Source organism: Marmota monax, unplaced genomic scaffold (genome assembly GCF_021218885.2).
Source record: "Marmota monax isolate L192 unplaced genomic scaffold, Marmota_monax_Labrador192_F-V1.1 WCK01_AAM20220418_F8-fsc00245, whole genome shotgun sequence".
NCBI classification, from domain to species: Eukaryota; Metazoa; Chordata; class Mammalia; order Rodentia; family Sciuridae; genus Marmota; species Marmota monax.
Window position 1 is genome coordinate 1111174 of NW_026693895.1, and position 104293 is coordinate 1215466.

Sequence of the window (104293 nt, forward strand, 5' to 3'; positions counted from 1 at the left end):
CTTCAGGGACACTTCAAATCTACAGAGTAGAAACTATCCTGCCTCAGATCCACACGGCTAGATGGGAAGACACACAAACAAAATGAAAAAACAAGGGAATAAAGTGCTCCAAACAAACCAAGCTGCTCCCATAAGAGAATCCATCGAAGAAATGTCAGAGAAGGAGTTCAGGATGTATTTAGTAAAACTGTTCTATGACTTAATTATATAAGAGAGCAGGCACAGAAGTTAAGCAGTAAAATAAGAGATTCACTTCAGGAGATGAAAGATCACTTCTGTAAAGATAAATTAGAGGTCCTGAAAAGAAATAAAGAAGAAATCCTTGAAGTGAAGGAATCACTAAATCAACTTAAAAGTTCAATGGAAAGTATCACCAACAGACAAGACCATTTGGAAGATGGAACCTCAGGCAATGAAGACAAAATATATAATCATGAAAATAAAGTTGACCCCACAGAGAAGATGATAAATTGCGTGACATTCCCTCACCCAGACACCATGCCTGAACAGCAACTGCTAAAGCCAACCGAGTGGAGCTACTGTGACTACTTCTGGGCTGATAAGAAGGATCCCCAAGGCAATGGCACTGTGGCTGGGTTTGAACTGCTGCTCCAAAAGCAACTGAAAGGCAAACAAATGCAGAAAGAAATGTCTGCATTCGTCCGAGAGAGGATAAAGATTGAAGATGAATATGCAAAGAACTTGGCTAAGCTCTCTCAGAACTCCTTGGCTGCACAGGAGGAAGGCTCCTTGGGAGAAGCCTGGGCCCAGGTGAAAAAGAGTCTGGCAGATGAAGCAGAGGTTCATCTCAAGTTCTCCGCCAAGCTTCACAGCGAGGTAGAGAAGCCCCTAATGAACTTTCGTGAGAACTTCAAGAAAGACATGAAAAAGTGTGACCACCATATCGCTGACCTCCGCAAGCAGCTCGCCAGCCGCTACGCATTGGTGGAGAAGGCCCGGAAAGCCCTCACAGAGCAGCAGAGAGACATGGAGATGAAGACCCAGCAGCTGGAGATTAAGCTGAGCAACAAGACAGAGGAGGACATCAAGAGGGCTCGGAGAAAGTCCACACAGGCTGGTGATGACCTCATGCGCTGTGTGGACCTCTACAACCAGGCCCAGTCCAAGTGGTTTGAAGAGATGGTAATCACCACTTTGGAGTTGGAGCGGCTGAAGGTGGAGAGGGTGGAGATGATCCAGCAACATCTGTGTCAGTACACACAGCTGCGGCATAAGACAGACATGTTCAACCAAAGCACAGTCGAGCCTGTGGACCAACTGCTTCGAAAAGTGGACCTGGCCAAAGACAGAGAGCTGTGGGTCAGAGAGCACAAAACGGGCAACATTTGCCCAGTGGACATGGAGATCTAGACATGCCTGTGCAGCCCTGGGGATCCTGCCCAGGAGAGGGGCTGGGGGGTCCCATGGAGAGAGGGTGGTGGCTCCCGCTGGGTGAAGCTGCCCTCCCACCCACTCTCCTGTCCACTGAGGAGAGAGGAGAGAGCTGGCAATTCCAGAAGGGTGATCTGGATGGCTCAGCTGGGGAATCCCAAATATTCCCAGGCCAAGAAGACAGACCTGCAACCCTGCCCTTGTCTCCAAGACTGAAGCCCCCCCCAAACCCCGTGCCGTGCTTGTTGCTCTGAGAACAAACTGAGGCTGGAACTTTGTAGTCCCTGCTGAGTTCCATAGGGGTGGCCCTCACACACTTGTGTCTTTGGATGCCCCAAAGCCCATCCTCCAGCTGGTCCCTTTTTCTCGGGGGCTTTGGAAGAACAGGGAAGGGCTGTCTCTGCCTCCAAGCCAATGTCAGGATCAGAATCATGGATAGAAGGCGCTGTCAGCTCAGCCTGCACCTAGAATCCTTTACGGCCCTCTCTCTATTTTTCTCATTGTATTCTGGGAGCCCAAATCTGGCTTTTCTTGGCCACTTTTCATCCCCGTGGGTCTTGGGAAGGCCTGTCTTCTGTCTTCCCTGACCAACCCTGCCCAGAGAGGTCAGGATGGAACTACCTCATTCGGCAAATTAGCCCCAAGTCGGAGCATTGATTCACGGTTCCTATCAGACCAGGCATCATCTCTGAAGTCTCTGGAAATCCTGATCCCTCCATTCCTCAGCTGCTTTCTCAAGGCCGTCCCCACCCCCACCCTGCCACCCCTGCCCAGTCTCACTAGAGGGAGCTTTCCAAAGTTCTCTGCCAGGGAGACCCCCTCCAGCTGTGTGCATGTCCAAAAGCTTTGAGGGATGGAGATGAGCCAGAAACCACATGGGGTCTGTCTCCCATGGTGTCCTGTCCAACACGGGGCTACCCTGACCCCCGCTCTCTCAGGCTGCCCACCAAGGGCTTAATAGAGCTAGGTCAGTCCCACATGAGAGACAGGTTAGGGCAAGTCTTTGTCAGACTCCATCTGCTTATGCATGATAGGGTTTGGACTGCTGTCCCTTGTATGAGCATTGCAGACTCTCTCTTTGCTATCCAGGCGTGTCCTGCCACCTGGGCCTCCAGCTCCTCTGAACTTTCCAGAGCCCTGCACCGAGCCCTCGCTTGGTGCCAGCACCTCCTTTCCCTCTGTCCATCTTCCCTGGAGAAGCCTGAGCCAAGTGTGACTCTGGAAGCTTTTCAGCACTACCCCTGGGTTCAGCCCACCACTTTCTTTCTCTACTACAGCAAACACCATCTACCCCATCTTAGCCTAGAGAATCAGCCTGAGGAGGCTGGGAGAAAAAGTTGACACAGTGAGCAAGGAACAGCTTCTAGCCAGAAACCCCTGCTCTGAGAGCCCATCTTTCCCATTGATGGCTTTTGGCTTGACCCTTCCGTCTCCCATGGCGGCAGAATTCTACGAGCACAATTCAGGGATCTTTCCCTCCATTTTACATTGCTAATAATGGATGTTAATCTTGAATTCTTCAGCATCTCTTCCATTGAATTCGAATGGCTTTCTCATAGTTTATTTTAGAAAGATGTTCAATATACTAAAGCAAACCAGAAAAAAAATCAAATATATAGCTTTGATGAATTCTATCACGTTTCTCCCTGAGTTTTCAACTCTTAATTTTTGTAGCTTATTCACGACCCCTATCATGTTCTTAATTTCTTTCAATGCCTTTTCTTTCAGTTCTTTGGTGGGCATGGGTTTTAGACATGCTTTCATTTTTCTGAAGGAATGTATTCTGTTCCATATTCTCTTTTTAAAAAAATATTGTTTGGGGGGGGCTGGGGTAGTGGAGTAGTGGTAGAGCACTCGCCTAGCATGTGTGAGGTCCTGAGTTTGATCCTCAGCACCACATAAAAATAAATAAAGGCATAAGAAAAAAAATATTTTTTTAGTTGTTCCTAGACCTTTCTTTTTTTTTTTTAATTTATGTATATGTATTGCTGAGAATCGAACAAGTGACTCACACATGCTGGGCAAGTGCGCTATCACTGAGCCCAGCCCATATTCTCTTTTTTATAGAGATTTTATATATCTTTACTGTTGCTTATCTCATGTGAAGCTAGTTTTACTGAACTTGGATGAACGGCTGAGCTGAACACACTCTCTAGCCTCACCCTGCAGTGGTTTAACAGCTTTGAGCCTGCTCAGGTCTCTGGGCTCTGCTCAGGTCTGTTGGCCCCGCTCAGCTCCTGTGCTTGCTGGGTGTGCTCCTTTGCCTTCTCTTCTATTGGCCCTGTCCTGCTGAACTTTAATTCCTCTTCTGATGAACTCTCGGCTGCTGGACTTTGCTTTAGATGGAACCTTCATTTGTCAGGTGAAGAATTTCCAAGGCCCAGGACAATTGGCCCTTTTCTTATGCCCCTCTGTCCTCCCTCCCTGGGTCCCGCTGACTTCCCTCTCCAGGCTCAGGCTGCTGTTTTTTGGATTTCCAGAATATGGGCTGGCAGGCGGGATTCTTCTGTGTTCAGGTCCATCTGATTATTTGTTTCCCCTGATTCTTCCTTTCTAAATGCTGACAGCACCGACTTAGATTTGAGATTTCTTGGGTATATGTTGTCCTGACTGTGAGGAACATACTGTCTATGGTTTTTTTTTTTTTAATATTTATTTTTTAGTTTTCGGTGGACACAACATCTTTGTTTGTATGTGGTGCTGAGGATCGAACCCGGGCCGCATGCATGCCAGGCGAGCGCGCTACCGCTTGAGCCACATCCCCAGCCCTGTCTATGGGTTTTTGGTTGCACTATCCTGGTGGAGGTTTAAGGGAGAATTCAGGTAGATTAAACACTACACAGTCTGTGTGATAATTTCACACATGTATATAATGTGCATTAGTCAAACCAGTCTAATGAGCATTTCCACCTTCGTAAATATTTTCAGTTATTTGTGTTGGGAACCTTTAAATTCTTCTCTTCTAGTTTTTCATATCCCGTTATCCAATCTCCCTTTCTGCCCACTCTTCCCTATGCTTCCCAGCCTCTGGTAACCACTATTATTCTATTTTTATGAGATCAATTTTTTTAGCTTCCATATATGAGTGACAAGACAAGATATTGATCTTTCTATGCCAGATTTATTTTCCTTAATGTCCATCAGTTCCATCCATGTTGCTGCAAACAAAGGATTTCATCCTTAAATTACTGGAATATTCTTACCCAGCCATCCCATTGCCCATCTTAGCACAGGTTTCATATGACAACCAAAATGATTTTTCTGGTCATCTCATCCCTTTTTATCAAAAATCATCATTGCCTTCCCAATATTCTTAGACTAAAGCTCCACCTTTGTGACTTTGTGCAGGGATCCCTGTATGCTACGGTACTTTTAAAGATGCCCAGTCTTGCCCCTCCCATCTAACACCAACTCCAGCCTCCTGGAAGGTCTTTCCATTCCTCCCGCCCTTGGTACAGGCCGTTCTCTCTTTGGTGTAACACATCAAACCTACCACAGGCTCCCAGTTAACTAATCCTGAACTATTCCCACACTTAACTCTTGCTGCAGCCTTAACTTAAATGTTATATTGTCTTCTCTTATTCGACTTACCTCCTCAGTCTCTAGCTGATGTTCCCATGTGATCCCGTGACTCAGTTTCCCCTGCCAACTTAGAATTGATTGCATTGCTTGCTGGAAGGGCACATGTGCACAGGCAATCTCTAGGATGTGGCAGGTAATTACTGAAAATGACTCTGAGTCTCATCATTACTGAGAGTGATTTGGGTGACTAGTAAGGCAGTCAGTGCTTCTTGACAATAAACAAACCCTACTTTATGTAAATGACAATTGGTAGACCAGGATTCTGTCATCCTACTGGATGTTACTTACATCTGATAATGTATGAGCTAGTTCTCATTGACACCAAGCCAAGAATTCGGTTTTCACAGTAGAAAGCCCAGGCAAGGTGCACAATAAGGCAGATCTGAGTCCTGCCGTGCATTTTTTCTATGCTGTCCACATCAATGCTCACAACACAATGGCTTGTGTTCAACTGGCCCCGGCCTCAAAGCAGTTTGCTGGTTCTTCCTACATAAATTTCCAAAAGGGTTTGCTTGCCTAGAGCTGAGAGAGTCGGAGCAGGGGCAGGGGAATAGGATGCAAGAGACTGAGACACCTGGATCAGAACTTGAACCCACACTCCATCCGCAGCCCTCCTTGACAGGACAGGAGCGTGGGATCTCTGGCGGGCTCCACCTCCCGAATCGGCTCCGCCTCCACACCCGGGTCTTGTCCCCACGACCGTACCGTCTCACACCTCAATCCATGCTCCCGCCCCGCCCCGCCAGCACGCAGGTCCCCGCCCCCCTCCGTCGCCCCGCCCCCACGGCGCGGCCCGCCCCGGCGCTCCTGTCGCCCCGCCCCGTCCGCTCGGGTCGGCGGGAGCCCGCCTCCCCCCTCGTCTTAGCTGCCGGGTTCCTCGCGCTGGCCCGGCCCCGGCCCCGGCCCCGGTCCCGGGCTCGAGCCACGTCCCGGCCCGAGCCCCGCTTGCTCGCCGCGGGCCCGCCCGCCTGGGGCGGAGCTGCGGCAGGTGCCGGCGCGGGGCGTGGCGGGCGTCCGGGGCGCCAGGTGCGCCCCCGCGCCAAGATGGCCGACCGCCGCCCGCCCGCTGCGGCCCCGCTGCTGCGCGCCGCCCTCTGCCTGCTGTGCTGCGCCCCGGCGGCCGTGCGCGCCGTCCCGGAGCTCGGGCTCTGGACCCAGGCGGTCGACGACGTAAGTGGGCGGTGGGGGCCGCGTCCGGGTCCCGGCCCTCGCAGGGCGCGCTCGCCACCGGCCGGGGCTGCTCCCCTGGCCCCGCCGAGCCCCAGGCGCCCGAGGCCTCTGTCCGCGGTAGCGGCGGCCAGGGGCGCCCGACCCGCGCCCAGGAAGAGCAGGCTGGCCCTGCCGGGCGGTTGTCCCTGCCCAGCGCCCCCAGGCCTGGGGCCACGTCCTGGTTACTCGAACCGGAGCCCGAGTCTCGGCGACCCGGTGCACCTGGGCCACCGACCCGCCGGGCGGGCGCAGTGTCTGCGGCCTGCTGTTCAGACTGAGCAGAGCGCGCTGGCCGCCGCCTTTCCTTCTCAGATCAGAGAGGGGTCGCGCAGGTCACCCCTCCTCCCCGGCCTTTCCCTGGCTGTCGGGTCAGTTCCGGGACCTTGTGGCGCGGGGCGGGGCCGTGGTTCTGGAGCCTTGGAGGGGCCGGCTGCAGGAATGGGTGGGTGGACACGTCCCTGTTGCAGAACTGGCGTCCTGTGGTTAGGGGAGATGCTGTGGGAGGAAAGCAGGGGTAGAATTATGGAAAATCTTGCAAAAGAGAGACAGAAAGTCGGGAAGAAGCATTATTTCCTTTTCTGGAATCAGATGACTCATCCAGCTCTGTTTGTGATGAGTATTTTCCACATGCATCGAAATGATGTCCAACTAAAGATGAAATTTACATTTTAATTTCCTCAAACCGCCCCCCACCCCCTCCATGAACAAAAGCTACACAGAGGAACAAATGTGGGCATTTTTCTGTTTTTCAGACCCAATGCAACTATTTCTTCCAGGGTTTTTCTAAGTTTGTGCTCTGTGTTGTGCACCTGTATGTATCTGCTTTTTTGAATTTCTCTGGACAGTAAGAAACAAAATTTAGTAGACCACACTTATGGTTTCCTGCTGTTCCTATAGTGGAAGCAATTAAGAAAGTCATCATAAACTGAAGCAAATTTACTGTGCACACTGTTAATCTGCTTGAGCATATCTCCAAAGCTATTTGCCTGTGTGTTGGATGGTGACAATCCAAAGGCCACAGGGGAAGAGTGACTTTGATCCATGAAGAGAAGTTTTGTTTCTTGGATGCCACATAATTCAATTAGGCTAACATTATTCTTATGTAACTGGCAAGTAGTGGTGGGTCCATAGGGCCATCTTTGCAAAAAGTGGGCTGATTTTTTTCCCCCATTTTAGGTGGTCAAAATTCTCCCCTCAGAAAAGGAAAAAGGAGTGGGGCTTTCTTTGATTTGTACTGCAAATCCATCAAGAAATGTTCTTTTGATTAAGTTTAGCAAACAGCTAGTGTGCCTTGCACTAGACTGGTCATTGTTGTTACAAAGATGAATTTTACACACTGCCCCATATCTTAAGAAGCTCATGCAATATTAGGGACAACTGATTCATGAGTGGATAATTATGTATGTGGCAGCATGCCCAGGATAGGAACGTCAAGTTTGGGTATGTTGAAATTACAACAGGAAGCCATAACAGTTTAGGAAGGAGATAGTTTATCAAAAGTACATTCACTTTGATGCAGGCTGGGGTTATGGCTCAGTGATAGAGTGCTTGCCTCGCATATGTGAGGTACTGGGTTCATTTCTCAGTACCGCATATAAATACATGATTAAAATAAAGGCCCATCAGCAACTTTCACTTTGAAACCAAGCCAGCAGCATGCAGTTGCATAGACCCTGCATGTCACATCCCAGTCGTACTAATTGCGCAGTGCCCCAGCTCTGCCCCCACCCCAGCTGGGGCACTTCTGATTCTCACTGAGAGCAAGTGCAGAATAGGCTTGCTGGACAGGATTTTAAGCAAGTGAGTGATGTGATCAGACTTAAATTTTAAAAGATTCTCTCTGGTCAGACAAAGGAGTTCAAGGATCAGAGATCTCTACTTTGTAGGGTAAAACTATTCAAACAGTAGAGGAAAAAAATTTAACCAGATCTTTTTATGTTTGTTTTTCATTTTAGAAATCAGGACCCTTGATATTTAGGAAAACTATGTTTAACTCTACTGAGATCAGGTTTTCTGGTAAGCATAACTAAATAATATACTAATATAAACATCTATATTATAAGTTAATCCATTAATTTAATGTAAACTAATGTAACAGCATATATAGAAAGCTAAGCAAATATTTTGTTTTTAAGTGATCCTGACATTTTAGAGTTTGGTTTCAGTCAAGACTTTGGTTATTACTGAATGGTTTTTTCTCATCCTTCAGAAAATGGAATATGAATCATTCTTTAAAAATTATAATTAAGGTCTAATAAAGTAGCCTTCAGCAAAAAAATATTTGTTTTATGTGATATTTGACTGAGTCCCAGATTTCAAAAGATAAAAATCCAGGCTCTTGTTTTGCTCAGTTGGTAGAGTGTTTGCCTTGCATACACAGGCCCTGGGTTCCAGCACCACCACAAAAAAAAAAAAAAAAAAAAAGGTAAAAATCCTTTGAATACATGAAATGTGATTGTGATAAGCCCTTAATAGTCCTGAAATTTTCTAAGTATGCATGGTTCAGTACAAAAAAAATAGCTGGACACTACCATTTTAACTATGAGTTCTAGGACTTATGAAAATGAAAATATTTGTTAAGTGCTGTCTTCTCTGTGTAATTGCTGTTGTACCCATATTTTTTGTATACTTTTAATGGATCCTATTTACTGTGGTCGAATTCTAGGAAAGTTCGTTACCAGGATAAAGCATATTCTTAGGGTAAAGCAAACTGGCTTCCCCGAGATCCAAAACTAGGCCCCTTTCCTCTCTCGTGTGTTAGGGGTGAGTCTGCAACTCGTGGGTGTCTCCCCCGGAAGCTAGGCCAGCCAGCAGACAGGGAACAGAGGTGGTTTAGAGAAGTTCTGGTTTCATAGTCATCCAGGTGACCAGCATGTGAGGAGGAAGTTGAAGTCTTGGGCCGGTGAGAAAAAGTTCTGCCCTCTGTTTGCTTCAGTGAATTTATGTCTCCGACTAGACAAACAGGCTTTCAACCTCTGACTGAGGCTGACAGAGACTATATGGGGGAGGAAATAATGTGGTCTACTGCAGGTGTCTTAAAACTTCTCTGCATAATGCCTAAGACAGTTTAAGAATAGACTGTAGTCAAAAAGTGATTTTAGCATATCTGAAGAAGGAATGGGGCAGGACAGAGGATGCAAGAGCAGAGTGTAACCCTGCTGGGATTTAGTCAAACTCTGAGTGACTGTACAGCAGCGCTGTAAGGAGAGAGAGTGCTGGGCCATGGCTAGAGCTATAATGTGGCTGGCCCGTGTGGGGGAAGCACCCACCTGAACCTTTGTCCTGGTGCCACACTCACCAGGCAGCCTTCCTGTCACCAGGGTGCTTCCAGGGAAGGAATTGGCCATCAATGCATGTCCAGTCTGCAGCTCCTCGTTGTTAAGAGTGAGTAAACGGCAGTCTAGTTTATCCGTTGACAGGATGGGATCCAGTGTTGGTGTTCTCACAGAACAAGTTTTAGTGCCTGCAGAATTAAGTGTGGTCTCAGCTCTTAGATGTGTTCTTGCTGTTATGGGACATCAGACATCTGGCTTTCTCTTAGGTGACTCCTCTTCTGCTACCCAGTTCAGGATGCAGTCATGTGGAGCATGTGTTGAAAATATCTCAGTGCAATTCACCAGCTGTTGACCTCATTATATCTAGAAAAAGCATTTGAAAAAATTCAACACCCATTCATGATAAAAACTCAGAAAACTAGAGATAGAAGGAAACTTCTTCAACCTGATAAAGGGCATCTATGAGAAGCCTGTAGCTAGCATAGCACTGTCAGTTCTCTCCAGATTGATCAATCAAGTCAGTTTAATCCCAATCAAAGCTAAGAAGGCTCTTTTACAGAATTAACTACCTGTTTCTAAAATTTATATTAAAATACAGAAGACCTGGAATGGCCAATACAGTTTTGAAAATGAACCAGGTTGAAGGGCTTTTGTTGTCTGATTTCAAAACTGTAGATTCATGGTGTAATTCTGGAGTAGGAATGGGTGTATAGACCGTGAAACAGACCAGAGAGCCCAGAGACAAACCTGAGCACAAGGGTTTGATTTTCTTCTAAGGTGCAGGGTTGTTCCTAGGAGAAGGGAGCATCTGGTTAACAGTGGCTGCTGCAACGAGTGGACATCCACATGGGAAAAGGCCTCTCCACTCTTCAGACATGGCGCCCATCTCTCTCCAGAGCTTCCATTGCACACTAGATCACTCTTCATTCAGTGCTTCATTTTGAATATTCTTCTGCTTTCCTCCTGGGTTCCTTTCTGCATCCCGTTCCTTCTCAGCAGTCTATACTTTTCCTTGATATCTTCGAGCTAGTGAAACACTCTGTCACATGCTTGTTTGCTCGTCCCTCATCTTTGTCATTTGGACTGATTTATCCATGAAGGCTACAGGACAGCTCTTCCTGTATTGTGTGTCTAGAGTCTTTGTTTCAATGATGGGTGTTGTGAATTGTACACTTGGAGTGCTGCATGAGGTTGTGGCAGGGTGTAAGAGCTCTCCTGAGCTTCCCCCACCTCTACTCTTCCCTTTTTCCATCTGTGTTCTGATCCTAGCAACCCTTCTTGAGGTGGTCAGGTCATGCTCACGCTCACCTGGGCATTTGCATTTACCGCCTCCCCTCCTCTCTGGGTCTGCTCCAGTTCTCCTCCCCCTCCAGCTCACCTCCACATAACTATACTTCAAGCTTTGTTGAATGGCATCAGGTGCCCTGCCCAGTGCTCCTCCACACCCTTTTGTCAGCCTCTGAGACTGTCCCAAGTACCTGCTTGTTGATCCTTCCCTCCCCAGCACCTCCTAGGTCATGGATAAGAATTATTCTTTTTTACCATTACCACCCTATTGTACAAATGCCCTGTACAACAAGGCACTTAAGTATATTTTGAATGACTGAGTAATAACATTTTAGACTGATGTAGGTTCTGCCTTCACATAGCAGGCTAGTGGGTTGATTCTGACGTTGGAGTTACAGTGACAGTGGTATAGTAACTTTTGGTTAGCTGTAATAATTCAATGAATGTATCTGTGATTTCACAATGACTTTCTGGGGAAGTTAATGTTTTACTCATTGTTACATTAAAGTCTCCTATTTAAAATCGCATTCTCAAAGCCTTAAGTTTATGCTAGACTATACATTATTAATATAATATGAAACTTTCTTTTTCTAAACAGTTAAGTCATTCAGTTGTCTGAGGCCTGTGAAGTTTACCATAGAGTGGACCTTGAAGTATCATACCTGTCACAACGAGTACCCTGAGCTGGAAGTAAGTAAAGCGCAGTCTCGGTGTGAGCAAAGCTATGAGGGGCTGCCTCTTTCTCTGCAGGTGGCCCACGTACTCCCTGGAATGTGTCTCTACTTTCCTAAGTAAGACTTGCATCTCTGAAAAAAAGCTACAAAAGAAAAATTTTAAGTATAAAAATTTATTAGCTTATCAGGAGGAGGCTAGAAAAAGAGATTGTAATTTTAGAAGTGCCCCAGGTTAATGTTGGGACTTAAGCAACAAGTCGGAAGTGTATGCATTCTGAGAGGACTATATGCCTTATGGTTGCCTTGTCTCTTACCAAAAATGTCAGTAAATGTTGAAGGTAGGCTTGTAGGGGCCATGGATAGAGGGACTGTGGGTTACACACAAGTGAAAATCAACTGACACTTGAGAAAGAAATTTTAAATTTTACTTCTTTTAAAATACTAGCTTTAGGGAACCTAGAACTTTGTGAGAACAAGTAGGTTCAGTGAGTTCAAGTCTATCTCAGAGAAGGGTGAGGAGGAGAAGGAAACATGGGAAGATGGGAGGGAGAGGCCACACTCAGGAAGGCCTCCGCACCTGGTTCTTCCCGCCTGAGGGCCCAGGACCCTGGTGTCTCCCTGACGGATGGGTCCTAGGTGGCTCTCTTGATGGTCACCTGGAATCATTTCATTTTAGCTTCATTTTCATTTTCACCTTCTCCAGTATCTGTTTGGCTTGTATCATGAACAATGCTTGTGTTCCCATATTTTATTTGTATTCTCTTTTCATTCAGAATAAATGTCCCTTTCCTTGAATACTGCCTTTTTTACTTTAACTCCCAGTTTTTTATCCCTTCACACTAAACTCTTCAATGTATTTCTTTGGAACAGGTATTCACGTAGATTATACAGTATAATTATTTAATTTGGGAAATTTAACATGGATGTGGTGCCACCTGATGTATTATTAGACCTTGCTTGCACTTCCCCTGTGTCCCAGTCGTGTCTTTGTGGTTTGGGGAGAAGCCAGAAAGGGCCATGTCCAGCATCACAGCGCATCATCCTTCCTTGTTTTTGTTTTTCGTTGCTGATAATCTAGAATGACGTTTTATTTTTGAAGCGTGTGAACACATTTATTTTTACAAAATACCCCTTAGTTTGTATATTTCTGATACTACCTTATCAGATTCAGATTATTTACTTGTGGCCAGAATGCCATAGAATCCTGCTTTGTCCATTTTTGGTGATGTTATTTGGTCAGTTGATTCAGGAGGCATCTGCTAGCCTTCTTCAGTATAAAGTTACTACTTTTCTCTTTGTTATTAGCAATAATTTGTAGGGACACTTTTTTCCTTTGGTATTGGGGTGCTTTACCACTGAGCTACATCCCAGCACTTTTTAAATTTGATTTTGACACAGGGTCTCTCTCAGTTGCTCAGGCTATCTTCAAACTTTGCAGTCCTCTGGTCTTAGCCTCATGAGTTGCTGGAATTACAGGCGTGTACCAGTATGTCTGATTGGGAAAGTGATTTTGACACTGTAAATACCCTATCTTTTCATCAAACATTCGTCATTTACTTTAGCATTCTTTTTACTTGCCTGTCAATAACCCAGTCATCAGAATGTACATAATAATTTTCTTTTGTTATATAGGTTATAATCTATTACTACTTTTTAAAAATTTATTTTCTCAAATTGGCCTATATTTGGTCTGTGAGAACCTTTTTTTTGTACTGGTGTTTGAACCCTGGAGCACTTTACCACTGAGCTATATCACCAGCCCTTTTGTATTTTTTTTAGTTTGAGACAGGTTCTTGATAAGTTGCTAAGGGGCTCACTGAATTGGTGAGGCTGGCCTCAAACTCTGGATGCATCTGCCTCAAGCTCTGTGATTCTAGGTGAGCACCATGTGCCAGATGAGAACCAGCATTCTCAGTGGCTGAGCGCTGCCATCAGGAGCTTGGCTTATGCCTTTGTTCAGGATGCAGAGAACCTCAGGCTGTTGACTTGTAAGCACCTCCTCTGTGTTCGGTTGGGTTATACCTTTGCTTTGGGTGGCTGTTTGTTTTACCTTTCTTTGTAATTTAGTGCTATTTTCTTTGTAAAATCTCTTATACATAGGATAAGGTAGAAGTTGGCCCAGGACAAATTATGCTCTAGTTTCCTATGAACGATTTCTTTGTGGTGGCATCCTAATCAGTCATTTTCATACAGCAAGATTATGATTATGCAATGAATTCCATCAGTATGTACAACTACGATGTGCCAATAAAAATGGGAAAAAATTGATTATAGTTCTGTGCAGTGGCATGCACCTGTAATCCCAGCTATTTAGGAGGTGAACACAGGGGGATTAAAAGTTCAAGACCAGCTTGGACAATATTGCAAGACTCTATCTGAAAATAAAATAAAAAGGCTGGAGCCCAATAGTAGAGCACTCATTTTCAAGGCCATATGTAATCTATTTATGTAGGTATGTAATGGGATACCCATCACATACCTACATAAATAGGTTACATATTATTGTATCTGAATACATTGGATGGCTAAAATGTTGTGTGTAACCTCAGTTGTACTTAGAATTATATTCAAAACTTTATCTCTTTGGCTTTTTTTTTTCTCTGCATATTTCCAAGTCTTCCAAACTGAATAAACGCTTGGTATTATGTATATATTAAGTGTTGATTATCTTCTAGGAAAAGAAGCATTGAAATAAATTATAACATAGAATTTTACCTTGGGTAGGAGATGTCCCAAAAACACGAACTTGAAGAAGACTTTTGTGCTTATTTGAAGAACATCAACTGCTGGACAACAAAAAATGAAAACTTAGATTGCAACAGTGATTTACAGGTGTTTCCCTCATTGAACGTGAGTAACAGCTGTGTTAAACAGATTTAGATTGCAACAATGATTTACAGGTGTTTCCCTCATTGAATTTGAATATCAGCTGTGTTAAAGCAGAGTCTTATTTGTAGTAAACAGTTTTGTCAGTAATAAGTTCTGTCAGTATCTTGATGGAGGAACTTGATTCTAGTTTTAGACATTCTGTGTGTAGTAGTGTTACGTGGAAAGATCCTGTTCCTTTCTCTGTAGCCCTTTGTAGCAACAGTCTTGCAGAGCCTTTTATGATCCGATGGATTCAATTTACCTCCCATTTGTTCTTCTCACTGTCATCAGTCCTTTGCCCCTGTCCTTCCATGGGATAAGCCCTTGACAAGGTCACCAGTGACCTCTGTGCTGTTAAATCAGTGATCCGTCATGGCCTGTCAGCAGCACTTCACACACAGGCACCCTCCTCTTCATATCCCCTCTCCTGTGGGGCATTAGAGGGCAAGTGTTAATAGTAGTCTTCATGGATCAGGAGGTTATGGGGTAATTTTGTTCTGAAAATCCAAAAATGAAGATGTGTCTTTAGTAAATCTTTGAAGAAGAGTTCTTTTTAAAATGTGTGCAAGAATATAAACAGAGAAAAGTTCACATAAGGACACGTGGATGAATTTTAAAAACTGAATACACCTTTATACTCCCAGATCAAGAACAGAATATTTTAGTACCCAGAACCCGCTTTTATTTTGTGTAGGTTATATGTAAACACCATGCTATTTTATATGAGGGATATACAGATCTGTGGATTTGGTATCCACTGGGTGGGTGGTGAGGTCCTGAACCAGTACCCCCCACGATAACCACTATCCAGCAGTAACCACTCTGTGAAGAAAGTGTTTGTAAAAGCAGAATTTTGTTATTTATTTTCAGAGGATGTTCTCCGATGTTTGGTTTTCAAATCTTTATTCTAACATATTTTTCTTACTTCCTAAAATTACTTTTACCCATAGACGTGCAACAATATATAATGGGGTTATTTTACTTTTTTCCCCTTTTTCCAGAATAAAGAACTAACAGGTATCAGAAATGCTTCAAATCAGGAAGGATCAATGGTAAACCATTTTATTTGTTTTTAAATCAAAAGTACAAAACTTATAGTAAGATTGAGGAAAAAAAAGATGGTAAACAGATAGTGTTATTAAAATCAGAAAGAAAAGCATCTATATAAATTGGCATATGCTGTTTCTGTCTTTGTTTAAAGATCTCTTTACAGTTGTGATTTAAGATTAACTTCTCTGCAGCCTTTCTTTTCTTGAAGAGTAGAATCCCCCTTCTCAATGTGTAAGACAGCATAGCAGGGGACTGCTGTCCTCATTAAGGACACACAGACAGGAACCACGGACGGACGTGAGGGCTGGGCGCGTGGCTCAGTGGTGGAAAGCTCACCTGTTGATCCCAGGAGGGAGGGAGAGGAGGAGAGACTGTGGAGGGAGTCAGGCAGTGTGGGTATTTTGGGGTGGCCAGGATACTACACAAACCACCTTGCGTGGAGAAGAGAAGGAATAGGAGCTGCTCAGGAGTGGCATGTGTGCGATTGTGTGCAGCCATCGGGAGGTTCCTAGTGAGTACAGTGGGCAGTGTTGTTCCTTAGCAGGCTGCTGACCTCGGAATCCTTTAGCCTACATGTGGTTGGTCCTCACATCAACTGCAGATCAAAAATATTTGTAAAAATGAATTTTGTACTGAATATGTACAGAGTTTTTTTTGTCATTTTCCCCTAAACAATACATTAGAACAACTATTTGCATAGCGTTTACATTTCATTAGGCATCATAAATCATATAGAGATGATTTTTAAGCATGCAGAAAGATGTATGTAGGTTATATGCAAACACCATGCCATTTTATATAAGGGCTGTATGGACCCATGGATTTTTGTGTCCCTTGGTTGTGAGGTCCCCCGTAAGGGGCCACAATACTCAGTCTGACTCCTTTCAGACAATGTTATCTGACTTCCTTTCTTCCTCAATTCAGTGTTTAAAGAACACATTTAATTCAAACAATGCTTGATGATATTAGAGTAAAATATGAGAAGTTATATTAAGAAAAAATATTCATGATAATATTAAATAAACAGATCAAATTTTTTTATTTTATTTTATTTTTTTGGTACTGGGAATTGAACTCGGGGGCCCTCCACTGCTGAGCCACATCCCCAGCCCTATTTTATTTAGAGACAGGGTCTCACTGAGTTGCTTAGTGCCTCACTTTTGCTGAGGCTGGCTTTGAATCCTGTCTCAGCCTCCCAAACAGCCGGGATGACAGGCGTGCACCACCACACCTGGCAACAGATCATAATTTAAGGGGAGCCTATAGAAATAAGAGGTAGAGTAGGTTGAAGAGTGAGAAAAGCCTTTTTTTCCCTCTGCCCCTTTTGAGTCTGGGAAGATAGTGGTTTAAAAAAAAAAAGGGAGCAATATTTGTCCTTTGCTGCCTACCCCTCCTTTTTGCTGTTTTATCTGTTTGTGTTTTTAAAAAGTGAACCAACTTAGTTACCAGGAACTGTTTTAATGTATGGTGAACAACTGTTCAACTCTGTCTTACACAGTAGCTTGTTAAGAATAACCTCAAGGATTTTTTTCCCCCATTTCAGGATATTGTAGCCAGAACACAGAGAGATGGGTTTCACATCTTTATTGTTTCTATTAAAACGGAAAAAGCAGACGCCAGCTGGAATTTGAATGGTAAATTACACTGCATACACATTTCTTTACTGTCTGCGTTTTCTGTATTCTTCATCATCACTGATCTGAATCTACATTCTCCGTTAAAAATCTCTCTTTCAGAATTGGATCTGTTAGGCATGCATTTTGAGGATTTAAAATTTCATACTTAATGTACCTTTTTTTAATGGATTGAAAATTTTATTGTTAACAAAAGATACTTTTTAAAAAAACATTTAGTTTTAGATGGACATAATACCTTTATTTTATTTATTTATGTGGTGCTTAGGGTTCAACCCAGTGCTCCACACATGTGAGGCAAGCACCCTACAATTGAGCCATAACTCTAGCCCAGGAAATAACTTTTTATAAAATGAATTTTTCTTTAATTGACAAATAATTGTATATATTTCAGGGTTTTTTGTTTGTTTGTTTGTTTGTTTGTTGGTGCTAGGGGTTGAACTCAGGTATGCTCCACCACTGAGCCACATCCCCATATCCTTTTTTTATGTTTTATTTAGAGACAAGGTCTTGCTGAGTTGCTTAGGACCTTGTTAGGTTGCTGAGGCTGGCTTTGAACTCACGATCCCCCTGGGATCCCTCCCAAGCCACTGGAATTACAGGCATGCACCACTACTTAGAGCTATTTCAGACAAACTTAAGAAATTTCAAACTTCAAAGAGCAATATAAATTTTTCCATCCTGTCAGATCAAAAAAAATCTTAACACATGGAAATGGGTATGCAACTTCTAACAGTTGTCATCTGTTATTTGAAAAATGTATTTTAAAGGATCCGTTTTCTGGGGGGGGGGTACACACTCTAATCCCACCAACGTGGGAGGCCAAGGCAGGAGGATTGTGGGTTCAAACACAGCCTGGGTAACTTAGTGAGACTTGTGTCAAAAAATAACAAGGTCTGGGGATGTAGCTCAGTGGTGGAGTACTTCCCTAGAATGCATGAGGCCCTGGGTTTGATCCCCAGTACTGCCAAAAAATAAATGTATCTCAAGAGAGGCTCTGTCTGCAGCCTAAGAGTGGAAGTAGCCTGTCAGCTGTGGCTTCTACAATCTGTGACACCCGCCTTTGCCCCGACCCTGAGTGCCTCTTAAAGCTCTAGTTCCCTGGTGCCCCATGAGAGCAGGCTCACAATAAACTGTTTTCTAGGGAGTGGACACTGGCCAGAATGACCTTGGCTAATGTTCTCCAGAGTGGGTGTCTGCTGGGTCACAATGGTAGCTAATAGCCTGTGGCAGCCCTGGGCACATTACTCTGATTCTGCCACTGGGGACCTGGAAGGGCTTATTCCAGTGGGAAGAGAGGAGCAGGTGAAGTCAGTGAAGCAAAGTGTCCACCAGCACTGAGGAGGCACTCACCCAGAGGCTGGAGCAGTGGCTTCCTGATGGGGACCGCATCCTGGGCAGATAGTCCAGACAGAAAGAGCAGGGACCTTGACCCTGCCCTGCCCCCCAGCTACAATAGAATACCCAACGTTGGATGATTCACAAAAAATAATAGTGGTTCCTTTCCTCATAGTCTCGGAGGCTGGGAAGTCGTAGATCAAGGCCGTAGTAGGTTTGGTGCCTGGTGAGGGTCTACATCTGCGTGTAGGGTGGCATCTTGCTCTGCCCTCATCTGGCAGGAGGGAGCGAATGCCTCCTCCTCTCCTGGAGTGGGCAGAACAGCTAGAGGGGCCTCACCTGTTCCCTCCCATCCTTTTCCAAGGTGTCGATCCATTGAGTGATGCCCACCCTCTTCTTTTTTGGTGCTGGAGATGGATTCCAGGGCCTTGCGGCTGAACTGCACCTCAGCTCACCACCCCGCTTCTTAGTGTCCCAACAGGGGGGAGTAGGGTTCAGCACATGGATTTTGGGGGGCATTAACACACCAGCCCTTCGCCCCTTTCCCAGGTGTTGTCCCTTTTCCCTGACACCATGGGCAGCATGGAGTCCCTGAAGGCTGGGAGCTGGAACCCCACCTGGCCCTGGGTCCTGCACTGTACATGGCATGCTGCTCATCTCCTCAGGCAGAACCCAACCCAGGCGCTTGAGCTCAGCAGCTTATGCCACATTGCGTGAAGGGAGGGGTCCTCAGTGAGTTCGGCCATCACGAGGGGCCAGTGGCGGGTCTGGTTTGTAACTAGTACTACTTTGCTTTCTGTATAGGATCAGTTTTAGTTCAAGTTAAAGGTATTTTGCTTGATAAGATTACATAATCAAATAGTTACTAATTATCCATACATCCAACATATGAGAAGGTAAAAATTGAGCATTTGTTGGCATGGTTTGCGTTTTTAAAGCCTTTTTGGAAGTGATCTTTGTTTGTTTGTTTTTGGCACTGGAGATTGAACTCAGGGGAACTCGACCACTGAGCCACATCCCCAGCCCTATTTTGTATTTTACTTAGAGACAGGGTTTCACTGAGTTGCTAAGTGCCTCGCTTTTGCTGAGGCTAGCTTTGAACTCACAATCCTCCTGCCTCAGCCTCTCTAGACACTGGGATTACAGGGGTACGCCGCTTCACCTAGCTATTTTTATTTATTTACTTATTTATTTATTATAATTGGTGCATGATTGTATTTTAAGAGTTAAGATTGTTAACTAATTTTTAAATTTCTTCTTCTCTGATCCTATTGTTACCAGTTTCTCTTTCAATGATGGGACCTCATGGATATATCTCTGCATCAGATTGGCCTCTGATGATTGTAAGTATTTCTCTTTTTTTTTCTTTTGAAAAATGAATTTTGTGTCCTAATTGGGAAGTAAAAATTTTAAGAGTGTAGGGATACTATCATTGGTAGCTAATGCTTTTGTTTTGTTTTGTTTTTTGTTTTTGGTGCTGGGGATTGAACCCAGGGCCTTGTGCATGTGAGGCAAGCACTCTACCACTGAGCTCTATCCCCAGCCCTGGTAGCTAATGCTTTGACATATCCTCTGTTTCTGGTTCCAAAGTGACTGGAAAGTAAAGGATTGAATATTCAAATGTAGAAACGTCAACTTCCAAATGGTTAGAAGCTATAACTGACTAAAATTGCTTTTCTTTCTACAGTTTTACATGGTGATGTGTATTGTTTATATATTATATGGTATACTCTGGCTGACGTGGTCTGCCTGTTACTGGAAAGATATATTAAGAATTCAGTTCTGGATTGCAGCTGTGATTTTCCTAGGAATGCTTGAAAAAGCAGTTTTTTATTCGGAATACCAAAACATCAACAGCACCGGACTATCAAGTAAGTTTTGAGGGTTGAGGGTCTCCATACCTATAGTCCTGCCTAGGAGTTGCCCAGCATCTGGGAGCAGAGCCTGGCAGGTGTCCCTTCCTGCAGGGGTGGGGAGGAGCTGTGTTGTAGATGAGGAGGAGGGAAGCCAAGAAGAGGCAGTCGCTGTGGGTCCTTGGTCTGGGCGAGCACGCCTCTTCGTTTTCTGTTTTCCTTCTTGATAGCTTTCCCTCCTGGAAAAAAGAAGATTCCCTTATTCCCTTTCTCTAAGGTTCAGCTTAGATTAAAACAACACCAAGTTCTGGACAGGAGGATTGAGAAGAGGCTGGTCCTTTTAAAATAGCCCCTTTTCCCATCCATCTTCTTTTCCCTTTTCTAAAAAAGAACAAAGGACACGTGACCACAGGGAATAAAGTCAGTGACATCACGGTGGACAATGCCTGGACCTTGCTGTGTCCTTTCCCACTTCTTCACTCCTGCGGGAGTGTCACCATCACTGTGTACATAGTGGGACGTGTGAGGAAGGGATGGCGTGTGCTAGGCTTCCCCAGGTGGCCTCCACGAGGCCAGGGAAATAGAGGCTCAGTTCCCTCACTGAAGCTGTGGAAAGGGGGAAGAGCTCAGGATGGTTGGATGTACTCCAAAATGTACTTCTTTTGTTTGTTTTTTGTTTTGTTTTGTAATTGTAGACAGAATGCCTTTATTTTATTTGTTTTATTTTTATGTGGTGCTAAGGATTGAATCCAGTGCCTCACACATGCTAGGCAAGTGCTCTGCCTCCGAACTACAGCCCCAGCCCCGAAATGTACTTCTGTATCAGTTATACGTGATCCTGGTACAGAGTTTCATGGACATCATTGTCTGCTGTTTATTTAAAAATACTCCAGGAAAAAAAAAACAGATGAAACATTTGTGATAACATTGATAATTACTGAAGCTGAGCTGGGGTTCATGGGAATTCACTCTACTGGTTTTTCCTTTTTGGGAATATGTGAAATTTGCCAAAATATGGCATTTAAAAGGGTTATGGAAGAGGATAAAGAAAGGCCAAGCGTGCAGGGTTGCCTGGTGGGGGAATTGATGCTGTAGAAGCATTTGTGGTGTGGTGTGGTGTGGTGTGCACACGCACATGCTCTAGCTCAGGATGAGGGACCGGTGGGTCTTCTGCTTACGGTGAAGCATTGCAGACTGCCAGAGAGGGCAGGTCAGCTGTGGTCATGCAGAGCTGAGAGTACAAAGGGTGGCCTGAACCTGGATGAGGAGCAGCAGAGGATGGAGGTCCGTGAAGAGATGAGAAGTCATTCGCCATCCTCAGGAATGCCAGGTCCTCCTGTGATGTTGCACCAGAAGGCTTGGAAGAGAAACCCTGTGCTGCCGTTCAGTGTCCTGTCGCATAGCAGAGGTGCCTGGAAATTAGGCATGGGCGGGTGTCCCTTCTGATGTTCCCAAGAGGGGATTCTGTAAAGTGAGCTGTCTTGCTCAGCATTGTTCTGGAAAAGCCACTAACAGGGTAGGAAGCAGTGGTTGTCAGGGCCCCTGAAAATAGGTTGTGTCAGGCTGATTTCTATCTTGTGAGCAGCTGGACTGGCAGCTGAGAAAATGTAATAAACTTAAGATAGCTAGGTTTTCCCAATGTATTTGTGGGGGTCTCTTGTGATTTCTTACAGACAAGATAGGAATATGAACTGAAACTGGTTATCAGAAGAGGTCATGCAGTCAGTCTTGTCCATTCTATTCAATTCTTTTCAGTTTTGTCACATTCTATTCAGTTTTGTGGATAATGAGAGCCTGGCAGGAGAATAAATACTTAGAGGCCTAGAGAGTCATTTTAAGTAGACCCTTTTCACCTGGAGATACATGATGTGACACAAAGAGACATGACATCTGAACGGGAAAGTGGAATTTAATGGGTAAGATCTTAAATTCGGGGTTGGAGTGCAGATTGCAGAAATATGGATGGCAAAGTTTTTAGAAGGATTTGAAGGTTGGGGCTGACGCAAAACGAACTCGGCATAGGCAGTTGAGAGGGCGGTTGCCTCCCACAAGCTCCTGCGGCCCTAGACTGACGTGAGAGCAGTCACCGGGGCGGAACTGAGAACGTGCTATAGGTCAGGCTGTTCCAGGAAGGTGTATCTGCACTGCTTGGGAAGGTGTATCTGCACTGCTTCAGAAGGGGCAGACGGTTCCGATGGAGCAGCGGGGGATTTGAAAGCACACCTCTCTTCCAACCTTTGTGTCTAACCCCTTCCTCACATTCTGGCCTCTCCTGGAGGCCTCCTTTCTGGTTTCTTGTAAAGCTGTGTCTCCTATCAGGATCTCTGTCCCCAATATACAGACTACATGTCACCTACCAACCCCTGAGGGCCTTACCAGCTTGCTAGCCTCTGTGTGCAGAAATGACATTCATCCTGCCTGTGAACCTGCCTTGTCTAATCCCAAGCTCACTGCCTGTCCAGGCTTTTCTCCTGCTGCTGCTAGACCTCGGCCACCTCCTTGCCTTCTTCCTTGCCCTCCAGTTCCCCACCTATCTGAGATGTTGGAAAGGCTCTTTTTGGGCTTCGTGCAGGACAGAGCTGAAAACACCAAGAGAGAAAGTGTCCGGGGCCTTGTTACTGGCCTTGAGCCCCAGCTGCTCTCTGAACATTTGCCTGCTTCTCTCCATCTTTGCTGCCAGGACTCGCCCTCTCTCGCTGAGGTTTCAGGATTGACCAGTCGAGTGTTTTTCTTGCCCTCAGCCTCTGCCCCCGACTCACCCCAGCCCCTGACCCCTACCCCCGACCCCATTGTGGGCCGAGCATCTTGGGAGGTCAAGCTGTCCCTTTTGTTGCAGTAGTCTGCTGATGTTTTCTGAGTGGCCAAATGAGTATATCGTCTTGGCTCTGCAGCCTGTGTCTGTTCTGACTTCTCAGTTCTGCTGTGGAGGGTCAGGCCTCCTCAGAGGACACGCAGGCAAGGGGCGTGGCTTTTCAATAGAACTTTACCAAAATAGACGCAAGGCTGGCTTTGCCCCTCTCACTCCTGGGTCCACTCGCCATTACTGAGTTCCCACTGCCCAAGCCCAGACTCCATAACAGGGCCCAGACCTGCATGAGTGGTCGTGCTTTGTCGCCAGGCTCTTTTCCCGGCATCCACATTCCCTGCCTGCTGTCGGCATGCCTGTGTGCTAGCTTCTCCTCCTCCCTCCTGCTCGCCTGGTGCATGCCGTTATCTCTGGGTCACCCTTTCTTTTCCCACCTACTTATGCTTAGCCTTCAAGTCCTATTGTAGATGTCACTTCTGTCACTTTTATCTGAGCTGTTCTGGACCCACTTCTGCCTCCCTGAGAGTGGATCAGATTGGGCTTCCTCCAGTCCCAGGGTTACTGTGTCACGTCCACCATGCAGGAAATAGGGTGAATTCTGTTTACTTGGGCAGAGTACAGGTCCCATGCAGGTAGGGATCAAGGTGTCTGTTCTGTTATAGCCACCCAGTGGGAGCATAACATGCGTGTGTGCATGCACGCGTGTGTATGTGATGCTGGAGTTCGAACCCAGGGCCTCAACACGGTGGCCAAGTGCTGGACTCCTAACAGATGCGTTTTACATAAGTAAGTGATGAAGGCATCCTGAGAAAGAATTCCGGTGGGTGTTATGACTTTCAGGTAGTCACAGGACAGGAAGAGGGAGAGTTGTGGGTAACCTCCAGGGGAAAGAACTGAGGATGCTCAGGAGACAGGCATCGGGTGACAGAAGAGCACTGCCAGCAGAGCTGAGCACATTTGGAGCGAATTCTTCAGGAGACTATGGCTTCTCCATCCCTGAGGTTTCAAACATCAGTTGGCTTGGAGAAGAACTTTTAAAGAAAATCTGGCTAATTGTTCTGAGTTCAGACTGTAGTTGTTCATAGTACACGTCTAACATCTTGGGTGGAAGGCCTTCAAGGTACACACAGTGAAGTACTTTCTTTTTTCCCCCTCAGCCCAAGGCTTATTGATATTCGCCGAGTTGATATCTGCAGTTAAGAGGACGTTGGCCCGCCTCCTGGTGATCATTGTGAGCTTGGGCTATGGTATTGTGAAGTAAGTAGTGGGGCATGGGAAACATACCCTGTCTCTTACCTAGTACACATTATGATCTTGGTGGAACTGGATCATTATGCAAATCCCCAAGGGGAAAATCTGCAAGAAAATGGTTTTAAGAGACTTCCCGGACTGGGGCTGTAGCTTAGTGGTAGAACATTTGCCTAGCATACGCAGGATCCTAGGTCCCATCCTCGGCCAAAAAAAGTAAAAAGATTCCCATGTACTAGTTATTTTATGTTATTTTCAAGTAAGTATTCTGAATTTGAATTCTAATAACTTTATAGTTAGGTTAACAAAGTGTGAACTTGAAGGATGATGGAAAATCTGAAATGATTCTTGAAATTCAAGCCATTTTGTTTTCTAGCCAGTACAGGAAAGCTTTTAAAATCACATTTGAGTGTTACAGAGTTGATTAGACACCGTGTCAGCAGGATTTCTAATGGACCTGCCCGTTCCCTGAGGACCTCACTAGCCTGGAGCCCCCGCAGGCCTTTCCTCTCCTGTGACTCCCTGGGTGTGAGTCGGGAGAACTCGTCCTCTTTATCCTCACTGCTGTTTTCAGACCATTGTTCTCCCTGCCTTCCTCAATTCTCTTACTCCCAGAAGCTCACGCCTCCAGATGGTCCCCTGGGTCCCCTTCTGCATCTTCTCAAGGTGCTCTGTGGGCTGCCAGACTCCTGCCCTTCATCTTCCTCCCCAGCGCCCCCCCTGCTGGAGTTCCCCGTGCTTCCTGGTCCTGGGCACATGGGCTCATGCCCTCCTCTCCTGTCCCTGGTTTCAGCTCCTCCCACTGCTGGTCTCCGTGGTCGTTTTCTACACTTGACTGTCATGCTTAAGCACACCCTCTTCCTAGTTTTAATTTTAATTTTTAACAATACCTTTTCAACTGCCGTCTCCTCTTTCCTGTCTCTCATAAATTGGCTTCTGTTCTTTCTGTCCCCAGTGTGCCCTCTGACCTTTGGGCCCTAGCACCTTCAGTGTCCCTTTCCCTGTGTGTCCTCACTTGGCTTCTCTGGCTTAGCTTCCTTGGTCCCGCAGGGTTCTTGCCCCTCCTGCCGCCCTTTCTCTTGGTCAGCCTTCTCGACAGCAGCCCAGTCCAGCCGGGTAAGTCCAGTTTTGCGACTGTGTCAGACTCACCCCTGCACAGGGACATCTGCCTGGGACGGCACTGGCCCTCACTGCCCTGTGCACTTGAGCTACTGCTGGGGTCTCTCCTAGACCCCGTTGCAGAGCAGCTTCACCCCTCTTCTCAAGTCTCCACCCTTGCCCACCCCCTCACAGCTGCCCCTGGCTCTCTTCTAGCTGAGAGTCTTCTGACTGTGGTCCTCAGGTCCTGGCTTGCTGGGACACCCACTACACCTCCTCTCTTGGCCACGCACACATCTCTGCCCTGTGCCCCTGCAGCAGTTCCAGTTTCCCTGTCTTGATTTTCCTCCCCAGTGGGTTGCTCTGTTTCTACCATTTATAAAAGCAAGGTCCCCAAATCCCCCCATGGTCCTCCCTGCTCCTACCTCACTTCTCGTCACCATGTGCGGTGCGACTTCTCCCATGAGCATCCTGCACTTGTCACTCCAACTTCCCATGTACTCTTGACATCCCCAGGGGAGGTTCTGCCCCCACTGATCCACCGAGACCCCTCTTGTCAGGTCACCATGACCTCCCCTTGCCTGTCCACGTGGCGCTGCTTAGGCTGGTCAGGGGTCCAGCTGTTAGCTTCTGTTCGAGCCCTGGCTTTGCTCAGTTTGCAGAGTGCCTTGGGAGTTCTGTCCTCAGTCACTGGCTGTTCCTTCCTCAGCTCCCTTGCTGAGCCCCAGCCTTGGAGTGCCCACATTGGGCTTCCGACTCCACTCGATTTTGCCTTGGTCGGCCTCTTGACAAAATCCCAGCCTTGACAGGTCCAGCTTTCCCTCTGCACCAGACTCCAGTGCTTCCTCCCCATCCAGACCTGTGCTCCTCCGCCATCTCCCAGGACTCCAGTAGTGCATGCTGAGTGGCCCCCGGCCCTTCATCTTTTTTATAAAGCCACCCAGTGTGGCCATTAGTATTTATTGCCTGTCCCCCCACACTTAAGTGTGAGTCCCAGGGGGCAGGAGCCTTGCTGGTCTTGGGTCCTTGACCCTGAGCCAAGTGTAGTCCTTAGCAGGTACTCAGTAACCTGCACCGAATGCCTGCTTGTGCGTGTGAGCTTGGGTTTCAGGGAGTTGAAAAGGCTGTAGGCAGGAGGCCTTTTTTTTCACTGGGGTCACTAAGATTCCTTCTCAAATGCTCTGTGTGGCCTGTACGGTAGACAGCATAGACCCTGTGGTCAGGGTCCGGCCCTGCAGTGCAGGTCTGGCTGTGAGCTTCAGCACCAGCAGTGTGCTGGAGCTTGGGTGGGGCGGGGCACAGGCCCTTGCTGAATAGCCCTCCACTGCTGGCTTCTCCTGTTGGACTCTCCACTCTGGTTTGCTGGTTATAACTAGAAGATTCACTAAATTAGGTAAATATTTTTAAAGATTAATTATGGACTTTAATCTTTATTTAGATTTTATTTCAAAATGACTGCCTTATTTTTTTCAAAATCAGGTTTTATTCTGGTAGATTCAGAAGAGGGTTTTTTGTATTCTAAATGTATGTGCTGCAGTCAATTCTGACTTATAAATGTCATGAAATGTTCTTTATTTTCATATTATTGATTATAAAAAACACTACCTTTGCATTTCTCTAGTTCATTTGTGTTTTGCAAGTCAGAAATGTTATTTTAAACTTCTCAGTTTAAAGAATGAAACTAGATTCTGTTAGTGCTCCTGTTCCAAGTGGCACAGGCAGAGATCAGAGGAAAGCCCTGGAGTCCATCTGTCCTTCATGTCAGAAGAGCAATGAGTGGCCTCCAGGCAGACCTTTCTCACAACAGTTTGTAGTAGGAGTCCTGCCAGTGGCCATTGGAAGTGGTCACTTAGCTTCTCAGTTTCCATAGCCTTCTGGTCCACTTGACAGAAACAGTATCCGATTGTGGTCATTGTGTTGCTTGAAGTTGAGCGGAGTCCTCTGGCACTCTGCTGTCCTCGAGCTGCGCTTCCCTGGCGCCTGTGCAGCTTCAGGTACTACAGGAAGGGACCGATAGGAAGACCACTGCATCCTGGGACAGTGCCTCCCAGGCTGGGGCAGACTGAGCTGCTTAGAGGTGCCCTACCCTTGTGCCATGCTCTCACGGCCTTCCCTTCCTCTGTCTCCCTTGGCTGCAGGCCACGTCTAGGAACCGTCATGCACCGGGTGATTGGACTGGGACTGCTCTACTTCATCTTTGCTGCTCTGGAGGGTGTGATGAGAGTCACTGGGGTAAGAACTGCATGATTCCCACCACCCCTTTTATTCTTTTTAATACTTATTTTGTTTTTTCAGTTTGACACAGTAGTTTTTTGTTTTTTGTTTTTTTAATGTGGTGCTGAGGATCAAACCCAGGACCTCGAATGTGCTAGGCAAGTGCTCTACCGCTGAGCCAGAACCCCAGCCCACCCACCAACCCTTTTTTATTGTTGCTGTGAAACATGTTTTAGCTCCTGAGATGATTTTTTTTTTTAATTCACAATTCACAATAGCAAGACTGTGGAACCAACCTAGATGCCCTTCAATAGACGAATGGATAAAAAAAAATATGGCATTTATACACAATGGAGTATTACTCTGCATTAAAAAATGACAAAATCATAGAATTTGCAGGGAAATGGATGGCATTAGAGCAGATTATGCTAAGTGAAGCTAGCCAATCCCTAAAAAACAAATGCCAAACGTCTTCTTTGATATAAGGAGAGTAACTAAGACCAGAGTAGGGACGAAGAGCAGGAGAAGAAGATTAACATTAAATAGGGATGAGAGGTGGGAGGGAAAGGGAGAGAGAAGGGAAATTGCATGGAAATGGAAGGAGACCCTCAGGGTTATACATACAAGAGGAAGTGAGGGGAAAGGAAAAAATAATACAAGGGGGAGAAATGAATGACAGTAGAGGGGGTAGAGAGAGAAGAGGGGAGGGGAGGGGAGGGGAGGGGAGGGGAGGGGGGATAGTAGAGGATAGGAAAGGCAGCAGAACACAACAGACACTAGTATGGCAATATGTAAATCAATGGATGTGTAACTGATGTGATTCTGCAATCTGTATATGGGGTAAAAATGGGAGTTCATAACCCACTTGAATCAAAGTGTGAAATATGATATATCAAGAAATTTGTAATGTTTTGAACAACCAACAATAAAAAAATTAAAATAAATTGGATCCAGTAAAAAAAAAAAAAAAAAAAAAAAAAAAAGATCCCAGAAATTTTATTAAGAAAGACCCCAGCAGAGCTTTTTTCCCTGAGATATTTACCTTTTTGGGTACTTCCTAAAGGAGAAGTCTAAACAGAGTCCTTTTTAAGATGACATGATGTTCTCCCCAGAATCAGCTCCATCTCAGACTGTCCAGTGGTTCTTCATAAAGAACATTGTCTGTGCCATTTTCAGTCTGTACACATTCATATCTTCCTTCATTCTGGATTTTAAGATGTGTCAAGTGGACAAAGTCAATGACACCTTCCAGGCATATCAGCATGACATCTCATCGCTTCCCTAAGTCTTACTGGTTGTGAGATTTCTCTGTCTCTTGTGGCTATTTTGGGGGTTCAGCAGGCCCCATTGTTAGGCCCAGGAGATACGTTGGGAACAGAGACTTGAGCGACCTGGGCAGCAGTGTTGCTGGTGAGGAAGGGGTGATGTCTTCATCTGTGAGGACCTCGCCATGTCCCGCTTTGGCTTTTCTTAATATTCAACTGGGCTGGGTGATTAAGGTGACTGTACCCTACTTTGTGATGCCACCCAGAGTGACCTTTGGGTTAAATGTGTGAATCAGATCATTGTGCATAGGGGAGCGTGTGTGTGTCACCACAAAAGCTTCTCTCACATACTGAATCTGACCCCAAAGCAGGACATCTGTCCAGTGAATGTCAAAGCCTCATTTCTCTTCCTCTCATGTGGTACATCCATACCTGTTAAATACACCTGCTCTTTTTTTCTTTTAGTAGATTTATTTTTTCATAATAATAATGAACTCTGAATTTACATTTATATAATTCACACGAAATTTTTCTTTGCTAAAAAGAAAATAGAGAAGATACCTACTCCACATTTAAGTGGAGCACATAAATTGCATTTCCTTAACCTTCTACCTAACATTTTAGTGACTGTTTTAAATATGGCTCATATGGCTCATATGGCTCAGGGTGAAGTCTCGGTTTGTGTTTGCCTCAGGTGCAACCCTCCTTGTTTTACTTCCTGTGCCTCTTCACACAGTGGGGAGTCTGGTTCATTAGCAGTCCTGGCCGGAGGTTTGCTGAGAGGGAGGAGATTGGCAGCTGCTCAGGCGAGACTTGGGACTCAGTGCTTTTTATTTGCTAGCCCATAATAGTTTTGCATTGCTATTATCAAGTGAGCTGGTGACCAGTTGACATTTGTTACTGCCAAACAGATCATTTTCACATGCTAAACACAGTTCTCTTAAGAGAGAAAATTTTTTATGTGACATCACACAGTGATAAAATAAACTGAATTGTTTTCCTTTATCAGATAATAATTGCTAAACTGTGATGAAACTTACATTCAGGCTTCCCTGTTTTTATCTTCCAGGGTTCTAACCACTTAGCTGTTGTCTTGGGTGACATTATTTTAGCAGTTATTGACTCCATTTTTGTGTGGTTCATATCCTTTACTGTGTCCTTCTAAAACAGTTTGTTGTATCATTAAAATCAGATTACTTTTAATTCGTAATAATGATAGAATGAAATGTGGTTATGAATTATTGTTATCTTAGTATATAAGTTTAGTTGAAGGTGAAGAAGTAATAACTCCCCAGATAAGGACTGTCTTTGTATTTTCTGTTTAATTCCGCCAGAATTTAGATGCTTTGTGTGTACCTTGTACTGATGAGACATGGGTGAAAAAGACTGTCCCTGCATCCCTTAAGAGGGGACAGATATATAACTAGCAGCAATACTGCAGTAGCAATTGCCTTTTTAGAGTGGTTAATATGAACAGAGGGAGGAGAAATTAATTCTGGCGTAAAACCAAGGAAGCCTTCACAGGAACGATAACACTGACTTTGAAACCGACAGGACAGGGGCACTTATCAGGAGGACTGGGAAAGACTTTCAGGAAGAAATGAGGGGAATAGATCGTAGGAAGAGGACAGTGGCAGACTGTCCGGGCAGCTTTCCTGCTGGGCACGTGTGTTGTGAATTGAGCAGGTGGGACAGAGGAAGGACAGCACGGGGTGCAAGTCCCTCTAGCAGCTGCTGTGGAGAGCGGGAAAGTCACGACAAGTGGGTGGCATGACTCGGGAGTGCTGCGAGGTGACCTGGAGGAGGAGACAGGAAGTCTGGTCAGGAGTCACTTGCAGGGCCCTCAAGACCTACTAAGGGTCATAAAGATGTAAGCCCAGCAGTAGCGTTGCTAGAAATGGGTTCTCAAAGGTCTCAGGTGTATCCTTGGGGCTACTGGCGGCAGTGTGGCAGTTCTCGGGGTGGTGAAATTGGAGAATGAGCCAAAATGAAGGTGATTTGGGCAGCCCAGGGAAGAGAGTTGGCGGTGTCAGCCCGGGCTGGACGCAGCTCTGAGGTGGAGTGCTGGGCCTGGTGTGCAGGAAGCCCTGGGTCCCACCCCGGCACTGCCAGAAGTACAAATAAAAACATCACAGCTTTGATTTGCAGAGGGGTCGAGCTGGAGCCAAGGGTCAGATCAGAAGTCGTGTGGTGGGAGAAGGTGGCAGCTGTGACATCACCCAAGGAGAATAGGCGGCCCAGTGAAGTAAGGAGCTGGGCTGGTGCCTCGCTGCAGGGGAAGACGAGGCTGAAAGCGGGAGCAGAGCTGAGGGAGGTGGCAGGGCAGGGGACCACACTGGGGAGACAGACCTGTGCTGTTGAGATTGCCGTGCCACGTGCAGGGCTGGGAAGGGCAGGCATGGAGCAGGCTCTGGTGGAGGGGCTGCGGCGTGTGGCAGTGGGGGCACTGTGGGGACAGTGGCAACTGGGTCCTGCAGGGACCTGAGTCATAGGTTAAAGGTGAAGATCCCTGTCCTTTTTTCCTCTGTGGTGAGACTGGGGGAAATGGGAGGAATTCTAGAGAAGATGTGAGCTGGTCAGAGCAGAGTTGAGGTTGTGCGTACCCTGGACGTGGTCTGTCTCTCCCACCTTACAACCTTGTTGACACTGTCCTGGTTGATAGGTTTCATGTTTTACCATGTTCTTTTTGTTTCCACTCTGTAACACTCTCATCTTTCGCCATTTAATTTTTTTTTACTGTTTCCCTTGCATTCTTTTCATTTTCTCATCTGTTTCTCACAGGAAGGCCCAGAGGGCTTGAGCTTGCCTATGTCTCTTCTCTACAGGGAAGACCTCCTTCTCCCAGGTTTGCTGGCGGAGGGAGCCCTGCCCATGGCTTCTCTGAGCCCCATGTGGGATGTTTTCTAAGCCTGGCCTGTCTATTCTTTAAAGTCCCTATTTGTGAACTCTAAGTGTTTTTGTGAACTTTCAAATTGAAAAAACAGTTATGTATATGTGAACTTCCAAGTTGGAAAAACAACTCTGGACTTAATTCATTATCCTTTCTCTTCAGAGCAGTGGTTCTTGACCTTCTTTGAGTACTGGATCAGAAATGGCTTTGGAAATACATGAAAGCCGTAGGAGCTCCCCCACAGAACATGCCCCACTCCAGGAGCCCTGCCCACAGGGGCTGTTGCAGACTCCTGAATTATGCTTACAGGCCCTCTGAGGTGCCTCCTTAAGAAGTAGCACCCTCTGGGCTTGGGGCACACTCCTGCTACTCGGGAGGCTGAGACAGGAGCTGTGCAAGTTCCAGGCTACCCTGGGCACTTACTCGAGGCCCTGTCTCAGTCTCTGTCTCAGGCCCTGCCAAAATGTGCTCATGGGTTCAACCCCCAGTACCAGGAAAAAGAAAACAGAAGTCCAGAAATTAGAATTGCCTTGGTGAGAGGAAGGAAATCTAGTATCCATTTCTGCTGGATCCTGAACTTTTGAGGTTCGCCTTCAGATTGCTGTTGGCTAATTTCCACTATTAAAGCAGAAAGTCTGCTGTATGTATAAAACCAAAAACAGAAGAGACCCCAGCGTATGTTCCCAATGATCACAGATGACAAATGAGAAGTAGGGCACGATAGATACAGAACTGAATGCTTCGACCAAAGACTTTGCTTCCTCTGAATCTGAGGAACTTACGTGGCTACTCCTGTAAGAACTTGACCCTCAAGGAAGACAGGAGAGCCGCGACTCTCCGAAGCCCAGCTTTTCTCATGTGTGCTTCCACTTTCTCTGCTGTTGTGTTTTGCTGTTTTGCTGCAGGCGAGTGATTCTGACCTTGTCCTTCTGGCCAGCCTGCCTCTCTCCCTGCTCGACTCGGGCTTGTGCTGGTGGATATCCTTTCCTAGCACAAGCTGGGACCTCACTGGGGACAAGCCTGTTGCTCTTGCTGCTGCTTTCCTATCACGGGAGGAGTGGTTTAAACTGTACCCAAAATAGCAGTGTGTTGGTAAGTGAAGGCTTAGGCAGCTTCCCCTTTACTTTTGATATTTTTATTCCCTGGCTTTTAAAAAACATTTCCAAATGATTAAACAAGGCCAGGTTTTTTCATCTTGCTGTTTAAGGAATAAAAGCATTTTTGTAAGTTCTGACAGTAGCTCTGGTAGATTGGGTTATGTTACTTTAGAAATTGATGTTCTTTGTAACATTCACCATTCAGGAACACTGAAAAGCAGTTTTGTAGCTTTACCAACTACTTTAGTTTTCATATGAAAACAAGTTTTTGATTTATGAAATATTTAGAATTTAAAATAGGCATAAACGCTCCCTTCTAGTGCCCAGCTCTGCCCGGGCAATGTTCAGTTCACAAGCAACGCTGGCTGGTCTGCTCCAGAGGGAACCAGGGTCAAGGCAGAGATCTGGCTGCAATCCTTGCTTCTGAAAGGCGACATTACCTGAATCCAGGTTCAGAAATCCCTGCATTTGTGTTCTGGGAAAAGTCTGCTACAGAGAAGCCCCCCCCACACAGGATGTGAATGCCTAGCTGACCTCTTGGTATCCGCTGACCAGTCTGCACCAGATACTGTCTGGACCACACTTTAAGCCCTCTTCTTCCTGACTGCCCTGAACTTTGACCCATAGCCCGAGCCTGCATAGCCCTCTGGAAGGCCTTCTCTCACCTGCTGACCTCAAGGAAATCCCCAGTCAAATCCAGTCCCACACCCACTCCTGTTCCCTTCTTGCTGGCCTCACCCTTCTCTGCCTGACCTTTGTGACTCTTAGAGACCTGTAGTCTTCCTCCTCCCGTACAGTAGCCCTCCCCTCTTTGGTAGTGTGTCCAGGAAGGTCTCCACCTACTGAAGTTCTAGTTTATACTGCATACGTTTTTTTAATCTATAGAATGGAGCTGGTAGATGACCTAACTTCCCAATTGTGGTCTTTCAGAAAATAAAAGGAGAATAGACCAGAAAAAAACAAAACAAAACAGGAGAGAAGCAAACAGGCAAGCTTGAGCCAAACAGCACATCCAGGGACATCTGTGGTGTGTCTGACCTGGGGTCTCAGCGTGCACAACTTTCTCCTGGGCTGCACACACTTGGCTTGGAATGAGCATGAACCAGGTGTCTTTGCCAGCGGCTGTCTCTTGAAGTCTGTTCATTCTTCTCAGTTGTGGTGAATTTTAAAGCAAATTCTGTATAATATGTCAGGATTATATACCATTGGTTGCAATCACATTTTCTGTGATAAAATTTCTTCAAATTAATAGTGTTTAGCACTATTAATTTTGGAATATATAAGATTCTTATTATGGTTTTTAGCTATTCGTTACTATTTAAAATGTTTTCCCTTAACTATTCTCACATTTTTATAAGTTTGGCACAAACGATGAAGACCCTGAGGCTAAGAAAAAACACAGTGAAATTTTCCTTATATAGGCACTTTACAAATACTCTCATATTTGCTGTGTTGGGTAAGTGATTGACTTTTTCTCATTATGATAAAGCATTTCAATATTTCATGTTCTGTCCTCCAAAAGTGACTTTTTAATGTGTGTTTCAGCTTCCATAGTGTTTATGGTGTGGACAACCAAGACATTTAGAATTGCAAAATGCCAATCAGTAAGTAAATCTTCCTAGTTAAATTGCCATTGATTTTAGTTATACTATTTTGTGGAATTTTGAAGAATTTAGTTTGTTTACAAATAAAGGTAATTTTGATGGAAAATTTCCTTTTACTTTGAATGATATTGTATAGAATTACCAAGATTTTACCTCTTTTAAATGAATCTGAAAAAGGAATTTCCCCTAAATCTCCTTTTTCTATCATCTAAACTTCTTATATATTTTCAAAAAGAATTTCCTTCCTGTAGTTTAAAATAATAGGAAAGGACTATAGCCGTAACTCAGTGGTAGTGTTTGCCTGGGTTCATCCAAGCACAAAAAGTAATAAATAAATAAAAAGACAGGAAAATTTTTTCTCCTTGCATGCATACCATGAAGTTGGGTGGACTTTTGTCTTTTTTTTTTTTTGGTGCTTGGGATTGAATCCAGAGACCTTCGCATGCTAAGCCCACACTCTGCACTGAGTTACACAGCAGCCCAGGTCTGTGTCATGGTGGGCTGGAGTCCTTAAGCCGGGCGTGTGTCTGTGATGGTGTTTTCAATGTGAGCCTTCAGGAGCTGCTCCCGATGAGTGTTTTAGTTGGAAGAAAATGCCTTTCTCAGGCTTGCAATGTGAAAGACCCTCTTTTAGGGGTCTCTTGAGAGTTGGAGCTAGTCCCTAGTTCTGCATAAATAATCACAAAGTGCCCCCTCAAGTCCTGAGCTGCTGCTGGCTTAAGGACAATGTAATGAAATAAGAGGTAACTTTTTTCTTTCTTCCCTCATCTTAATATTTTATACTCAAAGTTCTAAGTGTATTTTTAGGATCTTTTGTTTTCTAAATCTTTCTGTTCACCCTAAAATTTCATGGAAAGGCATGAAAGAGAAAGTAGCCCTTTATAAACACTTCAAACAATATAGGTTGCTTAAAAAATAGGCACTTGTTTATTTGGAAGACTTACTTGTTGGAGAGATGCCATTAGTCCTCGTCATGGTGCACTGTTTGGATGGGAAATCTGTATGTTTATCAGAAAATTAACTTCTCCTGTTTGACGTGTTCTTCTTGTAGGACTGGATGGAACTCTGGGTGGATGAGGCCTTTTGGAGCTTCCTGTTCTCACTTATCCTTATTGTAATAATGTTTTTGTGGAGACCATCGGCAAATAATCAGAGGTACCTAGCATACGTAGTTGAAGTTGGCAGGCATTTGTTGACCCCTCCTAGAGTCAAAAACACTTTGAGAAACTGGGGAAGTAGTCTTTGCTTTAAGCAGTATATAGTCAAGTGGGGCGACAAACATAAAAAATGGGAGACAGTGAAATAAGAGGTGTGTAAACCAGTCCAGAGGGGAGAGGGACGAGGACGATACCAGGAAGAGGCATGCTGCTCCTTTAGGAAAGGAGCAGACGGTGGAGGATTGAGCTGGGGAAGAATGTGCATCTTCTGGGTGGGGGAAGGCGAATCAGGCAGTTTGGTCAGAATTGAGGTTGAGTGTCTCCTCTCTCTTTTTTCTGTTTTCACATGGTACTGGGCTTGAACTCAGGCCCTCATGTGTGCTAGGCAAGTGCTCTATCACTGAGCTACAGCCCAGATGAAAGGTTGAGTATCTCTTATCCAACACGCTTGGGACAGGAATGTTTCAGATTTTGGATTTTTTCAGTTATTAAGCATTTGCATAGATTTTACCAGTTGAACTTCCCTAACCTGATTATCTGAAATCCAAAATCTGAAACTTTCTGGAGCACTGACATGATGTTCAGAACATTTTTAGATCTTTGGATTTTGGGTGCTCCACCTGTGCTTGTAAGGGAGTAAAGCTGGAAAGGAAGGGTGGGACCAGAGTGGTGCAGGCTTCAGTGCCACGTTCAGAAACTCATGCCTTGGGCTGCAGTGACGGGAAGCCCACTTCCTGCCTCACCTCTCAGCCTAAGGAAACAACTATTTTATTCCTTGTCTGTCCTTCAAGGAAAAAAGGAAAAAGTATGTGTGTTGCTCTCCCCCTTTTAAAAATGGCAGTCATACACACATGGCTCTGTTTCACACCTTTTTGTGTAAGACGTGTCTTTCCATGTTGTCATTTGTAGGTCCAGTACTTTTTAAAAACTTTTTGTTACTAGGGATTGAACCCAGAGGTGCTTTACTACTGAGCCACATCCCTAGCCTTTTTTACTTTTTGATACAGGGTCTCACTAAGTTGCTTAGGCTCTCACCGAGTTGCTGAGGCTGGCCTTGAACTTGTGATCCTCCTGCCTCAGCCTCCCAAGCCACTGGGACTGCAGGCATGCGCCATCATAGCTTACCACATTATTTTTTAAAGGCTCTATGGCATTCCACAGTATGCATACAGCAGTTTATATAAGCAGTTCTCGTTATTAGACATTTTGTCTTTAGACTCTTGCTGTTATCAAGAGCAAGAATGCTGTTGGACATCTGTCTGGGTAAACTCTTGTTAGTGGAATGAATGGCAGGTGGAACTGTGATAGCTAGTACCAGAAGGTCTTGGGGAAAGGAGGCTTTGATTAACCCCCATCAGCAGGATGTTTGCGTCCACGAAAGTGTGACTCCACCAGGGGTTTTATTTTCCCCAGTCAGACTTTCTCTTCATTAGGGGACAAGCTGGAAAGCTGCGGGCAGGAAGGAGAACCTCTCGGGGAGACAGAAGTACTGCAGGGCATAACCTGCTTGAGCACATAGATTGTATAGATTGTGGAATTGCTTTCCAGAAAGATTTTATCCACTTCTACTTTCACCAGCATAGCTTCACGGTGATTCTTGCTGACTCGAGAATAAAATAATAAAATTTACATTTTTTATTAAAGAACCTTTCAAGATGTAGGGTTTTTTTTAAATTAATTTACTTTTTTTATACTTTTATTTATTTGTTTGTTTGTTTATTTATTTATTTATTTTTATGTGGTGCTGAGGATTGAACCCAGGGCCTCCCACATACTAGGCGAATGTTCTACCGCTGAGCCACAACCCCAGTCCCAAGATGTAGGTTTTTATATATAATGACTACTTTAGATATAAACTAAAAATTGAACAGGTTTAAGCACACTAGTGACACTATCCTTCTTCTTTATACAGATATGCATTCATGCCCTTAATAGATGATTCTGATGATGAAGTTGAAGAATTCATGGTAACGTCTGAAAATTTAAGTGAGTGTTATGTTTTCTCTTTAAGTGACGGTTGAACTTGCTGTAGCAGGTCAGATCCTTCCCTGATGTGATACATAGCCACATGCATCATTTTAAATTCTCCTGTAAATATTTGTAAACATTATCTAAAGGAACCCTTTCTTATGATAGGCGCTCATAAAAAGAAAAGTCAGCGATTAAATTTGGGGATTGCCAAATGTAGTTGGAGCCTTTATTCCTTATTTGCACTTAAAGCATTACAGTGGGCACATGGTTCTCACATTGTGTTCCCGACGTGTGGTGCTTAGTCTGGAGAGGTGCTGGTCTTACAGGGTGGCTGGGTTTCTGTGCCTTATCTCTTCTTGCTCTTTTAAAAGCATGCACACCTGTCGTTTCCCAGTTATGTCCACAGCATGTCTAATATGGTTCCAGTACCATGTCCATTCTCTCTGTTGGTCTCCGCATCACATTTTGCACTCTGGTTTGTCTGCCATGTGCTCTAATGAAGCCCTCAATAAGGCAGCATCAGGGTGTAATTCAGATATTGAGAGTGACTCTACCTGTTCTGTCTTGCTTTCCTCCTGCTTTGATTTCTCTTATTAGTAACATTCTTTCTCATAATTTATTTTGATTCTTGCCTCATTGTCTAAAATTCTTTGAAAATGCCTGGTCAGCAAACATCATAGCATGACCAGCATGCCTCCAGTGCCCCTTCCTTTACCTTTTCTCATCTTCCTCTCACCAGCAACCCACTCTTTCATGGTTTTTTTTGACCCTCCTGTTAAGAAAGTTCAGAAACCTGAAAAGCTAATTCACCATTAAATTATTATTATTAGAATTAATTAAATTATTAGTATTAGAATTCCATGCACTGAAGTTCCAGCTTCCGGAATGATGGGGTGAACTGTAGCGACACACCTTTGTGTTGATGTCTGACCAGTATCGACTCAGTGGACACTGGCAACATGGAGCACTGGAAAGCACTGGAGAGCAACCAAACCCAGAGCAGAACCCGGGCAGTGGCCCTCTTCAGAGTCCCCGTTGACAGAACCTGTCCTGACACCTGGCCTCTGGGGACGTTGCCCTGCCCACGAAGGGGGAGTGGAGAGTGGAGAGTGGGGTTGTGCAATGCCTGAAGACCGCAGGGGGAACTCTGTGAAGGGGAGAGCACATGTCTTTCAAGCCTCCACTGATGCTGAACTGGGCCTGTGCTGAGCAGGACTCCAGGATGCCAGAGAGGGAGGCCATTTGCCTGAGGAGCAGAGCAGAGATGTGGGGGTTGCCCACTGTGGCTTTCGAAAAGTGAGTCTCAGCAAGTGAAAGGGCTTAGATGAACACCTTGGGCTTTCCTCGAAACCCCTGAACAAACCATGCTCTGGGATCTTCGGTATTCACCTAAAACTAAAGCAGAGCTGGAGAAAACCACCCTACTGAAATCTAGCGAGGTCACCACAGGTCAGTGATCCATGGGAAGTTCAGGAGAGAGGGAACCTGGGAGAAAGGCATAGGAACGAGAGGAGAAGCGAGAACCAGAGCACTACAACTGAAGATCGAATGTCTGACGTCACTCGCTGGGTTAGATTAACAGGAGATGCGCAGGTTGGACGCACAGAAGGGAAGGGTGAACATTTGGAGACAGATCAAAAAACATAAACTGAAAATTAGAGAGAAAGGCTAGAAACAAAGTGAATGTGACCTGAGTGACCCATGGCCTTATTGAACATTCTGCACGTGCGTAACTGAGCTCCAGAGGAAGAGGGGATGGGGAATAAAAATATTTGCAAAAACACAGAAATGATTAATAACACTAACCCTGGATCGGCAAAGCTCTAATGAGAGGCACAGAGGCAGTGTTCAGAGACCTTAGAGGCAGACTACTGAAAACCAATACAGAGCTTTCAAAAGAAGCCATTGGAAGAAGGTACTTTACACCCAGATACTAGTGACAGCAGACTGGAATTCTTAAAAAGACAGTGGAATGACATTTTTAAAGTAGTTTTAAAAAATTGCCAACCCAGAATTCTGTATCGACAAAAATATTTTTCAAACATGAGAGTGAAAAAGGGTATTTTCTAGTAAATTAAAGCTCTAAGAATTGGTCATCAGCAGAGCTGGCCTAAGAAAAATGCTAAGGGAAATTCCTTAGATTGAAGAGAAGTAGTATCAATTTAAAAACTAGCTATAAGAGAAACAGAAGGAAAAGTCAATTGATCTTTTGAAGCAAAAATAGTAAAGGTACATTGTGAGGTTTGTAAGATACGCGGAAGTAAAATATATGAATGTCACATGAAGGACAGGCTAGGTGTAAATGAAATCCACAATATGTTACAGTTTCTATGTGCAGAGTAGATTGCGATAAGTATGAAACATTTTGGAATCTTTGGAGCATCCAGTTAAAAAGCAGCCAACAGAAGGGATAGAACAGAATATTAAAACAACCCAAAAGAAAATAGGAAGGAAAAGAAAGAAGGGACCAACATAAAACAAATTACAGTGTAGTTGATATAAATCTGTTTTAATAATTACATTAAATGCAGGTGGACTGAATATTCAAGTTCAGAGATTGTTAAACTGTTCTTTAAAAAAAACAAAGTGAAATCAGGTTATGGGATATCTGTAGGAGATGCTTTAAAAATAACACCTGGTTGTGAAAAGTATATAAAGTGAAAAAAGGTGTACAACGAAAACACTAAGCATAGGAGAGTCAGAGTGGGTTCTGATGAAGTACACCTCAAGGCAGAACCACCAGGATTTTAAAAAGCATCTTTTCAGCCAGGCACAGTAGTGAACCCCTGTAATCCCAGTGACTCAGGAGGCTAAAGCAGGAGTGTTGCAATTTTGATGCCATCATCAGCAACTTAGTGAGGCCCTGTCTCAAAATAAAAAAAATACTGGGGATGTAATTTAGCACCCCTGGGTTCAGTCCCCAGTACCTAAACAAATAAAAGTTTAAAAGCATAATTTCTAAATGGTAAAATGTTGAATTTACCAAGAAGCCATAATAATCAAATTTTATTTCACATATTTTAAAGTTACATAGACAAATTTGGTCATAATTATCTATTTGAACATTCCTTTTTCAGTCACTAATAATGCAAGTGGACATATCAGTTATGAGTTGAACAAAGCCTTAATTGACCTGTTCAAGTCCACATTGAAAAAGATAGACTATATATATGGGTTTGAAAAGTCTTTTCAATATTCCCAGAAGGGCTGGTGGTTTAACTCAGCAGTAGAGCACTTGCCTATCATGTATAACGGCCTGGGTGCAGTCCCCAGCACAGCAAAAGCCGAAAATTCAAAGATTGCATTCCTGCGGAGAGGGAACTGTAACCATGATGGAATTAAACTAAGCACTATTGATAGTAGATATCTAAAAAGAATCCAACATTTGGAAGTTGGTAGCACGCTCCTGAGTAACAGGTAGAAGAAATCACAAGTGCTAATCTAAAATGTTTTCTATTAAATGATAAAAATAGCATATCAAACTTTGTGGGACTAGCAAGTCCCCAGAGAACGGATGGCTTCAGTGGCTGGCAGTTTTTTACTAAGAAAGGAAGCATGTAAGACTAGTGACTTGTATGTCTAAGAACTAAAAAAGTAAAAAAGAAGGGCAGATCAACCTAGAGTAGTTAATGAAAAGGAAGGGAATTTGAAGGTTAAGCGCCTATATCATGAAATGGAAAGCAGGGAGAACAGAGGAAATCAACAGAGCCCTCCAAAGGGGCTTAGTAGAAACCGCATTTACTGCCATCTATTGTCAATGAGAGAGAGGACAATAAATACCAGTGTAGGGAGAGACTTCCAGTGTTGGGAGCAGTATTTGGGGTACACAGGTAATGTCACCACCAGCTCTGTGGTAGTCAGTGGGCACCTTGAATGGAGTAGACAAAGTCCTTGAAAAAGAACACACAACAAAACTACCCTAATCTTAGTTCTAAACTTATGCCACCAATTCTGAGTAGCCCTTTATCAAAGAAATTTGGTTTATAATTTAAAATCTTCCTAAAGAGTACTAGATCCCTGGTGAATCTTTCAAATATTTCATTGAGGAAGAAATATTTCAATCCTATACAAACTCTAGGATGTAGAGGAGATGAGAAACTTTCCAATTTGTTTTATAAAGCCAGCACAACTAAGATGCCAAAATCTTTAAAAATATTAACGAATAAAATCTAGCAAAGTATGGAAAGGCAATCATCATCAAGGGATCTTATCCCAGGGTTGTTAGCCTGTTTTAACATTTTGGAAATCACTTAGTGTAATTCATCATATTAAAAGAACGAAGAGGCCAAGTACAGTGTCGCTCACCTGTAATCCCAGCTCCTGAGGAGACTAGGCAGGAGGATCGCCAAGTTCAAGGCCAGCCTTGGCCACTTAGTGAGGCCCTGTTTCAAAAAAGTGATAAAAGTAGCCAAGGAGTAGCTCAGTGGTAAAATGCCTCTGGGTTCAATCCCCAGCACCAAAAAAGAAAGAAAAGTATCTCATTAGATGCAGATTTTATAAAAACTAACTCAACAAATTAATTTTGAAATGGCATGAAAAGACATATACAGTAGCCATACTCCCAGGCTGGCGAGCACAAGGGTGCTGGAGAGCAGGAAAGGCAGGGGTGCGGGGGCAGTGTTGAGACTCCTTGTTTGTACACTTAGAAAACCCTGCAGCGTCTGTACAGGTAGAGGAGAATCAGTAAGTGACGACACAAAATCTCACCAGTTGTTTTTCTGTATACTGACTGAAAGCAGGAAAGTTAAATCTTCAAAAGTTAATGCTTCAAAAATAAAATATTTAGGAACAAGTTTATTGAAAAAAATGCAAAGAATCTCTGCACTGAAGACCACAAAATAATGCAGAAAGAAATTTTAGGATAAAGAAATACAGAGATCTAACACATCTATGAATTGGAACTTTTGATATTAAACTGTCAGTACACCAAACTGATAAGTAGATTCAGGGCAATCTGAGTCATAATTCTAGCTGACAAAAAAATAGACACAAAGGTTAAGCTGAGGGCTGGGGCTGGGGCTCAGTGCAGAGCGCTTGCCTAGCATGTGTGAGGCACTGGGTTCCATCCCAGCACCACGTAAAAATAAACAAAGGCATTTGTCCATTTACAACTACAAAAATTAAAAAGGGTTAAGCTGATTTTAAAATGCATATGGAAAAGCAAAAGACCTGAAGGAGCTTAAACCTTCTTGAGTCATGATGTGGATACACCTTGAAAACTCATTAAGTGAAAGAGACCAGTGACAGAAATGAGCCCACCCACGGGTCAGTTGACTGGCCCAGGCATTGGGGCTTTTATAAGGAGAGGCAGTCTTTTCCACAGAAAGTGCTGGAACAACTGTTGGAACATATGGAGAAGTTACCTGGATGGCTTGCACACATCTAACCATAATTAGTTCAAGGTGGATCACAAACCTAAGAGTGAATCCTTAAATTATAAATCTTCCAGATAAAAACAGATGCTGTCTTCATGACCTTGGATGTGGTAATTTCTTAGTACACAAAAGACAGTAACCATAAAATTTTTAAAAATCAATAAAATAAGCTTCATTGAAATTAAAATTTTATGCTCATCAGTAGAAACTTAAGAAAATGAAAAGACTACCTATAGTGTGTGGGATAAAATATTCTCAATAGATGTACCTGACAGGACTTACATCTATGAGGTAAGAATTCCTGCAAATCAGTCAAAGAAACCCCACGTTGTAAACAGGGACAGGAGACTTGAATGGACATTTCACCAGAGAAGACAGCAGTAGCGTTAAGGTACAGGTACTCCATGTCCTTGTCACCAGGGAAACACAGCTCATGCTGTAATACGATGGCACCACACCTCCCTTAGAGGGCTGAAAATACAAGGCCCGCAGCAGCTGGGTGTCTCCTGCACCACTAAAAGGAAGGGAAGGCGGGAAGAGCGCTCCAGAAGCAGCCCCACAGTTTCTTAAAAGCCCAAACTTAGAGCTGTCAGGCAGTCCAGCCATTCCACTCCAAGAGGAAATGAACCAGGTGTCCACAGAAGGACAGGACTGTTTACAGCCACTTGAGTATTCCTCATCATTCAAAGCTGGAAATAACAGACCTCTATCAACAGGTGAATGGATGAAGATACCGGGCTGGGGATGTGGCTCAAGCGGTAATGCGTTCGCCTGGCATGCGTGGGGCGCTGGGTTCGATCCTCAGCACCACATAAAAATAAAATAAAGATGTTGTGTCCACTGAAAACTAAAAAATAAATATTAAAAAATTCTCTCTCTCTCTCTCTCTCTTAAAAAAAAAGAAATTCAGTACTATCCAGTAACAGAAGAAATTCAATACTATCCAGTAACATTCTATACAGGAGTGAATCTAAGAACTTTACACTGCACAAAAATACCCAAATCTAAAAGAGCATAGATGGTAGTTCTGTATATGACATTATAGGAGAGGCAAAAGGAGCCACGTGATCTTCTCAGAACAGGATTGCTAGGATTGATTGGAAAGGAACATAAAGAACCTTTTGTGATGTATTCAATGTCTTGATTGGGATGGTAGTTACATAAGGGTATGTGTTTGTCAAACCTCTTTAGTCTGTACACTTAAAATTTGTGTATTGTTATATAAGTGTACCTCAATTTTTAGGGATTTGCATATTGTACCTCTTAAAGAAATGCTGGAATTTACAGTGCCCCATGGAAACATTTTTTAGATTCTAGAACTTCATCTAATTTCATTATATCATCTTACACTGTTTTTTTATTAATATATTTTTTAGTCGTCGATGGACTTTTTTTTTTTTTAACCGAGGTACTGAGAATCGAACCTAGTACCTTACACATGCTAGGCAAGTGCTCTACCACTGAGCTACAACGCCCCCATTTTACACTGTAGATCTCACAGTAATGTACCAGTTGCCCTAGATTATGGAGAAGCAATATTTGTAAATTACTGTAATAACAAATGTGAATTCTTACTGGGCATAAGTAAGTATTTGTGTGTCAGGTACTTTTTATGTGCTAAGTTGTGTAATGCTCCCAGAACTCTATGAGAGAGAGAGACATTGTAATCCTCATTTTAGAGTTGGAAACACCAAGTCATCGATTTACCCAAGGTTACATAAGAAGCGCCAGATTATAAGTGAGACAGTTTAGTTCAAGATCCAAGCTCTTGACCTTTGCCACACTGAAACTGCTGACATAAAGAAGAATCTAGGTCATATATGAACAAAATGTTTTTCTTCCTCATCTTATTTCTACCATAAGCATGTTCCAACAACTTATTTATCAGCAAAGTAAAAATACCCAAATGTGTGTTTTATTCTTGAACATGATGCTGCAGATTCTACAGACGTCCAAGTCCAGAAACTGAAGTGAATTGACAGGAAATAACGCGAGCGTGTGCGCGTTGCACTCTAAAGCTAGGTTTCAGACTAGCAACTTGTACCTGGTTGTTCTGTTGAACAGTTGTCAAAAAAACCCAGCCTGGAGGACACCGTGAAGTGAAATCCGCCAGGGCAGAGGTCACACAACGAGGCCTCACTCACAGGAGAAAGCTAGAAAGGCTGGTCCTGCAGGGGTGGAGAGTGGGCTGAGGTTGCTGGAGGGGAGGGGAGGTTGTGGACGGCTGGTTAACAGGTGCAAACTACAGGCAGGTGGAGGGAGTTCCGGAGGGACTGCAGTTGGCCACAGTCACTGCGTGTTTCACAGTGGCTAGAAGAGAGGACACCAGTGTGTCCAGCAAAGAAATAGTGACTGTCTGAGAGCATAGATGTACTTGTCACTCTGGCCGATCACAACAAATTATACACGTGTATTGAAATGTCCCTGCCATCCATAAATATACATTATATCAATTATTGAAAACTATTAACTTTTTCCATACCTCTTTCCTATATCTTCAAATGGCATAGTAAAGCTAGCACTCTGCTCAGAGTTTCCACTGTTAACTTTCCTTTAGGGGAAAAAATCCTTTTTCTTAATGGGTTATTAAATGTGAAGTAATAAAGGAAAATATTATTTTATAATTTACATATATGTATAATGTTTCTCTTCACAGCTGAAGGAATAAAATTAAGAGCCTCAAAAACTGTTTCCAATGGAGCAGCTAAACCTGCTACTTCTGATAATTTTGTGAGTATAGTATATATTTAATAGAATCTCAGTCTTTAATGCTTCAGAATCTGGGAGTGTTCTATTCATTGATTCTCAGAACAGTTTCAGCCATGGTTTTTGATGTAACTGTTACCATATGGCAATACTAGTTCAGGCCCATAACTATGATACTTGTCAAAAGTGCTGTCCTGGGGCCAGCAGCAATGAGCATCACCTGGAGCTTTTAGAAATTCAGAGTCTCAGGCCTGCCCCAGACCTGCAATGCTGAATCTGCTTTCTAACAAGATTCCATGACTGATTTTGTGCATTAAAGATTGAGAAGTAGGGGCTGGAGATGTGGCTCAGTCAGCAGCGTGCTTGCCTGGCATGCGCGGGGTGGTGGGTTCGATCCTCAGCACCACATAAAAATAAAAATAAAGATGTTGTGTCCACCGAAAACTAAAAAAAAAAAAAAAAAAAAGATTGAAGCTTTTTATAATTATAGGTTGTGTTGACTTTTCAGTGTATTAAAGTGATTCTTGAATCCATCTTTTTTTTTTTAACATTTATTTTTTAGAAGTAGTTGGACATAATACATTTATTTTGTTTATTTTTTTATGTGGTGCTGAGGATTGAACTCAAGGCCTTGTACGTGCTAGGCGATTGCTGTACCACTGAGCCACATTCCTAGCCCCTCTTGAATCCATCTTAATAGCATGTGTTATCTGTTGAGAAAAGAATTGTGTGTTATATGCAGTTAGCAAAATCAATAGATTTTTAAAAAATGAACTATGGAAGTTTGAATAAAATGGTATGATATATAATAGGGATATTTTGTGCATAAAAGTAATGATTTTGAAGATAAGCAGGTTTACACTCTTAGAATTATATCGGCTACAGATAATACTATGTAAAAAAATGCATATGCATATAAGTTCTAATAGGACAGATGATGTATGAAAATGTTCTCTGTTGGATTTGGTAAATTCTCTGATTTTTATATTTGGTAATTTTTTAATCCTTTAAAATATGTTCTTTGAGTAGTTTCATGGCAATTTAACTAAGCATTCAAAATATACTATAGTTTTCTTTATCTGGTGTTAGAACTACAGAGTGAACATCAGTAAGCCAAACATTCAAAATCTAGAATACTCCAAAGCAACTGTGACACAAATGGAAAAGTCCACACCATCACACTTTGTTTCATGCTCAAAATTGTTAACAAACATTGTATGAAGTTACTTCAGGGCTGGTGTATAAAGTGCATACAAATCGTAAATGAATTTGGTGTTCGGACTTGGTTCCATCTCTAAGCTGTCTTATCATGCATATGCAAGTATCAAAAAATCTGAAAAGTCTGAAGTCTGAAACACTTCTGGTCTCAACCATTTTGGATAGGGATACTCAACCTGTATCACAATTTCAAATTTCTTAGTTTTTTTCTATTTTAGTTATGTATCTCAGTGTATTTTTAAATTCATTATTTGCAAACATAGCCAGTCCTGATGGTGCACACCTGTAATCCCAGCAAGTTGGGAGGCCGAGGCAAAAGGATCACTGACTCATTTGAGGCCAGTTTGGGCAACTTAGTGAGATTCTGTCTCAAAATAAAAATTAAAAAGGGTGGGGCTAGGGCTGGGATTGTGGCTCAGCGGTAGAGCGCCCGCCTAGCACATGCGAGGCCCTGGGTTCGATCCTCAGCACCACATATAAATGAACAAATAAAAACAAAGGTATTGTGTACAACTAAAATAAATAAATATTTTTTAAAAAGGGTGGGGCTAGTTCAGTGGTAGGGTGCCCCTGGGTTCAATCCCCAGTACCACAAAGAAAGAAAGAAAAGTTTTTGCAAATGTGTTAAGAAAATAGTTTTTCATTTCTGTAAGTTAAGTGCGGTCGGGGCTCGATCAGAGATTGTGGGCTTACTCTCACTGGTCTATTTCTGCTCAAGACCCACTCAGAGAACAGGGTTCCTATTCATCCTGGCTATTGCTTTGTCTCTCTGTTGGTAAGCATTTCATGTAGCCAGGTAGATAATGAAGAAAATTTTGATTTGTTTTACATTATAAAATAAAATATTCAGTATTCCTTATATTTTCTCTTCTCTCTGAAATGATTATGAGCAAGTTCCCATTTGGGAAAAATTGTAGCTACCCCAGCCGGCCTGCTTCTTTTCTGGTCTCTCTAGGGATGTGAGCATGTGCACAGTGACACTTAGTCGTTGCTAAGGTAGATTATTTGGCCCATCATCCTTTTCTGTTGAAAAATTATTAGCTCATCAGAACTTTTGGGGGGATGGGGAGTACTGGGGCTCTAACCCAGAGGTGCTTTACCACTGAGCTATATCCCCAGCCCTTTTTATTACTTGAGATGGGGTCTCACTAAGTTTCTGAGACTGGCCTCAAACTTGATATCTTTCTGTCTCCGCCTCCAAGTTGCTGGGAGTACAGCTGTGTACCACAACACCGAGCTAATTCATAAGAACTACAACAAATAAGGAAGCATCAGAGTGTGGAGAAGGAAAAAAAAAACAATGCAAATCATGCTCTTGCTGTTTTCTATCATATATATCAACTTTGTTGTATTGTGGTTTCTTAGGACAAAACAATAACATGGATATATCTGACTAAAACCAAGAAGTGAAAAAACCTGAAATCAGCATTTTATTTGCCTATTTATGAAACCACTGTCTTAACTTCTGTGTGGCATATGTACCAACTTATTAGGACATAGCAACTAAAAGAATGTCATGGATTTGAACTTGAATATTTACACATTTATCCTTCTAAAATATTCTTTCAAGTGATATTAAGCAAATGCTAAATATAAATATTTATTTCTACAGGATGAAGATTTGAAGTGGGTGGAAGAAAACATCCCCTCTTCATTCACTGATGTGTAAGTATTCTCTGTTACAGTCTTAGTGCAGGCTGTGGTTTAAAGGGTCATTCTGCTGTCTCGTGCTTCTCAAACCTCACCGCTCCATGGGTTTTGTGGGCTCCTCGCCTGGACATGGCTGTTTATTTCTTAAGAAAAATCAACAAAAACAAAGTTCTGGCTTAGTTTCTCTTTCCTTTTTTCACTGAACAGGAAGTTTAATACCAGTGACCTGTGACAAATGCCCACTTTTTCTGATCTAGTTATCAGTATCATTATTTTGACTTAATTTTTGTGATGGAAAAGTTCAAACTCATGTAAAAACTTTTTATGAACATAACTCACAACACCGAGTATCGTGGGGAAGCTTTTGGAGGAATGATGTGACCGTGGAAAAAGTAATCCATAGGAATCCCTTTGGGGAATTTTGAGCTGTTGACATTCCTCTATATCTTTGTCCTGTTAACACGAGAATTCCACATAGCCATTTCCCCAGTCAAGACAGGACAGCCAAGCATGGGGATGTTTCCTCATACTGTTCTGTCTCCGCTGCTCCCATCTGTCCCTCTCAAACAGTTCTGTCTGGTCTGATATTCCCTTTACCTGAAGAGCGTCCTATTTCTTGTAATGCAGCTGTGCTGGAAGAGAATCTGTCAAATTTTTGTTTATCTGAATAAGTCTTTGTTTCTTTTTTTTATAACAGTATTTTTCTAGGTATAGAATTCTTGGTCGATAATGTTTTTCTTTTAACACTTTAAATGTTGTCACTTGCATGTCTTCTAGGTTTCAGAGTTTCAGAAAAAGTCTACTTTAGTTTTTTTCCTCGTTCCTTCATGTTATGTGGGTTTTGTTTGGTGGTTTTAGTTTTTGTTTTTGGTAGCCCTAGACTTCCTCTTTAGTGTGTTTTTAGAATATGATGACTCTGTGTGTGTGTGTGTATGTATGTGTGTGTGTACACATGGATTTCATTTGTCTTGGCTATATACCTAGAAGTGAAATTGATGGATCGTGATAAAGTAGTGTTCAGCATTCTGAGAAATGGAAAGCTGCTGTGTTATTTTACATTCCTATTAGGGATATATGAAGGTAACAGTTTGTCTGTGTCCTTGCCAGTGCTTGTTATTGTTCATATTTTTTATGTTATCTCTTTCAGTGGCTATGAAATAGCATTTCATTTTGCTTTGAGAGATTGATGTTATTTAAACTTTGGTAATTGAAATTGATGCATATCAGGTCTATGAAAAATAGGAACTACAACCAACTATTATATTTTTTCTTTTAACAGAAAAGAAAATGTGTATATATTCTTTTATATTTACTTACATATTTAGTATTTCTTCTTCCTAACATGAAACATGAGCTAAGAGCCTTCTCCTATGGGTCTCTATTATTCCTTACAGTATAGGTTTGCTGGCAAAAATTCTGTTTTATTTATATGAAAATATTTGTTTTGCCTTCCTTTTTAAAGGATGGTTTTGCTGGATATAGAAATCTCTGTTGACTTTTGAGCACCTTCATGACTTTCACATTGTAACTTTAGCATATTGACTTCCTTCAGGTTCTTAAAGCTCTACCACACATCAAGGCTTGGTTAAGCTTGCTGAACATTTTTATACATGTGTCTTTTCTTTTTATACATACTGTCTCTCCTAGGCAAAGGATATAGGTCTTTTATTTTTCCTTTTTTTTTGGTACCAGAGATTGAACTCAGGGGCACCTGAACACTGAACCACATCCCCAGTCCTGTTTTGTATTTTATGTAGAGACAGGGTCTCACTGAGTTGCTTAGTGCCTTGCTTTTGCTGAGGCTGGCTTTGAACTCGCAATCCTCCTGCCTCCGCCTCCCAAGCCGCTGGGATTACAGACGTGTGCCACCACACCCAGCTATTTTTCCATATTTTTTTATCGGCACATTATAGTTGTACGTAATGGTGGGATTCGCTGTTCTATATTCATACATACACACAATATAACAATATAATTTGGCCAGTATTATTCTCAGTAAGTCCCGTTTCCTCTCCTTCTTCCCCTGCTCCCTTTTCTTTATTGATCTCCCTTGCACCTTTATTTTTTTTTCCTCTCTCGTTTCCTTGTATGAGAGAAAACACACTACCCTTTACTGATTTGTCTTTTGTTGCTTAATATAATCTTCTCAAGTTCCATTCCATTTTCCTGCAAATGACATAATTTTATTTTTATTTATGGCTTAATAAAGCTCCATTGTGTATATATACTACATTTTCTTTATCCATTCATCCATTGAGCAACACCTAGGCGGGTTCCATAGTTCAGCTGTTGTGCTACTATAATATGGGTAAGCACAGATCACTGTAGTATGAACACTTTAATTCTTTAGAATAAATAATGAGGGGGCTGGGGCTGTAGCTCAGTGTAGAGCGCCGGCCTCACATATGTGAGGCCCTGGGTTTGATCCTCAGCACCACATAAAAATAAATAAAGATACTGTATCCAACTTCAACTAAAATATATGTGTGTGTGTGTGTGTGTGTGTGTGTGATTTTTTAAAGAATAAAAAACAGGAATGGTATAATGAGCTATAATGAGCTCCTGTTTCTCCACATTCTTTCCAGCATTTATTGTTTGTATTCTTGATGGCTGCCATTCTAACTGGAGGGAGATGAAATGCAGTGTAGTTTTGATTGTATTTCCCTAATTGCTAATGATGTTGAACATTTTTTCATATTTTTGTTGGCCATTTATGTTTCTTTTGAGAAGTGTCTCTTTAGTTCTTTTGCCCATTTATTAATTGGGTTATTTTGGGGGTGTTAAATTTTGAGTTCTTTGTACCATCTGAATATTAATTCTCTATTAGAAGAGCAGCTAGCAAAGATTTTCTCCCATTCAGTAGGTTCTCCTTTGCCATGCAGAAACTTTTTAATTTGATGCCATCCCTTTATTAACTTGGCACTATTTCCTGAGGTTAGGGGTCTTATTGAGAATGTCATTGGCTGTGTCTACACGTCAGTGCTGACCCTACATTTTCTTCTAGGAGTTGCATAGTTTCTGGTCCAGTCCTAGGTCCTTGATCCACTTTGTGTTTTCTTAAGTGCAGGTTAAGTGCCGGTGATCTAGTCTCATTCTTCCACATATGGATAACTAGCGTCCAGCACCCTTTGTTCTTTTCTCCAGTGTATGGTTTGTCAGGAATCAGATGATTTTATCTGTGTGGGTTTGTCTTCTAGTCTGTACCATTGGTCTGTGGCTGTTTGGATGCCAGGACCATGCAGTTTTTGTCACGGTAGCTCTGTTGAATTCAGCTATTTTGATTCCTCTACCGTGGCTTAGAATTGTTTGGCTATTCTGTCTCTTATTCTTTCAAATTAATTTTAGGACTTTTTTTCTAGTTCTGTGAAGAAAGCTGGTATTTTAATGAGGATTGCATTGAATTGGTTTATTATTTTTGGTTATATGTCCATTTTAACAATGTTAATTTCTGCCTATCCAAGAACATGGGAGGTATTTCTATCTTCTAAGAACTTCTTCAGTTTCTTTCTTCAATGATAGTTTTTATTGTAGAATTCCTTCATCTCCATGTTTAGATTTATTCCTAGGTATTTTTTTTCCTGATTTCTTTTTCAGCAAATTCATTATTGGTGTTTAGGAAAGCTGTTGATTTTGTATGTTAATTTATACCTGCTACTTTACTGAATTTGTTTGTTAGCTCTAGAAGTCTCTTGGTGGGGCTTTTGGATCTTCTACGTAGAGAATCCTATCATCTACAAACAGTGGTAATTTTACTTCTTCCTATCTAATTCTTATTCCTTTTATTCTCCTCCCTTGACTAATGCTTCGACTAGAATTTCTAGTGCTATATTGAATAGGAGTGATGAAAGTGGACATCCTTGTCTTGTTCAGATTTTAAAGGAAATGTTTTGATTTTTCCCCCTTTTACTATGAAGTTAGCTTTAAGGGGGTTTGTATATAGCCTCTGTAATGTTGAGGTCAGTTCTTCTACCCCTAATATCAGTTTGTTGCTTTCTCTGCATCTTTTGAGATGATTGTGATTTTTTTATGTCTTTATTTCTATTCATGTGGTGAATTAATTTGTTGATTTGCATGTATTAAACCATTCTTGCATCCCTGGGGGGAAAAACTTGAGCATGACACACAGTCTTCTTAATATGTTGTTGAATATGATGTGCTAAGACTTTTAAAGGATTTTTGCATCTGAGTTCATTAGGGAAGTTGATCTGTAGTTTTCCTTCCTTGATGTGTCCTTATCTGGTTTTGGTATGAGGGTGATCCTGGCTTCATGAAATGAATTTTTGTGTTCCATCCCTTTCTAGTTTATGGAATAGTGTGAGGAGAATTGGCATTAGTTCTTCCTTAAAGTACTGGTAGAATTCAGCCGAGAATCCATCTGGTTGTTGGCTTTTCTTTGTTGGAAGACTTTTTATTACTCTTCTGTCTTATTTCTAGTTGTGGGTCTGTTTGGGTTTTCTCTGTTCTCCTGATTCACTTTTGGCAGGTTGCATGTGTTTAGAAGTGTATTCATTTCTTCTAGGTTTTCCAATTTATCGGAGTTTTCAAAAGAAATCTCTAATGATCTGAATTTCTATGATGTCTGTAGTGATTTCTTCCTTTTCATCTCTAATTTTATTAATTTCGGTCTTTTGTTTTGATTTTGGTTATTTGGCTAAGGATTTATCAATCTTTTTATCTTTGTTTCACTGATCCTTGTATTTTTCTTAATTTTCAATTTCATCGATTTCAGCTCTGATCTTAATTATTTTCTTTCCTCTACTGGTTTTGGAACGGGTTTATTTTTCTTTTTCTCAAGGACCTTGATTTTCTCACATGGCGCTCATAGCTGTAAACCTGCCTCTTACAACTGCCTTTGGAGTGTCCCAGGGTTCTGGTGTGTTGAATCTGGATTCTCATTCGAGTCTAGGATTTTTAAATTTTTTAATGTTTCCCCTGATTTCTTCTATCACTGATTCATCATTCAAAAGTGTTTTGTTCAATCTCTATGTGTTCATGTAGTTTCTATATGGTTTTTTTGGTGTTGATTTCTATTTTCTTTCCATTATCATCAGATAAAATGTAAGGAATTATATCGGGGTTTGTTTTTTTTTGTTTTTGTTTTTTAATTTCCTTAGTTTGCCTATGGCCTAAAATATTATCTGTTTTGGAGACTTTTCCATGAACCCCTAAAAAGAAAGTGTATTTGTCAGATGAACTATTCCATAGATGTCTGTGGAGTCCATTTTACTTCTAGTATTTTACTGAGTTTCTGTCTGGATGACTCTGTGTGGTAGTGAGAGGTGTGCTGCAATCACCCAGGATCATATATGCGGGGTCTCACTGAGCCTTAATTTGAGTGGTGTCTGTTTTATGTGATGAGGTGCACCCACCTTGAGGCATAAATGCGTACCATCGAAGTGTTTTCTTGTTAAGTGTTTCCTTTACCAGCGTGGTGTGACTGTGTCTTCTGATTAGCTTCGTCTGTCTGCTGCGTCGTGTGAGAGTATCGGCTCCTGCCTGTCTGTAGCTTTCCTGAGCATGTCCAGGCAGCATGGGAGACTCTCTCCAGCACCTTTCCCAACGTGTTGACCCTTTGCCCTAAGAGAGCACTAACACACGTGAGAGGAGTGTTCTGACTAGATGGCAGATCACCACTCGGGTAGTTTCCCAGCTGTTCAGAGAAAAACATAGCAAGGAAGTGACAATAAATCTGAACTTGGATGTCAGTCATGTTTGGAATTACTCATTTGTGTATTTTTAGTCATTGATATTTCTTCACCGTATTAAGCTCTAGGATTGCTTATCTTATATTGAACCCAGGGCCTTGTACAGTTTCCTTTCTGTTTTAGAAATAGCCTGTGGTCCACTTCCTTTCTGAAGTTAAAATTATTCAAATTTTTCAGTTAAACTTTTGACAAAACAGTTTTTTGTTTTGTTTTGTTTTGTTTTTGGTACTGGGGTTGGAACTCAGGGGCACTCGATCACTGAGCCACATCCCAGCCTTCTTTTGTATTTTATTTAGAGACAGGGTCTCACTGAGTTGCTTAGCGCCTTGCTTTTGCTGAGGCTGGCTTTGAACTCGAAATCCTCCTGCCTCAGCCTCCCGAGCCACTGGGATTACATATAGGCATGTGCTACTGTGCCTGGCAACAAAACAGTTTTTAAAGGAACACACATTCCGAAAAGTGCTCATATCCTAAGTAAGTGTATAACCCACTAAATTTTTTAAATGAGTACATTTGAGTAATCAGCATCCAGATCAAAAAGTGGAACATGACTAAGCCCTAGAAGCCCATGTTCCTTTCCACATAGGGGGCCACCTTCCCATAGGTTCTGTCGTCCCAACATCTGAAACTGTAGAGCCTGTTCATTTTTAAAATTTTCTCCCTCAGTAGCTCGTCCATCTTCTTGGCTGTATGGTATTCCATTGTTTGAACATGCCAGTTTCTCCAGCTGGGCTGTTTCTAGCTTAGGGCTGTTGAGCACAGTGCTGCTATGAAAACCCTCCTCGTCTGCTGGGGAACCTGGGTGTCTCCGTGTCTCAGCTGAGTGTCTGCAGTGGGAATTGTGGACCACAGGCTATTTCTATATCATTTTTCTAGATTCATTGGCCTACTTTTAATAACACTGTCACTTTTTTTTTTTTTTAGAGCACTTCCAGTGTTGGTGGATTCGGATGAGGTAAAATATGTTTTTGCTTATTTCCTTAGAGCTGGTATTGTCACAAAATAGAAATGTACTTCTGAAAGTCGCGTTTTTAAAATGAGTATGGGTTGAAGAGACAGAAGGACATTACGAATTGGCTTGTGATGAGGCGTAAAGGACTTCTGGGTGAGGTCCTCCTTTAGCCAGAAGCAAGATTAATGCTTGTTGGTAGGAAAGAAGAGGGGGGTCTCACTTTATGAGACGTTCAGTGAATGATTCACTAAACCCATTTCTAGATAGGGTTGAGAGGATTTGAAGGGGCAGCTTAACCTCTGACGCTGTGAATATTTTGTTGGGGTAGTAAATAGTGTTTCTGTTTGGTCTCCTCATTCTTCACTTACCAAGCAGGAAGTCTGCGTCAGGGGTATGGCCTAGGAAGTTCAGGGGGAGGGTTGGGGTCACAGGATGTTGAAGGTTGCCTCAAGTTTGAAGTGCCAGAATGAAGGCTGGAGGGGGGAGGCCAAGTTCAGGTGGCTGTGGGAGATGAGCTGCTGCTCTGTGTTCACTGAGATGCAGGAAATAACTTTGCATCAGTGTCATTTGGGTTGGCGGCAGGGGAAAGTTTGAGAAGGCTGTAACTTCAGGCCTTAGGACTCTGCTGAAAGACGCGCCTAGAATTACTTTAAGAAGATGTTTGAATTATTCACTTGATGGCAACTGATTCGTGATCTCAAAAAGACCTGGATTCTGTGAGGCCAGGCAGATCCAGACAGATCCCGGTGGGCTGTGCTGCGATCCGCCAGCTCCTGCCTCCTCTCCCGGGGCTCTGAACTTGTGTTTTCTGGGCAGCCGAGGGCTGGTGCTTTGTGGCCGTCAGCAGGTCCCTGGGCATTCTGAGTGTGTGTGGACTGTACTTTCACTATCTACATCTGATACTTTCCCAACATGGAAAATGTAAATCGTGATTTTTGAAAGATTAAAAAATTCCATCACAGTCTTGGAAGCAGCCTTTTGACAGTTTTTCTTCTCCCCCCAGGAAATTATGACCAGATCTGAAATAGCTGAAAAAATGTTCTCTTCAGAAAAGATTATGTGATCGGAATGAGTATAAATAAAACCAAGGTCACGGCCTCAGACTGTGATGGGTGGGAGCTTGTTAGGGTGCAGCCAGCAAGCTCTGGCCCTGCTGCCCTGGACATCACACGATAAAGGAAGGACTCAGTGGAGGCTGTGCATCCTCGACAGCTGACTTCTCTGTGTCTGCCGGAGTGAGTGGCTGGACTTGGAAGTCATCTGAGAAGAGCACGAGGAGGAAGCCGTGTGCACAGACGCCTGCTGGTGACGTGCCAGCATCGGATTGGGGTTCTCTCTTTTCTCTGGAAAAAAGGATCATTCCAGGTTTCTTTAAATTATATAAAGTCTCCTGCTGTTCTTTCTATTCACTTTGAGATAGATAATGTGATTCTTCTGAAGTATAGCGTGTCCGTGTCCCCATCTTTGGGATTTATAATTACTAGAAGCAGTAATGATTTTTTGTTTTACTTTTATACTGAAGTGACTTAACATTGCAATGTGGGCATGTTGGTATGTCTCATTTTGGTTTTTTTTTGGTCTGCACAATGCCATTGTTTGTGAATACCACCATGAGCATCAGATCATGGAGTTAGGTCTTCTCTGAGCTCAGGGGAACACATGTGCACAAAGAGAAAAGTCTTAAGGGTTCCTTCCACAGATTTGCTCTGCCACTGCCCCTCCTTGGGCCACGGGTACTCGAGCTACTGCTGAATCTGCTGGGCAGGTGGTGGACAGGTCACGTGGTGCCCCACAGCACCTCCTGCCTGGCAGGTTGGGAGGCCCACTACTGCTGAGCCTGGTGGAAACTAGATCTGTGTCTTGTACACAATCTTGGCATCTTCGTCTTATAATAAAGGCACATTGAACTGCAGAGTACATCACTGCTGATCTGGTAATTGCTTTGTTAATCTTCAGCCATGTTTTGCTGCTTATTTGTCACATTTGTTGGTGACATATGGGTTGGCAGGGGGTTTTTTTAGTGTCTTTCTTTAAAATAGTGTGGACATATGCAGTTGGACATAGTGTGATGAAATTGTGAATGTGCCACTCCTTGCATGACCAAAGATAGAGGGCTGGCGACCTGTGAGGCGGTGATGAGGGGTGCATCTCGCCTGTCCTCTGCAGGAGTCCAGCCTGTGAACTGAGAGTGACTTCAGAGCATTTGAGAAGACAGGAAAATCTTGACCATCGCAAACCTTTTTTCTTCACTGTGAAGCCTCAGAATGGTTTCCTTTCCTCTCAGAAGCCTTTCTGACCTGCCTCCTGTGGTCAGAAAGGAGGTTAGTAAGAAGACTGCCTTCAGGCAGCAGCTTCTCCTGGGAGGCCTCGCCTCACAGCGGTGCTCAGCGGGGAGCCCTGGCAGGACAGCGTTGCTGGCCCCTCTGGAGACAGGCAGGTTTGCCAAGTGGTGCTCGCTCTGGACACCCTTCGTGGGAGGAGGGGGGCTAGTTGAAGGGTTCTGGTTCCGTCCTTCGCTCAGTTTGTGCCAGGGTGATGGCCGCCCACTGAGTTTTCCAGCACCTGGGTCTGCTCTGGTTTGGGTGCTCTGCCTTTGGCCCAGCTGGTTCAGGACTGGAGGTGTCTGCTGACCTCCTACCCCACGATTTGCGGTGGGTTGACCCCTGACTCGGCACAGCTGGGGTTGATCTGAGAGGCCGAGTCCTGGGCCTGCAGCCAGGAGGCACGTGAGCATGGTGGGTGGGAGTGGGGGCCGATGGCAGGTGTCACACTGAGGGGAACCAGCCCCCACAGGCCTTGCTGCTGTTCATAGGGACAGTTCTTTCTCCCGCCATGTAGCTCAGCAAGGGCTGAAGGGCAGCCGCTGCTCTGCGCCCTCAGGAGGCAGGTTCCCTCCTGCCGCTGCTGCTGAAGGGCATGTGCAATGTCTGTCCCTCCTGGTGGTGGTGTCATCTGTATTTCTGGGGAGCAGAAGGGGTCTGCTCTGGCACTTGGCTTCCAGGTCCAGGGAGGATGGCGGAATGTCCCCAGGGCGCACAACTCCTTCCTCAGGGCCTCCAGGCCTGGGGCCTGCTCTAGGGGTTACTTTAGGAAGCCTTGGCGAGGCCTAAGGGAAGGGCTCACTTTGGTATGAAGTGTGAAATTTGCCTAAGAGGAAATTTTCATGATTTGAAGTAGATTAAATATCTCCTTTAAAGTGTAGACACTTTATTGCAAAAACTAAGGAAAAATAGCTGATTATTTTATGCCTAGAGGTAATTTTCCCTTACTTTCTTGTAAAGGAAATATTTTTTCTAATCTTTCATATCCCTTCCTCTCTGTATTACAGAACATTAGATTTGCACTACTATAACGTCGACTCAAAGTATAAAAGTGTATAGATAAGTTTGATTTTATATCTTCCTTTTGAAATCGGTCTGGGGAGCCTCCCTGGCTGTCACGCTAGGGAGGTCTCTGCTCCTAGTCCTTGTCTTTTGTGGCAGCAGCAGGAGGCAGCCCTGCCCAGCACCGCCCTGCACGACAGAAGCTTGACACAGGCACGTTTTGAACATATCAGCTGTGTGTATGTAAGTGACAGAAGTCAATTTTTTAAGGAAGTGTATGTTATGCCACAGGAACTCATGGCTGGGTTAAGAATCTTCTGTAGAACTAGGAAAGTGTTTTATTCATATATTTGGGGAGAAAGTTTGGGGGCTTAAAAATTGTATTTTTTATATAAAAAACTTAAATTATTCTATAACTTGAAAGAAATTTATTTGAATATAGGACATGACTATTTGAAGGATTTTTGTTTGAAATATTAATGTATTTTTGTGCCTTAAAATTGGTTCTTTTAATAAAATGCTTTCTGAAAGTTTAGATGATTGATGATTGATAATATTTGAACGATAGACTACATGACTCTATAGGAAAAACAGACTTCAGTAGACGGCAGGACTGAAATCCTTCAAAGAGGAGGGATATTCCATTAAACAAGAAACTATTCAACCTCAGTAGTGATACAGAAATGCAAAACAAAAGGTTGGGGGAATTTCTAAAAATCTGGTTAACCTAAATTTACGTTCTTTATAGACATCTGTAAAATCCCTTTGCTATCAAGGTCTGGTGAACTGAGCAGACTCATTAATGATGGTGAGAAATGACTCATTAATGATGGTCTTTGTGAGAAGAAGTTCATGAAGTTTGGATGGTATCAATTTTGGTGATATTTTAAAGGACGGCTCAAAATACAGAATAAAGTTTCCGCACAAGCGTGTATTGTAGTATTCAAGATGAAACTAGAGGCAAGTTTAAATGTGAACGATAGGAAAATTATTGCATTATGGTTTAACTGGCTACTTTGGGGACACTGTGCAGTCATGAAGTTATCACAAAGAATTTATAACAACAGACGACTACGTGTTACTTACATAAAAACAAAATCAAGGATTGAATAGCAGTGAACCAAAGTGGCACTGTGGTCAGTGCTGTTGGGGTTCTACCCCAAAGTGGTCCCCATGTGATCCCAACCCTTCAGAAGACTGAGATGAAAAGAGGCCAACTCTTGTCCCAGCCCAGATGGGCACAGAGGTGGGGAGGCTGGCCTTCCAGGTGGCCCCTCAGGACCCCCAGTTTATTTCCATCCGAGGCCACCATTTGTACCCAGCCAGCGGAAGGAGGAGGGACCGCTCAGAAGGTTCTGGGACTGGAGCAGGAAGTGGCGAGCATTGCTTCTGAGCGGTCCCTTGGCAAAACCTGGTCCTGTGGTCACACCAGACTGCCAGCAGGCAGAGTAGTGCCAGCAGCCCGGCTGCCTCCTTCCTGAGAGGGGGACCCCTGGCCTCCTGCCTTGTGGAGCAATGGACGGCGGCAGGCCGTCCTGCCTTCGCATTACCTAACTTTCTAAAGCTAAGGTGTGAGCTTTGCCTAGGCTGCATGGGAAAGGCTGTGTGGCTTCAGGTCACAGCTGGATCCCTGAGAGCCCCACCCTGCTGGGACATGTGGTGCAACATGGGGACATTTCTTCAGGGACCTTCTCCCAGCCTGATGTTGGGGGCCAGGACGGGAGCCTGGAGGAGGGCAGGGGCATGTGATGACTCGAGGCCATTCACAGGGCACCAGGCTTAGCCATTGTCCCCACAGGAGAGGCTTAGTAGCCTGCCTTAGGTAACCCACCCAGGAAAGTGACCAGACTGGCCTATTATTAGCAGGAGTCCTCCTTGAAGGATTGTCCTCAAGTCCTGAGGGGAGTGGAGGCTCCATTTACCACGTCCATGTTTGCTTATTGGAGGGTTGATAACGTGTCTGAGGAACCTGGGGCACTGCCCTCCTCGGCCAGCTGACATCAAGGTGGAAGGTGCATGGGAAACCCTCTGAAGTTCAGGTACATCACCTTAAGAATAAGTTGCCCAGAGGTTCCCCATGAGTGATCTGGGCTTACAGCCAAACACCTGGGCTGTGTCACGTAGGCTGGCGTGATAACTCAGATGGGAATAACTTGGGTAGCATTTCCTTAAAATTATTTTGAAGAATAAGAAACTGCAGTTTATATACAGAAAAAAATTCAAAAGCCATCCAGCAGAGGATGCCAAAGTCATGTCTCCTAGAATTCCTAATCTCGACTCTTTGTCCTTAAATCTTGCCTTTAAAAAAATAAATACAAATATATTTTTTCTTATAAAATGCCATTAAACAGATTTGGGGAATAAAGAAAATAAACCTTAAAGACATAACTTTTAGGGGCTGGGGTTGTGGCTCAGAGGTAGAGAGCTTGCCTAGCATGAGGCTTTGGGTACAATCCTCAGCACCACATAAAAATAAAATAAAAGATATTGTGTCCACCTATAACTGAAAAGTAAATATAAAAAATAGGCTCAGTGAGGTTGTACGTACATTGACATTTACAAACAATAATATTAAAAAAACATAACTTTTGAAATGTTATAAACTAAACGTGTGCGTGGGGTCTGGGGGTGTAGCTCTGTGGTGAAGCTCTTGCCTGGCCTCTGCAAGGGCCTGCTTCAAACCCCACCATCCTAAGAAAGAAACTTACAAGCAGCCAGAGAGGTGGGCCTGCACCCGCAGGACTGAGGCGCGCTTTGTGTGCTGCTCAGCCTTGCTGCCTCATTTCCTGTGACCTCATTGTCATTCTAGCCTCCAAATTCAGCTCTTAATGCTGGTGCTCTGCTTTGAGTCCATCAGTAGGGACCTCCTTGGGGTAGAGTGGAGCCCAGAGGGTTAGCGGCAGTGTCTGTCTTACATTGTCCCTACTGAAAATAAAATATCCAATTCCATGAATTTTGGTATCTTTCTTTTTTAAAAAAATAAAGTCTGGGCATAGATGCATCTGCATCCAAGAAATTATTTTAGATATTTATATCAAGAAGGAAAGAACAGGTTGCCTTTTTCACTACCTGTACACTTGGAAACAATATCCTTATAAAAGGCAGTTGCAGATTTCCCCTTCTGATAATGGAGGAGTGCCTCTGTGGGACCTGCCCTTCCCACAGACTGCTCTAGACAATTAGAGTCACGGCTACCTGGAGACAACTGGACTGAGGAGGCCCAGGGCACCAGAGGGAAGGCAAGGCTTGCGTGAAGGAAACTACAGGCTCCAGTTCACAGGGAAATGAAATCCAGACTTAAAACCGGGTTCACTGGTTTGAAGAACTGGAAGAGCTCAGGAGCAGCACAGGGGCTGGGAAGTACAAGAGGAATTGCTGAAGAAGAATGCTAGCCATGTCCCCAGGGGATGATGGCATTGGGATGGGAGGTCTGGGGAAGGTGATCAGCTGATGAGGGTGGGGCCCTCAGGAGTAGATTAGTGCCCTTATGAGAGATGCCCCTGAACTCCCTGTTCCTTCTGCCATGTGAGGACACATGGAGAAAAGAGCTGCCTGAGAAGGGAAAGCAGGCCCTCGCCAGACAGCACCTGGACCTCAAGCCTCCTGGCCTCCAGAGCTGTAAGAAACACACGCTTGTTGTTAAGACCCTCTCCTTGTTATAGCAGTACACACTGGTCTAACCAGAGCCAAAGCAGGTAAGCACCAAATTCTGGATATAAAATCTTCCCTCGGCTGCATCACGGGCTCTCCCTCAGCTGTGTGTGTTTGGGGATGACTGCATCCATCTCCGGCTGACAAGTGGAACCTGGAGATCTGTTCACACCACAGGAAACAAAACTAGACCTTGATTCCAACCAAGTAAATTGCCTACTAAACAAGAATGTGAGGATGACATCAGAGAAAATGGCAGAATAAAGACCTGAAAGTTTGCCCCTTTATTAGGAAAAAAAAAAATGCTCACTGAGACCCTGTCTCAAAATTTAATAAAAATAAGAACTGGCAGCTGGGTGAGGTGGTGTATGTCCATAATCCCAGCAGCTTGGGAGGCTGAGGCAGGAGGATTGTGAGTTCAAAGCCAACCTCAGCCGAAGCCATAAGGGACTCTGTGAGAAACTTGTCTCAGAATATTTTAAAAAGGCTGGGGATGTGGCTCGGTGGTTAAGTACTCCTGGATTCAATCATCCTCTGTACCAAAAAAATAACTCTCAGAATCAACTTTTTCAAAACTTTAGAAATTAACTAATAGCAGTCTGAGGAGCATTTACTCAAGAAAAATGGCTGAACCTCAGTAAGAAGAGCAAACACTGTGGTGTTTTAATATGTCTTGAGTCCAGAGCTCAGTAGCAGCCTTGAAGAATAATAATGTGCTCAGGACCAGAATGGTTTCAGAAAACAAAATCTTCAAAAATGAATATTGGAATATAACCAACAGAACATTGTCAATGAATTAAACAACTTGGGTGAAATAGAAAAATTTCTAGAAGACACAAATAACTGGAACTGACTCAAGAATAAACAGTCTCAATAGACCCATAATAAGTTATGAGATTCAATTAGGAATTGTTTTTATGACTTCACAGAAGTCCAGGCCCAGATGGCTTCACCACTGAACTCTACAGACATATAAAGAAAATTATGATTAATTATTCAAAAACTCTTCCGAAAAACAGAAGGGGGAACACTTTCCAACTTATTCTATAAGGTCAGTATCACTCTGATGCCAAAACTAACCAAAGGCAACACAAGAGGGGAAAATAAAAACTGCAGACCAGTGTCTTGCATTAATTACATGGAAACAAATATCAGCGACATATATACAGCAACACGTAAAAAGATTTATACACCTAATGCAGTTATCGGTAGATCAGGAAAAACATTTACCAAAATCGAACGCCAAATAAATACTCAACAAACCAGCAAGAAGGCAATTTCCTTAGCATGATAAAAGGCATCTACAAAAAAAGGAAAAAAAAAAACTTCATAGTTAACATGATACTCAAAGAAAAAAGACTGGCGCTCTCCCTCTGCTGAGGTCTGAATGTTTGTGTCTGCAATATTATGATGAAATCTCATCCCCAGTGTAGCAGTATCAAGAGGTGAGGCCTTTACAGGTAATTAGATCCTGAGGGTGGAGCCTCATGAATGGGATTAATGCCCTTGAAAAGAGGCGCCTCTTCCACCAGGGAGGACACAGCAAGCAGGTACCATCCTGGAGGCAGAGTTTGAGCCTCACCAGAGACTGAATCTGCTGGCATCTTGATCATGGAATTCCCAGTCTCTGGAACTGTGAACAGTAAATGTCTGTTATTGATATACCAAGTCCAAGATATTTTGTTACAGCAGCCTGAGTGGACTCAGACACCCCCTCAGCTCTGGAACAAAACAGGATGTCCACTCTCACGTCTATTCAACACTGCACTGGAGCTCCTTGTCAGGACAACCAGATAAGAAAAAGGAAGAAAAGTTATTGAGATTAGAATGGAGAAAGTATCTCTATTTGCAGATTACATTATCTTGTATATAGTAAACAACAAGGAATCTACTAAAAAACTATTAGAACAATAATGAATTCAGGGAAGGTGCAGGATGTGAGATCAATGTACAAACATCAATTTATATTCATATATTTACAGTTAATAATTCAAAAATGAAAGGTTAAAAACATCCACTTACAGTTGCATCAAAAGAAGACAATACAGGGCTGAAATATAGTCAGTGTTAGAGAGCATGTCAAGCTGTATGAAGCCCTGGGTTCTTTCCCCAGCAGCACACAAAAAAGGTTCCTTTAAAGGAATAAAATACTTAGGAATGAATCTGACAAAAGAAGTGCAAAACTGTACAAAACATTTTTGAAAGAAATTGAAAAGATATATGAACTAAAAAAAAATGCTTATGGTAAGATGACCTACCATTATTAAGAGGGTAATAGTCCCCAGATTGACCTACAGATATAAGAAGACCCCATCAGAATCTCAGCTGACTTTTGTAGAAACTGAGAAACCAATTCTAAAATTTATATGGAATTTCAAGGAACCCAGTTAGCTAATTCCTAGATACAGTAGTGGAGGACTTGCTTATACGCGCACCCCTTTGATATATAAACAACCAATCCTGAACCCACTCTCCCACCTACCTCCTTTTATGGAACTCCTGCCTCCTTTAATTGAGGACACTATCCTGCCCATATCACCATAGGAAGTAGACAATTAGGGAATTCCCTGAAGCCCAGACCCCACCACGCTACTCCAACCATCCCATCAGCCTGCTTAGCTTGCTTACCTTGCTGGGCCCATTTCTGCAGAGGTCACTGTAAAGTCTCTGGCCCACAGTTCTCTCTGCCTGCCCCTCTGTCTTGAGCACTTGCCCTTGTGGCCTTTCATCATGTGCCACGCCTCTCGAGGGGGAGACGAGTATAATAAACACTCCTTCCTCCATAGCAATTGTTTTCGTGTCTATGTGTTACCATAACTGTTAAATCCCAGGTCCCATTCAAAGATAAGGGGCAGAAACCAATGAAATTGAAAACAGACAATGGAGAAAGTGAACAACGTCAAAAGTTAGCTCTTTGAAAAGATAAACACCATTGATAAATGACTAGCTATGATCATTAAGAGACCACATAAATCAAGGAATGAAATTGGGGCTATAACTACAGACCCAATAGACAGTAAAAAGATAATAAGAAAATACTACTACTTTATGCCAATAAGCTTGACAAATTAGATAAAATGAGAAAATTCCTTAAAAATAACAATGTGGGGGCTGGGGTTGTGGCTCAATGGTAGAGTGCTTGCCTAGCATGTGTGAGGTACTGGGTTCGATCCTCAGCACCACATAAAAAAATAAATCTATAAAATAAATAAAAATATATTGAAAAAATGATCATTTGTCATAACTGAGATGGAACAATTTATCATGACAGGATGAAAGAAAATATCCAATTATACATATTACTTAGTGATGATTTTAGACTTACAAAAAAGTTGCACATTAGAACAGTGTTCTTCCACTTTTCTTTTTTTAAAGAGAGAGAATCTTTTAATATTTATTTTCTTTTTAGTTTTCGGCAGACACAACATCTTTGTTTGTATGTGGTGCAGAGGATCGAACCCGGGCTGCACACATGCCAGGCGAGCATGCTACCGCTTGAGCCACATCCCCAGCTTCTGTGTTCTTCCACCTTTATCCAGGACCCTTCTGTTCAGCATTCGTTCAAACTTCAGCTTGATATTGGGAAACTCCCTGAAGCACTCTAAGCCTCAGCTTGCCCATCTGTAGAGTGGGAATAAGGGGACCCAATTCACCAGGTTGCCATGAAGACCACGTGGATACTTGTGAAGTGCTTAGCACAGGGATTGGCATGGAATGGGCTCTTGGGAATGTGTGTTCCCTTCTTATACCTGCATGAAAGACCATCAGAGTCAGTGTTGGCAATGGCCCCTTACCTGTGTGCCTACTGTGTGCTGAGGCTTGTTAGGCACTTGATTATTTTGAAATCTCATAATGACTTTTTTTTTCTTTTTTTCTTTTTGGTACTGGGGATTGAACCAGGGCACTTAACCACTGAACCACATCCCCAGAAAGAAAAATATATCTATATTTTATTTAGAGACAGGGTCTCACTAAGTTGCTGAGGCTGGCTTTGAACTCGATCCTCCTGCCTCAGCCTCCTGAGCCACTGGGATTACAGGCGTGCACCACTGTGCCCGCTGATAAGCATTTTTTATTCATTACCTAGATGAGGAAGCTGACAGTTGCAGGTCCACGCTGGCAGCATGGAGGGAGCGAGGCTCGCCCAGCCAGGTCTGACTTCAAGGATTGTGTTCTCGCCTGCTTCCACCATCTGTCCCTTCCTGAGGCGTTTGGACTTCTATGCACAATGACATTTGTGGATTTTCAAAGTTGTCCTCCTTTTGACAGATATTAACTGATGTTTGGTCTTTAATTATGGCACAGTGAAATCTGTCTTTCTCCAGGCTTTATCTTCTGAATTGGGAGGGTTTTCTGGGGGAGGTTTCTTCTGGCTGTCTTGACATCATGCACAAGCAGACAGTCTCTTCAGTGTTCGCTGCGGGACTGCAAGGTCTCGTTGGCTGGAGCTCCAAAGACAATGCCAGAGCATAATGTAGCGCCTGGCATGGGGCCGAGCCTGGCACAGGGCCATGCCTCGAGTGGGCACTCGGTAAATATTTGTGTAATGAATGAATGGGATGAAGTCACTGCTCTCCTGCTGAATGATCCCTCCCACCCCCTCCCCGCTGTCCCTCGTCTATTACCCTGGGTTAGCCTAACATGCTGGGCTTTGTTCCTGGGGCCCCTCGTGGGTGTTTGTGGGGCTGATGACATTTACAGCCACAGATACAAGTGGGATAGAGGAGGTAAGAGGAGAAGATCTGCAAACAAGATTCAGCCATAGGGAGGCAAAACAGTAAGAAGTCCCTGAACCCCAAAAGGGTGCACAGCATTAGCAGGGCCGCCAAGAGGGACCCAGAGCACCCTGCGGGACTGCTCCAGAGTGGCTGGTTCCCCCGGGATGCCACCTCTGGTCCAGGCTTAAGCCCAGATTTCTACAAATCTTCCCCTGTTGCTTCGCATTCCTGAGCTACCGGGAGAATATGAGTGAATCAGAGAGCTCCTCCCAGGACACGGCAAGGGGTCCTGCCAAAAAACCTTTGGAACTATTTTCTTTGTGCTGATCCCCCTCCCACCACCGCCAAAACCAATCCTCCAGCATTCCAGAATATTCTTCTGAAAGTTAAATAGGAAATAGAAGGAACAGAACAGTTGATAGGTCCATCGAATTAGCTTATATTCACAGACCGTCTACTTTTAGACAGCTGGCCAAGTTTCAACTGTGGAGAGCCTGCCTCAGTCTCTGCAGATCCAGGGTGGTTGAGGACAGAGACAAAAGAGACATCAGACCTTATGCCAGCCCAAACAGCAAAGCACTAAACAGAAGGCAGTCATAGGGTAACACATGAAGTTAGTAAGTAATAACAACAAATCCCTGTTGAAACTTAGAAACATTTGAAATTTAAAATATAAAATTCCTGAAATCCTATAATCACAGATTTGATATAAGTAATATTACTGCACCCCAATAGTGAAAGAGGGCTAAGGTCTCCCCTGGGAGCAGCATTCTGGGAGGGGCCAAATTTGCATACCTTGGGACATCACTCTATCATGGCCTGCATCAGTTCATTCTGATGCAGGAAGCCAAGAGTTTCCTCCAACTTCATGACTGTAGGAAAGGCAGGAGAAGAGAAAAGGAGAATTATCTCCACCAATGTCTGGCTCCCACGGGACAGCGCTGGACCTTCCAGTGGAGCTTTCCATGTAAATACAAGATGGGGTAAAACACAAACAGCCACACTGACCAGAATGGAACCTTTCATTCACAGAGGGAGAGTACTGCCAGGGAGGGGGATGCTGGGCTTTTGGCATGGATGGCATACACATGGGAGAAGGAGGCTGAAAACCACAGTCTCCACAGGCTGCCTTGGATGGGGCCATCGCTGTCCCCTTCTCTCCGTCTGGACAGGGAGAAGCAGTGTTCTGACCAGGACTCTCTTCAGGAATGCAAGACAAGGGAACACAAGCTCTGCTCTGCTTCCCCAAACAGGGGGCAGGAAGGAGAAGCTCAGCAGATTTTCTGGGTAGCCAAGGCTCCGGTGGCCAGCCTGCACCAGTGAGGTTCCGATTGGTTCCCGAGGACAGGCTATGGGCTGAATGTTTTGGGTCCCCATCCCCACCACCATTCCATATGTTGAAAATCGAATCCCCAACATGATGGTATTAGGAGGTTGGGCTTCTGGGAGATGATTAGTGCTATGGTCCCCAAAGTCCCTATGTTCATTCAGGACTGTTCAGAGGGGAAATGATCAGATCATGAGAGCTATGAACTGATCAGTCCATCCTAGTTTGAATGGATTGGGTGTTAACTCAAGGCACGTGGGTCATGGCTGGAGGAGATGGATCACTGGGGGTGTGGCCTGGAAAGGTTCATTTCCCTACGGTCCCCTCCCCTTTCTCTCTCTGCTTTCTGGTCACCATGAGTGGGGCAGCTTTTCCTGTTTCCCACCCTTCCGCCATGATGTTCTGCCTCATCCCTGGGCCAGAGCAATGGAGTCAGCCTACCAAGGACTAATCCCCGAAAATGAGAGCCAAAATAAATTTGCCCTCCTCTGAGTTGTTCTTGTCAGGTATTTTGGTCACAGCAATGCAAAGCTGACTAACAGGTCACATGGGCTCCACCTTTATGAGTGGGGTTAGTGCAGTCTGCTTATAAAAGGGGCCCCAGAGAGCTCCTCTGTCTATTCCACCAGGCGAGGATGCCACAAGAAGCTGCCTCTATGGAGCCAGGAAGTGGCCCTCCCCAGCGCAGGACTTTTCCATGCCTTGCTTTTGGACTCCCCAGCCTACAGAACTGAGAGAAATACCAAGACCAGGAGAGGGTGCCAACCTTCCTTTCCGGCTGCCAGTGGGAAATCTTCTGAACCCCTTCCTTGAGCTCTTGAGCTCAATGAAATGTGGAGGAGGAGACAGATTCAGGCCTGGCCAGACTTGGTATGCACCACAAGTGGCATCCTAGGTTGCCTTCTTCCCTAAGAGCTAAATCATGTTTTCTAGGAGCTAAGTGGGAGGCATCTGGTTCCCCCACAGCTCTTGGGTGCAGGGGACCTGGGACTGCTCCTGCCTGCCCTTCCCAGCTGTTTCCTTTTCGCCTTTACAAGGTTCTAGAACCCGACTTCTATTTTAAACTGTTTCCCCTTCCCTTGGGAGGTCAGTGGAAACCAGGAGAAGGCTGTAGATTCTTAGTTTCTCTGGGTGCCCTTAAACTCCCAGAGGCGTCATTTAGGGAATTCTAGACTCCTCTCGGTTGGAGAGCTTATTCTAACCTATGCCACGTTTAGGAAGCCCATCACCTGTCCTCACAGTGTCGCGGAGAAAGGTGTCCTTGTTGGGGCTGTGAAGTAGGACCGACCTAGATTTGGATCTTCACTCTGCTCCCTGTCCCTGGGTGACATCAGCCTCTGTCTCCCCGATTGGGAAATGAGGATGGTCTCGCGTGGACCAGCCCAGGATGGGCTACTGGTCTCCGGCACGTGTGCGGGACCCCGGCCGCCCTTTCCCGCGAAGGTCCTGAGGATGCCCGTGCTCGTCCTCGGCGTCGCGCCCGGCCTCCTCGGGGCGCCGCGGCTTGGGCGCGCTCCCAGGCGCATTCCTGGCCGGGCAGCCCCTCCTCCCTCGGTCTTGGCCAAGGGGCTGGCGCCTCCCCGCCTCGCCGGGGCCGTCTCGTGCCGGCGGCTGCGGACGCTGGTGGCCGCGGGGGCTGCAGGGTCCGGCGCGCCGCGCACCTGGCCCCGAGACTGCGCCTCGGCAGCGCGGCGCCGATCCCCGAGGGGCCGCGCTGCTCCCGGCGCCTCCCGGGTCCCCGCGCGCCCGCCGCTCCGGGCCCTGCAGGGGCAGCTGCGGCATCTCCGGGACAGGCTCGGCAGGGAGGGCGCCGAGTGATCTCCCTTCCCAGGCAGCGAGGTTCCGATTGGCAAGATGGTGCCCCACTCTTGGCGCGCGCTCTTCCTTCTCCTGCTGCTCCTCGCCTGCCCTGCGTCGCGGGCTTCCCAGGTCAGTGTCCCTGCAGCCCGCCGCTCCCTGTCCGGCTCACGGGAGAGGCACCGCTGAGGCGGGAGGGACCGGGCTTGCCACATGGCACTCGGACGCTCGGGGCGGGGGCTTGGAGCGAGTATCGGCTGCGCTTCAGTTTTCGGAGAGGCGCAGAGTCCCCCATCTGTCATCTCAGATGCGTCTCGGGCGCCTGGGAGGACCCGGGCGGGTCTAGCGGGGCAGTTTGTGCGAAGCGTCGATCCGCGGGGAGAGGGCTCCGCGTGAGAACCGGGGAGGAGGCAGAGGTCTCCCGGACTTCGGAGACCGGGGTCTTTCTGGGTCTCCGTGAGCGCTCCCAGCCACCCTGTAGGTTGGAGGGCGGGAGGCTCTCCAACCCGGCATTCACACTGTGACTGGAGTGTTCCTGGCGCCACACACCTCAAACCCCACAGAACTTTCTTGGCCGGTCAGCTCTTCCCAGGGGGACTGACTGGGGAGCTTCTGAGTCCTTGCGCTCCGAGCCTGCGACCCGCGTTTTCTTCCACACACGTACAGGCAGCTTGCTCTCTTTTTGCGGTTTATGTTTGTTCAAGTCCCACTGGGTTTATTTACTCCATCAGATTCACGATCCCATTAACTATTAGGAACTGGTTTTTAAAGCCACAAATGCAGATAAAGATGCATCTTATTGAGGTGGACCTGGAATCGCCAATTTCAGAGCCAGCATCCAGCAGATGAGACTATCTTGGGCAGTCAGAGATTCCTTCCCTCTGAGAGGGGCCTGGCCCTGGACCGCCCACCAGTTACCCAGACATTCACTGCCACCGTCGGCAAACACAGTGGCTGTATGTGGAGGGGAGGGGACAGATGCCACCAGGATCCTGTAGGTTTCTTCCAGGCACTGTAGCAGCCGGGAAGCAGGATCCTGGTCACCCCCATGTTGCAGATAAGGAAATTGAGACCCAAGGAGTCTGTGACTTAGTCAAGATTCCACCGCCAGGAAAGAGAAGTGTAAATCCAGCGGCCCTTGTGAGACTCCAAGCCTCCCTTGCTTGCAGACTCTTACCTGTACTCCTTGCATTGGGACAAAATCCTTGGAACAAAATTGGGACAAAAGCCTGGCAGGCATGCCCCCAGGCTATCTGGAAACCCCCTGGAGTATAAGAAGGGACTCCCGGGAGGGAAAATTAGCTTCAGACCAGACCTGGTGAGGATAGTGCTATCAGTGGTACTTAGGCTTCTAAGGGGCTGCTCAGCAGCTAGGCACTCAGAGGCCCCATTTGGGGCCACAATGAACCCATCCCCAGAGCAATGGAATCTCCCACTAACTTCACAGACACCAAACAAAACAAAATCTGCATCCTGAGCCCATCCCAGCAGCACAGGAGGGTGCATCCTCTAGGGGTTCCCTAGCCCTGGCCATGGAGGGGGCAGGGTGTGCAATGAGAAGCTTGGAGCCCAGCCTGGCATCACCTGATCTTAGGTGCTCAGGCAAATGCCTGCCTCCTGAGAGCACCTGGGAAACAGGTGAGACTCAGGCAGCTGTCCCCAACATTGGAGCTGCTACACCCAAAATGAGCCTTCTGGGGCACTGTTCTCAGGAGATGGGGATCCACTCCCTGCCTGCCATATCCAGCTGTCTGCAATGCTAAGCTGTAAGAGCACCTGACTCAGGGGCAGGGGAGCAAGAGAGACTGTTCATTGATGCTTATTTCAACGTTCATGTGACTTGCACTCCCCACCCCTCCTCCACTCCAGCCTGCCCGGACAAGCCTAAGGGGTGAACCACAGGGAGGCCTCCTTTCTGGAGTAAGCATTACCTGGCTTCTTCTCATCTTTCAGATCTCTGCTCAGATAAGCACCCCTCTGTCAAGACCTTCCGGACCTCCTCTGTCCCTGCATTTTCTATTATTAAGGGAAGTGGAAGGTGGCTTCGTGCAGGGTCTGCAGCAGGGACCCTGGGCCTGGCCATCCTCCCAACGCCCCTGCTGTCTCCAGGGCTTTCCGCTAACTCCCTCTTGTGAGCAGTCTGTCTTGAGTCATTTTTCCAGGTGTTTTGTGACTGGTTGATGGAGAGTGGGTGGTTGCTGGGAGGCAGGGGAGGTCAAACAGCGGGGGGACCTTGCAAGGGTGGCTGTTTCTCTCTTTTCCCACAGGAGAAAACTGGCTTCACTGGGGAGACAGGAAACATGTTTACCCACCCCTGGTACCTCCCCCTCTCCAGCCCAGAGGTTCTGGAGGAGAAGCACAGGCTCCCAGCTTCTCCTTGCCTGTGAGGTGGGCAAGGTGTTGGAGGTGGAGGAGTTGGGATGTTTCAGAGGCTTCCCCCCTCCCCAAACCTCTCTGACCTGAGATGTGTCAGGGTTCCAAATCCCATCATTACAGGGTTATGTTTTGGTCCATCTCCTCCTCCTCTTCCCCCTCCCCCTCCCCCTCTTTTTGGTACTGCGGTTGAACCCAGGGACACTTAACCACAGAGCCACATCCCCAGACCTTTTTTAGAGGCAGGGTCTCACTAAGTTGCTGAGGCTGGCTTTGAACTAGAGATCCTCCTGCCTCAGCCTCCTGAATTGCTGGGATTACACCAGCAATTCAACACCACACCCAGTTGGTCGATCGCATTTTACAGTTAAATAAAAACACATGTTTTTAGTGTTCATTTTCATTATTTTAACCATAGATCTGTGGCAACCACACCACTACAATTAGGATACAGAGTGGTTCCACCACCCCCAAAACTACACCATGCCGCCCTGTGAAAAGTCACACCAGACCATCCCCTATAACCATCATCTGTCCTGTGTCACCAAAGTACCATCTTCTCCAGTGTCACAGCAATAGGATCAAGGGGGGGCAAAGCCTTTGAACTTGGCTTCTTTAGCTTAGTACGTCTGAGCATCAGTGTTCCAGGTCCCCCTGTGGGTGTGGGATTCACAGCGCCCTCCCATGGTGTCACCTCCAGTTTGGGGCAGTTATGAGTAGAACTGCTATAAACATTTGCACCCAGCTTTAGTGTGGCTGTAAATTCTCATTTCTCTTGGGAAATACTTAGGAATGGAATTGCTGGGTCATTTGGTCAATGGAAGTTTCATTTTGAAACACCGCTAAGCTGTGTTTGTTTCTTTCTTAATCTTATTTATTTATTTGTTTTGGTAGGGTTCTTTTATTTTTTTTATTTTTTATTTTTTTGTCTTTTTTGGAACTGGGGGTCAAACCCAGGGCTGTGCGAGTGCAAGGCAGATGCTTTGCCACTGAGCTACACCCCAGCCCAAGCTGTGTTTCTTATCTGATGTCACCTTTTACATTCCCGCCAGCATCGCATGAGACACCCAGTTGCAGGCTGGGGACGTGGCTCCGTGGTAGAGGGTTTGTCTAGTGTGCTAAGGCCCTGGGTTCAATCTTCATTTCCTGTGCTTATTTGCCACGTGACTAGTCTGTTGGGTGAAGCACCCATTCAGGGTCGTGTTGTTGCTCAGGCTGGCCTCTGACCCTTAACTTCAAGTGATCTCCTGCTCAGGTGCCACGTAGTTGGGACTACAGGGTGTGTCCGTGTGCGTCCCTGTGCATCCCTGTGCATCACTTGGCATCACTGTGCCAAGCTTGCCCATTCTTGTTGCTGTTGTTGTTGTTTGTTTGTTTGTTTTGTTTTGTACGGAGACAAAGCCAAGGGCGCTTAACCCCTGAGCCACATACCCAGCCCTTTTTATATTTTATTTGGATACAAAGTCTTGCTAAGTTGAATAAGGCCTTGCTAAATTGCTGAGGCTGGCTTAGAACTTGTGATCATCCCACCTCAGCCTCCCGAGCCGCTGGGAGTACAGGGGTGTGCCACTGCACCCAGCCAGCTTGCTCATTTTAAAAATGTTTTATTTATCTTCTTGTTGTTCAGTTTTGAGTGCTCTTTACATATTCTGTATACTAGTTCTTTTTTTAAACTTGTGAGTTACAAATATTTTCTCCCAGTTTGTGGCTTATTTTTGTAACTTTTTTTTAAAACAAATGTCTTTTCTAGAATAAAGACTTTCAATTTTAACAAAGTCCTAGTTATTAATATTTTTATTTTTATGGATCAGGTTTTTGGTGGTCAAGTTCAAGAACTGTTGGCCTAAGGTCATGAAATTTTTCTTCTAAAATATTTATAGCTTTACATTTTTACTGTGGTCCATTTTTAGTGACTGTTTTTGGACCAGGGACTAAATTCAGGGGTGCTTAACCACTGAGCCACATCCCCAGCCCTTTTTTTTTTGTATTTTATTTAGAGACAGAGTCTCACTGAGTTGCTTAGGACATCTCTAAGTTGCTGAGGCTGGCCTTGAACACTCGATCCTCCTGCCTCAGTCTCTTGAGCCACTGGGATTACAGGTACCACGCCTGGCTTTTAGTGACTTTTTTAAAAAACTCACAGGTGAGGTGTGTGCGTCCATGTGCGTCCCTGTGCATCCCTTGTTTATTGTTCCAGTTTGATTTGTAGACAGATTGTTGGATTCCCATTGATTCTTCCCGGCAAGTTGGTCAGAAGTCAATTCGTCGTCCATGTTTGGGATACTTCTGACCTAACTTCATCCATTGAGAAAGTAAGTCCTCCAGCTTTATCTTTCCTTTTCAAAATTGGCTATTCTCGTTTCTCTGCCTTTTCAATAGAAGTCTAGAATCAACTCATCTGTATCTACAAAAAATCCTACTGATTATCAGTATTGCAATAAATATAGATCAATTAGGAGAGACTCAAGATCTTAAAAATATTGCACAGTGGTGAGCACAGTTTAGTCTTCACTTCATTTAATCCATTGGAGTTATTTTTTTTTCTTTTTTTTAGTTGTAGGTGGACACAATACCTTCATTTTATTTATGTGGTGCTGAGGATCGAACCCAGGGTCTCACACACTCGAGACGAGCGCTCTACCACTGAGCCGCAGCCCCAGCCCCTCTGTCAGAGTTTTTCAGTTTTTAAGTCAAGCATGGCTCATCAGATTTATATGAAATAATGAGTCATTTCATTTTTGAAGCTATTTTAAATGGGACTTAATTTCCAATTGTGTGTTTCTAGAAGATGCAAATCCAGTGGGTTTTCCTGTGTTGTCCTTATGCCTTATGACCTCGTGGAACTCGCTTATCCTTTGTAGGGATCTTTTTTTTTTTTTTTTTAGATTTCCTCATTTTTTAAATACACACAACTGTATTGTCTGTGAATAAGGGTGGTTTTGTGTTCCTTCTACTCTCTTCTGTGTGTTATCTATTTCGTTTTCAGCCTGACAACATGAACTAAAACTCCCAGTACTACATTTAGGAGGAGAGTGGACAGGCTGGGGTTGAACCCAGGTTGCTCCACTACTGAGCACATCCTCAGTCATTTGTATTTTATATTTTGAGACAGGGTCTCGCTAAGTGGCCCAGCCTGGTCTTGAACTTGCAGTCCTCCTGCCTCAGCCTCCTGAGTAGCTAGGAATCCAGGCATGTGCCACTGCGCCTGGCCATGGCCACTCCATATTTCTAAGCAGCTGGTCTCCTGTGGTGACAGACGGACACTTTCCATTGTTCATTCCCCAGGGTACTAACCTATTTTAGCTTTTTTGCTGCTATAACTAAAGGACCTGACCAGAGCTACTGTAAAGTAGGAAAGGTTTATTTAGGGGCTCACAGTTTCAGAGGTCTCAGTCCATAAGAGGCTGGCTCCATTCCTTGGGCTCGAGGTGAGGCTGAGCATCAGGGCGAAAGAGTGTGGCAGTGGGAAGCAGCTCACGTGACGATCAGAAGCAGAGAGAGACTCTACTCATCAGAGACAAATATATATCTCAAGCCCCACCCCGATGCCCCCTCCTCCACCACACCCACCACCTCAGTTTCCACTCAGTTCATCCCTATCAGGATTAATTCACTGAGTGGGTCAAGCCTCTCACAGCCGAATCATTTCTCCTCCAAACCTTCTTGTGTTGTCTCCCACGTGAGCTTTTGGGGGCACCACGTCTAAACCACATCATGAACCTTTCGAGCTGTCTATTGCCTGGTGCCGTAGGTGGGTTCTGCTGAGGCCCAGAAACTGGTGGCTGTAGCCTGCGGTTGGGAGCAAGGCCAGCGGGGAGGGCGAGGGGGGAGATGACCTCGTGTGCTCTCCCCTACTGACTCAACCAGTGGCTCTTGCCAGGGCAGGATTCATGACCTATTCCCCAATCTGAGGACGAATGAGATGAAGAGGGTGGGAGAAGGGGACCCAGAGCATGTCCCTTCCCAGAACGGTGTGGCCCTGGACTTGGCCTGTTAGTAGCAACTGATGCCAATGTGGTCAGGCTGCTGGGACCGCCAGGAGTGTCGGTGGAGATAGACTGCTGGTCACTCGGGAGCTCACGCTGATGAGGGGTGTCTGCCGTGGTCGCAGCTCCAGGAGTGTTTGCCGACTCTGCAGGAGCCGGAGCCTAGGAGTCTTGTGCAGAGCCGAGACGGGGTATGTTGTGAGACACCGATTTGGTGCCCACAGTGGCCCTGGCACCGGGAGCAAAGCAGACAAGGGCAGCCCAGCAGTCCAATGCTGAGAGGCCTGGAGAGGCTGCAGGTGGGCATGGACCTGGACCAGGCAGCAGGAAGTGCCAGGCAAGGTGGCTCCGTGTCAGACGAGCAGAGAGTGTCCTGGCCTCGCGCTCGTTCATCTGTGTGCTCGTTCAAATGAGCACCTAGTGTATACTCGGGTCCCACACTCAGCAACAAGGTCCTGGGTTATCTGAGACTTATTTTGTGCTCAGGAGAGACGCAGGGCAAGGGAGAGGTGGGGTGTGGGACACTCTCTGCAGCAGGTCACATCGGTCCTGGAGCTGATGCCTTGGGGTCCGAGTCCTGGACATGTCACTGTGGCCAAGAGACATTCTGCCACCTCAGATGCAGAGTGGGCAGTCGTGGCACCCACGTCCGGGGCTGCCTTGGGCATGTAATAAAGCATTCATGTGACACATGGTTTAAGTGCCTGCTCTTGGCTCCCACCATGACCGTCATCGCCCCTGTGACTGTTTTAGAACACAAATAAGAAGGGGACAGGGTGAGGGTATAGAAACATGAGAAGCCAGAGGAGGTAGAGCTCAAAAATTCCCAGCACGTGGGGCTCAGAGCCCAGAGGGAGGCTCCGTGGTGGACTTCCTGTCTACCTGTCTAGGCCTTGGTATCCTGGTATTGGTCAACTTGAGTGTGGGTGGTGCTGGGAGGCATTGTTCAGACGCCACTAGCCTTTAATCAGTAGGCTTTAAATAAAAGAGATCACCCTCATGGTAATATAGATCGGCCTCCTGCAAAAGATGGATTCACCCCTCCCCCAGAGGAGGGGATTCTACCTTTGAGGCTGTCCTTGGACTTGAGCTACAGCCTGCAGACTTCCCTGGTCTCCAGCCTGCCAGCCCAGGAGCTGGTTCCTTACAGGCCTCTGTCTTTCTCCATGTGACATGTGGCATGTTAAATATGTGTGCTATGCATTACACATGGATGATACCTGATACATACTAAACACGTGTTCTATGTCACACTTATAGGAAGCAGACATATGTTAAATAAGCTTGTTTTGTGTGTATTCCTACTGCCTGCTTCTCCGGAGCACCCTGCCTTACGCCAGGGCCCTGGGCCGCTCCCCTGGTGAAATCCTCTCACTCCCCCAAGATGTGTCCCCTTTCCCTGCTCTCAGGCAAGGATGCTGGGTGGGGTCCCTGGGATGAGGGAGTTGAGGAGCGGTAACCGGCCTCCAGTTTGGCCTGGAGGAAGCCTTCGCCCACTTGGATGTGACTCCCGCTCCAAGGGCGTCAGGTCCTGGCCAGCAGGCGTACATCTGGCAAGTACATGGTCCCTAGACCTGAAGACATCCAAACATCTGGGTTGCTGTTAGCAACGCGCTGACCTCACACATAGCTGTGGCTTAGGCAGACCAGTGTGAGAGGCAGCCCCTCCAAGTCCGAGGGGTCATCTGTGGCCATCTGGACTCTCCTGCCATAGAGGGGACTCTTGGAGGGTCATCAAACCCAGCCTGACACTGAGAAGGAGACCTTTCAGCCACACCTCAGGGGCCATCTCTCCTTGTGCCCCCACACACCCGGATGGCTTTACCCTGCCCTGCAGGGCCTCAGGAGCAGACTCCGGGTCTGTGAGCTCCAACAGCAGGGGCACCTGGCTAGGACGGAAGGTCAGGCCTACCAGGGTGGGGCATGGGGACCAGGAAAGCTGGGGTGTCACAGTGGTCTTTGGTTATGTCCACCCCTGGCCACAGGTGGGGTCTCAGGGTCTAACAGGCCTCTCCTGGGGTGGCCGTGAGCTCTGAGGAACCTTCCATGGATGCTCTGGAGTGAATATGGTGAGAAATTGGCCTGGGGAAGATGTCCTGAGGAGGGGTGGTGGCTGGAGTATTCTGTGGGCCTCATTGCTCCAAAGAGCCTTAGACCACCCCCCTCCATAGCTGTTGGCACTGACCTGAATGTTCCAGAACCATCTATGTCACCTCCTCCCAGCTCAGGAAGAGCTGTGTGGGCCGTGCCTGCTGTTACTTCTCTAACTGTTCAAAGAGTCTCACCCCAGAGATGGCAAATCTTGACCTTTTCCTCCTCAGTGATGGAAGTTTCACGGAATGTCTTTTCTTGACCCCATTTCCAATAAGTGACTACTTCAAAGAAGAGGGGATTCTAGTTTTCATTGCTTACTGTCCACGGCGTAAGCCAGGGAAGGAGCCGGGTCTGGAAGGCATGGAAACGTTTTGCGGGGATCTCTTTAGGGAGAAGAGTAGAGGGACCCAGAAGAGGCCGGAGGAGTCAGACCCGATGTGGCAGCTTCAAGCCTTCCAGGTGCAGTCCCCTCCAGGTGTGCAGTCCTCCCTGGCCAGGGGTTGACCTCGGCCTGTCCACAGCCCTGGTGAGCTTTCCCACCAGGGTAGGGGTGGCACTGAAGGAAGTGACTTGCTCTTCTTGGCTCAGAGAGATGGAGGCAGGGGCATGGGAGGGAGGGGAGCAGAATCAAGGCTGAGGGTTGCCCTGCTCTGTGACAGGTACCATGGCCATGCCAGCCTAGAGGAGGAGAGCAGAGGCCAGGCCTGAGTCGCTGGCACACGTGAACAAGAGGACACTGAGCCTTGTGCACGTGCGTCCCACTGAGAGCTGGAACCCAATGAAACGCTCACAGATTGTGGTCCTAGGACACAATCTTTGTTTTGATGTTGCTCCTGTTTTGCACTTGGTTTAGCCAAAAGGCTGAGGTGTGGCATTTTTCTTTGTTTCTGAATTGTTTTGCAGGGAATATGCTGTCATTGTAGGATCTAGCAAGATGATAAAGTTTGAAAGGGGAAACACTTGGATTCTCAGTCCCCCTCCTGCGACCTCATTTTTCTCCCTTGCAGAGGGACTCAGTTCCACCCGTGCCCATGCTGAGCTCAGGTGGCAGATTCTGAGCTGGCTCTGATGGCTGGCCCTTGGGGACCAGGGACCTGCCTGTTAGGAGCTGCTGCTGCACAGTCCCCCAGACCCCCTGTGGAAGGCACTCATTCTCTGCTTCCCTGGCGCCTGGCCCTGAGCCTGGCATGCTGGCCTCCCCAGAGCACCAGGGACCTTCCTTGTACCACGTTGGCCGTGTTAGCATCGTCCCAGGAGATCCTGAGGCCCTGGACTTCCCTCAGCGAGGTGGCCTGCAGCCCTTCCATCTCCCCGCTCGCCTGGGTGCTGCCCGAGTTTGCTTGGTCATGAAGGTTTTAATATTTTCCAGTTGCAACCAGGGACATGAGTGTGTCTCACCCCTAATGTCCATCTCTGGGAAAGCAGCTGGTTTCCCTAGAAACAGCTGTGCCTGGAGCCAGGGGCACTGAGGTTGCAGACACTGGCTGGCCCCTTCCCTCCACCCGATCCCCTTCTTCCGTCAGGTTTTGGAGCCTACCCCACCACCCAGTCTGGGCAGCTGCCTGCTCTTCCCGGCAGAGCCCTTGGCATTGAGTTCTCTCTGCTTCAAGACGGAGTTCTTCCATGTCCACCAGGACAGCTAAGGCCCACAGAGCCCTCTCCCAGCTGTCAGGGCCCTGGGCAGCTGTGGAATTCATGGTGAAGATGTTTCCTCCACCGCTTCCCTGCCCCCACCGTCCGACCTCAGTGCACACAGGGTTGACCCCGCTGTGGGACACTGAGGTGCAAGCATTTCACTCCCTCGTGCAAATTCATCAATAAGACCATTTATCACACAGGGGCATGTGAGAACCAAAGAGACCGCCCACCGGGCATGGGGACTGGGCTAGAAGTTGCAGGAGCAGGGGACAGCTCTGCTGCTCCTTGGCTACACCCACCTGGGCCAAGTCACTTGATTCTTAGCCTCCCCGTCTTCATCTACAAGAAGGAGACAAACATCATCACAATAACAAACTCCAGTGGAGACTGTCTTCTCCCAGGGTTGCTGCCAGCTCGTGGCTGCCAGTGTTTCTGCAAGAACTCAGGTGTTCTCCCCTGTGAGGCACTTCACCAACAGGACTGACACACAGCCATGGAAACACCTACGAAGCAGTCCTGTTTTCTGTGAGAGGGAGGAGGTGTGGGAACTCGGACTGGGTAGGTCTCCCTGCTGGGCAGGTAGGGATGGCAGGAGGTCCCTGCCAGTGCCCCCAGGCCCCGCGTGGGAAGGACTGGGGGTTGGGGGAGGAAAACAAACACAACTTCGATTCCGGGCAAGGCTGTGGGGCTGTGCCTCTGAGGCCCTGGTGTGGTGAGGCCAGGAGCCCCCGTGGATTAATGAGTTCCAGGGGCAGTTGGCAACACAACTTTGACAAAAGCGTCCATTGAAACCGGCCATGAGTCATCTGCTTGGTGAGAGCAGCGGGGTGCAGGGGCCTGGCAGCCTCGCAGCCTCCCTGGGAGAGCAGAGGTGGCTATGTCCACGTGGCCACCGTGGTGGCGTCCAGTGGGCGAGGGTGGCAGCCTCCCAGGCAGCAGAGGCCTCGTGCCTCAGTTTCCCAACGGTGCCGCTGGCTTTGAGACAATTTCCCTCAAATCATAAAACTAATACTCTATGGACAAAAAATCAGTATAAGAAAAATAAAACTCAACACATAAATTTGTCCCTAAGGATATCCTTGATCTTCATCTTGACCTAGCTCCTTTCTTCCCAGCAGGTGACACAAGTCAAGTCACATGAAGCTGTGCCCCAGCTGTGTGTGCACAACCTTAGAAGCCACTGGCCCCAGATGCCAGGTCCCCCACCCACTCACCCAACTCGACCTCCCCTCTCCCTCCCACGTCCTGGCACTTAAAGGCAATTGAGATTAGAGACTCTGGGATTTTTATCATTGAACATGATGCTTACCTTGCTTTAGGAGTCTATCGATGACAAGCACAGTTCTCATTTTTTCCTTTTTTTTTTTTTGGCCCTTAAAAAATCATCAGAATTGGCCAGAGATGGTGGCTGGCGCATACCTGTAATCACAGAGGCTCAGGAGGCTGAAGCAGGTAGATCCTGAGTTCAAAGCCAGCCCCAGCAACTTAGCAAGGCTCTAAGCAACCCTGCATGACTCTGTCTCAAAATAAAAATTTTAAAAAGGGCCGGGGATGTGGCTCAGTGGTTAAGTACTTGGGTGCAATCCTGGTACAAAAAGAAAAAGAAAATTATCAGAGCTGGTCGTTGACTTTTCAATACTTTAACTGTATTGAGCTTTTTTCTTATTTTCCCTGGTACACTCGTGTGCATGTACACACACACACAAGCAGATGCATCAATACTGTTTTTGTGGTACTGGAACTTGAACCTAGGGGCTTGCACATGCTAGGCAGGCACTCTACCACTGAGCTACAATCTCAGCCCTTTTCATTGTTTTGAGACAGGGAGGGCCTTGTGAAGTTGCTGAGGCTGGCCTGGAATTTGTGATCCTCCTGCCTCAGCCTCCCCAACCACTGAGATTACAGGTGCGAGAGGGCCCTCATTTGTTTTTTTTTTTTTTTTTTTTTTTGAGAGGTGAACTGGACTGTGGTATACGTGCATGGGGCTGTCCTCTGGTGACATAACCAGGCAGATGTTGCCGTGGGGCTGGAGCGCTGGGCAGAGAGGGCATTTCAGGAGACCACTTCCAAATGGTGCTTAATAAGAGAGGTTTGGACCCTGTGTTTGGGGATGTCTGGAAGCCCAGAGCCAGCGCGTGGATCTGAGCCCGTCCTGATGCGGGGTGGGCTCTTCTCTCCCCAGAACTGTCTCAGCAAACAGCAGCTCCTCTCGGCCATCCGCCAGCTGCAGCAGCTGCTGAAGGGCCAGGAGACCCGCTTCGCGGAGGGCATCCGCCACATGAAGAGCCGACTGGCCGCGCTGCAGAACTCTGTGAGCAGGGTGGCCTCGGATGCGCCCCCAGGTGGGTCACCGTGTTAGCATTGCTGGGGCCTAAACCCACTCGAGCGGCCCGCAGTTCTGTCCCCAGCCCAGGTCACCCCTGCAGGAAGCCCTGGACGGCCCTCCCTCCTCCCTGCCTCCATTTCCATCAGAGGGCACCTGTTAACCCTGGCTGGTGTGCCTCTGTGTGTGAGTGTGTGTGTGTATGTGTGTGTACGTGTGTGTGTGTGTGTGTGTGTGTGGTTGTGCGCGCGCGCGCACGCATTAAAACGGCGCCTACTGTCTCCCCCACCTGTCACCCTCTTTCCTCTTACACCTTCATTCTGGGCTACACAGCCATCATGGTCCCTATGATCCTGCAGAACTGCCATAGCAGTTGCTCAATAAATGTGGGTGGTATCAATGAATGGATTCCAATTAGTTAGAAATCAATCGTCAATCACGTCTCCACTTTCCTGTCCCTACCCAGTGGGACAGCAATGAGCTTGTCATTTAACAAACTTTTTTTTTTTTTTTAAGTACTCTTAATGGAACTAAGGGCCTTGCACATGCGCGGCAAGCGCTCTACCGCTGAGCTTTACTCCCCATCCTTAAAGGGCTGTTTTTTAGGGCAGTTTTAAGTTCACGGCAAAACTCCTGGGAAAGCGCCAGAGCGCAGGCGCACGCCCCACCCTGTGCTGGCAGCCCGCAGCCCGTAGGCTCCGCTGCGCTGTGCGGGAGACGGAGGATCGTTCCGTGTGTTCAGGCGTGAAAAGCATCCTCCAGGGATGTTCCAATGCGGGGAGGCGGGGAGAGTCCCGCTTGTCGAGGTTGCAGCGCGGCCCGAGGCCCCTCTGCAGGGGACAGCTCCGACCGCACAGGGGCGCCTTCCCCTGGTTGACCCTGCGGGCGGGCGCGCTGGACGCGGGTGGGTGCTTTCTTCTGGCTCCTGGTCCTGGGGCGGGCGGGGACCGAGCCTAGGGCCTGACCGCACCTGCTCACCGCAGACACACCATCGGGGCGTTCTTTGCCGTGGAGACGGTTTCCTGGGCCGCTACTTTACAGAGGTTGTGGTGGCAAATCCAGAGGCTCAGCGCGGAGCCCCCTCCTTCTTCCCTTGGCTGCGCTCAACCTGCCAATCAAAACACCCTTCCAAGGCAGGTGAGGCCCCAGCCCTCAGTGGGGTTCCACACACCAACTCCAAGGGGCAGGCAGGGCGTCCTTCTCCCTACAGGCCAAGAGAAATGGGTTAGCAGCCTCGGGCCCTTGATCCAGTGATTCTATTTTCTGCTGTTAAAGGCTGGACTCCACAGAGCCTGTTCCACGGGATTGCAGAGAACTGCCCGCAGGGAACCCTATAGTGCGCCCTGCCTGTGTCCCAGGCCCCTGTCCACCAGACTCAAGGAGAGGCAGTGCTCATGACATCACTGGTCCTCTCATCTCCAGCTTGAGGCTTTCTTCCCTGAGCTAGGTTAGGTGTTTTTAAAAGTGGCAAGTTCTCTTTTTAAAAAGTGCCCACCGTGTACTGTGCCTCACAAGAGGTGCTGGACACAGTGCTGGGTGCGTCACAGGGGTCCAGCCCCGGGACAATCCTATCAGGTTGTCGTGAGGTCCCTGGGCCTCGGGAAGGCCAGACATTGCCCCAGATCAAATGGCCAGTAGTGGGGAAATTATCTTCTGCTTTGTTGTGGGGGCAGGGGCATTTGCTGGGGGTGAGCAAGAATAATTGCTGGTCTTCCTGTTTCTGGCACCAGGCCCTGTGTCTCCCTGTCCCCAAGCTGCTGATCTCATTCCCTACACACTAACCTCATTCCAAAAGGTGCAGGGAATTCATGTGGCCCCAAGTACTCACCAGGACATGCTCATAAAGTGGATCTACCCAGGGGTTCCTCCTCATCCTCCACTAGAGCGTTGGCCTTCAGCTGTCTTTGGGGATGTGATTGACGATTGATTTCTAACTAATTGGAATCCATTCATTCATGCCACCCACATTCATTGAGCAACTGTTATGTGCCAGACACTATTCAAGCTATCTAGGTACAATTACTTGTGTTGCCCCTACAAGTGATTTTTCTTTCTTGAGGGTTTTTGTTTTGCTCTTGGGTTTTTTGTTTGTTTGTTTTTTCAGTACTGGGCATTGAACCCAGAGGCTCTTTACCACTGAGTTACACCTCCACCCATTTTTTAAAATATTTATTTTTAGGTGTAGATGGACACAACACAATGCCTTTATTTTTTTATGTGGTGCTGAGGATCGAACCCGGGTCCTGCCCGTGCTAGGCGAGCGCTCTACCACTCAGCCACCATCCCAGCCCCAACCCCCCACCCATTTTTATTCTTTACTTTGAGACAGAGTCTCAGTAAGTCGCCCAAGCTGGCCTTCAGCCTGAGATTCTCCTGCCTCAGCCTCCCAAGTCACTGGGATGACAGGCGTGTACTATCATGTCTGGCTCTTTCTTGAGGTTTTTAAATATTTCTTCTTCCCAAAGAGACCCTATTCCTTTCCCCCTACAGTATTTTAAACTTTGTCAGCATGATAAAGTTATTTAAAAATAACTATGGAGTCACCTATCTCAGGCTCTGGGCAGCGCCCTGTGGGCCTGCCTGCCTCTGGATGTGAACTCCCTCCTGCTTCAGGAACTCCCCATTAACAAGAACCCCTGAGAGCTTCAGGGATCAGCTCCTGCCCTCCTGCCCCTCCAGGCTGCCCTGGCTGCCCCGTGGAGAACCCTTGCTGAGTCTGGCTGGGGTGGAGTATCAGGGCATAGTGCGGTGGCAAGCGTGATGCCCTCTGGGCCTCTTGAGGGCTGGGTTTTGTCTGTCTTGGTTGCAAGTGGCAAGTTCTCTTTTTAAAAAGTGCGTTTTACCTGGGGACGCAGGGAGAGCCCAACACATGATGTGTCATTCATCTGCTTGTTCAAGAACCATTTATAGGTCATTCACTAAGCGCCAGGTATAGGGCTGGTGCTGGAGACACAGCAGGGCCCAGGCCAGACTGCACCCGACAGAGAATACTAATCCCAAGGTGGAGACAACCCGGCCAGCAAGGATGTTCAAATGGTTGCAAATCTAAGAAGAAAGTCAGGGAGCTGTGGGGCGATGTGCCCTGGAGGTCTCGGCTGGCCATGGTGGCCAGGGAGCACTCACTCTGGGAGGTTCTAGCATTTGAGTAGAGACCTGAAAAGCAAGAAGGGGCCAGCTGGGAGAAGTTCTGGGGAACATTTCAGGCAGAGAAGACAAAAGCCGAGGCCGGGAGATGGCCTGAACCTAGCCTGTTCAGGACACTTAAAGAACCCTAGTGAAGCCAGGGCTGGTGGTGGACACCTGTAATTCCAGTGACTTGGGAGGCTGGGGCAGGAGGATCACAAGTTCAAGGCCAGCCTCAGCAACTTAGCGCGGCTCTAAGCAATTTAGGGAGACCCTGTCTCAAAAATGTCTGGGGATGTGGCTCAGTGGTTAAGCACCCCTGGATTCAATCCTCAGTACCAAAAAGAAAAAAATAAATAAAAGAAAAAGAAAGAAACCCAGGGGGCTAGAGCTCCCAGAAAGCAGAGCCAGTAAGTGGCAGCGAGAGGGCGGGGCAACCACAACAGGGCGGAGTTCGCCCCCTCTCTGAGGCTCCCACTTGGTGTCGCTGAGCCTTTCATCAAGCAGGCACCCCAAGAGCCCCTGAGGACTGGGTGAGAGGTGTGTCCTGCATGGCACAGCCTACAGCGGGGCTCACAGAGGTCCACCTCTGTAAGCCAGGAAGCCCACTGTGGCCCGGAGGAGGGCTCCTCACCCTTCCTTTTCTCCTTACAGTTTCCTGCCCGGCGCTGAGCGCCCCACCTGATGGCAGGAAGTTCGGAAGCAAGTACTTGGTCGACCATGAAGTGCATTTTACCTGCAACCCCGGCTTCCGGCTGGTCGGGCCCAGCAGTGTGGTGTGCCTTCCCAATGGCACCTGGACAGGGGAGCAGCCCCGCTGCAGAGGTACGGCCCGCCCAACGCACTGCTGGGGTCTGCTGGGGTCTGCTGGGTAGGAAGGGTTGCTCCCTGGGACACTTTGCCTAATTCTTTAATCATTCCTGGACCACAGAACATGGGGAACTTGTCTGATCCATGACCTTGACTCCAGGCCTGGGCTGATCTCTGCATGAGTTTGCTAACCCTCACAACAAGGTTGTGTTCTTGCATAGAGGGAGATTGAGACCTTGTGGTAAGGTCACATAGCTGGGGACACTCTGACCCCAGAGTCTTTGTTCCTCAACACCTTCCTCTCCCCTGGATTCTGGCAACTGGGTCTTATTAGTTGAGGGCAAGAAGCCACCCGTGCTTGAGGAGGGGGACAAGAGGCAGGGCCTGCAGTGGTCACTCTGTTCTGGGGCTGCAGTCTGCTTATGAGCTGCAGGGGTTCCTCAGGATGGAGGGAATCCCTTGGGTGTTCTTTGTGTCTGTAGACAGGCTCAGGGAGAGCGCTTTGAGGTGTGGGGAGGCAGGACACGATTTTTTCTCTATGCTAGTTTGAAAACAGAACTTTATGATGTGGAGTGCCGGGTTTCAGTTCTCGCAACTAAAAGGCTCAGGGGTCATTCCAGTTGAACTGGGCTGACTGGGCTGCACAAAATAACCACACAAGAGACACAAATACCTTTTTCTTTGGGGGTCTCTGTGACGGCTCCTCTGACCTTAAGGGTCCGCAGGAAGAGAGAGAGCGAGAGCACACGCTGACCCCTTTTATTGAGGAGAAGCTATTCAAATGAGGCAAGAGGTCAGGTTTCAGGGGGCTGAGTCTATCTTCATGATGTCCACTGTCAGCAGGTTGACTGACAACTGGGTAGGCCCATCAGGGAAATTCCTCTGAGACCAGAAGTGTCAAGGCAGCTGCAGTCCACTAACTTGGGAGAGGCCGTGTCCAGCAGCTGCTGAGAGATGGGTAGTGACCTACGGGTACTTCACTGCAGCCACCACAGGGTGACCACCAGGCCCAGTTTATACTTAGATGAAAAATACCCATCTCCAGCCCATTCTAGGACTGGCCTCCTTGCTCCCTATGCCAACCCTTCCCAAATGTTAGTGTACGTGGCCCTGGTACAAGTCCAGGTGGGCTGCACCATGTGGTCCTCTGGTGGGGAAGGACAAATGGCCAGGAAGGAGGCTGCAGAGACAGAGCTCAGGATGAGTCTGGAATGAGCTGGGGAGTTGAAGATCAAGAATCAGGAGAGCACCACGTGGGACCATGGAAGAGGTCAGCAGACTCACCGCCATGGTTGGCAGGCAGGACCGTCCACTCCACACAATGATCTTCCAGGGAGAGTCTGACCTTCCGGGCTCTGACTTCGGTGAGGGGCTACTTAGCTCTCCCAAGACATCAGGCAAGAGGCAGTGAGTCTGTGCGGATGTCCCCCCTGGCTAGTGGGTATGAACCCTCTGTCTAGTGTAGCTTGCTTGTGACTGGCACCACACTGGCTGGTTAGGGCCCCAAATGCATCCATGCTCTGAAACTCTCAGGTTCTTCTCTGCTTCTAGTCATAGCAGGAACAAATACAGGGTGTTTCTCAAAGTTGAGTTAATATCAGTAATAACTAGAGAATATACTAAAAGTGACGATTTCCTTGGTCTCATCTTTAAAGACTCCAGCTGGGCGGGTCTTTGGAGGCCTCAGTGCCTGCTTCCCGTGAGCTGTCTGGGTGGCTCTGGGTGGCTCTGGAGCACACTGCACAGAGTCATGGAGGAGGTCCTGCTCAGCATGGGGAGTCCTCCCTCATGACAAGAGCACCAAGGTGGAAGAATCGGACCGACAGGCCCAGGATCCCTGGAAGACACCCTCGTCAAGTCGCAGAAACGGAGCTCAGCTGGGGGGGCGCCGGGGGTCCCACCTCTGTCACACAGTTCTTTTCCATGCCTGGGCTCCTGGTCCCGACGTTTGTAGCTCTCTGCCCGAACACATCCTCCCAGGTCTCTTCTCCGATCCACTCCTCTTGTCATCTGAATCACACGATGCTCACCATAAATGCACGCTCTCGTCAAGGACAGAGAATATGGGTGGTACCCAAAGAGTGAGCCAAAAGCACCAGGCCATAGAATGCCTCTGACTGCACCTCAGATTAGAAATGTGAGCGGGCATTGTGGTGCACACCTGTCATACCAGCTCAGGAGGCTGAGGCAGGAGGATCACGAGTTCAAAGCCAGACTCAGCAACTTAGCAAGGACCTAAGCAACTTAGCAAGACCCTGTCTCTAAATTAAAAATAAGAAGGCTGGGGATGTGGCTCAGTGGTCAAGCACCCCTGGGCTCAATCCCTGGTACAAAAAAAAAAATTAGAAATGTGGGGAGTTTGTATGGAGCCTGTCAAGAAATGAGCATCCTGGGCAGATCCAGAGAGGGCGACAGGACGGGTCCAGGGGCACCTGTGTGTGTGTGTGTGTGTGTGTGTGTCTGGCCAGTGAGGCCCCAGTCTCCCTCCCACAGACTCCAGGTGGAGGCCAGGCTCTGTATCTTCCACTGGAGGCCCCCAAAGAGAGGCAGTGGCCCCCTGGCCCTTGGGGTCAGGCTGACACCAGTGTTCACACCTCTTGGCTCTCTGCCCACCTCTCCATGGCCTAGTGGTAGCCCACTCTTGGAGCGGGCTGGTGGCAATGATGGAGCTGGACCACAGGTCCACACAGCAGACCAAGCTCCATGGCATTTGTGAGCAGTTGTTCCAGTCCCAGTCCTGGAAACTGGTCACCTGAGAACAGAATGGCTGGCGGAGGGCACAACCAGGCTGAGGTTACAGAGCCATGGAAATAGGTCCTGTCCCCTGACATCTGCACAGTCTGGACCCTATGGATAAACAGAAGCCCTCAGATAGTCTACATAACAAGGCAGCCCCACAGGAAGCCAAAGTCCTCTTGAGTCCCCCCAAACAAGGCTGCGATTCTCCTCAGGCAAAGCACCTCCCTCTTAGAGCAGTGGGCGAGGGGCTCTTACATTGATGAGGGCAAGGGTTCAAGTTCCCATATGCTGCCAGCAGGTCAGCAGGCAGACCTCTTCTTCCTGCGCAGATGACTTGGACCTGGACTGAAACCCGGCTTAGGAAATTCATAAAAAGCACATAGCCTGAGGGCTTTGAAAATCATCTTTACCTAACTAAGATATGCAAATGTGTGTTGGGGAAAGTGGATGCATACTAAAAGCTATAAATAAGCAAAGAACAGTCACCTAACACTCAGAGAAAAATGGAGTGCACCTTTACAATCCGTGTGTCTACCTAGAACTCTTCCATAGACCCGTGGAGGGCATGAGCACGGAACGGCATTACTGAAAAGTCCATCACTCCCACCTGGTGAAACATAGGAGAGCTTGCGGCTGTGAAACCGGGGACTCTTTGTTCCCATTCCCAGCATCCTGCTGGGCCATCCCTCCCCTTGACAACACCCTGAATTTCACTCCTGTTTAAAGGTTGTTCCACCTTGACGCTGGCTAATGGGGACAGAGGGAGTGGGCAAGAGGACAGAGGCCTCCGCCTGGAACAACTGTCTAACACTGCAGCTTTGCACACTAAATCAGTATCTCGGGTGGAGCATGGCCGAGTGCCAGGCCCGCTCCTCACAGGGGGCAGGGTTGCTGAGGAGAGGAGCCAAGGCAGCAGTCAGCCCCACGGTGACTCTTGCAGCTCTTGCAGGTGGAGAGGGCAGTCAGGTCAGGTGGGAATAGAGAGCTCTGGAGGAGTCCCGTGACAAAGGGAGTTGGCTCATGATTGCCTTTTGTTTTAGAGCTGGAGTCACATCTGTGTTTGGGAATCCCTTCTCTCCTAGGTACCAGCGAATGCTCCAGTCAGCCTTGTCAAAACGGCGGAACGTGTGTCGAAGGTGTAGGCCAGCACAGGTGCATCTGTCCCCCAGGGAGGACTGGGAGTCGCTGTCAGCATCAGGCTCAGACTGGTATGTAGCTGCTGCCGGCTGGTGGCAATGCTCCACTGCAGGGAGGTGAGGACCTTCGTCACTGTCACCAAACACAGAGGTGTCAGGAGCTCAGTGCCCCTCAGTGGAGTGTGTCTGTCCTCTCTGGTGGATATCCTCCCAACCCTAAGGTGGTCACTTGGACGGAACCTAGCTCTTCCATGCAACCCAGTAGCTCGGCCCGTGGGGATGTGGCTGAGAAGCCCCACTGTGGCCCTCTGCTCCATCCGCATCTCAGCCAGCAGAAGCCTTTCCTCCAACCTTCACATGCTACAAGATGGGCAGTTGCTGATGCAGTTCAAAGCATTTGAAAATCTCAACAGCCAGACATTTGAGTAGTGAGTCCCAGTATATTCCTAGCAGAGGTTTAACGGACCACACGGTGGCTCGTTTTGCACACGGCAAGAAAACCTCATAACAAGGGACCTGTGGAGAATGGACAGGGTTCCCATGCTCTGCTCAATCAAGACTTCTATTAAAAAACAAAAAAAAGAAAGAAAAAAAATTCCAACCCAAAGATGTTCTTTTCCTTTGCCAGAAAAGCCTAGTGGGGTCTCCGTGGGGGAAGCGCACTGGTGGATGGTGTCCAGTCAGTACTCAACCCAGCCCAAAGTCAGGTTTGAATAGTGCCCCCGGGGATTTGCCTCTCACTGCGCCTGGACTAGGCTAGTGAGTCAGCCTGCTGGGTGCTTCCTCTAGGGGAGCCCAGGGCCCCCGTAGCTCCTGTCCTGGGGCCGATTTCTGAGGACGGGGCAGAGGCTTCTTGGCAGCCCCACTGCCTCTGTTTACAAACAAGGGGAGAAGAAACGGCCCCCACCCCAGACTTGGTCACTGAATTTTCTACCCATCCACCTCATGTTGAGATTTCTTTTGCTGTAGGACCTTCAGGACACTGTCCCTCGGGTCCAATGGTCACTATGAAATATCTGTATGACCAGAATCCTCACCATGTTAAGGCTCTTAAAGCAGGAGACAGAAATGTTATTCACCAGTTGGTGGTCCAGATTCACCAGCTGGCGGGCCAAGGGGGAGGCTGCAAGTCTAACCTTCTAGAACCTCCTGGGGTTTGAGTCCACCCTTTATAGTCCAAAACCACATTAAAACATAAGTGGCTGTTGCTACGATTCAAAACCATGAGATCTAAAATCATAAGCAGAAAAGGGAGTGGGCCCAAACCTCCCTAGTTGAGTACAAATTAGGGAATGGTTACTAATGTGTAGACAATCAATCTCTTTCAGGGTACATAGACCAAATTTAAAAACCGGGAACCAAAGGCAGAGGACTTTTACATTATATAAGAATTGTCATTTTGTGTTGCCAAACATGCTTTGCTAAGCAACCGCTGATGGGCACAGAGGCAGGGCTTTCCCTGGGAGAAGCATTTCTTACATGACGTGGAGTCTCAGGGCAAAATGGAGTCTGTTTGATTATTGCCCAAGTAGCCTGGCCCATAACAACCAGGAAGGTGAAAGCAGTCCTTAGTAGGTACATCTATCTAATGCCAGCTCTTGTTCTTACAGTGTCTGTGAAAAGCCAGCAGACACCTGAGCTCTTGCTCACCTGCCCGGAGCTAGAACCTTCTTTTCCTTCCCCTCAGGGGGCCTGTGTCCTTGCAGCTGGGGTGGGGGAGCCTGTCTCCAAATGTGTGTGTGTGGTATTTTTTTTTTTTTTAAGACAGGTCTTACTATATTGCCAGCTGGCCTTGAACTCCTGGGCTCAAGTGAGCCTAGCCTCTTGTCTGACTCAGCCTCCCAAGTAGCCAGAACTACAGGCATGTCCCCCAATTTCTTTTTAAAAAAATCAATTCATCTTATTTTAATTGTGATAAAATATAAATGACATTTGCCATTTTAATTGCCACATTCACACCCTATTGCTTGCTACGCCAACCAGCCATCTCCAGGGTGCTTTCATCTGCTAGACTTGGAATTCTGTCAGATTCCCCCTACCTCGTTCCTGCCACCAGCCCTGCCCACCTCGTCTGCCCCATGGACCGGACAGCAGGTGCCCCCTGTGAGTGGAGTCACAGGGGACTGTTGTCCTCCTGTGCCTACCAGGAGTCCTCCCACTGATTCCTCTCCAATTTCCCTTAACCACATAAGAGCTCCAAATCCTTTGAAAACTTTGTAAAAATAGTTAGAAAACTAGTTTCTGTTCTTGGTAACACACACACCCACACACACCCCAAAAAATAGAGACCCAAAGTTTTAAACTCAAGGGATCACTGTTGTCCCTGGAGTTCAAGTGTTTTTTAAAAGGAAGGGAGCAAAAATTTGCTCCCCAAATGTAGGCTCTCGATTCACTCATTGTTTCTTTTGCTGAGAAGAAGCTTGAATGTTCTCTAAGTGGATGCTGATCCATAATGGGGGGGATATGGGGAAAATGGAATAGCTTTGATGGGACAAAGGGTAGGGAGGTGGAGGGAGGAGCATGGGGCAGGAAAGGTAGTGGAATGAGATGGACATCATTACCCTAAGGTGCATGGATGTCTGCACATACCTTGCATCGCTATGTTGTGCACAACTAGAGAAATGAGAAGTTGTGCTGCAGTTTTGTACACTGGATCAAAATGCATTCTGCTGTCATACCTAATTTTAAATACATTGATTAAAAAATAAAAAGCGCTGGGGATGTTAAGAAAATAAAATAAAAGGAAGGGGGACTTCGCGCCCTGGCGGGCCTTGGCGGGGACCGTCCGGTGGCCTGCGTCTCCACGCGACATCTCACTCGTGCGCCCCAGGTCCTCGCGGCTTGGGCGCCCTGCCGGGGTCCTGGGGACCTGCGCGTCTTCCTTCTCCACTCCAGGGGCAGCGCTCGGGAAGGGCCGCGCGGGGCTCCCTAGGGCTGGGCCCCCCGCAGGTGCACCCGGCCGGCACTGAGGAGTCCCGTCTTCTCCCCGCAGCGGCCCAAGAGGACGAGGACGAGGGCGACGTGGCCGGTGATCCTGCCTTCAGCCGCGCGCCGCGCTGTGCGCAGGTGGAGCGGGCGCAGCACTGCAGCTGCGAGGCCGGATTCCACCTGAGCGCCGCGGCCGGCCGCAGTGTCTGCCAGGGTAGGCGCGGGCTCGCGGGGACCCGGGGACAAGCGGGGGGAGTGGCGGGGCTCCCACCGCAGCCCGCCCACCTGCAGGGAGTCCGCCCCGCCTCAGGCACACGGGAAAAGAGCGGGTGGGGCGGAGGACGCCTCCTGGGCGTGGTCTCAGAAAGCCCCGCCCACTTTGCGGTTTTGATGTTAAATAAATGGATGTAGCTGCTGGGTAGACCCTGTGGGTGCTTGTCCGAAAGCCAGCTTAGAGAAAGCAGCGGGGCTGGGTGGGGATCCCGGGCGCCTCCCCTTGTCGGATCCCGGCCCCGCCTACGTGCCCAAGCCACGCCCCTTCGTGGCTTGAAGAGCTATGAGCCCTGTTATCCCATCCATCCTGGTTAGTGTCACATGGGCAGGTGGCAACAAAGGACAAGAATCTCTGTGCTGGTAGACGGGGCCCTGGAGCTGGACACGGGTCTGGTTTCGTTCCCTAGTCCTCTCTGGGCTTAGCTTTACTAATCCATCTTTGCTAACCGCACCTGATTACTGAAGTTCCTTCCCCAAACCACTCAAGCCACCAGTTCAAATCTGAGATTTGGTCATCTGGTGCTAACAGGCTCATTTCACAGCAGCAGAAAGGAGACCCTTTTATTCCATTCCCAAAGATGAGGGGAGTGGAGATGGGGCTGTGACTCTTGGGGGTGTGAGGGGTGAGGAGTGATTTGCCACCCAGCAGGGTCTCCCCAGTTAGTCTGCAGCCTTAGAGACGCTGTCCAGGAACTGGCACGTTGGGTGGCTCCCTCTCCTTCCAGCCCCGGGCTCTGGAGAGGGGGGAGGTGGCCTGCTCCTCTTCCAGGTGCTCTACTGCACCTCAGGCTCAGCAGCTACCCTAAGTCCAGCAATAGCCTCAACTGCTAGAGAATGGGGGCACCCTAGTTGGTGGCTGGATGACACCGGCTTCGTTGCTCCTGAAGTCAGCGGCCTTTCTCTCCTCAGATGTGAACGAGTGTGAACTCTATGGGCAGGAGGGGCGGCCCCGGCTCTGCATGCATGCCTGCGTGAACACCCCGGGCTCCTACCGCTGCACCTGTCCCAGTGGATACCACACCCTGACTGATGGGAAGACCTGTGAGGGTGAGTGAGCTGCAGCAGGGGCAAGTGGCCCTGGGTCTGGACAGTACCATCTGCACCTGGTCACCAGCTGCTGCCGCCACTCATCCTAGCCCCGACCTCACAATCAGGAGTCTCCGTTAGGGGAGTCAGTGTCTCAGGTCTATTTGATCTTTAAACACAGCAACAAAAGGGCCTCTCAAAACCAGACCATGCCATCTAAATAGGAAATGAGTTGCTTAACCTGTGGGAGTGACTGTTTTCAAGGTCAGATCATTTCCACCCAGCTGGGGCTGGACCCAGAGGCAGTCGGCCACTTCTGATGTACAACCTGGAGAAGCCCATCAGATTCCAAGGCCCTGTATGGGCATCTGCAAGGCCACCCTTAAAAGGGATGATACCTTACAGTCACTGTGCCTCCATGTGGCCAGATACACAATGCTGGCCATGTCCATGGCTAGCTGGGGGCAACAGGAAGGCGGAAGGCCCAGGGACTGGCAAGAGTGAGGCCTGCCACTATCCTTGGGCTTGAGCACTGAGGAGAGGATGGGGTTCATCAGAGCCTCCTAGATGGCTGGGGGGATGCAGATGGCTGGGGCGAGGTGCAGATAGCTGGGGGGCTGGTGGCCACCACCAGATCTGGCCCCAGGCAGGGACCCTTCAGAGGAGCACACACCCACCGTCCTGCCTCCAATCTGCCAGCCCAGCTGAGAGTCCAGAGGGCTGAGAGTCCAGAGAGAGCCCAGGCCAGTGAGCCTCCTAGAACAGAGGGGGTTGGATGGGCACAGGTAAGAAGGACATGACTGGCTTAGGTTCTACCCTGTGCTGAATCCTGTCCCTCAGCAGTGGCCCCCTGGGGGACTGGGTTGAGCTTTCTAAGGCTGGTTCCAGGAATGGTGACAAGGGGCCTTCATGGACAAGTGGGAGTGGGAGGCACCCAGGGGGCAGGGGAAGATGTATAAGTGGGGGTGGCTGGCGGAATGGAGAGGCTGAGAGCTCTTGCAACAGTCACTGTTGTCACCAGCCCCAGGGACAGGGACATACCAACAGCAGGCCTCCTGTGACCCCACCTCTCAAGTGTTGACATTAATAAACACGAATAGTCCAGTTCTCCACAGCAGCTCATAGTCAGAGCATGGTAGTCCCCGTCATCCGTGGAGGGTACGTTCCAAGACCCCCAGTGAATGCCTGCAGCCAAAGCTGGTACCCAGTCCTGTGTATGTACCTATGTTCAGTGCAACTTGTAAATTAGGCACAGTAGAAGATTAACAGTGAAAACTAATATTAGAGCAATTATTAAAATACACTCCAATAAAATTTATCTATAACATGAATTATTTCTAGAGTTTTCCATTTCATATTTTTGGACCGTGGTTGACCACTGTTAACTGTAACTGAGGAAAACAAAACTGTGGATAGGGAGGGACTGCTGTAGACAGCCCAGGTTCCTTGGGTGCCAGACCCTGAGCTCTGGTGCTGCAGCAGGCCTCTGGCGAGAACTGAGTCCACTGACGTAGAACCACCACACACTGGCAGGACCCACAGCTCTGCTCTCCCCCCCATGTACCCTCGTGGACACAGCACACTGAGGGCAGTGCTGCCCACTAGGGCAGTGGCAGGGGCCTCCTCCATGGGCACACCTGGGCATGTTCAGGAAGAGGCAGCTCCCTGCTAATCTCTCTTGGGGGTCCCTTGCAGGGCTCAGGGGGGTCCGCCTCTGGGACTGAAGTAGCAGGAGCCATCCAAGGAACTGCCCCCCAGCCTATCCCACAGTTCATGGAGGCCCACAGAGGACTGCTTGATGTGGGGAGAGATGGTCTCCAGCGGGGGGACTCCCTGGGTGCTTGGAAGGAGAGCAGAGCAGGGGGTGTCTGCATCTGGCCGGGAAAGAGCCCAGGAGGAAGGTTTTTCTGGAGATTTGAACCTCAGCATGCAAACACCAACACAGAGGCCTTTGGGCTGAGAGGGAGGGAAGGAGGACAGATCCCGGGGAGCGTGCTCCCCAGCATGGTTCTGCAGCACTTCTGCAGGCCCCTGGTCTAGATGGCTGGGGGTGGTTCCTGCCTGAAGATAAGTGCCATTTGAAAGTCCATCTTGTGTGGAGTGCTGCACTCAGAGCCTGTTGGGACCACTCCTGTGGTTTGGTGATGGAGGGAAAGTCAGGGGCGGGTGGATGTTTACCCTGAGTTCCTATCCTGTATTTCAGATGTTGATGAGTGTGCAGGTCCACAGCCCGTGTGCCCGCAGGGGACCACATGCATCAACACTGGGGGAGGCTTCCAGTGCGTCAGCCCTGAGTGCCCGGAAGGCAGCCACAACGTGAGCTATGTGAAGACTTCTCCCTTGTGAGTACAGCCAGGGCCACCCACAGCTCTTTGCACCCAGGCTCCCACCTGTACTTGTGGCAGGGCTGGACGCCTCCAGGCCTTGGGGGAGGGAGCAGCTGTGTCACAGGAAGGATGAGGGCCAGGGAGCAGGGCCACCAGCTTCTCTGAGCTCCCATTTCCCTTTAGGGGTTTGCATTTAACACTTTGCCATAAGAACCCAGCTTGTCACGGGACATTAATGCACCAAGGGCTCCCCTGCCACAGATGATGGTGGCACTGCAGCCACCAGTGGGCATGGCCAGGGAGGGCAACCAGACAGAAGCAGCTGCTGCTGATGTTACCTTGAATCCCACAGCAGCCAGAGGCAGGTACACATGACACGATTTGGAAGATGGTCATTTTCTCAATTCCACGTAGCTGGTAACTAATGGACCGAGTCATGCTGTGATTCCCTGCACTTTGTGTTAACATCATCTGCTTTTCCAACAGTGCTAGAAGGTTCAACGCCCAGTATGCCCCACACTTAAACAGTAGAATTGCCTTTTTATGGGAGATGGACATTTACGGGGAATAACTATCCCTAGCACAAAGCCCCCACACTTCTCAAAAAGATCCTGAGAGCCCTCACACTATCTTTAAGATGCAGAGAAGTGACTTCATAAGCTTAGTTATTTAAGTTGCTCTTTGGATCAAAGCAGAAATTAGAAGCAGCAGGAAAATGTGTAGCACCTAAGAGTGACAGTTATAAAAGAGAATGAGGACTCTAGAACCTTCCTAAAGGAAGGGACCTGTCTGTTGTGGCCTCCAGGGACATGAGATTAATAGGTGGGTGTGATATTTGATCTGCAAAATCATGATGGTCAGAATCACCAGACACTAAGTTTTATTTGTCTTTTGTGTTTGATAAGATAGAGAAATACCGAAAACCTTTCCATGGGACCCTGATTCTAAGTGGGTAAGGAAGACAGGGTTTCCTGCTTTAAGAATAAATGTCGTTGTATCTGGAAAGTTTGTGTGTGCTGCCCCACACTGCAGCTGACTGTGGGGGTCCCTCCATGACAGGGGGAGGTCTTCCCACCTGCAGAAAGGGGACCTGGTTTGAATTCCAGTGTTGCTATCATTATGAATCTTCCCAGGCTTTGTTTTTCTTTAAAAACTGTAATAATAGAACTTCAATATAGACGTGTATACACACACACACACACACACACACACCCCACATGAGTCAGCAGGGCTCCCAGGACTGGAATAGATGCAGAGTCCCTTCCCTGGACATGCCTGACATCAGCCACATTCTCTTGCCTGCAGCTCCGGAGCTCCTGGGTGAGGGACTCAGGACTGGGGCAGGCCCCCTAGTGATTTTTGCAAGCTGGCAGGTGGGGGGGGGGGGCCTCTAGAGCTTCCCCAAGTCTGACTGCGTCCATCTTACCTCTGCTCCAGCCAGTGTGAGCGAAACCCCTGTCCCATGGACAGCAGGCCCTGCCGCAGCATGCCCAAGACCATCTCCTTCCATTACCTCTCTCTGCCCTCCAACCTGAAGACGCCCATCACGCTCTTCCGCATGGCCACGGCCTCGGCCCCCGGCCGACCTGGGCCCAACAGCCTGCGGTTTGGGATCGTGGGTGGGAACAGCCGTGGCCACTTTGTGATGCAGCGCTCAGACCGACAGACGGGGGAGCTGATCCTCGTCCAGACCCTGGAGGGGCCGCAGACGCTGGAGGTGGACGTTGACATGTCAGAATACCTTGACCGCTCCTTCCAGGCCAACCATGTGTCCAAGGTCACCATCTTTGTGTCCCCCTATGACTTCTAAGGGTGCCTGGGGGTGGGGAGCGGGGGTGGAGATATGGGCTGATTCCTCTTCCCCAAGGACTCAACTGTGGGCACTGACTGTGACAGACGTCTCTCCCCTCTACCTTGCCCCTGCCCTGTCACCCAGGCTCAGGAGGGTGACCACAAAACTCAAACTGCCACATCCCATTTTTGTCCTGCTTTAAGGCTCTTCCCTTAGATGATGCAGTTTCTCAGATCTGTCTTGTTTTGTTTTTCTTTTTTTTTTTTTTAAGAGGCTGGGCAGCTTTTCAAAATGCTGCGTGAATGGCATTGAGTTTGTACCTTCTGGGGAGGGGAACGCTCATGGCGTGTGTCCCAGATGGTGGTCAACCATTCTGCATTATTACAGACCTTGCTAGGAACAAAGTGCGTCTAGCCATGCTGAGGGCCCAGTCGTGCCCTGTGCACTTGGCGGAGGTAGTTTCCTCCCACCCCAGCCTTATGGTATCCCTCTCCCTGCTGTGGCACGCCTGCCAGCCTTTGTACCCGAGAGCCATGGGAGGGCCTGGACCTTGATCCTTCCAGACCAAGGAACTGATGTTAAAGCTGGATTCTGCCTGATTACTTTCCTCTTGAGAAATCACATCTCAAAAGCACAGCCTGGTGTCAGAGCTGAGGAAATAAAATCTATCGCTCCTCCCTGCCCCTCTGACTTCTCGCTGAGCACGCTGAGCACAAGACAGCCCAGTTCCTTCTGGGAGGGGACAGTGGGCTCTCTTCCTGCCTGGGGGTTGGACACACTGGAATAAATGAATAAGAGAGAAAGCACAGGGTAATCCTTGGGTTGGGTCCACCAGTCTCATTTGTCTTGGCTGCATGAGTGACTGGAAGGACATTGGGCCCGGACAGTTTAGGAAAATGCTCACATCGACTGGATTCTGCGGCTTCCTACTTCTGGCAGAAGAACCGAGAGGTGAGACCCTCCAGACGACCGAAGCAGGAAGATTGGCCAGGACCGAGAAGGGGTGGGGAGGGGCCGTTCCAGTGAAAACCCCGAGGCTAGTGGGGCTGGGGCTGGGCCTGGGCGGAAGGTCCATACCCGAGCTCCTGGTAGTCCACTGGTGAGTTTCCCTCATACATATTTTATTTAAAAACTGACCTGGGCATGATGGGCATGCCTGTAATCCTCCTACAGACTCAGTGAACTCGCCGAGATTGAGGCAGGAGGGTTGAAAGTTCAAGGTCAGCCTCGGCTATTTACTGAGATCCTGCCTCAAAAAGAAAAGATAAGAGCTGGAAGTATTTTATAGAATTGGAAGAAAAAAGCAAAAATTCAAAATGGCAGCTGGGATTATAACTCACTGGTTGGGCACCCCTGGGTTTAACCCCCAGTACTGCAAAAAAGAGAGAGGGGTGGTGAAACGGCGCCAGAGGAAGTGTGTCCTTAGTTTGCCAACCAAGCTTCTTATGAAGGTGGTTTCTGGCATGGTCTGTCCTTGTTCTCTTTGTGGGACAAAAAAATGAGACATGGTCAAGAGTTGCTTTTGAAATTTTCCTTCTCCCATGGGCTCAGCAATTTAGCTGCTGTCTAACGGCAGAACAGGGACCTGAAAACCTGCTTTTCTGGGTTGATACAAGACTTACTCATCATCATCCACAGCCCTGTACTTCCAATGGTGATGTCAGGGTCCGAAGCCCACACCCCAACCAACCAGCTGTGCAGAATCCAGGCAAGAGAGCCCAAGAGCCCGCCACGCGCCTGCAAGTGAGAGCACTGTGCCGCTCCTTCCTCCGCCAGGGGTGGGGTAGCTGGGAGGGACAAGCCTTTCACCTCCCAGCACACAGGGAGTGGTCTGGGGGTCCACTGAGCAGGTGCCCCCCCTAAACCAGTACATGACTAGTTTGACGCCAGCCAGACCCAATGTAAAGCAACATGTTCATCACCAAGATGGGCCTTCATCAAACCTGCTGCCCATTTATGAAATCACATGCTAAGCCCCAGACTCCATAGCACCCAAATATGAATGCCTGACTGCTTGGGGCTCATGGATAATAGCTGAGACTTTCCCTCAGGCAATGTCTTGTTCTTGGTGCTGGGCTAGTCAGCTTTTCATTACTGTAACAAAATCAAGTGGTAAGCAGAAAGGGATTATTTTGGCTCATTTTTGTTTTTTTGGCTTATTTTGGTTTTGGAGGTTTTAGTCCAGATCACTCCATTGTTCTGGGCCTGTGGCGATCGAGGCAGCAAACCATGGCAACAGTGCATGTCACAGCAGAGCCAGGAATCAAGAAGGGCAGGGGACCAGGGCCCACATCCTCTTCCAGGGCATGTCCCCAGTGATGTACAACCTCCTCATTAGGTCCTGCATCTTTAGCTTCCACCAACTCCCAATAGAGTGCCAAGTTTGGGACCAAGTCTTGAGCACATGGACTTTGAGAACAGGCAGATCCAAACTGCAGCAGCACACCTCTCCTCACTCTCCCCAGTGGAAACCTACCGCTCCATCCTCCCTGGCTTCAGTCCAGGCCGGCCAGGGTAGCCAGCCATTAATGGGTGTTAATTTTCACCTCTTTCCTGCTGGTAAGTTTCATATGCTCTGGGGTGAACTTTAAAACATTTACATAAACTTGCAAACACATAAAAAAGCAGAGAGAGTAGTATAATGCATGCCATGTGTCAATCACCAGCTTTGACAGTCAACACGTGACCTCTCACCCCAACTCGGGACGATTTTGAAGTATGATCCTAGACATCAGTTCATTTCATCTGTAGTTTTCAGCACATGTCTCTGAAAGATAAGGACTTTAAAAATAACCTCAATACCATTCATATCTAAAAAATTAATAACGGGGGCTGGGGTATAGCTCAGTTGGTAGAGAACTTGCCTCGCATGCGCAAGGCCCTGGGGGTTCTAATCCCCAGCACCACACAAAAAAATAAATAAATAAAAAATAATGGTTGCTCCACCCCTTCAAATAATCATTCTTCACATTTCCGAGTGATTCAGGTTGTTTTTTCTTTGCTTGAATTAGGTGTCCTTCAGTCTGTAAGCAGGGTTCTCACACTGCAGCATGGATAGTTAGAGAGGAGACCACTGGATTGTCCCTTCTGTGGACTCCTCAGTCTGGGTTTTCTAGAATGTGTCTTACAGTGTCTTTTAACATGTTCTCTGTTTTGTATAAACCAGTGGTTATACCTAGAGATCTAACTAGATCCAAGTGAGCTTAGATGTGTCAAACCCATTTCATTGGTGGCAACAGGTCCTTCCAGCAGGAGGCACCCACTGTCCCTCTTTCTGATGTCATCAGCCTTAAGAATTATTGCGCAGCCCTTACTTTAGGGTCCAGTGATGTTCTAGTGCTACTTTCCTCATTTATTAGCTGACATGATTTGTGAGGAGGGACTTCCTTTCACCAATTCTGTGGTTACCCTGAGATATGATTTGTATGAGAAGGGCAGGACAAACTTTTGATCTCCCCTTTATTTTCCAATTTTCAAAACGAGGTGATTCCCCAGCATCTTTGCAAGGGGACCAGGGCAGCTGTCTTCTTAAGTCACTGTGAATTCGTGTGCTCAGAGCTCGGCTGCTGTGGTCCTTCCTGTTGCCCATATTGTCCCATCTTCTGCTCTGAAGAGCTGCTCTAAGTTGGCTGATTCCTTTTGACAGGACCCTACTCGTCTTGCTTGTTTCCCAGTTATTTTGTAGGAAAAGATGTTTCCAGCACATATCCCGTATTTCCTGTCTGGGCCCTGAAATCAGCCACTGCTTTCCACAAATCCATGGTTCCTTCTGGAAGGGAATGGGAGACAGAGGTCAAGATCTTTGTTCTGGTGCAGGTCTTTTGGCTTCACTGTGTACAGCTGAGAAATATATTTTATTAGTACTTTTGAAAGACAAAACACTATGTAAGTTAATGCTGATTCTTCCAATTCAATTCACGACTGTTTTTTTTAATACAACAAAACCTTTCAATATCACCAAAATAATTTGTAAATTTAAAAAAATCTTCTGAATGACAATGTCATCAATGTCATCCTGCAAACATGATTACTGAAGACAGTTAAAATGCTTCTTTTGTGATTTTTTTTTTAGCTGTAGTTGTACACAATACCTTTGTTTTATTTATTTATTTTTATGTGGTAGTGAGGATCGAACCCAAGGCTTCACACATGCTAGGCAAGCACTCTACCACTGAGCCACAGCCTCGGCCCCTCAACTTGCTGTTTTTATATCACTTGGGATAGTTCCCCTCTCTGTGGTTATGTCCCAAATTACAATCAGGATAGTTTCACTTCATTTTGCTGAATAATTTTAGAAATGGCTTGTAATTTTAATTTTGTCTTATAATTAAGCAAGCTGTTACATTGTTCCAAGGTCAAGTCCACAAAATAAGGAGCATCCAGAGAAGTCTGCCTTCTAACCGAGCCCCTTCCATCCATTTCCTCCTCTTGCTGTAAATAATTTCCCCATATACACTTCTATTTTAAAGTGTATACATAGACAAATGATAAATGTCAGCATATATTTTACATTCTCCTTGATCTTGTTTTTTTTTATTTTTAACTTTTTGGCTGGGGGCCCAAGTGTCCCTCTTCATAGAGGCCACCCCACCCACCCTTGCCAATGCTGCCCACCCCCTCCAATCTCTCTTAATTACCTTACCCTGTCTCATTTTCTTTGAAGGTACTTTTCACTATCTAAAATTATCATAAACACTTTTTCCCAGTATCTTGGACCCTGTTGTCACCCAACTAGTATCCGTTTCCATTTCCCACCTTCTCAAAGGAAGTCTGTTTGGCTAAGGCCCCTCTTGAGCTTACCCTCAAATTCACATGTTGAAGTCTTATTCCCCAGTGCCTCGGAGTGTTCCTGTGTGTGGAGACAGGGTCTTTAAAGAGTAATTAAGATAAGGCATTTAGGGTGGGCACTAATCCAAAATGTCTGGTGTCCATGTAATAAGGGTTTAGGACATAAACACACAGGGAAGACCACAGAGAGACGGAGAAGACAGCCATCTGTGAGCCAAGGAGAAGCCTCAGGGGAAACTAGCCCTGCCAACCCCTTGATCTTAGACGTCTAGGGCCCAGCATTGTGAGAGAACCTATTTTCTGTTGTTTGTATCACCAGGTGTATGGTATTTGTTATGGCAGCTCTAGCTTACTGATACACTCCCCATTTCCAACCTGTATCCTAGGGGGAGGCAACAACCCACATCCCAATCTCCAGGTGTGAGGAGGGGCTGGGGCGGCAACCACTGTGAATCATCCTAGGCCAAAGGGTGGTAGAGACCCAGAACAGAGCAGCCGTGAACAGTGTTCCTAGGGTGATCCTATGGGTGGAGAGGAGGGAAGGGCTGCCTCCTCACAGCGAGACTGGAACAGTCTCTTTCTTTTCCACCAATGAGAATGCTGGAAGCCATTTTTCTTGACAAGGAGGGAAGCTGGGAGAGGGAAAGACTCCTGGTGAACGGCAAAGCCCAGGAAAACAGAGCTGGGTTCCCAGCTGAAATCCTCCAGGGTCTCTTCCTGGGTTTCCTGTTATGTGAGATAATGCAGGTGTTAGGGTTTGGATGTGAGGTGTCCCCAAAAATCTCACACGTGAGACAGTGCAAGAAGGTTCAGAGGAGAAATGATTGGGCCATGAGAACCTTAATCACCTGATGGAATTGAGTGGTCATTGAAGGCAGGTGGGGTGTGGCAGGAGGAGGTGGGCATGGGGCGTGGCTTTGGGGTATATATTTGTATCTGGCGAGTGGAGTCCCTCTCTGCTTCCTGATCGTCATGTGAGCTGCTTCCCTCTGCCACACTCTCC

General features: G+C 46.7%; 3 protein-coding genes across 6 annotated transcripts; all 3 read left to right on the forward strand.

Moving 5' to 3' along the window:
- The first annotated feature begins 458 nt into the window (after window positions 1-458).
- LOC124105646 (growth arrest-specific protein 7-like) lies at window positions 459-1371 on the forward strand. The gene has a single exon (XM_046462864.2). It carries the CDS (start codon window positions 463-465, stop codon window positions 1369-1371), a length of 909 nt encoding a protein of 302 aa, XP_046318820.1. The 5' UTR covers window positions 459-462.
- Window positions 1372-5814: 4443 nt separating this feature from the next.
- On the forward strand, window positions 5815-58976 carry Tmem87b (transmembrane protein 87B). 3 transcript variants are annotated; one of them, XM_058585161.1, is made up of 19 exons: window positions 5815-6144; window positions 8139-8199; window positions 11344-11435; window positions 14144-14269; window positions 15289-15339; window positions 16881-16971; window positions 19591-19652; window positions 19997-20180; window positions 24126-24225; window positions 27453-27546; window positions 29863-29933; window positions 34127-34236; window positions 34326-34384; window positions 35436-35539; window positions 37454-37527; window positions 45544-45617; window positions 48424-48476; window positions 55091-55121; window positions 56122-58976. In XM_058585161.1, the coding sequence occupies exons 1-19, from the start codon at window positions 6019-6021 to the stop codon at window positions 56179-56181; spliced, it is 1623 nt and encodes a 540-aa protein (XP_058441144.1). In that variant the 5' UTR covers window positions 5815-6018; the 3' UTR covers window positions 56182-58976. The 3 variants fall into 3 exon arrangements, with proteins under 3 accessions (XP_058441144.1, XP_046318774.1, XP_058441145.1); XM_046462818.2 differs by lacking the exon at window positions 29863-29933 and adding an exon at window positions 32589-32660 and having other exon boundaries at window positions 34128-34236; XM_058585162.1 differs by lacking the exon at window positions 55091-55121.
- A 9781-nt stretch (window positions 58977-68757) lies between these two features.
- Window positions 68758-99183, forward strand: Fbln7 (fibulin 7). Of its 2 annotated transcripts, none has more exons than XM_058585163.1 (8): window positions 68758-69007; window positions 82208-82367; window positions 86126-86296; window positions 90103-90228; window positions 93149-93298; window positions 94267-94404; window positions 96587-96725; window positions 98148-99183. In XM_058585163.1, the coding sequence occupies exons 1-8, from the start codon at window positions 68969-68971 to the stop codon at window positions 98518-98520; spliced, it is 1296 nt and encodes a 431-aa protein (XP_058441146.1). In that variant the 5' UTR covers window positions 68758-68968; the 3' UTR covers window positions 98521-99183. The 2 variants fall into 2 exon arrangements, with proteins under 2 accessions (XP_058441146.1, XP_046318775.1); XM_046462819.2 differs by lacking the exon at window positions 68758-69007 and adding an exon at window positions 69840-70066.
- The last annotated feature ends 5110 nt before the right edge of the window (window positions 99184-104293 follow it).

Coding starts and splice junctions, on each gene's coding strand:
- Tmem87b (XM_058585161.1), top strand. CDS start 6,019: ATGGCCGACCGCCGCCCGCCCGCTGCGGCCCCGCTGCTGCGCGCCGCC. Junction 11,436..14,143: donor ACGAGTACCCTGAGCTGGAA/GTAAGTAAAGCG, acceptor TACCTTGGGTAG/GAGATGTCCCAAAAACACGA. Junction 24,226..27,452: donor TTGGGCTATGGTATTGTGAA/GTAAGTAGTGGG, acceptor CCTTGGCTGCAG/GCCACGTCTAGGAACCGTCA.
- Fbln7 (XM_046462819.2), top strand. CDS start 69,992: ATGGTGCCCCACTCTTGGCGCGCGCTCTTCCTTCTCCTGCTGCTCCTC. Junction 82,368..86,125: donor GGCCTCGGATGCGCCCCCAG/GTGGGTCACCGT, acceptor TTCTCCTTACAG/TTTCCTGCCCGGCGCTGAGC. Junction 96,726..98,147: donor TATGTGAAGACTTCTCCCTT/GTGAGTACAGCC, acceptor CCTCTGCTCCAG/CCAGTGTGAGCGAAACCCCT.
- LOC124105646 (XM_046462864.2), top strand. CDS start 463: ATGATAAATTGCGTGACATTCCCTCACCCAGACACCATGCCTGAACAG.